Here is a 113,569-nt window from a genome sequence, read left to right as displayed (position 1 = left end):
ACGCAAATATTTTCATCACGTACCAAAGAGGTAACAAGAATATAAGTTCGAACCGAAGTGAAATATGCTATTTTCGATTGATTGGGAAGTGACCATATCAGAATGACTGTATTTCTTTTAGCTTTTTTTAGATTAACTCAAACATTGATCAACAAAATTCGTAATCACCGTATTAAAAACTTGCTGTTTGTAAAGAAATTTAGATCAATAAAGCTCATTATTCACTGTTGCACAAAGTCACACGTGTTCATTATTCACTCTTTATGTTGCACAAAGTCACACGTGTTCATTATTCACTCTTTATGTTGCACAAAGTCACACGTGTTCATTATTCACTCTTTATGTTGCACAAAGTCACACGTGTTCATTATTCACTCTTTATGTTGCACAAAGTCACACGTGTTCATTATTCACTCTTTATGTTGCACAAAGTCACACGTGTTCATTATTCACTCTTTATGTTGTACAAAGTCACACGTGTTCATTATTCACTCTTTATGTTGCACAAAGTCACACGTGTTCATTATTCACTCTTTATGTTGTACAAAGTCACACGTGTTCATTATTCACTCTTTATGTTGTACAAAGTCACACGTGTTCATTATTCACTCTTTATGTTGTACAAAGTCACACGTGTTCATTATTCACTCTTTATGTTGCACAAAGTCACACGTGTTCATTATTCACTCTTTATGTTGTACAAAGTCACACGTGTTCATTATTCACTCTTTATGTTGCACAAAGTCACACGTGTTCATTATTCACTCTTTATGCTGCACAAAATCACACGTGTTCATTATTCACTCTTTATGCTGCACAAAATCACACGTGCTCATTATTCACTGTTGCACAAAGTCACACGTGTTCATTATTCACTCTTTATGTTGTACAAAGTCACACGTGTTCATTATTCACTCTTTATGTTGCACAAAGTCACACGTGTTCATTATTCACTCTTTATGTTGCACAAAGTCACACGTGTTCATTATTCACTCTTTATGCTGCACAAAATCACACGTGTTCATTATTCACTCTTTATGCTGCACAAAATCACACGTGTTCATTATTCACTCTTTACACAAGCATGCAAGAAATCTGCAAACGAAAATACATAATTACAATGTTTATGTATATTAACGAATAACTTCACGAATTACATTATGTAACACAAATTTTGTTCCTGGATAGTATGTGTTATTTCTTAATTGCTTACGTTGTAAAAGTACAGAAAATGGCCATTATTCCTTTCAAACTTTGCTTTTGTGACCTGGATAATGAAATTTAGAAATTAACCTATTTTCTATGTTAAAACGGGCAAATTTGCACATTTTCATTTACATAAGGTCTGAATAAAACAATATATGAATCAAGATTTACATGCATTTATACTAAAGTTATACAAAAATGTTTAGAAGTGAGTAGTTTTTCGAGATTTGCGACTGTAATGTAAATCACTTTCACGTATCATCCAAATTTTGTCTCCCATCATGTTTTTGTTATATGCTCCTTGGTAGCGGCATTTAAAGTCCAGTATATCTTGGTGGGAGCGCTCGCCTTGCTCCTCTGACTATGCTCCCATGTTCTCCTTCAATTTATCAAGATGAGTGTCAAGGATATGGACTTTCAGGGACATCCTGCAGTGCATTTTGCCGTAGTTTTTCACCAGAGCCTAAACCAGTTTCACATAACTCTCGGCCTTGTGATTGCCCAGGAAGCTCTGAACCGCTGCAACAAAGCTGCCCCAAGATTTTTTCTTCCTTCCTACTGAACGTTTTGGGGAATTCTGTGCACTCCAGGATCTTCTTCTTTATTTTTGGCCCAACGAAGACACCAACTTTGGCCTTTGCCTCAGACAGCTTGAGGAAGAAGTCTCGAAGGTACTTGAAGGCTGCAGACTCCTTATTAAGAGCTGTGACACACTGTTTCATAAAACCCAATTTTATGTGCAATGGTGGGAACAACACCTTCTGGAGGTCCACTAGTGGGTCACACTTGACATTGTGTCTCCCCACAGAGAACTTGGTCCGTTATGGCCAGTGCTTCCTGTTGTAGTGCGTTGCGGTGCCCCTACCGTCCCAAAAACAAAGATAGCAGGGTAACTTGGTAAAGCCTCCTTGGAGATCCATCAAGAATGCCACCATTTTGAAGTCTCCGATAACCTCTCAGCAATACTTATCATACTTCAAGGCTTCTAGCAAGGTATTGACGCTGTTGTATTCCTCTTTGAGGTGCGCCGAATGAGCCAGGGGAAGAGACGGATACATATTTCCGTTTATAATGTGACGGTCAATCCCACTATTCGTTGGTAAAAGAGTAGCCCAAGAGTTGGCGGTGGGTGGTGATGACTAGCTGTCTTCCCTCTAGTCTTACGCTGCTAAATTAGGAAAGGCTAGCACAGATAGCCCTCGAGTAGCTTTGTGCGAAATTCAAAAACAAACAAACAAAAAACAAACTTATTTCCGTTATGGAGCAGCACAGCTTTGAGGCTTCTGGATGAGCTATCATTGAAGAGGCGCCACTCGTTCGGGTTACAGAAAATTCCAAATGCCTCGCACAGACCGGATACATTGTGGCAGAAGCAGAGCCCATCTTGACGAGTGAAGAAACTTGAAAAAATGTTGGTGACACTTCCTTTGACTTACGACTTGTATTTTAAAATTCTTGTAAGTTCACAACATTCCAGAAAGTTCTTGAAAATTCTTTTAAGTTTGAGAAAATTCTCAAGCGACTACTCAACACTGAATCTACCTGAAATATTCTGAAAAATGGGTAAAATTGAAAATTTCATTATCCGGGATACAAAAGCAAAGTTTGAAGAGTAAAATAAGTATTTTCCATTTATTTTAGGCATAAACAATTCGGAAATAAACTTTCTGCCCAGGAACAAGAAAACGTAAAAATTTTGTGACAGTGTTATTTCACAGATTGTTGTGGTAAAGTATTCACGACGAGCACATTAAAATGGGCCGAAATTGACGGTTGTAAAAGAAAACAAAACAAAAAATTAAAGTACAGGTGTAGGGTACAACATTTATAAAGTCTTTAGTTTTTAGGACAATGTGTGTTACTAACATAACAGTGATTTATAGTTTATGTCTAACAAGTCCCGTTGTGGCTTGAGAGATAACCAGAGGCGCTCAGAAACTATTGTTTTTATTCACTTGAAAAGATAATACATGTTGCAAGGACAATATAATGCATATCGGTTAGCCTTGAGAATGTTTCATAGCATTTATAACCTCTAGTCTATCACTTTTAAATTAGAGGCAGGTGGCACAGATTGCTCCCGGGTAGCTTCACGCGAAATGCGACAAATAAGCATTCAACAAACACCATAAAGAAATCACAGAAAGACAAACACAACAGAATTACGAATACTAACGTAGAACATGGTGGAATTTGCAGTTTTACTGTGCCTGGTCACAGTGTCGTTACACTCTACACCAAAGATATCAAAACAGTCATACGGGCATGAATTTCCACCTCTTCCCCAGTGCCACAGCAGTATGGCTGCTGACTTACACCACTAGAAATTGGGTTCCGATACCCGTGGTGGGTAAACCACAGACGGCCTATTGTGTAGCTTTGTGCTTAATTAGAAACAAATACGTTAATTTTCATGACACTTTTTATATCTTAAACACACGTCAGGTTTTTCGAACTTACGTTTTTATTGTATTAAGGTTCTAACTCTGGCTATTTTGAGCCGAGTTTCAGATTATTCCTTTATTCTTAGCGTAGCTCATTGAGAACGAGAGTATTTGTTTGTTTGTTTTTAAATTTCGCACAAAGCTACTCGAGGGCTATCTGTGCTAGCCGTCCCTAATTTAGCAGTGTAAGACTAGAGGGAAGGCAGCTAGTCATCAATACCCACCGCCAACTCTTGGGCTACTCTTTTACCAACGAAAAGTGGGATTGACCGTCACATTATAACGCCCCCACGGTTGGGAGAGCGAGCATGTTTAGCGCGACTCGGATGCGAACCCGCGACCTTCAGATTACGAGCGCATGCCTTAACGCGCTCGGCCATGCCAGGCCCAGGGAACGAGAGTAACGGAAGCTTTCATGTGCTGTTCTGTACCCGACGTCACTCAGAAAACATAATATATACACAATTTTTCTTAAATATATGTTTTATCTAATATTGACATTTCAGGTCAAATTTAAGATGCTAGTTTAAAACTAATACGTGAAAACACTCAAAATCGCATTTCAATTATTATTTTTCTCCCAATGGCACAGCAGTATGTTTGCGGATTCCCACCTCTAGAAAACAGCTTTTGACATCCGTAATAGGCAAAGCATAGACAGCCAATTGTGTGGCTTTGTGTTTAATTCCTAACAAATAAAAAATAAATTATTATTTTAAAAAAAGTTAATGTTTTTATTAAAATATTCAAAGGGCTTGACTGGTCCTGTCATCTGTTGAAAATATTTCAAATTATCTAGTACAGTAATTTATCATTGCACCATAAATAGTAGAACAGCTCCATAAATAAATCTTGTGTTTAATATGCCAGATTTAATGATAAAGTTATGTTTTATTTTGCTAACACACTTTAAGTAACTGTTCTTTTCATTTCTGCAAATCTTAGCAAAGCATTAGAAAACTAAAAATCTAGACAATACCCTTTCGGATCTCGGGTATTGTTAAAACGTTCTAATTTTGATATAAATCAATAACTTGAAAGATGCCTTCAAACTTATTGATAATTTTATTTTTTTATGTTACATATTATTATAAGCAAGGAATGCCATTTGGCTTACGTTTATGTATTTAGGTATACTGCATGAAAAACAACCGTCTATTCGGCAGCGGCGTGCGAATTCCTGACACTATTATGTTTCTCTTCGTCTATAAACTACAGTTATCATTATGCCTGTTTACAATTCAGGGATTCTTGTCCTCAAAAACTCTCGGCTCGAGCTCTCTAGGCCGCTATCAAACACGAGTCTTGATTTTCTCTCTTCTCCAATGATATAATAATGTTACATGACAGGAATAACACTAAGTTAATTACAATGTGCATGGTCTTAAAACGCTGATTATTAGAGATAAATCTAATCGCGTTGGTGAATGTCTGACATGATTTTTTATACAAAATAATAGAAACGCTTTTTACATAAACTGATTTCACATAAATAACATATATTTTTTCTTATAGACCTTACGTTTTGTTACGAGATCACAAAACTCAGAAGTATATTACAGTATTCAGAACGTTCCACGTAATATTCATGACACTTATCTGTCCAATGATAGAGTTGTGTAACAACGTATTCCACATATTTTCATGTCCTTTACATCGTACAAGGGCTACAATCAATGTTCTGTGTTATTATGACGAGTGACCCAAATCTGACAGTACACTGGGAGTATATTTGGCCCACTCAGAACTGGCCTCTCTCATATGACTGTCAACAATTTGTTCTATTACTATGCAGTATTTGAAGACAATATATTTCATCTGATATAGGGCGATCTTTGTTATGTCTGTCAACGACCTGTTCTACTGTTATACAGTAACTGAAGTTTTGTTGAAAAAAACGACAAAAAACAGTGTCTTGCAAATTAGATTTCGTGCGTTTGGATGAGATTGTTTTAAACTGATGCAATAAAGTCGTCGTAATTTTATCTATTTATTCTGCTTGAAAATGTGTTTTGAAAAGTGAAGAAACGTACTTGACATTCATACTTGTGATAACAGTCTTTTTGTTCAATAACATTCTACTATTTTCAAGTAAATAGCCCAGAAAATCATGCGTATTAAGTTATTCAGTGGCTTTTAAAATGGGAAGTTAAATTGCGGATATTGAAAATAAACACGAATTTTAATAAAAGTGATTTAGATCTTATTAAGGACAGTTATCTTAAGAAACAGAGCAATATTATCCAGTTCCATTTTATTTGAGATCAGTAATTCCATATTCATATTTGAGGGTACGTTAGTTTTATAACGTATATATGGAAAGAGAAGTTTTGTTTATTCCAATTGAACGTTTCGTTCAAATGAGGTGTGTTATCTTATAGCAAAGCCATATCAGGCTATATGCTGTGTCCCCCGAGGGGATCGAAGCCTTGATTCTAGCGTTATAAATCCGTTCACGTAGAAGGAGTTATTGATCTGAATGTGACCAAGAATACATACGACATTTTGAAACACTATTCTAATTCAGTAATGATATTCAAATAAAGACTTATTACAAGCCGCACGAAAATTTATTATATTGGAGAAACAAGCAGAAAAATGGAAACAAGATTCAAATGACACACAAAAAAACACCTTCACACGTTTTTGAACACTGCATTTCAAATAAACACAAACATAACCGTGGAAAACACCCAGATATTAAGTGTGACAACAAATATAAAAAAACGCAACATCAAAGAATCCCTACTTATCCAGCAACTAAAACCAAAATTAAACCAATATAAAGAAACACCTTTATACCTTTACTAATTAATAGCCTAACATTCATCTGCAACGCCCTCTACAATCCGGTACCTGTTTATACTTTCGTCCCTAAGACATGTATCCGTCAACAGTCACATTCCAATTCTCTTTTTCTTAAACTGAAGATGATCTAAGAAGGTCGAAAGGTTGTTCTCTCCTTATCAATAAAAGTGTTAATACCCAAACCAGCCATTCTGAGATACATGTTTATTTCAAGTGGGTTTCTCGTCATCAAGGAGAAACTGATGACGTCAACAAGTGTTCACCTTTCAATGTAATTTTTATCAAATATTTAATTTGTCGTTTGCAAATTTTATATTGCTAATAAAAATAACATTTATTTTATAGTGTAAGATACATTAGACTGTTGTAATAGTTTGAACATTTCTATTTTTTTCTTACTTTGAAAACTTGTACTGGTATTTCAACTCTCCTGGCTATCAGCCGGGGAGGACGTACCTCATCGCACCCCCTTTAGTACGCCACTGTTAACAACGCTTATGTAGTTCTTTCTTTTGAGATGGATATACAAATGATGACGGAAGAAGAAACTTTAGACTAATTGTTGTGATCTGAACTTCTGACCGAACACCATTCGGAAGCAACTTACTCTCTTAACATTTGTTGTAAAAGAATCTCATACATTTCACATGTTGATGTTAAATGTAGAACAGAACTGATTATTTGAAAAGTTATCCCAAACAGACTAAACTTTTGACCAATTGTTGTAAAGTATAGCTGAATTTCATTCTATACAAAATAATACATACTGAAAAGAACAAATAGCAGTATGTACTTTGAAATTTTATTAATGAATGTTTCAGTAAGCCTTGTCTCAGCCTCATTTAGGGTTTGTAAATTTATTTACGAACAATAAATTTATGTAGAAAATATATGATTACGTAGATTGAAGCGATAATTTTCAGTATTTATTATAACTTAAATAGCAACAGTGTGTTAAATTTGGTTTCATAAGCTGATTAATAATTCAAACTGAAGCATCACCTGCTTTAGCGAACACAATTGTTAGAGCTTGACGTCCTGCTCTTTATATTTTCGAACAAACAATATCTATTGAGCCACTCAAGCGATCTTGAATATTGAGCATGTTACACGTGTCATGAATAGCTTGAAAGAGACCTCTTACGATCGTGTGTCTGTATAAACTGCATATACCTGATGATGACATAATCTTGTCGAAACGTTGCATATTTGTAATAATGTTTTCTTCATTGCCAATTCAAGCCGTTTTCAAACTTTTACTATCTTTTCTATGTGGTAAGTAACAGCGTTTTGTTAGTAAACATCATCAGGAAAAGTAGGAATACAATTTGCAAAGAACTTTTAAACTGTAGTAGCTTAGAAAGCTAAACATATAAACATTTTACATAACTATTTGAAATTAAGCACAAAGCTACACAATGAGATATCCGTGCTCTGCCCACCACGGGTATCGAAACCTGGTTTCAAATGGTGTGAGTCCACAGATATACTCTGTACTACTGGGAGGCCACCATAAGTGGAACATATGTCGTGATCTGAAAGTTATTTCACTCTTACTAGGGCTACAGAAAAGATATACCAAACACTGTTGTTTGTTTGTGTTTCTGGGACAGACTAAATGATAAAAATCATTTTCAACAGAAGGAAGAGACAGTGAGAGAGAATTACATATGAGGTAAACAGAATATAAAGTATCAACACTTACTGAATGTTTCTGCTCCACTTCATATTAAAAATTTATTAAAAAATTTGTAAAAGGAATGAACAAAGCTGGTAATGGTTTCAGATATACGTCTAATAAATTTCTAAAGATCAGTGAAACAAAAATAAAGGGATGTATCTTTGTTGATCTATAAATTTCGGAAGTGCTGATGAATCATAATTTTGAAACAGTGCTCAATCAGAAAGAACTTATAATCTGAAAATAATTCAAATTGTTGTCCAAACTTTCTTAGGAAATTGCAGGAATAAAAACTATGCTGTGATGATTGGTGATGTGCTCGAGAACTTCAGTTAAATGAGGTTTAGAGTGTCTGAAAAGATACATTTCTTACACTCCCATTTAGCCTTCTTTTCAAATGATCTAGGTGCAGTGAGCGATAAATATTATAAACATTTCCACCAAGATATTTCTACAATGGAATAACAATATCAAGGATAATAGAATCCTGTGATGATGGGAGATTGCTATTGGTTTTACAGCGTGAAACTAAAAATACACACAAAAGACGTAACAAGTCAAGCAGATATATTCCAACAAAAATAAAATATATTAATATGATTAAAGTTTTGAACATAACCTGAATGTATTTTCAATATATAATTTTATTACACTCATTGTTTTTTAAATTGCTGTTATTTATTGTTTTTGGACATTCTTAAATACAAATTTCAATGAATAAATAAAATTATTAAAGTACAAATTGTTTCACGATATATATATATATATATAAAATATTTCAAATAAATATAACATAACTCAAAATCCAGAGATGATCTGAAATTTTTAACATGAGTTTTCGAATCAGCATCGTCAAATTGTTCAGAAACAGTTGTATTATTTCTAGTAGTAAAGAAAAATACTCTTTTTGTTGTTCCAGTGTTACTGGTCCGAAGCACTAAATAATGCCCCCTAGTGGCACAGCGTTACGTCTGTGTGGCTAGAAAACTATAAAGTGGGTTTCGATATCCATTAGTGGGAAGAGAACAGATTGCCCACTGTATTGCTCTATGCTTAGTTACAAACAAGCACTAAATATTAGGCCACGCTACTACACGTGGTTTAGGTCTACGAAAATGACACAAGAAAGCTGCATGACTGATATCTAGTTTGTAAAAAACGAAATTATATCATCACACTGAACGAAATATAATTCCACTTAAAAGTGACAAGAAAAAAGTGATGATTAATTATTGTCCTGCTGGTTACACATGTCAAAGATGGTACAGGGCACGTTGTGGTGGTTTATCAACATATTTAAATTAATCCCCCCCGCTAGTACAGCGGTATGTCTACGGATTTACATCGCTAAAATCAGGGGTTCGATTCCCCTCTGTGGGATCGGCAGATAGCCCGATGTGGCTTTGTTATAAGAAAACACGCAACACACGCATTTAAATTAATTGCCACTTAGAGGTCTGGAAATTTGAACAACATTCCAGGGAAAACTTTATACTATCAGATATAGAAGGATATGTCAATCGATTCATCTTCTTTACACTCTTTTGGAAAGTTCTAAATCTCTAAACAGATTAAACAGTTTACTTAAAGGTTCTATTATTAATTTAATGAACTTTCAGTTTTATAAAGAAGATTCACCATGTGTGACTTATCAAAGGACTTAAATCAATAATAAAAAGAAGAAAACGATGGCAAATTACTAATACGGATTAAAAGTTAAGCTAAAATTATAGGAAATCGAATTGAAATTTTAATTCAATTCTAATTTTTGGTTGAAGATAACATTAAAATATAAAATAATGGGATAATAAGAACATTTAATTATAATAAAATGAAATTCCATCCAACTGTGAAAAAGAACTAGAACTTCCACCACATTCATTTCCAGTTTTATTTAAAGGCCGAAAGTTTGCTCTTATGACTAAACAATTAGATTTTAACGTTAACGTGGAAAGGCACATTTTCAGGACTGGGATCACAAGATCTAAACATTTTACTGTAGGGGGAAAACTGGAGAAACACAAGAAGAAATCACTTTCACAGCTCGGGGCTGAATAACAACTCCGACCGTGCCCTGGAGAGCCTGTAGGAGAGAAGAGAAGGCAAATTATTACAAATAAAATTATAGTGATATTAAGAATTTAAAATAAACTGGACAGTAAAAAATGTTATGTCAGGCTCGCAAAGTCCCCGTTTTTTCGTCGTCAGATTTCGTATTGTTGATGACTTTGTAGGTCTGGCGCTGGGAGAATGACTTACCAGTCATACTCTGATATAAGGCAAAGCCACGGGAATCAAGCTGATTGTGAGAATTCTACTTGGGCACAGTTGGTTTCTGGGGAAGTTGGAGGGACAGGCAACCTTCGTCAGTTGGTTGTTCCAAGGTCTGGATTCGTCGGCTCTTCATGGCTATGTGGGTCTATATATCAATGTTGGCTGTTAGAACCGTATGGTAGAGAATGAAATGCTGCATAGGGTATTTTGTGGTATGTTGGTCCCTACTGCTTGCTCCTTCGGCGGATGCTTCTTCGAAGTTGGCATTTGAGTGAATTTGTCTACGAAAACAGGTGATGTAGTGAGTTACTTCGTGGCTGGGATTGTCTGTAAAGAGTTGTCGGTAGTGGCTACAGTAGTGTTTTTTCTTCAAGTGTAATGATTCTGGAGTGAATAAGATAGAAGGTAGAGGAATCACCTGTACTATATATATACAGTCATGTGAAAAAGTTAGGACACCCTATGAAAGCCTGTGTATTTTTGTAACATTTTTTGATATATATATATTGAATCTCAATTTTAACAATACTGAGAGATTATAGGAATATAACTAAACAATTAAAACTGAAGAAAATACTTTTCAAGATCTCATGTAAATGTAATTCTACAAAAATGAATATTCTGACTGAGGAAAAAGTTAGGACACCCCCACATTTATTCCCACTTAAAATGGCTCAACTCTCACACAGGTGTATCACACCAGCTGCACATGATTAGAAGATCGTTACTCAGCATTTTGAATGAGGCTTGCCCTATTTAAACCTAAGACATTTAGTTTGGTGTGCTGTTGAAGTGAGAGTGAGCACCATGGTGAGAGCAAAAGAGCTGTCTGAGGCCTTCAGAAAAAAAATTGTAGCAGCTTATGAGTCTGGTAAGGGATTTAAAAAGATCTCAAAGGATTTTGAAATCAGCCATTCCACTGTCCGGAAAATAGTCAACAAGTGGAGGGCTTTCAAAACAACTGCCAACATGCCCAAATTTGGTCGTCCAAGCAAGTTCACCCAGAGAGCAGACCGCAAAATGCTAAAAGAGGTCTCCAAACACCCTAACATGTCATCACGGGACCTACAGCAGGCTCTGGCTACTGTTGATATGAAAGTGCATGCCTCTACAATCAGAAAGAGACTGCACAAATTTAACTTGCATGGGAGGTGTGCAAGGAGGAAACCTTTGCTCTCTAAGAGAAACATCAAGGCCAGACTGAAGTTTGCCAGAGAGAATGTAGACAAAGACTAGGACTTCTGGAATAATGTTCTTTGGAGAGATGAGTCCAAATTTGAATTATTTGGACACCAGAACAGAGAACATATTTGGCGTAAACCAAATACAACATTCCAGAAAAAGAACCTCATATCAACTGTGAAGCATGGAGGAGGAAGTGTCGTGGTTTGGGGGCTGTTTTGCTGCAGCAGAACCTGGACAGCTCAAAATCATAAAATCCACTGTGTATTCAACTGTGTATCAGAGAGTGCTTGAGGAACATGTGAGTCCATCTGTAAGAAAATTAAAGCTGAAGCGGAACTGGACTCTGCAACACGACAATGACCCAAAACATACCAGTAAATCCACCAAGGATTGGCCGGAAACTAAGAAATGGAGAGTCCTGGAATGGCCGAGTCAAAGCCCAAATCTTAATCCCATTGCTAGGCCCCGAATTACTACAGATCGTCTTTTTTGCAACATTATCAAGAAAACGATGCGCTTTTGAAAAATTAAGAATTTCATATAGAGTGTCACATTGTTTTAATATTTTGATTTTAGTAAATTATTGTTTATAAGGAAAATAAATGGACGGAATATTTTACTGAAACGTTACAAAATCCGTTTCGTCGACATTTACCATAATGCAACAACTTTAAGGTTTTCACATGCTGTTCGACGTATGGTTGGTTTTTGATATTCGTGTAATACTATACAAATAATATGTGCGTTAGCTCACATTAATTTTTAGTTAATTCAGTAGAAGGAAGGTAGTTAGCTAACAGTACCAACTACCAAAACTATTAGACTTCTCTAATTATATAGTAGGATTTAATTTCCTTTCTTCTCACGCATCCACGGCTCCAAAGTGCTGTGCACGAGTTGCAGCAATGGTACCTGAACCTTGGAGTTCCGGATTCACTGTAAATTACACTAATTATAAATTTGTTAACGCGGCATCAAAATTCTTTTATTCAATCATAAACTTTCTAATTCTAGAAATCTCGCATGAATAAACAACAAAACAAAAACCTTCAAATGTGAAACTAAAATCTCTTTTCAAGTTTTGAAATAAATTAACAAAACAATAAATGGAATGCTTTTTGACGATCAATAGTATAAACAAATAGTTGGATATCTATCATTAAGAAAGAAGAATTCATGCGATATTAAGTTCAATATATTTTTGAATTTTTAATAAAACGAAATATGAACGAAATAGATAATATTTGGTGCCAGCAGAGGGCGATGTAGAGTTACTGATCAATTAATACACCGTTTTTTATTACGTTGCACATGATAAAAGTTGTGATATAAAAAACAGAATTCGCTTGAGAAACTGTAAAATCATGGAGCAAGTTTTTGCTCCAATGATTTCTTAGGCAAAAGAAAACTTTTAAAATTGTATTACTTCATCTTAAAATTATTTTATTTAAGTAACAAAATTGAAAAAAACAACAAAAAACTTTGTTCCAGAAGAAGTTTCAATAATTAGTAATTATTTTGAAGCGCTGATAATTCCACTTGCACTAAAAACTAAGTACTTGAAAGTTTAATTTTTAAATATTTTCTATTTCAAAACCTAAATTCAAGTTCGAATAGCACCAACAGTACTCGCACCTTATGTAGTTTTGTGACAGAAAAAGTTTCATCATCTTTCGTAGAATTATTGGAAGGGGGTAGAGGGCGTTATATTAGAAATGAACATGTACTGCAATAGTTTATGATGTGAAGTGAGAGTTCGTATTTTGATAAAGTTTTTTTAGATTCTATCAATATCTACAGGTCTACTTTACTAAGAGTATTAACTTTAATTGTTTAAACTAAAGTTGTTGTTTCTTTCGTTTGTTTTCTTCGTATCTTATTTCTTAATTGAATATTACATACATTTGCGATTTCTCTGTATTTGCTTGTTCAGTAAATTAATCATATTTGGTCTACTCAGTACATTTTTTTTATACTATGTTTATGGATCAAATGTCTTCGTGTCCCCAAACCTAGTTAATACTGCCAAGAATGTCAAACTCTGTGAAGCGTAAGCTATAAACCACAAATAAAAATAAATTTTAAAAAGTATAAATACAATAAACTTCTTCGTAGCATCTATAATGAAAAATATTTAAATATATTCATATTGGCTATAAAGTGCGCTGCTGAAAATAATTAAGCCTAATATCTTCTTTATATACTATTAGCGTCAAGATTATCACTCATTCCTTTTAGAATACAAATATCGTCTTTGATTTGTTGAGAAATAAATCTAATAACGAATTAAATGACAAATTATTACTACCAGGTGGCAGCAGCTTTTATTCAATAGTCTCCATATTGTGAAAAAACAATAAGAAAATAAACATTCATTTTGCATGCTTAACCAAGCTGAATCATACATTTTTTTTTGTTTTTTGTTGTCTCCAATTGGTAAAGACCATTTCTGAAACATAAGTATGCAAGTCAGATCATATCTAATAGAAAATTTATGTTACTGATAAACCTGTTAAAAATATTATATACATGTATATATTATATACAATAAGACTGATAATATTTTTGAAGCAACAGTTGTTCGCTTCTCAGAGCAGAGCAATTACAGAATTACGTTTTGGCAAAAATAGGATGAAAAAAAATCACCTAATGATATGTATAATAAAAACAAAGAAAATACTTCTCTTTGAAACAAATTTCTTTGTTATGAAAGTGCATTAAGTATGCTTCACCCAAAGATGCCAAAGTTAGATATTAATTATATATCTAACTAGAAAACCATAAATATATATGCTGTAACTTGCAATAAATATTACACTAAAAATAATGAGCACACATTTTAGGATGGCTGATAATAATTATCATAACAGTCATAGGAAGGAATAAACTTCATACATTAATCACATGTGATAATCATTATTGGATAAAACATTATTGAATGCACATAATTTTTTTTACAATATTTGAAACAACACAGCTAACCATTTTTAAATAGCTTGCAAAGGGCTTTACCTCTAACTCAATATAAAATATGACAGCTGATACTAAAAACAATATCACAGGCATATAATCTGTGTGTAATTCTTTTAAAAAATTTAAATAATTATTTTGTTAACCTACCTTGTACAAGAATAACATGACATCTAAAACAATTTATATACACTTAAAGAAATGTTTTTATAAGTAGTATGTCCACACACAAGAGCTTTTTCCCACATTCCAAAACATTAACTCAAAAATATCTTGTTGTATCAAACAATGTTACACAAAAAATGCTTATTGGTTTAATTTTCTTTAGTTCAGTAATCACAGTATTTCAAACATACCTATATGATACACAATAATTAATATAGCTATAGTTCTACACATGTACAAACATCCCATTTACATTGCAGTAAGAAAAATTGTGTTACAGTACAGAGAGAGTAGAGGGGATGGGAGATTTACCCAGGACATAATGCCTGAAGAAGGCAATGGAGAAAGCAGAGAAGAAATTGACTGAAAGAGGGAGAGGCACATCCTTTCACTTCCTCAGGGTCCCTGAAAGCTCTTGGCAGTTCTACAGGCACTGGTAATTATTTTATAAGCATGTACTTCATTATTCCATTACAGTCAAGAAAATAATAAAAACATTAACTTGGTAGTCTCACTAAGAAAGAAATTTTATATTGGTGAAATCCTTGATATTTGTATTTCTTAGCTATTGGAATGTTTTGATAAATTTCAATGCACACTTTTTCCAACACGTTTTTACATATTAACAAGTATAGGAGAACAATATCTATCTTTTGGTTAAATTTTGATTTGTTACTGTTGTTTGTTATTTTGGTATCACCTTGCTTACACATAACTTGCATAGTTCACCCTTAATATAACTGGAATGATTATGGTAATTTGACACACAAAATGATATATAAAAAGTTTTAAACTCAGTTTGTTTTAGCACCCTTTAATAAATTTGTTTTACTTGTTCTCTTCAACATGTAGGATCTTCTTTTCCTTGTAACGTGCACATCACAGTTTCAAATGTCTGTACTAGGTTTGACATATCACACTGAGGATTGGATCTTAGGGCCTCAGAAACCTACACAGATAAATAATGAAATATAAAGCACCCACTTAATATCTCCAATCAAATTTGTGGGTGCATGATTATCCTTGATATGTTATTTCTATAACAAAAAGCACACTCACAAATATCCTGCAAATTCTATTTCAATTTCTATTGTGAGTTATTTAATATGTTATAATAGCACCATTGTGGTAAGAAAAAAGAGAAATAATTGTAACATGATACTCTTGTACAAGTGTATGCTCATTTATCACATTGAAAGTTGAACTAGGGCTAGCAATTACTTTACATTATTTCAGTAAAATGTAAAATAAATTCATTACGTCAATTGTCGTTTAAGAACACAAGCTTATGTCCTTCACAATACCTCTTTGAAGTTCCTTTCAGCATAGCTATAGAGTTCTTTTACAGCATTCATACCATTGAATTCCTCATAGTGTGCCTATGTACATAAGAATCATGAATCATTATCTAATGGTTATAATTTTATGGTTAAAAAATAACAGACCCATCACTTGACATTTTTTGTATAATTTTTTGGAAACACATTTATTTAAAATTTCAAAATAAAGTCTGAGAAAGTTTATACTCACTAGTGAAAGCTTTTGCATACTGGCAATAACCTCCTGCTCAGGAATATGGGGTAAGAGTGCTACCTCTTCATAGAATTTTGTTACCATTTTTTTGTAAGAAATAATATCTTTAGCAAACAAAAGCTTATTTGAAGGGGAGTCCTAAAAAGAAAAATTTCAGTGTTTAATATGTTCCATTAAATACATAAAAACATATCAAAGCCACAGAAATTGTATTTCTTCCTTCAATATTTCTTTTGTTATTTTAGCATAATTTCTAAAATTTTTTTCTAAATTTAAAGCAGTTTGATTATGCTCAATACAAAATCAATGTTCATTAATTGCTAAACTGTATGCCATATATAGTGTTATCATTAGGACTTAGGGAAAGTAACTAATTCAAGTGGGGTAATCTAATCGATTTTGGCATTAAAATAAGTGACAATTAACAGTCACAAGGTTTCACCAGCTACTACACTACAGATATACAAAAAAACACTTTGTACAACACGTGCATTGCTGTGTAAAAATTGTTACAGTATTATCCAACAACAGAATGACTTTCAAAACTTTGTGTTAAAAACAATTTATTGTTTGGACTATTAAAAAGTGGCACAGTCACTAAATTTACATTAATTACATCAAAGAAGCCTTACAACAGTTTTAAACTATATGTTTGTAAACTGGCTGAATAATTCACATCATTTGAAGTGTGTATTTTTATAACCTAGTGAAAAGTTTTAAAATATAAACTACTTAGTTTAATTTCACAAATAAGGCAACAAAGAATTTACTGGATTAAACAATCAATCTATACTTCACACAAAATTGTAATCACTTTATGAAACATTTTTAACAAGAAATCAAACTTTTTTTGTCTGAGATGGTGCTGAGTAAAAAACATATACAGTAACATTTCAGCTCTTTCAAACTACTAAATTTTTGTTTTAATTGCAATAATAGTCAATCATAAGCTTTAATATTAGCTATTCTATGACATGCATAAGAATAATTACTTATTTAGTCTTAACATGTAAGAAAATATTCAACTATAATTTGAATGGAAATGCAGAAGCTATGATACTTATAGGTATCAAAAAACAATTCTGAGATACGGTTATCAGTATTATACTTAGTTTAGTTGTCTCTATGACATAACAAGGTTTAAGAAGTAGAGTTACAGTATATAATCTCATGTAAAACACAGCGTTTACCTTTCCAAGCCTATGTTCGTATGTAGAACATGCATCCATGAGTGCCTGAGCAATGACTGAGAAACAGGAATCTAATAGTGAAGTTTTATTGATGTCCAGAATAAAATCTGGATTTTTGATGAAATTTACCCAAAACCTCAAGGTTAGACTGTAAAAATAAAATAATTGTGTTCAGAATTATTGAATAAAAAAAGTATATCAGAAACACAAATACCAATGGCTTCAATTACTATATTTGATTTTTAACATTTTTTACTACACTTCAGTTATGATTATGTTCTTTCCACTACATTACACTTAATTCAAGGTCATATTTCTCTTTCATTATTATTTCTTTGAACTAAAGGCTCTATTTCATTCACATTATTATTACAAATGGAAATAACAGCTGACAAAGTTGTAGTGAAACTGAATACATTAGAACTACATCATGACATTGTTTGGTGCTTAACTTGTATGCCATGCCACTGTTAAATTGTCACTCTCAGGAAGTATATATAACAACCTCTCCAACAAAAATTATCCATATACATGTATTCATGCTGGGCTTTTGAGCCTCCAAGATGAGGATTTCTCTTTCGCTTATGGAATTGGAGTACAAAGAAGTATGAAAAATTTTGAGGCAGTAGAACTGTCCAGAAAGAGATTTGCAATGTGTCGTATGTAAGCGGTGATAAGAAAAGTTGTAAATCCATGAGCACAAAAGTTATTAGTTTTTCCCAGTCAACACTACACAGCATATTCAAAGTATCTCTGTCTGGAAATTAGGACAACAGAATATGAAGTTATCACATGAAAGATTCTAGCTATGCTTCATATTTAACTATCATATACCTCATGTATGATCATAATGTTGAAATGGGTGCTCCAAGACTTGTTCTATATGCTCTATGGTTTATGGAAAACATGCATGGAGGAGTGGTGAGGTCTGGCTTTGAAATCCTTACAATATAGGCCTTTCAAAATGCAAAATTGTTTTCAAGATGCATTGTCATCACATACAGCATTGTTAGGCATGTAAATATATGGATTACAAGATGTGGTGAGGCTTCAAAAGCATTTTATTACAGTATACTAAATCCTCTGAAGTAACTTGTAAAGTTACTTGTAAAGACTATCCTGCATTAAGTGTAGTAAAAGTCGTACATTTTTCTACTTTAAACAAAAGATTAGTATGTTATTTAAGAGAAGTTTTGTAACTTTTATATGTGATTAGAAACTTATCCATTAAATTCTCTTAACTTAAATTATTTGTGAAAACTGTTATTTCAAAACATTTTTCATCTTTCAGTATCTTACCAATTACTCTTCCAGGCATGAACAACTTCAGGGTCAGTTATTCCATGTTGAACTGCAGTGGTATCTAGAAGATCAAACAGCCATTTTACAGCAGGAGGAAAATCATCACAAATGGTTAATACTGTTGATAGGAAATCATCAATAAATTTCTGCACAGTTCCCTGTCACCAAACAAAACTAAAACTTAATAAAAGAGTATACACACATCTTAATAACAAACCAATGAATTTACTTTACTTGCAGTAAGAAATCATGCCAGGTATTGGCCCAATAAATAACCTAATATGATAACAAATGCTAATCTAAAAAATTGAATAATTAAAAAGTTGATGTCAGTGAAGTGTTTTAAAGAAATTTCATACTTGCAGTGAAGAAAAGAATAATCATACATTCTATATGATATACATGGAACATTTATAATTTAAAATGGTTGTGGGATGAAGTTTACTCAGTATACATTAATATTAAAAAGGACCCATTATAAACAGAAATAATTTAATGGTAAATGCTTCAGTTTGCAATTTCTTCAAGAACTTGACCATCACTGCAGTTCAGATGGAGTCAAATACAACAGAGTAACATATAACAATATAAAGTTTACAAAACATGTAAGCTGCCTAGCTGTATAGCTTGGAGAGACACATTCTTATTACAAAATGGCTTGGAGAACATTGTATGTAAACAGTAACAATAACCTCAAAGAACTCATTAATTAATTTAATGAACATTAAAGAAAACCACAATGAAGAAGAAAGTGTTTTGGTATAGAAACAATGCCATTCATGTTCCTGTGCAGAATCAGTACTATAAACAAACAATGTACTTTAAATGAAAAGACACAAAGATATTTATACAGCATTCAGAATTATAATAATTACATGTTATACTTAATAACTAGTGCAAAGTATGAGATAATATCAAAAGCCTATAGCCAAAAGTTAAAAAATATTTCTTTGTCATTGTCCATTGCTTCTGATTTTTTTTTCTTATTGTTTATTAGACTCATTTTATTTCGTTTTTAACACCTTAATTTTATAATGAAGATGTTTTCATAATCACAACCAGAGGTTTTCAAGTTCCATACAACTTGTTAGAGCATAAACAGTCTTATTTAAAGTACACTCTTTTAACTTCTTTCATTCTGAATATTCAAAAGTAAATTACAACAAGAATAATGTCAAAGTGATTAGTTGCAAATGTGTACTTACTGTAAGTAATAAATCACACCTTAATATTCAATTTATGATAATTAGAACCACTCATAAAATAAGTAGATGTTTTCTCTGTAATAATGAATGTAAACATATTTTGTTTTCCTAAAATATTTTTAAATTATTGTGTTCTTTATTGTTTAATTTTATTACAAAAGCGTAATAAAGAAAACTGTTTCTTTGAGGACTAGATACATGTATCATTACTATGCACATTCAAAACTAAATCAGTAATTTTATCTGGCTCTTATAAGTACCTTGGTAGACAATAACCTTGTGAGGAAAACCTCAGGTCTTATGGCTAGGTAACAATGGTCATTCTTCTGATCCATGTGGTCATCGATGATCTTGACTAGGTGCCAGTATTTGATACCTTGTTCCACACCTGCAGTTTTGATGACTGGAGTTATAGAGCTTATTGAAGCATTTTCTATACCTACAAAAATAAATAAAATGTTATTGGTCTTTGTGGTTATTTACAATATTTCCTACATAAGTAGGTAGTAGATGAGATGGTTACTGGATTGCCAGTATATTATATTTAAAGAAGTAAAGTAACTTTTTTTATATTATGATGACAAATCAAATGCTAACTTCAGAAACACTAAACTACAATATTTTTTTCTTTTCTATGCCTAACATATAATGCAAACATAGTCACAAAAAACTTAATTTGTTCTTCCTAACATAATCCAAGTGATTTCTCAATATTCTTTATGCAGTAAACTTTAAAAACAGAATTCAACAGTTTTACATGAACATTACAAGTATCAGTTAACGATTTTCTTCCTTTCTCATTATTACAATTAACAGAAGCAATAACAGAGATGCCAAATATTTCAAATGACTAAGCGTAATGATTGTAGACAGAGCACGTTATCATTTGCGACCACTAGGCCTGACCAACGTCTCTAAGCTGTTTATTATTATATTATTGTTATAACTATTATTACTTATTTCTGCTATAAATTGCTCATTTATGACTGTGTTTTGTCTAAACTGTAAACACTGTTAGTAAGTATGCTTGAAATCATTTCGTCATTTTCACAACTCAACACTTGTACAATGTCTGTAGTTTTGGTTCTAGCACAGCCATATTTTTTAGCTATGACAGAATCTGGAAACATTTTTTTGAATAAATGTCCTGCATGATCGGTTACAGCTATGGGTAAATTATGAGCAATGATGAATTGCGTGAACATCATTTCTGCATTTATGGTTTCATATTCTGAATTCTTACTCATAAATGTTGTTATCTGCATCGTTTTTGTCTTCACCCCAACCTTTTGTTGGTGAGATACCAATTTTGTATGTCTGAAACAATCGTTTATCCCACCATGCACCACAGAAAAATAGATGTGACAAACTGTACAAAATGCATGACTGTCACTGACTTTTGATGCATTGACCAGATATTTTACACTATACTCTTTCCTAAATTTTTGATTCACAGTTTTAGTCCTTTTAGATTTGCTGCCAGAAATAAGACAATCTGGTGAACAAGGCCTCTTTTTTTCCATCTTGTGAATGATCGCATTGGTGTTTCTATGCCACTTAGAAAATGAGAAAATACCCATCTACACGATGTAACTATGGATTCCCCCATGTACCCAGTATCGAGAAGCACTGCACTCAAACTATTGGTAGAAGTCGGAGATACAAATATTTTTTATTATTTCAAGCACAAACATGATTACCGCAAGTAACCATTTGGACTATGTCTTTTATTTATAATCAAAATTTATTTGTATCTCACTAGAAATTTTCTTTTCATCCTTTTCAAGCCCTGGGGGAACAAAACAATTTATCACTTTATTGTATAGGCATATATAATATATAATAATTTGGGAGTTGCAACAAGTTGTAATATTTGCCTGTATGAACATATAGTCATAATGTATACACCAAAATCGTAATGATTATGCTCAAATTGTAATGGTTGGCATCTATGCAATAATACTGAACAATGTACATATGTACAGCAAACATACCTGTTGTAAGACTACAAAAAATTAGGCCTTACAAAATTTCCAAATAAAATAAGCAAAGGAAGATGGTTGCTAAGAGACAAGTTATGCAGAAGAGCAATGGTTCTCAAAAACCAGCTTTCGTTTTTCTCATTAACTGTTTAGTCATTATAAAATCAAATGACAAGAAACAATGTCTTAATGACATCAAACCTTCTTCAAAGCAACATCACTGCACAAATAAGAAATAAGTCTGTTTTTAAATTTTGTACAAAATTACACATGGGGGAAATCTGTGCTTAGAAATAAGTAAAATGCTTCTGTAAATGTCCATAATATATATATAAACACACACACACACCTATGTACATGGAAACCATGAAACTATTTATGCTGGAAACAAAAGTTGTTTAAAATAAACTTACTACTGGAACTGAAGCTTTTTTCTTTAGTAACTAAATTCATAACAGCAAAATCTTTTACGCCGTAATGTCTCAGTGTGTTAATTCGTCGCCACGTGCCACAAGTTTTAGTTGTTAGGTCTTCATCAGCCAAAGTCAAGTGACCACCACACTCATATTTCCACTCTAAAAATTGTTAAATAAGTTGTAAATGAACATACTAAGTTAAGTATTAATATTTTTATTATAAATTGTCAGTCTAATTTTCTGCATATACTCACAACCTATGGTAATGATAAAAGTATGATGAACTCGCAACCCTTTCTTCTGTCATGAGTAGTGTTGCTATATAATAACTATGGTTATGAACTACTACTCTGCAATTTTCACTGAAAAAAAAAACAACCTTTAAACATTGTGATGAAACTGATGCTACCTTCCTCTTTATATCAAATATGTATGGATGCTGATTTCTAAGGACCCGCATGAAAAGGCACAGAAGTCCACAAGAGATGTCTGCTTATGAATTCCTGTTTGTACTGGCATCTTTTAAACAAAACCATGACAATTAACTTGGATATGGGCTAAATAACTTGTTTTTAATGCAATCACACCTCATCACAATTCATGTTAAACAAAGATGATGTTTTCTCAATATATGTAGTGAAATCAGCAGATTGGTCTATATAGCATGCACCATTAAATTTGGAATTTTTCTGGACCCTCCAGGCATTTAAATTAACATTACAGGCATAACCTGCAGCTACCACATATCCTTTGAAGAAAACTTTCAGAGACTTAATTCAGTGTTAAGTGTCTTCTTCACAGCTTTAAGTGAAGTTCTTAATTTAACTGCAATAGATCATTGAGTCCTTGAGTTATTCCAGTGAGAGGTTGTTTAACATTTTTCATTAACTCAGTTATTCTTTCTTCTTTCTGGAATCATGCCTTATCTTTCTTTACTAGTGTTTTAAAACAAAACAGATATTATGCTTTTATGAAATACTAAAATTTTGTAATTTTTCTTGCTTCTGTAATTATGGAAAGGTATAGCTTCACTTGAAAGATCCTATATGTAACCTGTAAAGAAGTGGTCAATTTTAAGCAATACCTGCAACTTCCAAATCACTAAGCTTCAACTGAATTGCAATAAGATACTTAATACATTTAATCCATGTAGTTATGGGACATAAGAATAGCCAGACATGAGGTAATAGTACATAAAATTATACCACAAAATAAAAACAACCCTCTGCAATATGTATCATGAATCCAATAGAGAAATAAATTCTTTTTGCAACGTAACAAATGTATAATCTAAAAAGACATTTTTCAACTCATTGTATACAATTTTTTGTCCTGAAACAAAATGTCTCCTCGTTTTATGTGTAGAGCTTTAAATTTATAAATACACAGCAGATGATGGGAAACTTTTGGGTTCCAATTTTTTACATCATAATGCCATGATATATGAAATAAGTTTTGCAGTATTTGGCAAACAGATGTAGCTTTAACAGTATAACAATAAAAGACTGATCACATGAACCTATTTAACTATTTCAAAGTCATATCTTACAGGTTTCTCACCTAAATCAACATCATAAATGGATGGACGTAGAGAGAATGGAATATTCTTATACAGAGCATCCAATATTTTAGCCTTCACTTGATTTATGGTGTCACAGTCATTTACATTTATCTGGACGTTTTCATCACAATTATCTTTAAGTAAATGGATTGTCTAGAAGTAAACATTAAACAGACATTAAACCCAAAGTTTATATAATAATATCTTATAAATGAAATTAACATAAAATGATTCCATATTTAAAAAAAACAAACTATTTTACAGTTTATTTAATAAAGAAAAGTTTAATTTGTTTAAAGTTTTCTTTATTAAATAAACCGTCTCTACTGAAATGTTTATATCAGAAGTTAAATGTATTGCTTTTATTTACGTATTTGGGCATTTCCTATTGAATTACTTTTTTGTAATTTGGTTTGTTTCTTTGCAATTAAGCACAAAGCTACACAATGAGCTATCTGTGCACTGCCCACCACCTGGTTTATAGTTGTTGTATTTTTTACGGATACATTTTATGTTCACTGTAACAATTAAAAGACTCTATAGTATTAAAAATCATTTCACAATTTATTAAGTGAAGAAAACATTTAAATAATGAACCTTTTATGACAATGGTTTTCTACTAAAATGTTTCAATCAGAAGTTAAATTTCTCTCTTTAGGTACTTGAGTATTTTTTCATTGACTTTTTATTTTAATAGATAAAATTTATGTTAACTGTAGCAACCAAAATAAATTATTAACCTTCATCTGGTAACATCAGGTGATCTAATCCTATGTTATATTATTGTGTAATTCCTCTAACATTGAACTGGAAAAACCTTGCTTGGTTAATCACTGTTGAGTTCAACTAATCATTTCAGTTTTTTTAACTGTGCAATACTGAAAGAACCATAGTTCAGGTTTATTATAAATGGCCTCTTACAAGAGAGAGATATTTGAAATTATTTTAATAGCACAATGCTTTGGCTTTAAGCCTTCATCACAAACTGTACTTTTAGAAATGCTCCAAACTTTATTGGGTGGTTCTCCTGCTTTAAAAATCTCTCTGAAGCTAGAAGTCATTTAATGAACAAAAACTGATAATTTTTACCAATCATACATAATGTGTTACATAGTTTGTTTAAAAATTCCTTTTTCACATCAATACATACTCCTTCCTGAGAATAAAATTTACTAACAAAAAATAACAATTACTTTAAAACTTCTTCTAGTAACAACTACAAATCTTTGAGATTTTAACTTAGTGATTTTAATACTTCTATTACTTTAATAAGTTGTGCTGACTGATAAACCTTTTTTACTTCTATTATTTTGTATCTATGATTTTCAATGTATTACTTTTTTAAGTTCAAATAAACTTCCTTGATTAATTTTACTGTTTATTACACTATATATTTCACTAACTTTCATTTTTAAAAATGTTTTCTTTAATCCAATAAATTTTTCATTAAATTATGAGTAACTTTCATTATTTTGATCCATGAAACATTTAAGGACAGTTTACCACAGTGGAATATTCAATGTGATCTTGTAACAATCTTTGTTCAGACAAAGAGTAACGCGCATCATTTGTCACTGCATCAACGGGTCCTTTTTCAACCTGGTGTTTCACAGCACAGAAAAGTAAAAAGAGATTTTTGCTTGCCCATTCCTACATAAATGAAAAGCACAGCACTGAATGAAAAGTTTCAGATCTGTTGTTCTTACATTAAACAGATTAGTTAATTCAAATCAATGGCACCAAGAAATACATAACTTAGAGATTTATCAAATAGCTGTATGTAGCTATTAAAACATAGCTATCTTACAGCAACAACTACATAAGAAACGAAAAGTTGATAATGAAAAATCTTCACTATGTTATCCAACTTGAAGAAACCTACTAGCATTTCTAACAATAATAACTCAGTAGTTAATTTCTCTTTCTCTCTACAAACAAAAGTTTCAGTAAAATTTACAAACCTTACCTTTAAATAACTGTACATGTTTAATGCCATCCAATTTGTAAGCAATTTTTCTACAACTGATTCTGTCCTACAAAATGATGAAATTTTAGTGAGAAAACAATCAGTATAAAAACTTTCTATTGAACTATCTATCATGTGCTTTAACAAATTTCTGTCATTTTCATATTCTACTCACTGATATACAAAATGTTTTAGTAAGTAGATTATGGTCATTTCTTAATTGCTTGAAAACTCAGTTTTCCAAAGCTTTGAAAATGCAAAGTTTGTGTGTTTAAAATGTTTTATTGCAAAATGGAATTATTTACCAAGATATCTTCATTAACTTTGATCGTTAGTTTAGTCTAAGAGACATCACATACTACTTGGATTTTCATAGCCTTAACACAAGTTCATAAACTGAATGATGTAAAAATACAATAACTAACCTTCTCAACATTAATTGTGGATATTTGGTGGTGACCGACTTCTCTACCAGCCGCTTAAGAAGAGTTTTCAGAACACTATACAGGAGAAAAATATGTAATAAACTGAATATCATCTTACAATTTTATTACATACTCAAATTACAAAAATAAACTGACAAATCACTTTTATAACTGAGTTACTGTGCTTTGTTTGTCGTATTTAAAAGATGCTAGCTGTCCCTAATTTTATAATGGTAGACTACAATGAAGGAAGCTAATCAGCATCACCCACTAATGACTCTAAGACTACTTTCACCATCAAATGGTAGAACTACTTGTGACTGAAAGGGTAAACATGTTTTGTGTCATGTTTCAATCTTGGGGCTCAAAAATTGCTAGTCAACTATCCTAACCACCAGACCATGCTAGGTCAAGTTACTGTGATGAGTATTGTATAGATAAAACATTTCATATAGTTATTTGCTACCTTAAAAGGTAAGAAACTTCTAGCTTTGAAAGTAAGGGTTCCATTTTCCTGGGCTAATAAGTTTGTAATTTACAAATTTATCATGTTTTTTCCAAGTATCACAAGTCTAAGTTAGATGTATTGGAAATGGAAAAAAAAAACTTTCACTTAATTTTCTCCCTCAACTTCAGTCCTTACATAATAAATGCAAAATGTATTTATTAAATAATCTCTTGTACTTTATATAAACATACACTGATGTATGTCAGTAAGTACTATAATTTCAAGAGCATTTTTAAGTTTTTTTAACATTAATAACTTTCACTGTAATATTCTTCAAAAAACGATTAAATTTATGATATCACATTAATCACAATATTTTATATCATCACTTGTAAGCAACTACAAACAATAAAAAAATCTATTTTTCAGGTTTTTCTCAATCAATGAACACATGTGTAGATTAAACTTGTTCCTTATATACTTAATTTTTGTTTCATCAACTCATCAGAAGTACATTTAAACAACTGAAAAAATCCAAATCTTTAACATGACTACATGTGATAAATCTGGGTTGAAAATTACTGTCATGTTTAGTAGCCTACACAATAACCTAATTATTAATTATAATAAATAATTTTTAGTTTATATGTAACCAGATACTAATTAATAACTGCTTGTTTTTTTCTAATGTTTTGGCTGCGAATCAAGACTCAGTAACATCATCTTATCATATCAAAAAAGAAGACCATATGACAGATTGAAATAATACTGAAAGTTAATAGTGGGACATGAACAATACAGGAGAAAACAAAGAAGTTTCTATATCCATCTAACTTAGGGGTTCCAAAACTTTGCCAACCAGTGGACCTCCCCTTCAACTTCTTCACTGTATCGGTGGACCATCTTCCATTAGTTTTTACCATGTATCATATATGTATTTTACTACCTTTACAGCTTTATTCTAGTTTTAAGAAAAGAACAACAAAAAGATTTTTAAATATGGAAAATTAAAATTACATCTTACAACTTACATTAATGTGAAGGATGATATTTGTCTGCTAAAACAATTTTACAGATTTCTAGGTCAGTGTGTGACAGTTTCAAATGAATATCCAGCTTCACACTTATTATATTTCTATACTTTGATTTTATATGTCAAGCCAACTGGAAATCAACTGTTTTGCTTTTTAATGATCAGCACGCAATGGTGCCAGATGCAGAATGAATTTACATAATTTATGTGAATTACAGTTATTAATTTAGGATTTATATGTACATATATTACTATATTAGTTTTATAATGTCTTAGTATTATATTTTATCAATACTCTTCCAGTAAATGGTAAACTTAATAAATTGGATGTGTTACTGCAGACCTCCTTAAGTACAACTATGAATCACAGCTTGGGAACATCTGATCTAACTGATAATATACTCAGTCAATCTAGTACAGAAGTCAGCAAAACCTGGATATTCCTCTTGAAAAAAATTAAATTGTTAGATGATTCAAATTTTAATTCAAGCAAGAAGATCCAGAATTGAATCTCAACTATCATCAACATAGAAAGAGTGGTTTTCAGAAGTTTCCTGAAGATGGTAGCAGATTAGCAACCAAAATATGAGATAAAACTACTTGTTGTAATTAGTATTTATATTAAAAAAAGTCACTAATTAATTAGTCAACTCAGGTGATCATACAGACTACTGAACATGACCACTATTGATATCAAATTGTTACAACCTTTGAAGTAAACACATCTTCATATTTCCTTTACTTGTAGCATGATGAATATATTTACATCATATAATAATAGTAATATTATCAGCAAGGTTAGTATTACAATAAATAATTATGCAAGTTAGAAACCTAATTTTATGTTTGTTCTTAACAAGAGTTACTCCTATATACGAGTCTAATTTTGAAAGAATAATGCATAATTCTGTTGGGTAATCTACAAATATCAAAAACATTTTATATATTTTATCCACTGTTTGTTAACATATCTTCTGTGACATAAAGTATCTATCAAACATCAAACATAAACGTTACTCACTCAGTAGCATAGTCCATCTTCTCCATTAAAATTATCATCAGCAGTGATGCAAAATTAACTCTAAAAAAGGTACACAAGACCACTTAAAATAGTATTCTAATATTTGGACTTTTTTGTGAAATAAACTTGTCATAATAACAAAATAGTTTGTAAACTGAAAAATATGGTTGTTATTGCAAAGGAAAATATAAGTTCACAAATTTCCCTTTCTTTTCTTGTTTCATATTTATTTAGTTAATTTCACTTGTAATTTTCATTTCATTTCTGCTTCTTTTTAACCCCTGTGTGTGTGTGTGTAGTGTAAGGGGTATCTTAAGGGTAGTGTTCAAAATTATAACAGTTAGCTGGATGTTAAAATGTGATAAAATAATGACTACATACTTTATGTGGCTACTAAAAAATACTAGTAATGACAGGATTATAATTTCTTCAAAAACAAACCTGATATTATTGTATTTAGTCAAAAAATACAGTATTAAATGATTATTAGTAACTTCAAGAATACTTTTGTCATTTATAAAAATATTTAAACACTGCAAACATTGTATCATAATCTCAGTGTATTATTGTCTACCATCATAACAGGGTTACAAGTCTATGAAAATGGTATACAGTAATTTACAGAACATAAGTAAGCAAAAGTTTGTCTATATCATACTATCTACAAACTTCTCACCTTTGCTTTATATTAAAGGTTCTTTGTGACTCTAAAGTATTAATGAATAAGACAAGAAATGTCTTGTCATATAACAGTTGCTGAAAGTGGGTCATAGCCTCTCCACGATTACTTATAAAACCATTGGATGTCACCTGAAAACCAGAAAATTGTATAAAACACATACTCCTAGATCCATTACATTCTTACAAAAACAAAATAACTATGAACATTTTTAGTTATATAAGACACATATAATTGTGTGATACTTTATAATCATGTTAATTAATATTAAAAATATATCACTAGTTTTACAAAGAATATTATAAAAATATACTCAAAAGTTTTCAGTTGGAACATTTCAGTTGTTAATGAAAATTAGTTACAAGGGTTACAATAATAGAAAAGTCAAGACATTAGTCCACATCCTAATTTCTGTTAATACAAAAAACAGTTAATTATAACTAATCTTGTAATGTATGGTAGTCATAAATGTTAGAGAAAAACAACCTTGTAACACAGGTTTTACCTTTTCCTCTAATACAGGATGGTCACAAGTCCCAGGAAAAAACACCTTCATAACAAAGGTTCTATGGTCTAGAACTGGGATTCCTGATGCTTGAAGATCATTACTAATATCAGAAATGTTTGTCTGAAGCTCTGCAAAAGCTGAAAATGAAAGATGATATTTTTGTCATAATATGAAGACTAAACCCATCTTTAATATCATTATAAAACCTTACTCAGCTATCAAAAAACAAATAAAACGTTTACACAACCAAACTTTTTCGGGATGAGTTTATACTAAAATGTTTAAATCTGAGGTTAAATTTACCTATTTGATTTTCTTAGGTACTTCAGAATTTTCCAATAAATGACCTTGTTTTATAATTTTGTTTGATTTGTTTAACTTAAGCACAAAGCTACACACTTAAATTTATTATGTAGTATTCTTCATCTTTCTTACCCTCAGACTGCACAAAAAGTAGTTCCCTTTATGACGTTAGTTTAGTATTACAAGAAAGTCGTTTTTTACTCTCCTTAAAAAGATACAATTTTTATCACTACATTTTCTTTTTTTAATTCAAAAGCATTTGATACCACTGTAAAAGTTTAGCTTTCCTTTTCCTAAAAAACAATTCTACATTACTTTTGCAAAAGGCTTTAATGAATTATAACTAAAAAAAATTCTTGGTTTTGTAAAAGCTACACTTTCTCATAACAACAGAAATTTTATTATCACAATAAAATTTTCCTCTGCTCTAGCAATAAAAACTTCACTCCCAATCACCAAACATTTTGCTCTTAGTACAAAAATTTACTTTGGCATGTAGACAAAATTTTACCTGCTTATCTCTTAGAACCTACATTTTACTATCACTAAAGAACTTTTGATATACTGACTAATGCAGAAAATTTTACTTTTCTATTGCCAGAAATCTTACATTTTCACAAAATAACTCACTTTTAAGATCATCTTATTTTATTATTACTATCTCATTACTGCATTAATCTCACTATTACTGTATCATTTAATACACTTATTATCACTAAATTGGTTTCTTTCCTCTGACTATACAGCTTTATGTAGCTGTCATAACATAACTTGATATTAGAATGTTAGATATGTTTAAACATATCAAGATGTGTTTTTAACATCTTCTTTTACAGATAATAGGTGAACTAAGTATAATTCATTTTGAATTTTCTCAAATCACATTTATCTTACTTGCAATGAGGTCAAAACTACTTAGTATTCTATCCTGCACTACATAGTTCCTCAACTTTGCTTACACTCAGGCTGTACACCAAATGGTATTAATTAGCACTGATTACAGCCTAACCCTGCATTAAGTATGTTATTCACCTTTTTTTACCCTCAGACTGAACAAAATGTGGTTCCCTTTATTTTATTTGTCATAAAACCTAAACCACTTAAAATTCTAAGTAATGTTTCTTCAAGATCACTTCGATCACAGTCAGATATACACTATATGGTATCCCTTAGTTTTAATTACAGCCTCACTGTGCACTTATGAGGTGATCCTTACTTCCCTTTCACTCAGTATGTGCAATAAACAGTTTCTCACCTTGTTTACACTCAGATCGCACACTGTTTTCTAAAGTGTCCATCTGTAGTTGAATACGCTTGTATTCCTGCTCTGCTTGAGAATGCTTGCGTCGTAATAAGAAAAGCATTATGACACTTATGACCACAAGCAACATGCCTCCTGCAGTAATACCCCAGATAGCTTCTGTTGGAAATTCATAAGACTTGGTTACCTCATAGTGTAGGTATCCAATGTCATATCTCAAGTTAGAACCAATATGTACCTGAAAAAAACAAACAAACAAAAAACAACAACAGAGAACTATATCCATTCAAATGAGCACACTAAAAACACAAGCTGAAACCATCCCACAGATTTAAGCTAAAACACTTATGTACAGAGATAATTGATGCAAAATAATGGATTGTTCAATTTGACCATAAAATATCCAGTTACTGAACAATTTTAAACATCTTTCTTCAGAATCTAAGCTTCAACTTTATTTGAAACTATTCCAAAAATGTGATCCATTAACAAGCTTTTACTGTCAATTCTTTTTGAAAGGAACTTCCACATTTCCCTTTTTTTTGAGAATTAAAGGATAATTTAAAAAGAAATTTAAAATGTGCCAAAGCTGCACTCTCTTCCTTTATATGTGTATGATTAATTACATAGTGGAACCTATGTTTACAGCTAGAAATTAAATTTCCTAGAACCAAATTCACTCACTACAACCAGAGGGAAATCAGTATCTGTTTGCTCACTGCTGATAGGTGGTTGGTCTTGTGGAGGTAGACATACTAACTGAGTCATAGCCAGTGACGTAAGGTTACATAGTTGGGTTCCCACTGTCACTCTCACTTCTGCTTCAGTAGCAGCCAATATAAGATTCTTTCCCTAAATAAACAAATATTCCATCACTGAATAATGCCTAAACTCGAATAGTAAACAATGGACAAATCATAATAAATTTTTCTCTTCAAGAACAACTAAAGAAGTATAATTACACTTTCTAATTGATAATGCTACACCATGTTACTAAATATTACAGCAGTGGTGTTGTCCACTGCATGGCTAACACCTGTATACTTGGTTCACAGCATATTCCCAAAGAATGAAAATTAAAATGCTCAAGGTACTTAAAACTGTATGAAAAACACTGTGCTATAAGTAGTTTTCTTATATTAACTGTAGTAAAATAATAGTTACTTACAATTTTAATAATTTGATCATTGTAAACCTATTCCACCATGGCAAAGTTTTTGTTTTGAATTTTGTGCAAAGCTACATGAGGGCTATCTGCACTAGCTGTCCCTAATTTAGCATTGTAAAACTAGAAGGAAGGCAGCTAGTCATCACCACCCATCTCCAACTCTTGGGCTACTCTTTTACCAACGAATAGTGAGATTGACTGTCACATTATAATGCCCCCATGGCTGAAAGGGCAAGTATGTTTGGTGTGATGGAGATTCGAGCCCATGACCCTTGGATTATGAGTCGAGTGCCTTAACCACCTTGCCACACTGGCCCAGGCAAATTTTTTAAAGATGCATAAATATTAATCAATTTTACATGTTAACCAATAATCACTGAAAGTAATCATGAATAGTTGCTTTAAATTTACATTGCTAAGAAAATAAATAATTTAACAGTAAAATATTTACTATTATACAAACTAGCTTTAAAAACGTTTTAGAAATAACCTTTCACACAGCAAGAAGTATCACTAGAATGCTACACCTGCAACAAACACTGTGACTTAGGTTTTAATGTGACATTACATGCTCATGAAATGTACTAAAACATGCAAATACTTATATTTTATTTATATAATCATCAAAGGACTTTACTGAGGAAGCATTTCAACTTATGCAACATTATTAACAATAGTGTTAGATAAATAACTTTTTGTGAAAGCAGTATCTTATTTTACTTTTCTCACCTCAATTACTAATGATTCTCCTTTATACTGTTTAACACCATCATCCTGGAAACTAGATAATTCTGGATCAGCAACATAGACTATATCTGAGTGAAGGGTTGGAAAGTTTTCCTGCAACTTTAACACACTTTTCACATCATCCATTTTAAAGCCAATTCTGTATTTCAGCTTGTCAGTGAATTTCATACTTTTATTCCCCTGGCTATCAAGAATACCTTCAACCTCACTGTTAATGGCTGGAGATGGGCATACCAACTGGCTATAGCTGTGCACTGTACATAGCTGTAATGATCACACAAGTATTATTACAACATTAAGAGCACATTGATTTATTTACTAAATTCTAATTATATGAATAAATTATTCAATGGAATACATAAAATAACACCAAAATCCATTACTTCCATAACACTGTTAAGATTACACTACGTAATACAAATTTTGTTCCTGGATAGTATGTGTTATTTCTTTATTGCTTATGTTGTAAAAGTACAGAAAATGGCCATTATTCCCTTCAAACTTTGCTTTTGTGACTTGGATAATAAAATTTAGAAATTAACCTATTTTCTATGTAAAAACAAGCAAATTTGCACATCTTCATTTACATAAGGTCTTTATAAAACAACATATAAATCAAGATTTACATGTATTTATACTAAAGTTATACAAAAATGTTTAAAAGTGAGTAGTTTTTCGAGATTTGCAACTGTAATGCAAATCACTTTCACGTATCGGCCCCCAAATATAGTCTCCCATCATGTTTTTGTTGTATGCTCCCAGGTCAATTGAGCTTTGTAATACCTCACTTGTAACATTTATCTAGTTTGACTGAACTCCATTTATAACAATCCTCTGCCCTTTTTCTATCTAGAACATCTTTTATCTGAGCCAACCTATCCCTTACATATATGTAAAGAACTCTTATTAACAAGCTTTTTATGTGGCACCTTGTAAAATGCTTTATGAAAATCCAGATGTAACACATATAGACACTTGTACCCTTACATATGTAAGGGAGAAAGAGAGTCAGATTATGCAGTCCAGAATACAATAGAGGATGCTAGTAGTGATACAACCTTTGTAGTGCATATAGGTGCTAATGATGTAGGAAATAGTAGATTAGAGGAGCTAATTATTAAGTACAAGACATTAATGAAGGCATTCAAAGAAAAGGGCCATATTATAATTTAAATCTGTCAAGGAAACTGCCAAGACTTAACTGTTGGGGTGAAATTATAAGTAGGTCATAAGGGCTGAACACTAGGCTTAGGTTAATATGCGTATAAGGTAGAATAGGTTGGTTGACTGGATTTATGGGATCAGTTCAATAAGAAAGAAAAATATTTTGGAATAAATGGTTTACATTTAAACAGGGTAGGGGCTGTATGGCTTGTTAATAAAGGCTATTAACGCAATTGCAAGGGCAACTTTAAAGTAGGATGAGACAGCAGAGTAGGCCAGAATAATGAAGAAAAAAAATAAGATGTAGAAAGGGTTATAGTATGAGAACAAGGTGGACAGGTAGTTTTATTGATAGCCTAAACTGTTATTATTGTAATTTTAGATGTATAAGAAAAAAAAAGTACCTAGTTGTAAAAACGAGTCCAGTTAATGGTTGATCAAATACTATAATTTTCAGTGCAGAAAATACTAAAATTGAAGACACAAGAATATATAGATTTATTATTAATGGGAGATAGAACCTTAATGAAACATTATTGAATTGAATTAGTAGTAAAATACATAACTTAATGAAACTAGCATTTGAACTATTTTAATGCACATTTATAGACAAAAATTCTCAAAGTGTAAAATGTAATTTAGGCACACCACCAAAAAGAAAATAAACACATATCTTAATAGTAAATTATTTATCTAAAATGTGATATTGGGAAACTTAGAAAGCTTGAGGGAAATACAATATTTATTTTTTTTATGATCAAACAAACTCCAATGGCAATGTATACCCTAAAGGAAGACATGTACATGTTCATGGCAGTGAATGAGTTAATACAAGTTTGGGAAACAATTTTCTTTTCTTTTTTTTTAAATGACAGTTTAATCCAAATTGTTCAGTTTTCTTTCCACTGTAATTTAGACAGATAAATGCCATACCGTTTTATTAAGCACAACATTTTCTTTGAACACAATCATCCATGGTTGTTGAATGGAAGATAAAACTTCTCCGTCAACACTGATATTTCTTCCACCACTGGAACATAGAATAGTTCAAAGGCATTTTAAAGACATGATGGAAAATAACTAAAATTCAAAGGCAATCATATATTTTCATTTTTCTTTTGTGGAATCTTTTAAATTTATCTTACAAACATAAATTGCTAACATAGATATGCATATAAATTTACTTATCTTTATTGTAATGCATGTCTTTGTTACTATCTTAGGAAATATACATATATGTGAACACACAATAATACACATTGTCTTACCAACACTGAGATACCAAATATCAAGGCCTAGGCAGACAACCTCCATCTATTTTATAATATTACTACTTTTGAACCATCAGTCCAACACAATCTGGGATTCTTAATACATGAACACACAACAGCATCACATTTTCAGACTGGCAGTATTATGATACACACACACACATACATCAAACTACTAAGTCAGGCAGTTACACAGACGTTTTGATTTTCCATCTTCTAAGATCAAGTGGCCCTGAATTAACTAAATCATTTCAATCCTGATTGTTATAACTACCCAAAAATTCTTAAAAGAGTAAGTCTTAAGTTTAATTTAATTTTATTAATAAAAGCTACTTACTACAGTAAAGTATTATGACTCATAGATTAACACACAACTCAATGAAATAAAAGCTAAAACTAGCCACAATCAATCTCAGTTTAGAAATAAGCAGCAGTGATTTATGTTTAACACCTTTTCAAATATACTACTTTAACTAACCTCACAAAGCTTTTCAGGGGATTGATACGTAAAATTCTTGGGTCTTTTGTGTAGTGAAAAGGATATGGAAGAGTAAGAGTGGCATTGTCCACTTGGAAGATCAGTTGAGTCACATTGTACCAAGCAGAGGGAGCTCTAGTGGTGTAGCAACTGACTTGACTGCCATCTACCAGAGTTCTAACAATCCATATAAATATCAATACATTACTGGAACATAAAACTAAATATAATGTAAGTATAACATAAATAAAAAGGTTGATGAAAATGAGGTCTCAATTATCAGTAAAAATAGACATTTCACTTTATGAATTCAGAAAATTATTACATCAATAAACATATACGCATAAATTGAGACCATCATTCAGTCTCTTGTGCAGAAGGTGTCCAGCAGAAAGCAATTTGGTAATTATTGAAATCTAATATTATTTACTTAAAAATCTTCTGTATCATGTATTTGGTTTTGATGAACTCTAAATAAAAAGATGTGAGAATGTCAGAACTGACAATAGATAATTTTGTTTCTGAAAACTGGAGCACTTAGCTTTTCAATTTTGTAATGTTATGGCTATTATATTGATATCCAACATTAAAAAGCATCACACAAAATTATTAATTTTCTGTAGTAAAAGTATTAAAAAAACATTTTCTCTTCATCATTAGAATTATTATTTGCTTATGTAGACACTAGATTAATATGTAAGTGTAACATTACTGTTCTACTTTCAAGTACAAAATATGACCCCAAGATGCACAATTTCTGGTTAAGTAAGGAATAATATAAACAATTTACATAAAAATGGTTACAGTTTTCAGAAAATTTCTGCAAAAACTGGATTTCAAAAAATACTTAAAAGGTACAATGAAGCAGGTACCACTAATGACTATAACAAGCATAAAAGGTCATTTAAGCTTTCCAGATTAGGTACTAAGTACCCTAGGCTTACTTCACTCAAGATATACATAAACCTGGTAACTTCTTTGCTAAAGTACTTCAAGAAACTACTGCTTTTAATGTTCCCCCTCCATAAGATAACACAAATTACATAAAGAAGAACTGAAAGGGTGCATGCAGCAGGAAAATCTTTAGTCTAGAAAGGCAACAAAGAGAAGATGTTTAAATTTGGAAAAATCTCAAAAATTATAAAACTGTATGTGGACAAGTACCTTGGCCCGATGAATCGTGGTTTGAGGTTTGTGGAACCAATACATTCTAGTGCATTAATCACATGAAAGTTGTGTGCATTTTTCAGTTAAGAATAATGGATAGAGCTTTCTAGTTTGGTGATCTCTGCCATGTTAATGAAGTCCTGCAATCTGCCTGATATATGCAAATACTTATTAATGATACAGTTCTTATTGTAGATTATTTATTGGAATAAATTTCATTTTACAGCATGATAATTAACCAACCAAACAATGAATCCAGTAAAACCATATCATAAAAAGAAAATTAAGTGGAGGAACCAATACATGCTTAGTTTGGCCAGACTTCATTATCAAAAACAGCAAAAGCAGCCAGAATCATAGGAAGAGCTCTGATCAGTATTTCAAACCATACTGAATTTAATTCACACAGAGTATCTCCAAAAGGGTTTCAGCTTAGAGTGGTCACAGTTCTGGCAGCAGCATGTGTTATATTGGGATACTGGGGGAGGGGAGAGAATTTGGAAAAGGTAAACAAAACTAATTAACTTGTATTTGTTACTGTTATATTATCATCAACACATTAGAAGCCTATACTTATTATTATGTTTAGCTTTAGTTGTAATATAACTTAAGTTTTTGATTTGTATTTGTCATTGACTTCTTTTATATCAATTTGAATCTGAAATTGGGGAGTGGGCATGGAATCTAAACTTGATAGGCAAAACTCCACCATAGAGCCAACCCTGGTGTACATTTTCTTTACATGTGTTTGTTTTGTTTCACACATAATGAAGTTCTGAAAAAACTTGTACTAAAAGAAACTCACCATATTTTAGTTTTAAAATACATGGTGATGATTGAGTGATCTCTAATTTATGAAACATTCTCTGAATTACCATTGTGTGATTATAAATGAATTTTGACAGTTTCCTTTACCTCTTAAAGTACAAAATATCTCATTATAATACAGGAACATGATGTCCATGAAGAATAGTAAGCAAGAGGAACAAATATTCTCACCTTTCAACCTTACACGGTATACTGTCCAAGAAAATTTCCATACTGCTTCCAATATTAAGGTTTGATCCCTTCAAATAGAGATGGGTGCCTCCTGACTGAGGCCCAATATTTGGATGCATGCTGGTTAAACTAATAATCTATAAATAAAATAGTTCATAGATTAGATGATTGAAAGTTAATTTTAATTGTTTGTAACTATCAAACTGCTCAAAGAGAATACATCTTGATGACAACAATGATTAGTTTATAAAGTTTGAAAATAAAACAAACTGCATGCTGATGAATATTCCAGGTTTCCTATTTTATAGAAATAGACTCTAAAATTCAATTTTTTTTTACTACTTGAGGAATCTATAATGATAACCAAAGTAATATGGTTTCGGTCTTACCTTGTATGAAAACCTTTCATTGGCTCTGGTTAATCCCATGTTGTTACCCACAATAACTTCAGCATCAATGGCATTACTTGCACCAGTTCGGCACACTATTCTGTAAAACATCAATGGTGTTTAACACTCCTACGAAAAGTGGGGCCTAATAGGCCCCAGAGCAACTTGAAAGGTTATTAATATTAGGCTAATAATTTTGTATTTAAATGAAATTGCCATTTAAATCCATTAATGAATGGATTAACGAGATTCCCACTGTCCCTATCTACTATCTAGCAAAACCACAGCTAGGGGAACGGGCCTAGAGAAATCAGGACTAGAAACGTCTTTTCGTAGGAGTGTTAAATGACTTTAGAAAATGGAGAAGAGTTTATAATTTTTAGAAATTTTACTTTGTGTTTATCTTCTTATATTTTCTGGTCATGTTCTAACAAACTGGCATTAGCTTTTTGGGTGAGAGACTGTTATTATGTTTCTCTCATGCATAGCTGGATGAACTTTTGCCATTATGATAAGATACAGTCTGTAAAATTTAGTTCAAGTGTTCTGCATATAGGTAGTTGACATTCTTGTAAATATATGATTTAAAAGAGCCTAAACTTTTATGAAAGCATCAATCTATACGCCCACTGCAGCAAACCTTACAAAATCTCAAGCCACAGGCATTTGTTTCCAACTAGGATAATAAGAATTATAAGGTCCAAATGCTATTGCTGTACAATCTATGTTGTGTAAAGAAAATATCTCACACTTCACCGAATGTGTTTCTTCACACCTACTTATGAAACATCATTATCAGTAACAAATACTATTTCAATTGGTGCAGCAACAGATGTATGAGTCAACAGAAAGCAATGGATGCAGCTGTTCTGGCTAACTTAAGTTAGTAGAATTTCAAGTGAGTTTGGTCACCAGTTCAGGCAGGTAGATTGTACCCTACAATCTGATGGTAAATTTTGATAACCATATATTTTGTATAATATAGTATTATTTTGCTAGCTTTTTGAACTTTTAACCAAAAGTTAAAAACTACCATACATCAGGGTGACATGCTATGTAATTAGCAACAATCAGCTGGTGGTTCTCAGAATCTTTGATGTTCAGATATGAAGTACAATTTCCAGTGAATCTGATGTATGGCTCTTTTTCAACAGTTTACAGGAATATTTAAAATGACTGAACTCTGCAACAGATCATGCACTTCGTTTTATGCATCAGCAGGTGAATAATGATTCAAAGAGAATATCACAAAATATCAGCCGAAAACAAACTATATGAGCCAAACACTGAATTTTATTCTGTTTTACTATCATAAGCAATTATTTGATCTTTATTATACATATTACTATAACTTGTTATCTAGAAGATGACTGTTCAACTTAAATATTGAGATAAAACAGTAGATTGGCTTATAAATTCAACATAACCTCTTAATTTCAATTAATTCCCTTTCATGAATGTCTCAGTCAGCAAATTATACAAAGAAAGAAAAAATGCAATTGCTATGGTTACAAGTATCTGATTATATCTTATTAAGTGACAAAATTCAAACATATATCTTTGGGTTTGACTTATTGATATTATGCATACTAATAACTTTAAAATTTAATGTTTTTGTTTCAAAGTCCTTGTTTATAACGAAATTTCTCAATTATTATATAAATTAAAGGGTAGAAATAACTTAATTGCACAAAATAAAATTCCAAAATAGTAGTATTTCCAGTGCAGAAATATCCTGGAGTTTTCAAAATTAGTAATTTTTTTCCCAAATATAGATATGTCTGATAAGTAAGTCTGTAGACTTACAACAATAGGAATCAGGTTTTTATACCCAATGTGCATACAGCACAGACAGCTCATTGTATAACTTTGTGTTTATTTTTACAAAAAAATAAAATGTACCTAACAGACACATCATATTCCACCAGATGGCAAGGGATCCCACCAATTGTGATTTTATCTTGGATGTCTTCCCTGCTTTTTCCCAAGTTACTGCCTTTAATAGTCACTAGAGTGCCACCTTGTACTGGACCAGAGACTGGGTATATCTGTTGTGTAATAAATTAAAGCAAATTCTTTAATGAGATACAATGTAAATATGTAGTTTTTCATGGCTGATTAAAAATACATACTGTAAAACATCTTCTTGTTACAACCAACAATTGAAACATTTATTTCATAGCTAGCCACCATAAAAATATTGATGTAATGTTTTCATCCACAAATTATGGTTAATGAATATAAATCAATACACTGCACCCAAAATAAATAAAATTAAAGATTTATTCTTTACAACAACAGCAACTAATTTATTTAAACCAAAAACAGAATAATAAAATTGATTTTATTATCAATAATCAGAAAAGAAAACTTTAAAAATTCTTAAAGTGGTTCAAAATCCAGTTACAAAACGATTATATTTCAAAGTTTGGCCCATGTTTTTTTATTTGAATAAGCTTCAGGTGGAAATAGTAATGCCACAGTTATTACAACAATGGTAACTTTAAAGAAACTTATCAAACAATATTGGGGGAAATATTTTAAGTTATAAAATATTGTTCATACCTAGAAATCAAATTACAATAAAATTTAATTTTGTTAATAATATGGATTGTATAAATAAACAAAATGACAATATAAACCATATGCAAAATCATTACACAGTTCTACTTACTTAGCTTTTGAAAAAACAAAGCATGCATACTTTTGTTTTTACTTTACTGACAAGTAGTTGTTAGCAATATGGTTTTTAAACACAGCCCTCCCTAAAGCCTATGCGAGGTGGTCTTGCTATAAATGATCAGTAAATGTCATTGCTACAAATATATCTTAAACATGCAATAAATGTGCAAGTTATATATCTTCAAACTAGTTGTATATAATCATAAATTTAATATCTTGAAACTTATATGTTTACTATTATGAATAAATTAACTATACAGTAAATACAAAATCTTTCATTTATTTTACTAGAAATTTAGTTAAATATGAACATCAGTTAGAAGATAAAAATGTTTTTCTCATGATATCAACTCAACAGTCACAATTTAACAAAATACATGTATTGTCTATAAGACAATTAGCTTTGAAATGTAGAATAGAAACATCTAAAACATAACAAGAAAACTTTAAAGTATCTTCAATCTTTTGAAAAACTAAACCTACAAACCTACTAAAGTGAGGGAAAATTATTCAAAGAAATGAATAACAATAATCACTTTAGATCCACCGTTCAAACACTTTTTCAAAACTCCAGTTCTAGAACTTAATAGTCTTGTCAATTAAAAGGCAGGCTAGAGAAACAATGTTCTACTATGAAGACTTCAAATGTTCACAGTGGAAGAAAATTATATATTAATCAAGTAATTATTAAGTGACATTATTCAAAAACTGTAATAATATCATCTTACTGAAATAAAATAACATATAATGGAAAGATTAACATTTATTGCATAAGGGGAAAAACATCAGTTAGATATACTGCTGTTATGCTAATACAGCAGGAAATTAACAACAGTGTGTGAGCACAATAATATTAAATGCAGAAAACATAAACGTATTACATGTTTCAACCTATCAAGGTATTAAAACTGATAATGGAGAACCTACCTTTTTAGAATATATAAGTTTTGAGACAGTTTGACTGGGTATTGATAAAAACTATTAGAAATGTATGACATTTCAATAATATTTTGTCACCTTCTGGCACAAGCAGTTTACAGAGATACACAAGTATATACCATATACATGCAGTATACAATAAAGATGTCTAATATAAATATCTTGGGACCCCAGGGTATTGATTTAAGGTGGGGCTGTTTTCTTCAATTAAGATATTAGACTGTGAAGCAGTATCCAGTCGTGAACTCTTTGTTATATATCATGTATATGTACTCGTGTCTCTTGTGAATCACTTGTACATCATGATGAAAAAGTCTTGTTGAAATGCCATACATTTATAATGAGGTTTTTTAAATTACCCAGTCATTTCAAAACTTTTATATAGAAGCTACTGATGAAACATGTACAATGTTTTCAATAGTACATAGTAATTTGCTTAAAATTCATTCTTTTGTAATTAATTATCAGTAGAATGGACACATTATATGTGGTATGAAAGTATTCCATAAAGAAAAACTGTTTCAGATAACCATAATCAGCAAGTGTGTTTTCATTTTAGTTTTTTAAAACAGTTTACATACACTAATAGAGAAAAACAAAACAAACAATAATAATGACAAAAATAGGAGAAATCCTGAAAAATTTGGTTATCATCAACTAGGGAGATAAAGTAACAAATGTATCATAAAAGTTTTGTAATGTTTTTACTCATTTTTATGATCTAAAGCACCAACTATAATAATTGAAAAACAATTGCCTGAAGGTGTGTTTAAAAACTTTATTATACATTTATACATATTTGTTAATTTAAATTAAACAAGAAAAATTTTTCTGTTAAAATACTTCTTCAACACATGTTTGATAATTCATTATGACAGAACAGCACTTAATGCATAAAGTACTGTGCAAAAGTGTTAGGTAAAAAATGTAAACAAAGGAAGATAAATACAGGAGAAACATCAATTGTTTTATTAATCTTCATATTTTGTCTCTCTTTTTTTGCTTTAATAAATGATGTTTCAGGCATGTTTATAATATATTTAACCAACTGTCCTTTGGGATTTTACTCCAACTGTCTCTTATACACTTCCATAAAGGCTCTCTGAAAGAAAGTTTTGATTTGTCAAGTTTCTGATCTATCAAATCCCAGATCAGCTCAACTGAGATCAGGGTTTTGTGTAGGCCACTGTATCACTTGAATGACTCCAGCAGCTTCTTTTTTAGCTAATTAATTTCTGCATAGGTTAGATGCTCATTTGGGATAATTATTGTCTTAATACAAGAATTCTTTACTAATAATATGCAAACCACTGGGTACACCATGATAGATTTATATCTGATGGTACTATGCCTGACACATTATTCCATCTATATCATAAATATTTCCTTTCACCTCACCCCCAAACTTCCACACTGCCTATCCCATTTTCATGGTAGGTGCTATGCACTGAGTTAAGTGTCTTTCATCTACCTTCCACCAGAACTACAAACTCTGCTTTGAACCAAATATCTCAAACTTGGAATCATCCATCTATAACACCCTTTTCAAATCAACAGTCCAAGTTTTTACGTTTTAGCAAATTTCTCTTGACAGTTTTCTAGGACAAATAAAGGTTTTTTTTAACTTATACATTTTTCTTCAGTCTTCTTCATACTGTAGATCTCTAAATGTACTTATTTACATTAGGTCTGCAGGAATTTGTCAGAATCCAACCAACATTACATAAAGCTTTTATATAAACTCTCTGCTCTACTGACAATTCACTCTGCCTTTTGGGCCATGGTATGACAACAAAACTTAATACATAGTGTTAAACTCTGTATACCAATACCATATGCTAGCTACTTTCTATATAGTTAAGACACTGTGTGGGATACCATGATAGCTATTTCAAACCTTAAATCTGATCAACTCATTCATTCAAGCAAAATCCTATGACATGCCCTTTGTACAAATACAGGGGAATTCTAAATAATGATAAGTATTCCCAACCTTACTCGTTCATTTATTAACAGGGATCAGTGAAGTGTTACCATTGTGTTGACGTTTACATTCTGTAATGGCATGGAAGCATTAACCACATAAAATGAAAAGAATGGCAAAATATTCTTTTCTCTGAACACTTCTCAACAGTACTGTACCTTGAGTCTAAATGTTGTTTTAAGCACAGATTAAAATCATATAAAGCTGAATCTTTCAGGTGAAAAGTTTCCTGAACCTGTTTTTTTTAGTTTGTACTGACTTTCTTTTTAATACTAATATTTGATGAACACTCTATTTGTTATGCTAGTGGTATTAAAGTGTACAAATAACATATATCACTTTATTTATTTAGGTTTAATACTCTCAAATATCATATATGAACTGTGTTTGCCAGAAAGACATCTAGAATAAATGCATTCTGACCAAGTTAAAAGCATTCTTATAATAACAGAGGAAATGACTGAAATAACGTGATAAATGATAAAGCAAGTAATTAATAGATAAAAAATAACTATATAATAAAACTTTATATTCACATAATGGTTGCATATGTAAGATAACAGATTTTTGTCTTTTCAATTCTGTAAAATATTAATAGTTTGTAAGTTTATAACTTCACAGACAAGCTCAGCTTACTTTTTATATGCTTCAAAATTTCTTAGTTTTCATTTTAAGATATGGGTTTAAAAATATAAGAAATTCTTTGTTTATTTACACTGAAATTTTTAAAACATGTTGTAACTTAGGCTATCAGCATGTTAAACAATTGTCTATTTGTGTACATATAAGGTTATTTTATAAATCTATGAGTATTTAAAACAAATGTCAGAAAATAAGAATGAATGCACATATAAAACTATGTTTTATATCCTTATATATACAACTAGCTAACCAGGCAATAATCAGTTTGATATTACTGGCCAATGTATGATGAGGCAACTTCAATACCCTACACATATAAGCATATATAAATGCAAAAATAGGTTTTTAATATAGTAACAAGAAGCAAAGTGAAATTCAAAAGAGAAAATACTGTAGACATAGTAATTAATAGGCATAAACAATAAAGGTTCCCTTTTTTCATACAAACTAATCTGAAACAATAAAATAAAAAGTTCACTAGTGCCAAATACATTAATTTTGGCAATTCACTTTGAACATGGTCAACCAGTTATAAAGCTTTTAATATGAGTGAGGATGAAACCCCTATAGTCTTTGTTCTGTAGTAACATACAAAATGTTCATACAAAGAGCCACTAATAACAGAAAACTACAGATAACACAATTCCACAACTCATAAAAAAGAAAACTAAGATCCAAAAAAGTATCACAATTTAGTTAGCACTTGTCAATACTAGATTGATATGTAATCTAACTTACATTTAATATTTTGTAATCAGAACCCACCTGATCAATCCTTGGTGGGGGGCAAGTCTTAGTCATGTTGTCACTGGGACAATTACTGTGGAACCTACACGAGTCCATACACCAGACACACTTATACTTAGGATCACGGGTAAGGCATAGATAGCAGTCTGATTCGTTATCATGGTTAGCAAGAAGATTACACTTGTATATTGTAACTGAGATTAAAAAAAAAAGTTATTTATGTTAATTTTCATACAAACATCTTTTTCACATTGGCACAATGAACAGTGATAAAAATGTATACGAAGCAAAAATAAATATCTTGGAGTGCATTTATTGAACACTAATACTAAGATTTATGATAGTTAACAATCAACAGATTTCCATAAGTCATATATCACTTTATTTCCTATTTGAAACTATTAAAACAATCTAAAACAAACTGGCCTGACATGGCTTGGTAATTAGAGAGATCAATTTGCAATTCCCAAATCATGGGTTCAAATTCTCTCACTAAAAATGTTCACCCTTTCAGCCATGGGGTTATTATAATATGTTGGTCAATCCAACTTTGCATTAGTAAAAAGTAGTCTTAGAGTTGGTAATGGGTAGTATTGACTAGCTGTCTTTCCTGTACTGTATCATTACAAAATTGGGAATATCTAATGCAGCTAGTATTTGATTACCTTTGTGCAAAATTAAGCACAAATGAATCAAAAACTTAAGTTTTAGTTTTTTACCGATTTTATCCAATTTCCATATACATGGCCTAAAAATCAACAACAAAGTGTCTTAAATGGTTGTATTTTAAATATAACTGTTCATTGAAAACTATAATTCTAGTTTTTTTTTAAAATGTTACCTGTTGTTTCATCTATCAAGTCCTTCCCATGCCACATCACTGCTAGGTTAGCTTTCATTTCTCCAAGTTTGGTCTTATAGGTATACTAAAAAAAGTTCAAGAGAAAGTGAAAAAAGGGAAACTTGTATTAAACAGCAAGTTGCAAAGAATAAACATAAACAAGTTCTTATCCTCCCTGACTTCAGAAATGTTAGAGTTATGCCCAACTATTTTTGACCTATAGCCATAAACAATCTGTTGTTATCAACAACTCCATTCAGAACTAATGCAGAAATTTAAACGTAAAAATACATATGGATATAAATATTGCTCTAATTTGTTTTCACATGTAGAAATTTTGGAGTTTTTAGTTTGCCATGCAGATTAAATTGCTAATTTCTCAAATAGACGAAAATATGTAATTATAAAAAAGTAAGTCTTTAAGTATTATAATATGCTTCATATGGATATAAACTGAATAAAAATATTATATGGTTTGAACATAACATTATGGCAAAATGTGCCAAACTAACATGCAATGGTTGCTGCACTCCTGTGATAAGCACAAGTATGTACGAGTAAATTAATAGCACTAAAGTAAAACTAACAAACTGACAGTTGATGCCACTACCCCCATGACTATAGAAAACAGATATATACAGTAAATCATAATACATCACTGTAGACCGACTCACTCTTATGGTATCTCAGGTATAAAACATAGAAGATAATTTCATATGTTAAATGCTACTTTAAATAAGACTCATACTAACAATTACTTAGCATATTCTGTCCTTGTTTTCATATTCAGGCAGAAGCTGGGCTTAATAGCAGTGATGAGTAACTTGATATGAGTTTATTAGACATAACATGCAGACTTTAAGTTTACTACCTATAACTTGTATCATTTTAATTGTAAAGAATAAAGCAAGTTGTTGTAATTAAACAATACATGAGAGATAGTCATTTTATCACAAAATTTGTGCCCCACCACATTCTTAAATGGTGCAACACATTGGTTGTTGTTCTGTTAACAAGAAAAAAAAAGGAATATATATGATATATAAAGTTTCAAAGTAATTTCACATTTCATTTCTTGACCATGTGCTAAGCCTTGTCTCATTGTTAACCCACCTAAATTATACATTTCAACTCATTGTTAAATGACTGAATTTAAATTTATCTTGTCCAAAGCATCAAGTCTGTTAATTTTTCACTTTTTACATTTAACAATAACAACTTATAAATTTCTAATGAATCACAGATACTAATATATGAATATCATCCTCACACAATACAATTGAACAACACTGATCTGTAAAAGGAGAAACAATTATCATAAGAAACTATTGTAACTTACAAGTGTTTTTGAACAAACAACTTTACTGTTAATTACTTCTGCTTCCACCACATCTCTCATATCTTCAATTTCAATAACACACTGAAGATCTTGCTAAATAGAAAAAGTAATGGATGGTATTCAGTTTAAAAATGATACCTATTCTTAAATCATAAATACTAATATCTAGAGAAAAACCACAAATAAGGGTAACTAATTATTTCTTCATCTTTTTTAATTATCTTCACTAAAACATTTATAAACAAACCAGATAAAAAGACTTGGTTGCATCACAATCATGACCAAACAGGCCTATAAAAAATTATCTCATAAGCAATGATTACTCAACAATAGAATTAACTAATTATAAAGTACATGCATGCAATAACTAAAAAAAAACAACAACTAGAAATGAAGAGAGAGATCCTTTTAATCTTTAGAATGGATTGAAATCTCTTTTTGTGACCATAAGACCTTACCATAGAAGTTGGGAAATGCTTAATATTTATTTCAATTCTACAGTTTTCTCCATCAGATATCAATATGTCTTCTTTCACATCAAGCATTGGACATTGTTGGTGATCCTGTAGTTTTGTAAAGTTATTGTCCTAAATCATAATAAGTAAAACACTAATGTGTAGTTCACACTAAAGGCAAACAAGCACAGTTGAATTGCTAATGAAATACTTTTTTAGAATTTGATGACACATTAGTAACTAATATTTAAATGCTTGTAAATATATATACTTAGAAAATATACAACAAATCTTTAACAACATTCTTCAGAACTTAAAACTATTTTAATTCTTTCAATCTGGTTGTACTGAGGCTTTTTATCCATTATTCCTCAACATTTTTTTTACGTCATAAGATTTCATGCTGAATCAAACAGTTTAATTTTCAAAATATAATATGGTCCTATTTAAAATGTATACACCTAATTGAACTTCCAAAGACAATTATGACCAAATTACAGACTGAAATTACTCATCCCAACTAACACACACACACACACACATAAATTATATCATAACAACCACATTTCTGTGATTTTCACATTTACCTGAGTTTCTCCTATGACAATGGCACCCATACAGGAGCTGGTATTATGGACACATATGTGCTGGTACAAACACCATTTACACTCCCTGAAACTACTAACACATTTTGAGCACCTAAAGAAAAGACAAGCAATAAATTAAGGCAACCTACAGGCCAGTTTTTTACTTCTATACTATAGACTTCAGAAAATTAGTCAATTTTGTTAATTAATCCAAGCATTATAACTACTATAATTAGAAATAACACTCACTTTGGTGAACAGATATCAGTCCTTTACTGGGATTTTTTTTTCTGTCCAAATGTTTTATATTTACATGAAAAAAAAAAAAAACTGAAGGAAAATTGAAACTCCAGAAAAGCACTGTGCAATTCCTGTTATTACCTAACTTGTAAACAAAGTCAACACTTACACTCTGTGAGCACTACAGTTATAAAATGTAAATGGTCTGTGAAGAAAATCAGTATCTGTTTCACTAGAACGCACTGCCAAATCCACAGTAACATGATCTAGAAAAATGGTGAAAAAAGTTTAATTATTCAAATAAAATATACTGCTACATTAGTGAATATAAAATCCAATGGTTATATTACTCACTAAAGGAATTTGGCTAAATTTATTTTAAAAAGTAGTCAGACTAACAATCCAGTTAACCAATTACCTTTGAAATAATTTTAACAGTTCTGAAAACCTAGACCACATAGATATATAATGTACTACTAAGAGCACTAAAGAAACATGTTAGATCTGATATGTTTTGAATTTCACACAAAGTAAAGTGGGGCTATCTGCTCAAGCCTACACTAATTTAGCAGCAAAAACAAGAAAGAAGGCAGCTAGTCATCATTACCCACCACCAACCAGCTCTTGAGCTACTCTTTTATCAGTGAATAGTGGGATTGACAATCACACTATAATGTCCCTACAGCTGAAAGGATGAGTGAAAGATGTATATACATGAAATAAATGTTAGCAAAACACTAGCAACTTTAAACTCCCTTATGGAAAGCAGACTATAACTTAACAGTGATGTACATTTTTTTATAGATGCCAAAAACAGGGATTGGAAATTAAATAATTAATGGGCCTAATATCACTGCACCAGTGCTTTACTGGCAACAGTTCTTATTAATTATTTTTCTATGCAGGAAAAACCTATTTCAAAAACAATGAACCCTATCCAATGTGCTTGAGAAAGCAAACATATATGAAAATATGATTTTGTAGTACCCAGTAAACAAGCCGAGTTGTATTCTGTACACATTTTTTTTTTAATTTTATATACAATATAGTACTTGTTATTGTGTAAAAGTGTTGAATAATATATTAAAATATTTTTATTGACTGTCATACAATTGTTATTTATCTACATTCCCCCATCTTAATGTTTTGTATGTTTTATTCTATTTTGTATTGGAAGTAAAACCATTCCAAATAACATACAGCTTAACACTTAGAAAATGTTAAGACTTTTTAATAAGACACGACATAATTCAAAGAAATGACAAGTATTAAAAGTTATAGTAATAAAACAGCACAGTTTACCATGGTCTACTGGGATTAATGGTCGCTCTATTAAATCAGGGGTCTCACAAGAAAGGCCTAAAGCGATGGTATAGGCAATGATGGGTGTGCTGTTCCCAAACACGCACATGTAGTTGGCATCATTAGGAAGTCTAGGAAGTTGATTAATAGTAAGACTGACCTGTAGGACAGTAAAATAGAAACAAGTCAATTACTCTATGTCAATTGCAAAATATTCCATAAACAGAATGTGATTTAGACTATGGCTACTATGGGATTACTTAGTAAAATACATTGTCAGAATAATATGCACATCTTAAACATGGTTTCCCGCAAAGTAGTGTGAAATTATGAATTAAATAAATATTAATATACCTATGCCGAATTGATAAAGAAATAATTATGTTCCGAGGCAGGGGCGACAAGTGCCCTTCCTCATGGTCACCCATGGTTTAAATAAAAGACAAGGTATGGTAATCATTGTAAACAAAAGTGATGTAACAAACACACATGGTGGTGAAAGTTTGGCTGAATCCCCTCATTTTTGTAATTTTAAAAAATTGTGCTTATATATTTATACTGTAGCTGCTTAAGGCATTTGATGTTTTCTACACAGTCTGTTTCCTTCCAATAAAACTTTATTATTTTGTGGCTTGAAATGTTTGCATGCAATGGCTTATGTTTACACTTTGCAAATGGAAGTCGAAGAAGCCCTACTGTCACATTATGTAAGCGTGATTCTTTACAGTAGGTGTCTGTGGCTTGTTGTCAATAAACTTTAACAATAAACAAACAGTAACAAAGTTCACTTGTTTTTAAACAAAATATTAATTAAAATATGTTAAACATGTATACACATATGTTCGCTACACTAGTGGTTATCACAGTTGTATCAAGAAATCGCATGCAAGTTATTTATGGAAAAGTTCCCCAAAACTATGTTGGCCACACCAACATGTTATTTCAGGAGGCCATATATATGTATGTGATAGTCAGTGGTTTAAATAGCTAACATACTACTGTTGTACAGAGTTGTCTAAATTACTAATATAACTTAAAAATTAATATCCACTCTCTATGTAGATAGTGTAGTACTTTACTATAATGAAACATACATATTTACACTAATTTAAATATAGCTTCTCATACGTTATTACACGTGAATGATGGTTTGTTGACATTTAATTGGATGTTTGTGAAGTTTACGTGACAGCCATGTAGTTATTTAAGCTATATTTCATGCAAAATTGCTTTCAGATTTAATCTCATAGCTCCCACTTTGTTTACATATTTTCTCGGAGTCATGCTTTTAGACCTCCGTAGCATTTGTACGCTTTGCATGTCGACTGCACTTCGCACAAGATATGTTGGCTTTTGATTTTTAAAAATTAGAACTTACCTTTCAAACATTCTACGTACGGTCCTAATAACTTCAAAATACAAACAAAAAAACTCATGACTGCACATTCTGTAATTACACGTATGACTTTTTGTCTTCTTGTAAAATTACTTGGGGTGATTTCTCACCTCAATCATAGCATCGATAGGAATTTCTTCTGGCTTCACAGACTGAACGTCAATACATTTCTCTGTGTCTAAAGACAGCCACCGTGTTGAGCGTTCCAACGTTATTGTTGCATTCTGGCATTCAATTTCCACTGTACACCTACACATGAAAAGCAAAAGACAAACGTAACCGGATTATGACTACAAATTACACTACGTAACAAAATTTTTACTTTTTCTTGCTCCTGGGCAGAAAGTGTTATTTTCCAGTTGCTTATGCCTAAAGTAAATGGAAAAGACCTATTTTTCTCTTCAAACTTTGCTTTTGTGACTTGGGAGCGTATAACGAAAACATGATAGACTATATTTGGGGGCTGATACGTGAAAGTGATTTACATTACTGTCGCAAATCTCGAAAAACTACTCACTTTTAAACATTTTTGTATAACTTTAGTATAAATACATGTAAATTTTCATTCGTGTGTTGTTTTATTTAGACCTTACGTAAAAGAAAATGTGCACATTTGCCCGTTTTTACATAGAAACTAGGTTAATTTCTAAATTTCATTATCCAGATCACAAAAGCAAAGTTTGAAGGGAATAATGGCCATTTTCTGTACTTTTACAACGTAAGCAATTAAGAAATAACACATACAATCCTGGAAAAAATTTGTGTTACATAGTGTTATCAAAAATAATATATGCATGCGTCAAAATGTAATTTTATAATATGGAGAAAGATATCGTTCCTTAGTTACGTGGTTGTAATTCAATATTTCTTTATCAACAATGAGCGGAAGAGAGTGTTACTTAGACATTTATAAATCCGTCTGTACATAAAACTATATGGTAGATGGACGAATTACTTTGATCCAATCTGAAAACGAAACGTTCCGAGGAGAAAAAAAATATCACAAGGGTTATAATTCTATTCTTCGCCGTAAATAACAGTTTAACATTTAGAATGATCTATATCTTCAAATAATGGAATTCTGTAACGTATTTTATTGTTTTTGTTTAAATGGTACTTTTAAGAATTGTTAGTTTTTGTTTTGTTTTTGCACAAAGAATAATATAAAAATAATAACAAGAACAGCAAAAACTAAAATAAAGCGTGAAACAACAGTAATGAAAACACCAAAATCAGGCAAAGTAAAGCAAAATAATACAAAGAAAAAATTAAAAAATGATAATAGTAAACAATAAACTATAATGAGAAAGAAAGGGCTACAAAAAGAAATAAATATTTAGAGTTGTTGAATGAGTAGAAGAATTATTATTATCTCCGTCACACCAAACATGCCCGCTCTTTCAGCTGTGGGGGCGTCATAATGTGGCGGTCAATTTCACTATTCGTTGGTAAAAGAGTAGCCCAAGAGTTCGTGGTTAGTGGTGATGACTAGCTGCCTTCCATCTAGTCGTACACTGCTAAATTAGGGACGGCTAGTGCAGATAGCCCTTGTGTAGCTTTGCGCGAAATTCAAAAACAAACAAGAGTTATTATTTGCGTAACTTATAATGCTTTGCTCCCCAGTGGTACAGTAGTATGTCTGCAGAATTACAACTGTGGAAACTGGGTCTCGTATCTTGTGGTGGACAAAGCATAGATAGCACACTGTGTTGGTTTATACTTAATTATAAACAAACATATGGTTTCACTAGGTTTATCTAGAATCTTGTCCCCTCTAGCATCTTCAAGTTAAACTGGTACAAAAGATCTCAAAGAAATTTGAAACTGAATTTAAATTAGACGTGAAAAATGGGCGCGGGCAAAGTGACAATTCATTAATATAATGATTCATTTGTTTCCATTTTGTGACAGTATTATTTTAAACTTATGATTGATGTAAAATTGATAAGACATAATAAAATATGAATACACTTCTAATGAGCAGCATAAATTTTCAAAAACTAAAACTTAAGGAAAACCTGACTCGTGTAAGTAAGGCCTACATTATGTTGTCTGAACGTACTCTAGGATAAGTTATTCTCTTGCAGACGATCTCTTCGTTCAACACGCAACTAAAGTAATTAATTCCTCCGCTTCTATTACTTTCTAGGCATAATTTTATTATGCTGTTGTAAGTAGTGACATCATAAAGTTTTAAGGGAGGTAAAATGCATTGCGCAATGTATGATCGTAGGTGTACTATAAAAGAAACGTTAAAATCTCTAAGAGCAGCCTAACGGTTGTCGATGAATGCTGTTGACTAACTAGCTAACTTCCTTCTATCAATTTAAAATTAGGGACAGCTACACAGCTTTCCCTTAACTTTGTAAAATAAGCAAACAAACTTAAGAATGCAAGTTCAAACTAGTTTTGAAGGTTGAGAATATAACTAAATATTTGTACTTTTGTCCAGGTTTATCTTTTCTTTTTTAATAAACAAGACTTAGAAGCACTGATTTATCTGTTTTAGCACAAAGCTACATATTAGGCTATCTGCGATATGTCCATCACTGAGAACTGAACAACAAATTTTAACACTAAGTCTTTAAACTTACCGCCGATCCATTGGAGAACAGGCTTAGGCATATTTATTGTAATAACAGAAAGAAAATCAATAATTAAAAAAATTGGCAAAGAGTTGGGTTTCTTTCAAATCAGTTATGTAGAATATCTTTTAATAAGTTAATTATACTAAAATACTAGCGAATAATTAGGATAAAAAAACGAACCTTCTTTGTAAGGAACACCATCCACAATAGGGATTTCTAGCCTGTAAGCACCCTTCGCACGTATTGTACTGTTGACACCTTTGAATCACCACTTTAGTCACCTGTTGGTAATACAAAATTCAAGAATATTAGTATGTATGTCACGACATATATATATATATATGCTAAAACGATTTTAGAGTTTCATCACATTGTACAGTCATGCTCTATCTGACACTGAATCTTTATCAATAGCTTTAGAGCGTAATTTCTGTTGCAAATGGTTCTGTTGTAATGTTGTCATGTTCAATGCACACAGCGCCTCCAGTCAGCTGTCCATAATCTACCAAATATACGAAAACGACGGTTTATCAGCGTTCGTTTCAACAATCAATCACATAGTAATCGATAAGCGACTTGGTCGGTATATCTTCGTGATAAATTGCATCAAAACGTTTAAACTTTACAGCTACTTGAGTTACAGTACTGTCTAAAGATGTTAGGACAAGAGAATAGTATGCCATTCGTTCCATTTTATTGAGCTAATTCTATCATGCCATTACAAAATGTAAATTTCAACACTATAGTAATGCTTCACTGATCCCTGTTAACAACTGAATCAGCCAAGGCGAGAATACTTATCATTTTTTAGAATTCCCATATACTTGTACCAAGGAATTTACATAAAGGTTCTGCTTTAATAAACACACTGATAATTTAGGGTCTGAAATAACTGTCATGGTAACCCATGCGATGTCTTAATTATATAGAAAAAAGTTAGCATATGGTACTGGTATATGCTAGAAGAAATCAATTTAATAGCACTCCACAGATAAACCTAGATAAAAACAGTGTTTAACACTCTATATCAAGTTTTGTTTCATGCCACAATCCAAAAAGTACAAAGAATTGTCAGTAGAACAGAGAGTTTATATAAAAGCTTTATGTGATGCTGTTTGGACTCACCAACATATTGTTGCAGACTTAAATTGCTCCCCAAACAATATCAAGTACATCATAGATTGTGAGATCAAAACAATTACATTTGAAATTAGAAAAGGAAGAGGTAGAACACCCAAAGAATTCTATAGATATTTAATGTCCTAGTAGAAATACTAACGTCCGAAGTTAATTCACTGAAGTTAAACGGTTTCAGATGTTCGAAATCTGTAAATGTTCTTGGTCAAATTCTGTAGTTTTCCTAATCTATAATTGTTATTAACGCCTATGATTATGCGTTAATAACAATTATAGATTCCAAGACCTAGAGCACACTGACTGTAGCTGACCAATTATATTCTTCTTTTATCTCTCGGCTAACAGAGTTTTTAGAAATTTCAACAATATTTTATCGCGATTTCGTAAAACAATTATTATTGATTCTTACTTTCTACAAATTCCGAGAACATGTGGGACTTGCGCAAGACATAGTCAAGAATATACGTCACATGCAAAAAATTCAAGAAACAAGCGTAGGTACTAAAATGAAGGTACGGGAATAAATCTGTTACAACAGCACCTACCATGAAGCATGGTGGAGGCAGTGTGATGGATTGGGGGTGTCCTTCTGCTGAGGTGACAGGAGATATTTACAATATAGATGAAATAATGGCCCAGCTAAAGTACCATCAGGCACTGATCCATCATGGCATACTCAGTGGTTTGCGTAATATTAGTAAAGGATTCTAATTATCCAAGAAGATAATTATCCCAAACTCTCATCCAACCTATGTAGAAATGACTTAGCTAAGAAATAAACTGTTGGAGTCATTCAAATCATGCAGTGGCTTCCAGAGAGACCTGATCTCAATCCTATCGAGCAAATTCTGGATTTGACCAATCAAAAGTTACTTCCAGAGAAACTTTATATTAGAAACATTTGAAGTAAACTTCTAAAGGACGTTTTGATTAAATATGTTGCAACATTACCTGAAAGACTGTTTGCAGTTATTTAAGGCAAAGAGGGACACACAAAATATTAATTGTTTCCTGAACTCAAACACTTCCACTAAGTTTCTGTTGTATAAATATGGAGATTAGTAACATTTTTTTTTTTAAATTCACGTGTGACTTAACTTCTATTGTTTTTTTTAAAAATTACTTGAAATATAATTTTTGACTTTGTCCTAACAGTTTTGCAGAGTACTATATACGGCGGAAGTTAAGGCTGGAATCTTCCTATCTTGACAGTTCTAAGTTTTCCATTTGAACTCATCTGTATGTTATAAGTATTTCGATATTTTGTACTGGAAAAAGGCTGTTACATTAGAAAGCAATATATTTATAATAATATCACACTATCTAGGTAACAATATTATAATATATTTCCGACACACTGTGGCATTATATTCGCTGTTTGTCATGTGACTCGCTGAACTGCATTCTCAAAATAGTTTTAATATATGTGTGTGTATAGATACAGACCACACAATGTTTTGTATTATTCACTTGTGACACATATTTATGTTTGTACGGTAAAACTGTTAGTATTTAAATCATTTAGTCACACTTCTTTTCTATTATAACTATACACATGCAAAAAGATGTAATGTTATGTTTTTCGTACAAAATTTACCGTCGATATGATCCAAAGCTATAAAACATTTTGTTTTGTACAGTTTAGGTTTCGTGTTATAATAGGAGATCCATTAAGTTGGTCAACTTGTTTCAACATGAAATTCACACCTGTTTTTAACTTAAAATTTAAGGTTGTTCTTTGGCGACGTCATGTTATACTGGTTTATCTGACATCTTATTTATTTGTCACACCTGATATACCAACTAAAACGAGTTAAAATACAGCAGTATATTAATGGTAGGTTTAATACAGTTCATTTTAGAGAATTAAACTGAAGTGACTGTCCCTTAGGAGCATTAAACTCATTCAACTAGTTACTAAACTGTAGATAAAAAGTCGTCCTATTTTACCTGAAGAAGAACACAAAGTAACCATTTTTACAGGTCTATAACTAAAATAATTACATATTATTTCCTATACAACAATCTTTCTGATTTCTCACCAGATGGCGAGCCACTGAGGTGCTCTTTCAACATACAATTTACGGATACACCTATAATCAGTGGCGTATTTAAGGTTATGTGGGCCCAGGGACTAATACTGTTTTGTGAGCCCTACATCCCATGCAATTTCACATAGAATAAAATTATGAATGGGCCTCCATTAAGACCATGGCCCTGGGGTTGCGTCCCCTCTAGCTAATACCTAAATACGCCACTGCCTATAATGGTCGAAACTGCACAAACTTACTGTGTAAGGAGAAGCAACATAAATGAATCTCCTACTGGTATCTAGATGGATGTCTGCAATGATGGGATTTCCAGCATCGACTACAACTTCCTCAAATTCTTCAGCTGTTTCATTACTGCTGAGGAGCACCTATAAGCCCCTCCCCCACATACATCAACAATAATTTTATATTTATTTATTGATAATACACAATATGCATACATAACACAAGTCAAAATCAGCTGATATAACAATTCAACAACTTTTCATAATAATGCTATACTAATTGAACTCTGCGTTCACAAACACCAATTTCAAAAATCCAATGACTGGAAAACAAAACTTCAAAAATGAATATAATTATTTATCAAAAAACGTAAATCTCGCAATGCAAGCTGTATAACATATTTGTAGTTTTAGGAAAAAAATCACAGTATCACACTGCATGATATCACCACAAAATTCAGAAGAAAATCGCAGCATTGTGATATTGAAGTAAACATTTTCATTTTGTACACTACTGATGAGTAAAATGCTCTATAGTGGTAATCTATACCCCGGTAAAATGTATTTCATAATTACAACATGGTAGACATTCGATGCCTGACAGTATCTCTTGAATAACTGGCATAATCTAGGGCACTTAAAGCGTACAGAAATCAAGAAAATCAGCGTAATTTGCTTTAAATGCCCCATGAACGTTTGTAAATCAAATAGGAAAAACATGCATGCTTTGTTTTCTTTTGTTTTTTTGTTTTTGAATTCCGCACACAGCTGCACGAGATATATCTGCACTAGGCGTTCCTAATTTAGCAGCGTAGGAAGAGGGAAAGTGTATAGTCATCACCATTCTCCGCCAGCTCTTGAGCTACTCTTTTACCAACGAATAGTGGAATTGACCATCACTTATAACGCCCCCACGGCTGAAAGGGCAAGGATGAATGGTATGACGGGGATTCAAACCTGCGAGCCTCAGATTATGAGTCGAGCGTCCTAACCACCTGGTCATGTTGTTTTCTTTTATTTCTAGTCAAATGGAGAGTAGAGTTATCTGTATTAATACATTTAAACACAAATTTGACTGCATTTAATGTGACAGACAATAAATCAAACTTGATCACATCATAATCCGTGTATTTATTTTTAAGTTATTTTACATTACTCTTCAGTAAACTGCCTATTGCTATAGGAAGTCGGGTAAAATGTTCTACGTAATATAATAAGAATGTCAGGCTGTTGTAGTTATTTAACTGATATATTTAATTGCTGAAATAGTTTTACATCATACTAAAGTATGTGTTATCTAGTTGAGCTACATAAACGTAATTAAAACAATCTATATATAAAAGAGTAGCCACGTTAGAATGAAAGAGTTAATCATATAAAGATGCTATATAAAAAAAGTCAAGTCATATAAAGATGTAATACAAAGATAGGCAAGAAAAACATGAAAAAAGTGTGGAAACTTGGCCTCCTTTTTACATTCATGTTGTTGCTTGTTTCCTTATTCAACTTGATAAAACCTGCTCACGATGCAACACATTAACATGTGTCATGTTCACACTTCGTGCAGATATTACACAGAGTAATAATGAAACTGGACAAAAGTAAATTTACTCGGCAACTTTTGACTGAAAAGTGGTCAGAGTAAAATTTGTTTTCTCCAACACTGAAATTTACATTCTAGCCGTTTACTTCGCATCCTTTAATTATCTCAAATAGGCACCACAATGTTTTGTTTCCACTTAGTTTTATCCTGATAAAGGGTTTCTTACTTGCACGTGGTAGTCAAGACGATAAGTCTTCACTCTTACAGTAAGTACTTTCGGAAGGAACGTTTTTATCTATACACTTGACAACACAGTAGCGATTCTTGCATCCCCCCCATTAATTAACTAGATACAGTCGGTAAAGGGTTGCGCTAACGTTTTGGCAGTGGTTCAACGATAGGGCTTGTGTATAGAAACATATTCTCCGAGAAGATAACTAAAGTTGATCTCATATTCCACTAATAAGTGACCAACAAAATACCAGTGATTTGATTATAGATATGCAGAAATACAAACTACAACCATCTATTAAGTTTACGGATCAATACGTTAAAATTACATGCATAAAAATTTAATGCTAATGTTATAACCATGTTATGTATTACTTATACATTGAAGATAAGTTACGTGTGATATTAGTAGAACTGCTAGTTTCGTTTGGTACTTATCAAACCATATGTTTTTCAAGACAATAAATCACTATCTTTTATACTATTATAGAAGTTTAAAATATTTCACAGCTAAAAATGAACAAGATTAATATAAACTACTTAAGGTTAAAATATATTTACGTGCCTAAAAGTTCAAGATACATATAATTAAAATTCATAATGACAGCCCTATTATTACAGTATTAATTATGTAAAATTAGCTCTTATATATTTACATATAATTTACTTTGCAGAATACTATTATTTTAATGGTGTAAAAGTAAATATGTTATTAGAAATAAGAAAAATATATTTTGAAAATATATTGGAGAAACAAGCTGGAAAATGGAAACTAGATTCAAAGAACACACACACCCACACACAAAACAATAATACCTTCATACGTTTTTGAACACTAGAAATCAAATGAACACAACATAACCATAGAAGACACACCCAGATACTATGTAGGGAAACAAATATAAACAAACGCAAAATCAAAGAAGCCCTACTTATACTGCAACTAAAACCAAAATTAAACCAATATAAATGAGCACTTTTATACCAATACTAATTAATAACCTAACATCCACCTGCAACGCCACCTACAATCTCGTACCCGTTTATACTCTCGTCCCTAAGACGTGTCCGTCAACGGTCACATTCCAATTCTCTGCTTATGAATATAAGTGTTAATACCCATACCAGCTGTTCCGAGATGCATTTTTATTTCAAGCGGGTTTCTCGTCATCAAGAATAAACTGTAGAATAGAATATATCTGGCAGAAACATCAGTCCCTAAAGGCCTGGGACAAAAAAGGCAGACATCACGTGGGCCTTCTAATTCAACTAGAAACCCTACGCTATAGCACACGTCGCATTTATATACATGTTAATCCAGCATAACTATAAATGTCTTATAGTAACTGCCTTCTGGGGTTCTTTTCCGAGATTGAAGGAGGAGTTGGCCTGGTCTGTTGTATCCCACTGACACTCCCTGACTTGAAGTAAACTAACATAAAACAGTTAACTCACAAAATGACCATAAATCACTTTTGTAATCAATTATTTAGTAGTTACACTGCCACGAACAAACAGGAAGAGATTTAGTAATAGTCTCCTTTCGAAAACCGAAAACATACTTCAGAAATATAAAAAAGCAACTGAATACTGAATGATGAACGTCATACTTATGCAAATATGAATTTGTTAGCACTTGTTTTTATAAGTTCTCACCTTTTTGAGGTGGCCATCACTGGTTCCCACAAACGCTACTGTGTGACGAGCTATTACAGTGGTAGTTATTGCACTGTATGTGGCATTGGCGTTTACAATAACGGCGGTTCTCGCCAAGAGTACCGAACCGTTGATTTTCAGGGCTTCTCTACAAAAGTCAAGTACTTTGTCCCGTTTCTAAAAATAAATGTAAGCATTTATTAATTATTAATTAAATTATTCACTCCATGTAAACATTTTAGGTCAAACATTTATCTAATAATTATTATAATATTTTCATCAAAGCAACCTAGCAACCTCACAACATAGCTCTGAATTAAAAACATATCTAGTAATGCCTATAGTTAATTAAATATAGTGTTCAAACTATACTACTTATAATGATTAGAATGAAGAATTCATCAGTTAGGTTTATTTGCTGTTAAAAACATTTTTGGCCGCTAAAACAAAAAACTCACGAGTTTCGGCCCTTCTAGGAGGCTTAGTTTAATCTTCAATCCCTGTACTAAACTAATAATGTAGGAAAATCATTATAATAATATTAATTTAGCAATAATTAAAAGAATAAAGTCGACATGTTAAATACTCTAACCCAAATTGAGTATTTATACTGCGGTAATAGTTCTGCTAGTTTAGGTCGATATCCAAGAAGAACTGGTTTGTTTGAAATTTCGCGCAAAGCTACTCCAGGGTTATCTGCGCTGGCCGTCCCTAATTTTACAGTGTAAGATTAGAGAGAAGGCAGCTAGTCATCACCACTCATCGCCAACTCTTGGGCTACTATTTTATCAACGAATAGTGGGATTGAACGTCACATTATAACGCCCCAACGGCTGAAAGGGAAAGCACGTTTGGTGTGACGGTGATTCGAACCCGCAACCCTCAGATCACGAGTCGAATACTTTAACCACCTGGTCATGCCGGGACTCCAACAAGAACTACTACGACAGTTACATTAAATAACCTCTTTCTCCATAACTCTCACAAGACTTGCGTGAACGTAGTGCAATCATTCTGTTTACACAAATTTCGCGATCAAGTATATAAAAGGGCAAAATTTAATATAACTATTTTAATGTTACTACTAAACCTATTAACATATTCTTGATGACTTTACTCATTTCATTCGTTAAAATTTGTGTTGCAACCCTGTCAATAAATATTTTGATGGAAACTAATAAAATTACCACGCTAATTTCAAGGTCATAGTTATAAGCAGATTTTTCTACATCCCTCATCAACAACTGCAGCAGCCATTAAATGTAATATTATGTAATGTACTCAGGTTGTACTGATAGTTTCAACAACACATTACAAGGTACGCTTAAACTATCAGCATTACAATGTGACGAACAGCAGTTACATTTAAACTATCATCATTATAATATGCGTCACCTAATAATGATTATAGTATCAACCATAATAATGTGTATTACACCTAATAATGATTATAGTATCAACCATAATAATGTGTATTACACCTAATAATGATTATGGTATCAACCATAATAATGTGTATTAAACCTAATAATGATTATAGTATCAACATAACAACGTGTATTACACCTAATAATGATTATGGTATCAACCATAATAATGTGTATTAAACCTAATAATGATTATGGTATCAACATAACAACGTGTACTACACCTAATAACGATCATAGCAACAACATAACAATGTTTACTACACCTAATAACGATCATAGCAACAACATAACAATGTTTACTACACCTAATAACGATCATAGCAACAACATAACAATGTTTACTACACCTAATAACGATCATAGCAACAACATAACAATGTTTACTACACCTAATAACGATCATAGCAACAACATAACAATGTTTACTACACCTAATAACGATCATAGCAACAACATAACAATGTTTACTACACCTAATAACGATCATAGCAACAACATAACAATGTTTACTACACCTGATAAAGATTATCATAGCAATATAACTATGTTTATTAGACTACATAACGACTATAGTAGCAACATAAAACGACTTGTATGTAATAACATTTGCACTAACAAAAAGCAGTTTAAGGTACACCTAATCCTCCTTACACTATTAACAACATGTAAAGAGTTTTCTTTAACGATTTTAAACTACAAACTCTTATGTACTGAAAACAACAGCCCTGATAATTGTAATAAAAATCACGCTATACTTCAGATTGTTTTTCAACCATATTCTTTTGAAGTATTTTATTATAGGCTTGAAACTAGAAGTGAATACGAAGTACGAACATGCTAACATTAGGTCATGGCCGGTCCACATCCAAGCAAATAATGAAAAAGATTTTCTTTGTAAAACTCTCTCTCACCATTTTTTGTTAGTCAGGTTTATATTCCAGCGTACACTGTGTCATCTTAACGTTGCAAAACCTGTGTGGCACCATACTGGCTTCCTTGCCTTATATAATGGGTGCAAAAATACTATACATCTGATTCTTCTTGGAATATCAATAAGGCAACGAAGTACACCCAGTCACACCTGTGTTATCAAAGTGACAACATTACCATAAAACGAGGACTCACTGGAAACATTCTTTGAATCACTTTGAAATATATTTTTAGGTTCATCTAGTGGCATCTTAAGCGATCACTGGCCTTATTTTAAGGTTTTTGTTGGTAGGTGGCAGCCTGTTAAGCAAACTTACACAGTTTACTTAACGGCATTTTTAGTGCACTGTAAGAGGTTGATTTTCAGGTTTGTAAATTAACTGGCACACGAAAAAAAATGTTCCTAACAGCATAAACTCTGGCCAGCATAAAGCAAGCATATACGATTTTGTTTTTACTTTAATATTCCACACAACAAATAAATGGTGCGGTCATTCACTGACTGTGTTCTTACTTTAATTGACTGTATTATTTCCTACATAAAAATAAATAATTTCTCTCGACGATGTAATATAAACTCCTTCTATTTAATAACCTTCTTCTATAAGGAAACACTGCTACACTTTTTTATTGACTGTGATCATGCTGGAGGGCGCATGACATTTTTCATTAGTTTCTCAATTGAGTTCAATGACTTTCCTATTACATCTGGTAAAAAAATTAAATTAATTATAGTTATTTAACAGAGTATAAGGGATAGGGATAACAAGGGACCTGTTGGTCCATCTCAGGTGTCTCACCCACTGTGGGCCCAGCAAGTGTAAAGTGGTTAAGGCATTCGACTTGTAATCCGCGGGTTCGAATTCCCGTCATACCAAACATGCTCGCCCTTTCAGCCGTGGGGGCGTTATAATGTAACGGTCAGTCCCATTATTCGTTGGTAAAAGAATAGCCCAAGAGTTGGCGGTGGGTGGTGATGACTAGTTGCCTTCCCTCTAGTCGTACACTGCAAAATTATGGACGGCTAACACAGATAGCCCTCGTGTAGCTTTGCGCGAAATTGAAAACAAAACCAATCATTCTCTAAGCCAAACTAAAACTATTTAATAAAGGAAAAAATAAAATCCTACTATATCCGGAAAAAAATTATAATTAATTTTAATTTATTTATTACACCTTTTGAAGGCAATGAAGAATTATTTTTCGAAGCGTTGAGCGAAATCATCCCCGCTACAGTACGCCTTATCTAATTATAGAATTAGTAGAGCATATTTAACACGATTCCACCACACGCGAGATCAACATAACATTGTAGTTCTAGTACACAAGGCTTCCTTTACAGTATCAGCGTAAGTGTGGTGCACGCAAGTCTTAACTTACAGTATCAAAAACATAGCATCACGTAGAGTGAATACCGTATATACTTAAATCGATGGTAATAATACCACTATCATTCGACAGATAAACTGCATGGTACTGTGTGAAAAGAGGAAAATGTATCTCTGTAAAAAAGTTACCTCCGATAAATGATAATTATGTTTGACGTAGTTCACTTGAGGATCTACATCTGCTCTTAATTTTTGTTTCTCTTCCGCACTTGAGATCTGCAAATACAGGCTGAATTTGAAGAATGGTGTACCCCTATCGCAAAGTATGGAGGACTTCTACAGATACCTTTGTACAATGATAAATTTCATTCTTCTCAATATCCAACATATTTAACTCTCACGAGTTTTGTTTTTGACATTGGAGTCTAAAAAAGATGTTTTAAAATAGCTTCAGACATTAAGTTACACTTTCTTTTCTTCACAAGTTGTTCACTTTTCAATATACACATAAGCTCCCCAAATAAAAGTAATACAACTTCTCTTTAGATAACACATTCACCAATCATGATGTTGTTATTTGTGCAACGTGAGGAGTGAAGCATGTCTGTCTTATTTCGAAATACCGATTAAAATGTAGGTAACACTGAGTCAACCTACGTATTAATACTTCCTCAGGGTTCCTGAAAGTGTTTTGTTTCAGGAGTAAATAAAACCAAAATTAAGAGTAAGAAACAATAATTTGTTGTAGTCTACAAAGTGCTTAATTCTTCTTGTGGTACATGGCATGCGCATATTTTACTGACGTCAAGACACTACAAACTGCGCCGTTAAGCATTCCTTATGTCACGTCATTTTAGTGTCAACCGACTGACTGACAGACGGCACACTAATGTAGAGTGGTGCACGCGGTTAAGACAGGTGTCCTGTCTAGTCGGCCTTTGACCCCCTTTCCATTAATTCATGCGGAAAAGTCTTCATTTGTGTCTTCCAAAGTTCTTACGGAATTTACTAAGATTAACGGTGAGTGGTTTTACGAATACTCTCTTCAGGTTTTAACATGAAAACTCAAACCCTTCATACATTTCATAATAAATACGCTGTAGTCACAAATAACAAGAGTTTACAGACTAGCCTTCTCGTTTAAATATTGATAAGCAACTTAGAAAACACGTTGCCCGTTTGTTATATGATATTAAATTATTTAACATAAATACAGCAATGGTATAGTGATTGAAATATTTCTGTTGTGAAATAGTGATAGATAGTTAAGTATATTTTAGGTATAAAGCTTTTACGATAAACCAATCGTTGAAAATATTTTACTTGACAATACTTTAAATCTAAATGCCAAAACATGTTTCAACACGTTTACTTCAGAGTTGTCAAACAAAGCTAGACGAAAAGCTATTTGCTCAAATCTTTTCCTAATATCGAGTTGATAAACTAGAAAGAAGGAAGCTTGCTAAAGCATTTACCATCAACTCTTGTTATTCTAAGTAACTGTATCTGACAGTCACTCTTTTGGTGCACCGAAGAGCCTGAAAAGCAAAGCAGTAATGTCCACACGAATAAAAAAAACTCGTAAGATTCACAGTCCACGCACGCTAACCAATAGGCCACGCCCGGCCCATGTTTAGTAGGAATAATGAGTAGTAAAAAACTTTACTTCCGCGAAGAGACCCACCTTATACCACCAGTTAACTTGTGAAAACCTAACCTCAAGTGGGAGAGAAACAACCTGTCGCTTAGTCACACAATGGTTAAGAAACGCGTAATGATGACTGTGTGAGGGAGAGGTGAGGTACTACATACTATTCAAGGTGAGGTACTACCGTGTTTCTCCGATAATAAGACCTAGTGTGATTTTTGGGGATAGTTTTAATATAAGCTCTACCCTTAAAATAAGCCCTAGTTAAGAGTGGCAGGAAGAGGAAAGAAATAAAAAAAATTAATTTATTAATTAGTTTAATAGTTAGTTAATTATTTTGTTTAAGTATTAATCAGTTAGTTTAATAGTTTAATAATAGTTTATTTTAAATAGTTAGTTTAATAGTTTTACTTTGTAACTTCATTTTTTTAATATATTAAAATAAGACATCCCCCGAAAATAAGCCCTAGTGTCATATTTTGGAGTGAAAATTAATATAAGCCCTGTCTTATTTTCAGAGAAACACGGTACATACTATTCAAGGAGTGGTGGGGGATCGTTTTTAAGACAAAATATTTCCAAACAAAAAATTCATAAACAATTAAGACCAAAAACACGAGACAATAACCATTATTCATGTACTGTTAAGTTTGTATGTCTAGTAATGCGAAATATAGCCGATAGCCCGCAATACGCGTTTTTATTTGGTTTTAATAGGCCAGCTCTAACAGCATTAAGTTTTAATATTACCTCAGTTTGTTATTTGTTTTGTTAATTAGGCTACATCATGTGTTTTCCGCGCGTTTGCTTAAAATCATGAAAAAAATTCTTTGTACTTTCAGGTAAAATATATGTATGGTAATAACAACTTGGGCCCAACATGGCAAGGTAGTTAGAACACTCGACTCGTAATCTGAGGGTAACGGGTTCGAATCCCCGTCATACCAACCATGCTCGCCCTTTCAATTGTGGAGCGTTATGTAACGATTAATCCCGTTATTCGTTGTTAAAAGAGTAGCTCAAGAGTTAGCGGTGTTACACTGTTGAATTAGGAATAACTAGCGCAGATAGCACTCGTGTAGCTCAGCGCACATTTAAAAAATAAACAACAAATGGGTGTAGTTATGGAAACAAGCAACAGAGACAACATTCTAGTTGCAAGGGGTCGGCGGATGGATTTTAAATTTCTAGATTGAATTCTTTTTTCGTGCGTTTATTGGTATGATATCGTTATTTAGCCTGCTGCAAAAATCTTAGATCGTACCTCAGCTTTAGGCAACATTAGAACATCTTAGTTAACACGATCACTATGAATAGATCGTACCTCAGCTTTAGGCAACATTAGAACATCTTAGTTAACACGATCACTATGAATTACGTTATCCACGAAAATGTGTAATTTCCATAAGAAATATATATATATATTTGGACACACTATGGATGTACATGTTTTAAAATGGTGTAATATTATTGTTTTGGGACCATAGGTATTAATACTAGTATTCCCAGTGCACTACCTTAGCAATCCAAAAATGTAAAAAAGTATTGCATTTCAAGAAACTATATTGAGTCCACAATAATCTCGAAGAAAACCAAGTTTGTTCTTAACTTATATCTATTTATATATACAATCGTTTAACATCATTAGCGCTACTTTAGCTGTAATAAAAATAGAATGTTTTCATGCGACCTCATATGTTAATATTAAAAATCGGCATCAGATTTTAGCCCAAATTTCATCCGTTAATATTAAGAATTGTAAGTAGATTTTCGTCTGTATCTATGGTGATAGTTTACACAGTTAATAACAATTTAGAAGTCAGAATAAGAACACCGTGCAACGGAAAAATATATTTACTTCTTACTTCGGTTCTGGGTATGTAATACAAGAATATACTTACTCCTGGTTTTGGGCAGTCCTTGATGCTTCCAGCGATGTAATCCATGTTACGAGTGGTCACACTCCCATTATAACACATTCGAATATTTTCAATAAAACGCTTATCAATTGCTTCCAGCGAAAATATGCACATGGCTGACCTTCGAGCTGGTCTAGAAGTGTGGTCAGTAACACTCTGGGCGAATATACCGACTAAAACATCACTGCCTCTAGGAATTTGAAGAGTTTCGGCTAGGTTAGCCTCTGCTGCAACAACGCTAGCATCTTGGAGAAGATTGTAATCGATACCATCTTTTCCAATACACTGTAATGTTAATTCTGTATAAGTATTATAACTAGCATCTGATATACAAATTCGTGCCAACCTTGTGACGTAACCGCATTCCTCAAGCGCCCTCAAATGAGATTTTCTCTGGACTGTTGCAAAGTAGACAAAATTTTCTGAGAAAAATCCGTAGATGTAATTAACTAAATAGTAATCTCTAAGGTGAAAGCTGATATCCACACGAGCTATGGTAGAGAAAGACTTTTCAATTATTCCAAAGATTCGGCCTGCGTCTTCGTCCAAACTGCGACTAGTAATTGCTGGAATTATATCTCTGTAGGTCCCTAAGAAACTGTTGGTGGTGGCTACATAGAGAACCCGAGAAATATGATCCAGGTAACCAGCTGGGCCAATGAACGCGTAAGTTGAAGAATTTGCATCGTTGGCAGCTATAGGAATTGGAACGAGATCTTCAAAATTCGAAATATTTGTTAAATGATGACGACGACATGCTCCCTGGTGGACACTTCCACAAACAATCAACATCCTAGTTTTGTTGTCAATGACTAGAACTTTGTTGAAGTTAGTCGTTGCCATTTTTCTCAAGTTAGTACAATCTATTGGGGGACAATCAATGTTGTCCATTACAGGTCCTGTTTCTAATTCAGCTTCCATGACAAGAAAGCTGTTGAACTGATACAACCGATTAGTTGCACCCACATAAACACGCCCAGATCGAGGATCCACTCTCACGTGTGTAAAGTTAACACTCTTATTAAATGTTGTGTAAGATGCGTAAATGTTACTTTCTTCTAAAGCTAGCACCGTGAACCATGAATTTAACACCAACAGGCACATTAATCCAACATTATTAAGAACCCCCCACTTCCACTTTTTGGGCCTCATTTTGCAGCTTTCTAACTTTCGTGCAACAAATGTCTGTGTCACTTTACGTTGATGATGCTAAAAGTGGTGGTGATAGTGTAACACCTGTATTATGTTCAACATCTATCAGAATTTCTTTTCTGATACATTTTCATTTCAGCTACTAGTATCCTGTCAAACACAAGATGTAATTTAGTTAATGAAAATAGAAATACGACAAAAAATAATAAATTACAGTGAGCTTAGTTAAAATTCTTTGCTAAAAAATATTCCTCTTAACTGTTTTATGTTTATAACATACCCCATAACTTATTATTATCATTATCTTATGTTGTATGTTTATAACGTACCCCTTACCTTATTATTATTATCTTATGTTTTATGTTTATAACATACCCCATACCTTACTATTAATAATAAAACAAAATCTTCTCTGTCTATTGTCAACATGTGAAGTTTTTTTGTTTGTTGTATATGTACAACTTAAAACATTACCTAGATACTTGGTATTCCATGTTGCCCCTTATACAACTTGATGTAGAGGTAGTTTGGCAGTATAATTGCTAGGTCACAAAACTGATGGTCAAAGCTTTAGATGTACACTTTCGCTGGTTGATAATTTGCGTCTGAAGTTAGTTTTTTCCTGTTAAGTTTTATGTAATGTCTCAACCGGAAAAGTCATTCAGCATTGGAAGTCAGTCCAGCTCACTAATGTCTTTGTTTGTAATGTATTTTGTTATTTGAATTCTGTTTTAAGTTAATCCAGTGGAAATGTCATCTAGATTAGAATGTTAAATAGATATAAGTTAACTGTTAGTCACTCTGCCTTCTCTTACTTCATGAATAATCGATAATAATAATTAACTATTTTGAATATGTGTTGTGTCTAATTAAAATAGCTATAAGATGTTTCTACTTATATTTTCTAGGCTATAACGTATTTTAGCTATGCCAATATAAACAAGTAAAAAAAAACAAATTCTAAAAAGGAAGTAAATGTGAGAATAGCTCACGTCAATCTTTCCAAGATAGTAGAAATAGTACTTGCATCATCTCTACATTGTTTGGCTTTTCTTTTAACGAACCGTTTCGGTAGATATAGTAAGGCTGTATTTATACCTAAGTTTTAACAAGGTTCCAACTGTTATGTTTATTGTTGATCTATTATTGGCTGGTAATGCCTCTTTCATCCTGTTTTTGAGCTTTCTATCGAAGTATCAAATATCGGTAAGATAGCTAACTTCAAGGGGCTAATGGTAACATCGTTTACACTACAGCTGTGATTATTTTATAAATTATTAGGTATTAATAATATTTATAAAAGCGGATATTTCGTTTGAAATGCCACCTTAATGAAATCACTTGACACCATTGTTTTGGGTTATCACGTGATAAAAACAAACAAACAGAGCGAAGAAGAACAAGATATTCAAACTTTTTACTTTTATATTTACAGACATTACTAGAAAATTTGAGTCAGCCATTACATAGATATTTTTTTAAAAGGAAACTCTATATAGTGTTATATAATTCTGATAACCTCTATGGGAGATATTTAAAATATCATTTCGATGAACAGTTCAAGCCATCCCTACATAGACAACGCTATTGTCTGCCTGATATTTTTTCTTGAATTATTATATCATTTTCCACCTAAGAATAGCGATATTTATAAATTCGTCAACATTAATTATTACGATTAACACTAGAATAGTGAAATGCAGCTGCAAAAATCCATTCTTTAAAAATTCTACAGTTACCTCATACTGTAAATGTCCCGTAGGTGTTTGTTATTTGCAAAGAAGCAAATTAAATGAAAAAGTTATGCTAAAAATAACGTCTCATTTCATAAACCAAGTGAAGTTTTGCTGGATGTTTCAAAATTACTTCCATTATTCAGACAAATTCATTTCGCAAACCAACAGACACAATGTTGTGGTCTGAGTCATAACACCTTGTAACCATGGTTATAAAATCTATTATTCAAAATTAAATCCAAGAAATTTTGAGGAAATCAGTGGTAGGTACGCGTTGTCTACCAAAACGTTAATCTACGTCCTCAGTTTCGCAACGTTCTGTTAACCTGGAAGCAGCCTCTGAATAGCGGAAGTGACGTTTGAAACGCTTTCTTCATATATATTTATTTATATTTATATATATATTAAATTGCATGAAAACATTTATATTTAATGTATTATTTAAGTTTTATTATATTCTATTTTGGTCGACAATTCGTTCCATTGGTAACATTCCACAGAATGACTATGTCAACATTTTTTATCTTTCTAAATTATAAGCCACATAACATCGCAAGTGTATTCAAGGAGAAAAATGTTTAAAGTTCATACATTTTCATCTGAATATTTATGTTTGGTGATAAACTCAAGAGTTTTTTGAGAAAGTGCCCTGAAACCAACAGGGACACTTCTTTATATATATTCTGGAAAGTCTTAGAAACTGTACGTATTTTTTCTGACTTTATACCAACTGTACGCTAGTTTACAACCCCATAGTAACTGTAGTTTTCTGACCAAACCAGTTTGCTTCTTAAATACGTATGCTGATCCCACGATGTGTTCGTGCGATTATTTGACTTGGCCTAAATTTTATATTACTATATGTGTACTTGTTGTGGAATGAAAGCAACGCATAAAGGCTTATTACCTCTGTAGATAGTTCAACTCACACTATGTGGTAGGTTTGTATGATGCGTAGGCGGCAAAAGTCATCACTCTGTTAAGATTGTGAGGCTTAACATAATATATTATTGGTTTGCATTTTAAGCACCTCGAATGAAATTTCGTTGTTTGTTTTCAAAGCTGAACGTGCTCGAAATCGTGATCAAAAGAACTACGTGTTTAAGTAGGATGCTTGTTTTCACAGAACATTGTTGTAACGGTAACACTAGTTAGTCTTGGTTCAAATGCCAGAGGGCACGTCAAGCTAGAATTGTATTAAAACAGCTCGGCAAGGGACAGCTTATGAGAAGCAAGAGAAGAGATAAAGAAATATGAAGTTGACGTCCTAAAGGTCCATTGATAACCTTCTACATGGTATGTGAAGGTCACGAATGAAGTCCCGTGATTGCTTCTCTTTGAACTCTATAGCACGAGAAGCACGAGATTATGATGTCATACCAAGAGTTATAACAATAGATACTAAAGTTGTTAAAATGTTATAGTTCGAGAGAATAATAACACTAAATTTTGAAAAAAGGCTTAAGATTTATAATAATAAATCACAGATGTTCTTTTCCAGTTCTTTTCAAGTAAAGACACTCACCGAAAGTCTTACATATACATTTCTGCATGTATGCAATTTAATCTAAGATCACTCTATGATTAAAAACATTCAAATAAACCTATTCAGGTGTATAGGTCAGCTGTCCTCAAAATATACACAAATATTTACACCTTTTGTCAGCACTGAGACAAGAAACGTTATGTCAATGTTTGCCTGAGAAGTGTTATGAAAATACTGAGTTAAAACAAAAACTAATGTTGTGTCAATAAGTTTTCGAACATAAAATTAACACTCAGAAGCCTAAAAATATTTATTTATTGCTCAGTTTTTAACGACAGTAAAGGTGGAAAGTAACGACTTATTTATTTTTGGCAGTAATACTAACAGCATGTAAAAATACCAGGACAAGATAAAAGGACGTCTTATGAGTATTTGTTAAAGAAAAACTTTTTTTTTCGCTGTTTATAAATATGTACAATAGCTAGGTACGTCTAAAGTTTCAATATGCATTTCGAAACGTAAAGTAATACCGACAACCGCCTTCCGTTTGCGAGTGATATTTAACATTTATCAAGAAATTCCTGTCGGCTTTCGCAACAAACCACCTGAAAACGCAATGCGAACGAAAATATCGGTTAATATACGAAATCATGTACACTAATAATTAACCACGCATGTATTACTTATTATCCTGTTACAGGTAGAAGGAAAAATACTGAAAAAAGAAAAACGACACTACCTTGAATAAAGATTCCATCTTTAGTTACACAAAAATATCCTGAGTTATCTCGAAAATGTTACTAGTGGGAATCCAATGGAAGAACTTACGTTAAATAAGGCAGAATGACGTCCGGAAAGTTATCAAGCGTGTTGCGTCTCTTTCCATACGTATTCACAAAGTGCTTCTAATCGTCTAAGCACAGACCTAACGTCTCACTCTGCCTACTGGGGCACTGCGCGGTGTGGTACGGTTTTGAGCCTGCGTCATATCTCTTATGAGCTCACGATACATAGCAAGGCAGCAGCAGCGGTGTCGCTCATACACGGAAGTACACAATATCCGAAATAGTTCAGTAATAAACAGTATTATTAAAGTGGCTCAATTAAACAAAACCGCTTTATATATAGAGTTTCACTCAAAACGCAGTTTTTTCTGATAACAGTTTCATACAGTTGATGGAGAAATAAAAATCAATAAAACCTATTTTTGTAGCTGAGAAAGTATTTGAACATAAAAAGATTGATTGTTTAGCAGTAGGACAATAAACTAGCTAATATTGTATATTCAAGGAGACAAAAGTTTTGAGCTCATACATTTTCGTCTGAACATTTATTTTTGGTGATAAACTCAAGAGTTTATTTAAACAGTGCCCTGAAACCAACAGAGAAACTTCTTTGTATATATTGTGGAAAGTTCTTACATAAAATACAAATCGACTCATCAAGTAATAGGCTTCAAATCAATTGTATCTTTTTTACAGTAAAAATCACAATAGTACTGTTTCCGTTTGTTGTTTTTTTCTGCTACAATTCTGCGCTTTCGCTGTCGGCCAAATCGACCGCAAAATTGTTTCAGGTAAAGATTTCTCAGTCATAAATGCAACTCTTGTTCACAAGCGCCAAAGAGCACTCCTGATGTAAACCCATATCTGATATTGGAAGTGTTGTTGATAAAACTAAGGAAGAAAACGATCTTTATACTCCAGATAAATATAAAAGAATATATTTTTCATTTAAGCCAACTTTTCGCCTTTGCGGCTTCTTCAGAGTTAACATACAAAACTGTTTGATATTAGAATATTCGTTACATTATAAAACTGCTTATAATGTTCCATTTTTTTAGTCTGTCGTAATGTGTGTCTAAAAATGTTTTAATATTTTTATTGTTTCATTGTTGTTCTGATATTATAGTATAGTTATAATACTAACTATATAGCTATACAAATGTATGATATATATCACTTAAATTATGTATATAGAAATGAAACCAATACAATCACAATACGTTTTAAGATTAACTGAAAACACATAAACAGAAAATAGAGTCCCCCGCATGGACAGGGGTAAGTCTACAGATTTACAACGTTAAAGGCAGCGGTTCGATTCCCCTCTATGGATGCAGCAGAGTTGAGTGCCTTAACCACCTGGCCATGCTGGACCAAAATGATTTAGTAGACCAAATTTTTGACGTTGCACATTCGCCCTGCTACTTTTTCTCTGATGTAGTGTTGCTTGTGAGAATGAAGTTTAAACTAACAGCTCTGTTAGTGTTTTATCCGTTTGTTTTTGTGTTATGTTGAGTGTCAGGTGTAATTGTTTAATGGCTTTACGAATCTTGTTTGTGACTGTATTGCTTATAAAAGGAATATTCATTGTGAACATTTTCGTGTATGCATTTTTATTTTAGGGTCTGTTGCTGTTGTAATGTTTTTAGGCATTTTAAAAACATTGCCGATGTGATATTCGAGATATCTGTTTAGTATTAATTGTGTTTTAAAGTCATTTTGTGATGTTTGTATGGCATTTTGCGTGGATCAGTTTCGATTTATTTTCTTTAGTTCCCCTATTATAGTCGTGTTTAAAAAAAACAAATTATTTGTGAGATTTTTATTATACAAGAAATTGTTTGAAAATGCCTTTACACGTACCTTCGGTGAAATAGTACATTGTTGAAATGAGGATATATATGTATATATATATGTAGACTCGAACAATAAAGAAAACCGAAATATCAGACACTAAAACAACAATATCACTCGGATTATTAATGCATATTGAAACTCTATATGAACGCTAAAGCAATAATAACGGCCCGGCATGGCCAGGTGGGTTAGGCGTTTAGCTCGTAATCTAAGGGTCGCGTAGGCCCGGCATGGCCAAGAGTGTTAAGGCGTGCGACTAGTAATCTGAGGGTCGCGGGTTCGCATCTCAGTCGCGCCAAACATTCTCGCCCTTTCAGCCGTGGGGGCGTTATAATGTGACGGTCAATCCCACTATTCGTTGGTAAAAGAGTAGCCCAACAGTTGGCGGTGGGTAGTGATGACTAGCTGCCTTCCCTCTTATCTTACACTGTTAAATTAGGGACGGCTAGCGCAGATAGCCCTCGAGTAGCTTTGTGCGAATTTTAAAAACAAAGGGTCGCGGGTTCGAATCCCCATTGCATCAAACATTCTCACTCTTTTAGCCGTGGGAACGTTATAATATGATGGTAAATCCGACTATTCATTGGTAAAAGCGTAGCGCAAGAGTTAGCAGTAGGTGGAGATGACTAGCTGCCTTCTCTCTAGTCTTACACTACTAAATTAGGGACGACTAGCGCAGATGGCCCTCGTTTAGCTTTGCGCGAAATTCAAAACAAAACAATAATAACAGTAAAAACAATACTAAGCACTAAAATTGTACAAGATTAAATAAAAAGGAAAGCAGGCGCAAAATTATTATGAAAATATACATAAAAAGAAGTGTTTTTATATATGTTGAGTCCGTGAAATAATACGAATATATTTCCTTCGAATGAGGAAGTTCCAACCCCAGTTGTTGTTTCTTTATCTTTTAATACAAACTACTTTTACTCGTAAATAAATTAAAGCCATAATCTAGACATGAATAATTCGCTTGCCACATCCTGTATCAATCAGAAAGCGTTTACTTTTTAATGGGTGCGCATTAAACACATACTTAAATGTTTCCTGACATTTAACCTTATAGCGAAAGAAGAATAAAAAAAGAGAAGGTATAAAATCTGTTGTTGTTGTTTGTTTTTAATTTCACGATAATAAGTGAAAATATCCTTTAAATGAACACATGAATTTGGACTCAGCTATATTGATGATTGCTGTCAGTAAACATTCCATAAGGTAATGAGGAGTTATACTATTAATCCATTTTCTAATTGTTTCAGTGTTAATAGTGATGTCTCTGGACGCAAATTTGTAAATGCTAACATGCTTTAATCTCATAAAGGAAGTTATATATACATTGTCCGTACACGTGAAGCTATATGAACTTAACAGTATCAATGGCTGTACAAAGTCAGAATTACAAAGCTTACCACCATGGTGTTGTCCATCTTACGCCACATTACTTCATTAAGTGTAAGCATGACGCGCTCTAGCTATCTTGATATATTAAACCGATACTGTGCAGAAATGTTAACAGAGCTAATTATCCTTTATAATCTTATTATCATTAAAATATTGTCATATTATGTGTGCTGATATTAGGAGCTACAGTGTCGTCACTATCTTATAAATATCTGCCGCTCGTAAGTATTCTATTTATCAAGGTAAGGTATTCATACAACATTGTGGCAAGCTTTTATATACAGCCATCAATCTAATAACAAATAATATGAAACAAACAATTAGCAGTTAACAAACAACTAAATAAATACGGGTCGATAGAAACTTTAGATTTACTGTCAACAATATAATAACAAAGTGTGTTTGAAACGAATAAAAAACAGCAGTTAGCAAATAAATAAATAAATACGAGTCGATATAGGGTTTCATTGTATATCTGTTAACAATCCAATAACAAAGCGTGTTTAAAACAAACAAATAGAAAGGTACGAGTCAGTGAGAAGCAGTGAGATAATCTGTCAATAATCACAAGAAGATGTTCATATGAATCCAATATGTAAAAACAATAGAAATAAACAATACAGAAGAAAACAAATAGAAATTGAGAATTAGCAGAAAAATAAAAACAACGAAAACCACATGAAACGTATAAGCCATAACGATCATAAAAAGTTGGTAATAACCTGAAATCGTTAAGTGCCAACTAACAAACGAATGAAACATTACTATGTTTCAGTTAAATATGTGAAGTTCTAAACTGGCGTATTTAGGCTTAGTAAGTAAAGTAGTAACAATGAACAAGCAAGCATGACAAGTTGCTTTATCATTTTAGTAACTAAAGTACCAACAATTAAACCAGTAACAAATTTTATCAACCTGAACATTCGAACCAGCTGCCAACAGTTAAACAGTATGTATAGAAGGTTGGGTATATTATAGTAATATGATGTCGAATATGTAAATCAGCAATTCAAGTGACAACCGTAGCTTATGTAACGTCGTGGTGAAACAGAATATACCTGAATTACATTTTGACTTTGCGTTACTGACGTAGGGTGATACCTTTGAAAACTGGTCGCTTTTAGGGAAGGATGTGTAACAACCATTTCCAATGAAAAATATTCTTACATTCAGATCATGAAAATGTGTTGAAATTGGGAATTTCAAAATGGAGATATATCGTCTTCTTAATATATTCGGAAAACAAGAGAATATGGACTTGTGTATCCGTTTAACCCCCTGCATACTCCAAGCATTTGAAGAATGAAAGAAGTATTCGTGTTATTCCGAACAAAAACGTATCGCTCATGTTGCTTGATACAATACCTATTGATTTCTTTACAATTTAACTGTTGAAACCGACGTTGGGAAGCCTTTGTTCTTCTTTTGTACAGTGGAGCGCCGTTAAGCCGCGGTATTTGGGGGGGGGGGTCAACCTGCTTACCGCGGCTTAAGTGGTCCGCGGCTTAAACCTTTGTGACTGAAAAGCCGAAGTCGCCAACAGCTCCGCCGAGGAGCCTCATCCGGGCCATTACATGATCATTATATCGGATTATCGAATTAAAAATAATACTTTAATTATTGATCACTTTTTCCACGGATTTACCGCGGATTAACTTTAATGTATGGAGAGGTGTGATTCGGTAACAATGGCGGCCTCCATAAAGCTGACAGAGAGAGGATAAGGTAGATTAACGGTCGATTTCTATTGTAATATATTTTATTTATTTCCCAAATTAAAGCAAATCCTTTTTAAATATCCCCTTGAAGTTATAAAGCCAGGATTAAATTCGTAAGCCGCGTTTTTACACGTTCTTAAATTAGCGGTGAGCCGCGATAATCCTCGCTCACATCGCTCACAAGACTTGCTACAGCGGCTTAAGCGATTTCGCGGCTGGTCCGCGGCTTAATGGCGCTCCACTGTATATGGCTTATAGAAAGCCAGAAGGAAGAAGTGGTACGTTTTGGACAAAACAGCCTTACGACAGAGACTCTTGCAATGAAAACTACGTTGCAGGGCTATTGTCAAGGTTCACGGTCGTCAGACAGAGCATGACTAGAAGTAGTTTCATAGCGTATAGATATTGTGAAATCGTTTCAATGTAACATATCTAGTGTTTCTAGATATTGCCTCTTTTTATTTCTATTTTGGCCTGGCATGGTCAAGTGGCTAGGGTCCTGGACTCGCAATACAAGGGTTGCGTGTTTGAATCTCCGCCCCACCGAAAATGCTCGCTCTTCTTGCCTTGGAGGCGCTATAATGTGACGGTCAATCCCACTATTCGTTGATTAAATCGTAGCCCAAGAGCTGGTGGTGGGCTGTGATAACTAGCTGTCTTCCCTTTAGTCTTACACTGCTAAATTAGGGGTGGTCAGAACATATAAATAGCCGTCGTGTAGCTATGCGCAAAATTCAAAAGAAACCGAACTTTTTTAGGCGGGTGAATAATAATGTTACAAATTTTCACTCATGCGCATGCTTTAGCGCACAAATATGTTTAGAAATAAAAGGTTCTTTTCTTGAAATATTACTTGTTTAGTGTTAAGCACAAAGCTACACAATGGAATATTTGTGCTCTGCCCACCACGAGTATCGAAACCCCGTGTCTAGAGTTGCAAGTGCACAGACATTACTAAAAAGGTTTTTTTTTTCTTACGTATATACTGTCCTGGGTCATTCCCTCGTTTGATATCATATAGTACTTTTTTTTGCGAAAAAAGATTGCTTTAGGAATGAAAAGATAAATACATTATACTGTTTTTGGTACTGATTTAAATTAGCAAGTCCTGTGATGCATGGAGGTGATAAATTTCCTGTTTTTCGTGTTTTCTTGTGATAGAATGACGTGGATAACACGTATTCTCTGAGAAAGACACACTGTTTTTTATGTAGTAACTAACTTTCTCAATCTAATTCAGAACTTGTGCCGGTATTTTTTTCTTTCCAATCTCTGTAGAAAAGCAATGACTGATATCCTGTGTACACGCCTTGCTGAATTACTTGTTGTTTATCACTAATTTGTCTCTATTTTTTACCTTCATTTCAGTCGTATAGGAAATGAATTTAATGTTTTTGCCGCTCCTCTAATTACTATTATTACTAATCTTATCTGTTATCACTGCACCTAAGCATGTTGTGTGTCAACCAGAAGTACAACATAACAACCAAGAAGGGCCCGGCATGGCTAAGCGTGTTAAGGCGTGTGACTCGTAATCTGAGGGTCGCGGGTTCACATCCCCATCGCGCCAAACATGCTCGCCCTCCCAGCCGTTGGAGCGTTATAATGTGACGGTCAATCCCACTATTCGTTGGTAAAAGAGTAGCCCAAGAGTTGGCGGTGGATGGTGATGACTAGCTGCCTTCCCTCTAGTCTTACACCGCTAAATTAGGGACGGCTAGCACAGATAGCCCTCGAGTAGCTTTGTGCAAAATTCAAAAACAAACAAACAAACAAACAAACCAAGAAATGTTCTCGTTAGTCTAACGAGTAAAGCACAGCCACAAACTACTTTAAAAGCCAATTTCTTAATTTTGATTTTTTCTATTTATGGCCTCCCCGTATGGGAGCTTATGACACTACAAAATGATTTCGATACCCGCGATGAGCATGCTACAGATAGCTTACTGGGAAGCTTTGAGTTTAAGAGCAAAATCATTTAAAGTCACAACTACCTTATCATACTGCATAAATAACTTGAATTAATTAATCACATTTTCTGTAATTTGTTTTCAGTTTTAATAAAACATCTTGGTGGATAGAAGAACACATACAACGAGTGTAAAAACATTCTACACATTTCATATTATGATGTTACAGTTGAGTTACGTTCACAATATCGAGTGACATAAAACTTAAACAATGTAAAATCTACAACTGATTTGATAATAATTTCACTCATTTAAAACACTTATACACACACACACACACATATATACAAAAAAGCTATTATAAACAAAAATATGGTAATAATAACAAAGCAAAGAAAACTAGTGCAATTTATATACAAATAATGTTGGAAGCCTACTAAATAAGATATTCTAAAACCAGTAAGGAAAATTAATAGCCAACGATATCGCGAAAGACCATAGAACGTGTGTATTATACATACGAGCTTGGTTTGAACGTTAGGATCTGTTGTAACATATCTTAATGGGTTGAGGCTGTTACGATAGCTCGTGCTTACACTTTTTATAGTTTGCTCAAACAAGGGTTGAAAATATTGGCTGTATACAGAAAGGAAAATAGCCACAGGCTGAGAACTGAGAGTGATCATTGAATGACCAGTTACGAAACAAGTCCTGAGCAGATAAAGGAAAGGAAAACAATTTGCCAAAGCTGACTAGCTGACAATTTCGTCGCTTACCCTTATGGTATCTGTATAAGTGAAGCAATGTTTTGCTAGTCATGGTAGCGTTATTATTTTGTTTATTAATAGCGCATCTGTTTTATGGTATTAAGGCATGTTTTTGGTGGTTTTTGGCATTGTTAAAGGGTATATTATTGTTGTTTTTTAATTTCGCCCAAAGCTACTCGAGGGCTATCTGCGCTAACCGTCTCGAATTTAGCAGTGTAAGACTAGAGGGAAGGCGGCTAGTCATCACCGCCTACCGCCAACTCTTGGGCTACTCTTTCATCAGAGAATAGTGGGATTGAACATAACATTATAACGCCCCCACAGCTGAAAGGGCGAGCATGTTTGGTGCGACGGGGATTCGAACCTTCAGATTGCGAGTCGAACGCTTTAACCCACCTGGCCATACCAGGCCGTATATTATTGTCTTCTTATCTATAGAATTAACGGCCAAAATAATTTTGCCATGTTCAACAACAATGTAAGAAATTTTAATCGCAAATTTAAAACTCGCATGAACAAGAATAAAAATCATATGCACTCAAAATAACGTGTTAGACAAATGGTAATGCATTCAAAATACTACAGGGTGGCCCGTAAGTCCCTACCCATCAATATATCTTATGTATCCAGTGTATCTGTGTGCTGTCCCTCATTCTCGCTGCATAATATTATGCGACGCCATGTTCTGTGAAACATTTTCCTCAACATTGCAGGGGTTATTGTTCCAAATGCCGCGGTAACAGCTGCCTTCAACTCATTATTAGTATTATTGAATATAACATAATAACATATGGATGGTAGGGACTTACGGGCCACTCTGTACACGGGTGAAGAGTGTTGAAGAAATCATCATGTACAATGTTTTACAAAACTTGTTACAGAAGTTTTCTCCCTCATAGCTGTTAATCGAAACTAGCACTGTGACATAAATGTAATGACTGAGTCACGTGAGTTCATGTAGCGGTTTAAAACATGTCATATCCAGTGAGCCTTTCACACTGTATCACATGGACCTTAGTCACACGAACTACAAATTCATTTTATTTCCTTTTTTTTCTTCTTCTTTCTTTTGGTCCCATATTTTCATTTTGAGGATTGATGTTTAATAAATGTAAAATAAATATTATAATACTCTAGTTTGCAAAATATTGTTTATAGTTCTGCTTAACATAATTAATATGGGCAAAGTATGGGTACGCGCTAAACAGCATAAATTAGTAGTATTAATTACGATGTACTGTATGCTGCGATGTATTTATTACCGCACAGGACTTTAGGCATAAGAAATAAACTATCATTTACATGTTAGAGAGAATATAATTATCTTTATGTCTTCTCTTTTAATTTATACATGAATATATTCTAAGCCAAATGAACATTCAACACCGATCACGATAACGAAAAAGGTAGAAAAAAAGAAAGGACATTCAACATAAGAAACAAAGTTCATTTTAAGCCTCTGATATAAAAAATGATTTTCTGTATTTTGATTAACAGTCATAGTTTGATAATTTTTTGCCGTCTCTGTGTTTATGTATATCTAAGAAAAAAAAATGAATGTGTGAACCAGTGGTACCTTTCGTCTTATTTCAAAAACTTTCTGCTAGATCGAACAAACTAACGAGTTAACAAAATCGAAAGAAGTTCCCTTAATGAAACTATCTAGTTAACATGCTGCCTCCCTGTCTGTCTAGATATCTATGATATTCATATCAATAAAATATCTGTTTTTCAATATCATTTAATTTATTTGCATTTCTGACAGCATGTCTATTTAAAATAATTCAAAACAAAGACTCCAGACTAAAGTATTCATTTTTGTCCCGCACGTACTGGATTCGGGAAATGTGTAACGTGAGTACAATATAAGTAACACGAGTTTTGTATTTATAATGAAGCACAAAAGTAAAACAATGAGGTACAATAGCTATCAAAATCCGCTTTTTGGTGTTATAAGCCAATGGGGGCAAATACATTAAAAATTGTATGTTTAAACATTTCAATAAAAATGCTATGAGAAAAATATACACAAAAAGGCTGCTTATGAAAAGAATCAAGCTATTTGAAAATCGAATAAAACATCGGAATTTCCATTCCTGATGGCCCAGTATGGCGAAGTGGTTAGGGCGCTCGGATCGTAATCTGAGGGTCGGCTGCCCGTCACACTAAACATGCTCGCCCCTTCAGGAGCACTATAATGTGACGGTCAAAAGTTGCTAAAAGAGTAGCCCAAGAGTTGGCGGTGGGTGATGACTAGCTGCCTTCCCTTTAATCTTACACTGCTAAATTAGGGACAAGTAATGCAGATAGCTTTGCGCGAAATTAAAACAAAAGAAGACAACAACAAACAAACCAACCGGGAACCAATGGTATAGACCAATTGTGAATATTCTAGGTCAATCGAGCATCTTTATTAACGAAGAACTGTCTCATTTAAATATTAATGAATGTACATATACGGTTAAAAACTTTACTGTTTATGTACATAGTATCGAGGTTATTGAGATAAATGAAAATAATAACCTATTGCATCTTTAGATGTTGTTTCGCTGTTTATGGATGTACTCATTGATAAAATATTTGATTTCAAGAGAATTACAAAATAGTGAAAGATTTATTTCACACCGAAGAATAGTTTATTAGCTGAGAATTGCAATTTTAGAATTAATGATAAATTTTACTAATAGGTTAGTGGTTTAGCAGGCTTATCTCCTGCTAAGTGATGTTGTAAAATTAAGTAGTTTTCAAGGTCATTTATTTTATCTATATAAAAGGTTATTGTCAGTAGTATGGTGTAGAGATGTGGTATATATTCTGTTGGGTATTTTTGAATATACGAATGAAATGAATTAAATTCATCTTGGAAATTGTTGAACATAGATCACATTTTTGAGATATTTTGGTTAGAATTTAGGAGATTATATAATATATTAAAAGTTTTTTTACTATCAGTATGCTCTCATATCTTGAATTTGATGACCCTTTTAGAAAAGCATTTTACTGTCAGTATGCCCTATATCTTGAATCTAATCACCATTTAAATCAGGATATATATCTATACATTTTATCCGCACGTTTGGTAGATCCTTGAGGTTGGTTCTGAAATGAATTTAAATAATGAGTAGTTCTTTACAAGGTCGGTGGCTTTTAGTAGAAGTTGTAATAAAGCTCTTCAATAACGTGAAAAAAATAATATTTCTAAATAAGGGATTATTTAATGACTCTCCAATACCCTTCTATAGAACATTATTTATTGTACATTTTACTTTTTGGTATTTCCGAAGGATTTCTAAAGCATTTATACAACTTTGCACTGATGGAATATTTATACCACAGATAAAACCGGAGTTTAAGACTATTAAAAAAAAACTTTAAAACAAATATGGAATATATCAAGTTAATTATATTTGTGATAAGATATATAACGACCAAACAGGAAGAATATGAAAAATAAAATTAAAAGATCAAAGTTAATAAAAAATTAGAAATTTTATTTTCAACTCTTGCTGAGTTCTGGGACCGTAATAAAAAGCACAATTGGAAGAGAGTGGTAATTATAAACAATGTCCAGACAAAGCTAGAAAGAGATTTTAAAAGAGAACTAGAAACTTTGAATTATGTCGAAGCCATTGATATAAATTGAGATGTTGATACAAAAAACTGAATATTCTGTTTAAAAAAAAAACAATTTCCTCACTTTCTCTAATATTTGAATATTAGTAACTATGTCCCTTTAATTTTCTATGGTGTACAAATAGGCTGAGCTTCAGAAGTAATTGTGGTAACAGGTATTGCCAAAAATATGATATATTTTTTGCTTTTTTTTAATAACAGATAATTTATTTTGCTTATAAGTTCCATTCCTTTCTGTTTTAGATATATGTTGTACAATGTCTTACAAGAATGGTAGTATATTTGATTTTAGAAAAACAAGTAGGAAACTTATTGGTAACTAAGTGTTTACATTCGCCTCAATTTTAGCAAACTGGTTAGGTAATATCTCTTAACATAATGTTTATGTATGCTTATGTGTAGGCTCCCAGTGGCACAGCAGTATATCTGCGGAATTACAACACTATAAATCGGGTTTCGATGCCCGTGGTGGGTAGAGCACAGGGAGGCCATTATGTAGTTTTGTGCTTAACTTCAAACAAACAAAACAAAAGCTTATGTGTATGTGACGAATGCAGACGATGATATTTATACAGGTTACGTACGGATCTGGACGTTTAGTTTTTCGAACTAATTTTACTTTTTATTTTAACACCTCTCATCGGGCTGTTAATCTACTAGTGTGCCGATCTGCTTCTCTCGCACATCAATCTTTCTATGAAGAGAGTTATCTAAATTCACATATATACATAAAATTAAGTTTTAAATTGTTGAGATTATCTTAGTTTAAAAAAGAACACTAAAACTAAATATCACATCACCAAAAAGTATCTTTAAACTAAACATATTTTGATTCATTTAACTTGAATTTCATATACGTTAACCTTATTATTATAACATAATGTTCGATGAGATAAATCTTATAATATGGGAGGCATTAAGCATAAACTGTTTCTTTTGACGTCAGCATAAAAAAAAACGCACTTATAGCAACTACTGAGGGAAAATTACGAATGCGTGCACACGTGCTGCCCTTAACGGAGGTTAAGACCCTCGCATCCAATATGGTCATACAATGTAGTTTGTCAGGTCTTTACATCACGTTTAGTTTATCCCAACAGAAACTAAAACCACGTGTTAACTGACAACTACTACTTGACTAGCTGTGATGAAGAAAGGGCTCAGGTCAGTAGTGAGAGGAAACGGGTACAGTCAATGTTGCAGTTCTGTACATGAGAGGTAGAGTAACAGTGAATATTTTTCAATGTCATTGAAATAACACATACATATGTTCGATTATAGAAACAAAAGCAGTAATTGATGCGAAAACGATGCTTTAATTTAGGTAAGCAACAATAATATGACGTCGCCCCCAGCGAGAACAACGGTATGTCTGCGGACTTACAACGCTACAAACAGGGTTTTTATACCCATGGTGGGAAGAGCATAGATAGTCCTTTATGTAGCTTTGTGCTTAACTTCAAACAAACGAAACATGTGACATTATCAATGAAAGAAAAGGAAATACGAACTTTATATAATTCTAATAACATACCACAGCCCTATAGACTTTCAAGCTTTTCATTGCGATAAAATTTTGCAAAGATTGTTTGTTTTTGGAAATTTGCGTAAAGCTACTCGAGGGCTATCTGCGCTAGCCGTCCCTAAGTTAGCACTGTAAGGTTAGAGGGAAGACAGCTAGTCATCACCACCCACAGCCAACTCTTGGGCTACTCTTTTACCAACGAATAGTGGGATTCACTGTCACATTATAACGCTCCCAAGGCTGAAAGAGCGAGCATGTTTGGTACGACGGGAATTCGAACCCGCGACTTTCGGATTACGAATCGAACGCCTTAACTCATCTAACCATGCCGAGCCATTTTGCAAAGAAGAACAAACATTGTCATGTGCGAATCAAAACTCTGTAGTAAGTTTTATTGGCAAATCGGAATACTTTAGAACAAAAGAAAAACATGCAGTCCTAGTGCTGAATATACTCTATGATAATTAAAGAGGTTGGTTAGAAGGTACAGAAAAATGTTATCTTACATGTGAGTTCATAAACAAAACACGTGTTGCTAATTACCTCGTTTTCTGTCCTCCAATATGACAGTGGCATGTCTTCGGACTTATAACGCTAAAATCTGGAATTCAATTTTCTTCAGTAGCTACAACAGATAATCCATTGTGGCTTTTCTCCAAAATTAACAAACAAACAAATTCATTCTCCATTTTCTGCACAACGTTCGAAGAACAAATTAAAGCAAAATTTAATTAAGAATAACGTTTATCTATTTATATATCTTACAAAATGTAACTATCTTGAATATTATATGATTACTTTGTTTAACTGAGTTAAAATAAAAGAGAAAGTAAACGAATACATACAACATAAAGAAAGGTTCTAGTTACCTGTTACACGATATTTTCATCTTGAGACAAAGAGACGAGATGGATGTTATTTCATTAGGGTATGCGTGAGCACACGCGCTCAGCAGCTGAAAATATAGTCGAAAGCATAAGCTACTGCGACGAGCTCAAATATGAACTTGATGACCCCGATGAAGGCCGTACCAGTAAGTTTGCACGAGCTTCTATTCTGAGACAGATCTAGGCCACTCGTTCTAGAGTTTCGTAACTGCCAATAACAGTAAGAAAACTGGCTTCACTTTAATATCTTGAGTTTATTTATATTTGAATAATTTTATCTGAAAATTATCTTTTTTTTTCTGTCTTCTAGTTAAGCTCTTGCTGGTAAATAAACGTAAAAGCAACTGAGTACCTACAAATGTGTTCATATATTGTAAAATAATATTAATACACTAGAGGTATTCAAATCAGTTTTATTGTTTTCCTTTTTATATATTTGTTTTGTCTTTCCTTATTATATTAAAAAGTTTGTTTATTTTTAATTTAGCTCAAAGCTACACGAGAATTATCCACTTCAGCCGTCCCTAATTTAGCAGTGTAAGACGAGAGAGAAGACAGCTAGTTATCACCACCAACAACTCTTGGGCTACTCTTTTATCAACAAATAACACCCCCACAGCTGAAAGAGCGAGCATGTTTGGTGTGACAGGGATTCGAACCCTCGACTTTCAGTTTACGAGTCGAGCGCCATAACCACCTAGCGATGCCGAGTCTATATTAAAAAGATCCGCCGAAATGACTCTTGGTAAATACTTGTAAAATGATTTTGAAATATGAAACAGGAAATACTGCTTTACAAATTGTCCACCTAATTAATGGAGTACAGTTACATAATTGCCTTTATAACATTTCCGCATGACACATTAATTAAATTCTATTTTTCCTTATTGAAGAGGAACTGGATAACGTGGTTAGGGTTTTCCCTAAGCCACTCAGTTTTCAAATTCACTGCATTCTAAGAAATTCTAAATAATGATTTCTAGACATATTTCCGAAAGAGTCACTCGAAACACTCTCTGATGAGTCTGTGGTAAGTTTAGACTTACAACACTAAAATACGGGGGTTAGATTCCCTTCGATGTATACAGCAGATTGTTCAATGTGGTTTTACTCTAAAAATAAATAAATATTCATAGCAGTTTTTGTTGATGTTTTCTTAATTAACGTACAGTAACTAACGTGGGCAGTACAGGATTAACACATAGGTATAAGTCACCTAGGACCCTGGCCGTACAGGGGCCTCGCCAATCACCCAAGTAAAAAAAAATTATACTTTGTAAAAGTAATAGAATAGAAGCAAGATTAAGTTATCATTTTTATCATTTCCAAATAGTACCTGAGCTTAGTGCGCAATACAAACCTTAATTTGGCTCTAACATAGGTACCCTCAATCTTGTAGGGGAAAACAATTTATTTCGAATTTCAAAACACAATTACCACATAGACCTCCTAGGAATCCGTCGTACAGGGGCTCGGCCGGTCACCCAACAAAAGAAAGATGTATAGATTGTGAAAGTATAAGTCATTATTGTTATCATTACCGTTTCACTTAATACCGGCAAACAGATAATATACAACATTATCTATCGTTGTCACTTATACAATTTTGATTTATTCTTCAACGGGTAATATGTAATGAATATTTGAGTTTTCATCATGTGTCATTGTTACTGTAATATCATGAAATAACCACAACAGAAGTTGATATCTTTACCATTATTTATGCACTAAAATGTCCATTGATATTCTGTCCTAGAAATGATGTCCTTTATGCTGAGCTGGGTTTAATGAAAACTGATGTGACTAAAGAGGAATATTCAATATATTTTGCTGAGATTTTTCATACTTGTTTCTTATGTTTATATTATACTAGTTGAAGTATTTGTGCGTTTGACGGATGGAATAAAAATTGGTTTGTAACAAAGGATAGGAAATTGTGTTTCTATTTTTCTGAACATAATATGTATTAAAAGTGCAATGAAAATGTATAAAAATACCAATACTGAAAGGAAAAAATACTGTTTTCAATAATTCTATCAATATAAAATTAAATGGGGGCATAACCCTCCTCATTTCGTCTTGTATCACTGTGTCAAAGTATGACTGATAAAGAAATGTGGAAACGTATAAGTAACACACACATATGTTGAAGTTTATCCACAAAGATTAATAATATATTATTTTACTGTTACTTTGTGAGGAAAATGTTATACAAATTCTTTCGCCTCCCCTAGTACAGCGGTATGTCTACGGATTTACAACTGTAAAATTAGGGGTTCAATTCCCCTCGGTGGGCTCAGCAGATAGCCCGATATGGCTTTGCTATAAGAAAACACAAACACACACACAAATGCTTTCTTTCATCCACTATAAAAATATGTTGTTTGCTGGAGTGTGTGTTTTATTTTCATAGCAAAGTCATGTTGATTTATCTGCTGTGTCACCGAGGGAATCGAATCCCTGATTTTAGCACTGTATATTAATAGACTTATCGCATCCCACTGGGATACTTGTTGAATGGAAGTTACATTTCGGTCTTAAGCTTACATCAAACACATTGAATGAAACAGGGATGGGAGATAACAACAATCAGTTGAGTCACTATCTCATAGTAAAAACAAAATAAAACAACACAAGGTTCACTCCCTCATAGTAAAAACAACATGAGGTTCACGCATTATAACAATGATCACTTACTTAGATTATTTAACCGAGGTAGAACGAAATATTACGAAGGAAACTTTTTTTTTCATAATGGGGCAGCTTCACTCTGTCTACTTCGGAAAATTATACCTTGTGTTTTAACGTTGTAATGTCTGTAAATGTCTCTAAAACATACGCAACCAAACTACAGAAAATATAGAATAATATATAGCCATTAACAGTTCCATGTTAACAATAAACATAGCATTCCTTCACTACTATTAAAACATTTGTTTACTGTCCGACAGAATCCTGAATTCGCTTTAATATCATGAAAAAGAGAAAAAAAACAACTGATGAAAATGAACTGAAGAGTAGCCTATAAGGCTACATCATACAACATAAATGTAGTCCTAAGTACCTTCCTCCACTGAATGTCATTACCAAGAAACTTAACAGGCTACAAATTACAAGACAAACTGATTCTTAGATGCAGACATAAATGTATTGTAAAATTTATATTTTTAATTTAAAAACAGAATTATGTCTACACGTGCATAATGTGGCATTGTTTGGTTTATTTTGAATTTCGCGCACAGCTGCTTGAGAGCTATCTGCGCTAGCCGTCCCCAATTTATTGGTGTAAGACTAGAGGGAAGGCAGCTAGTCATCACCACCCACCGCAAACACTTGGGATACTCTTTTACCAACGAATAGTGGGCTTGACCGTCACATTATAACGCTCTCACGGCTGAAGGTGAGTATGTTTGGTGCGACGGGGATTCGAACCCGCGACTTTCAGATTACGAGTCGAGTGTCTTAACTATCTGGCCATGCCGGGTCATGTGGTATTGTACAGACAGACTGCGCACAAAATGTGCAATTGTACGTTAGTGAAGAATGGTGAAAGCAAGCAAACTAATATGACCCTACGGAATAGACATGGCCTGAAAAAGATATGCTAAATTAAAACAACTTTGGACATTCGTCAATATATAAATAAACCGTTAGTAACGCAAAACGCAAGGGGGTGTTACTACGAATCAGTGAGAAAACAAAAACAAACAAGTAATACTATATACACCAACTTTCCATTTGGGAATAAATAGCCTACAAAGTACCTTATCTTCCAAAGCCATAAAATGGACCAAAATCCCGCCCCAGATACATAAATGAAAATTATACATTAGGTAATCTTTTGTAAAACTTATTGGTCAGTACTAGTGTTGTTAATTGACTATTATTTTTCAAACATTTTTATAGTTCGATATATTACTTGTTTATCAAATGCATTTGCTTGCTCTTCATAAGGAACTAATAAAGCAGATAGTTTGTAAGTTTCTCGTAACATAAGCCACATTATAAGAAATATTTGCTCATGCTTATTCAGTGATGTGTTTAAATCTCCCTCTCTCTCTATATATATATATATTTATATATAATTATGCGTGTATGTGTGTGTGTTTCCAAGAAAATTCTCAACTATTCGCCAGTAGGCTTATGGATGGAGAACAGTGTCGCAGATTTTCCCGAAGAAATATATGAAACCGAAGAACACAGCATTTTGAATAAAGGAACTATCAGCCTTCTTATGGAAGTGGAAGTTTATAACAGAATCAGCCTTTGAAACTACATCCCAAGTCAACCAGAGCAACATCTTTATTCTCTAAACTAAGATTATGGGTATGAAGGAGAATCTTTTGTCTCATTAATTCATTACCATAAAGCTTAGAATCGTATAAAAAAGATAATAAACTATAGGTTGAAGTTCACGATGATTCACGTGTTTATAGCCACACCTCAAAATCAACTGGTTTTTCCAGAGAAAGATGGCCAAATAAAACAAAAATCACAACAATTCTGTTCGACTCTATATATCTCTGATATATCTCTCAAGTACTCTAATACTGATCAAAAAACACAACCAATACCAGAAATGTAGTTTCGATGGCGAAATTTACATCGAAAACAGCAATAGACCACCTTCAAAATAGGACAGTTTTGATAAGTAGTTTGGGAGCTGTCAAAATCAGTTTCAGATTTTGAGCTGTTTAGACTCAAATTTAAACGATACAACAATATTCCATATCCGATATTCATGCCTACTTTGTGTTTTTGTGTTTAAGATATTATACAACTTATGGGTACATGCAAAAGTGTGTCTATGATTCTGCTACTTTTTTATTGACAGTAACGAATCTATGACATCGGTACACAAAAACCTCTTAGGATTTCTATCTTTGTAGTTTAATCCACCTTTGTAACTAATGTTAGAAATCTTGTTGCCTACTCATGCAATTGCAGGAGGGAAAAGTTGTAAAGAAAACAAAAACATAAAAGTCATGGGTCCACACGAATATCTCATTTTTCTGGTGTCGTATAAACAAACTTTACAGAACATTAACTTCCATTTTGAGCATTTTATAAAATTAAAAACATCTTTCAATTTTAAATTCCTAGTGTTTTTAAGGGTATTAAAAATACACAAATCCAAATTCTTTCTTATCACCAAACTTCTAAATCAAGACTGAGAAAATTTAAGTTTAATTCTTTATTAGGCATCTACTTTTCAATAAGAATGTATTATAATTAATCTAGGATGTATAATATATTTCATTTAAAATATGCCGAACAGATTAGTTTGTTTGTTTGTTTTGGAATTTCGCACAAAGCTACTCAAGGGCTATCTGTCCCTAATTTAGCAGTGTAAGACTAGAGGGAAGGCAACTAGTCAGCACCACCCACCGCCAACTCTTGGGCTACTCTTTTACCAACGAATAGTGGGATTGACCGTCACATTATAACGCCCCCACGGCTGAAAAGGTGAGCAAGTTTGGCGTGACCGGGATGCGAACCCGCGACCCTAAGATTACGAGTCGCACGTCTTAACACGCTTGGCCATGCCGGGCCCGAGAGATTAGTTATTTTCACCATACCTCTATCATATTCTAGTCACGCCAACAATAACATTTCACCAAATTCTTGCTTAACCAAAATGTGGTTCAAAGTCTATTACAGAAAAAGTGTCAGATGTCTCTAGGATTCCTCACATAAAATATAAAGAGGCTATGTATTCGATTTTAAAATATATGGAGGTTATAGCGAGTTCTATTGTTTGTGCTTCAAGTTATTTTCAACATTATATTTATCGATATTACTATGTTAAGTGTGAACACGGACATTGTGGGACATATTATATTTAATCCAGCGTTAAGTATATTAAGGTAGTGTGCATAAAAATACAGACAATATAGATAATGTTTTCTATCTTTTCCACCTCTGTTAAGGAGGGCTGTATATAAATTTGTTTTTTGTATGCATAATCCGAAATTTTTAATCCTATTATTTATAAAACGTACACATAGAGCATTATCAAACTTTGCTAATAAGGTGGTAATGGTAGGCGCTCCAGAATGAACGTAGATGCTGTCATAATAACAATGTTGCTGGTAAGTTAAAATTGCAAGCCAACTTGACTCCAAACTAATCTGATCACTCCCGTTAAACTGAAGAAAGAAAATGCTTTTAGTGCCGTTCGTTAGTGCTAACTAGATGTCCAAGATTACTTCATTTACTGTAAGTCTTATAAAACTTTCTTCCCTTAACACGCTTTGCCATGCCGGGCCAATTTTATCTAGTAACACAAAGTGTCTTTTCTATGCTGTATGCCTGACAGAGGTAGTGAAAACTAAAAGTTGGTCAAAGTTATGCTAATGATGTCGATACGAAATTAATTTTCAAGCGTTTTACTTTACTAAGCAACTACTTATTTAATTATGAAGTTTTTAATCGCGCATGTTATTAGGCTAAAACCATGTGGTAAATGTTTCAAGAAACCATCCTGGAGAAGTACAAGATATGCAATTAGGCTTGAAACACAGCCCTAATGCTTTTAAATTATGTGTGTGTTTTTCTTATAGCAAAACCACATTATGCTATCTGCTGAGTTTTAAATGATAAAACCAAAGTTTATTTATTATTTCATGTATTATATAGGTAGGTATCTCACAAATAAATACTCAATAAAATTTTTTGTAGCTAACTTGTTAGTATTTAACTTTACTTTCAACTTACAATTGCAGAAGTGAATTCTTTGCTTGAGCTTGAGAAAAACTAAGCAATGGATTTTTTATATTTTTGTTCAGTTTAACGTTTTAATTTTTTTGGTGTTCGAACTGTTGTTCAAACACTGATTTTAGTTTTGTTTAAACAGTAGAGTAACTTTTGTTTGCAGAAACTTTTGGATTTAACTTTAACTTGACAGTTTTTGTTAAGATCAATTTGGATGAGATTAAACTTGGAAGAGTTTAGTTGTTGGTTTAAAATTTTATAAAATCAAAGTTTAATTTAGATTTACTTTGACTTTTGTCATCTGACAAAAGAGTGGTAACTCTACGTACTACAATGCTAAAATCCATAGTTCGATTCCCTGTAGTGGACACAGAAGATAGCCGAATGTGGCTAAAATAAACAACCCAAAAAAACGATAATAAATACTTTAATTTTTGCAGTATTTCTGAAACGACCCCCGCTAGTACACCGGTAAGTCTACGGATTTACAACACTAAAATCAGGGGTTCGAATCTCCTCGGTGGGCTCAGCAGATAGCCTGATATGGCTTTGCTATAAGAAAACACACACATTTCTGAAACTTATAAGGGTAAACCACTGAACAGTTAAGAGAATTTACTAAAGGTATTTGTGAATAAAAATATTTGTGTTCATTGTGAATATGATGATGCCGGGTCTTTCTCCTACATTTTTTTTTCAACTATTGATAAAAGAAACCAATGTATTCTATAGCACAGTATTATTCGAACCTCTATAACGTGCCCAACTAACTGCTCTGTCTTAAAACCCTTTTGCATGGGCAATACCTCACAATTAATGTTGCACTGTAACCAGAGAATCACTTACATACTGCATAATTTACTCAAGTTCCTGTCAGAATTTTTCACTGTTAATACTCTTAAACACTAAATTACTCTAGTTCAATGATTTTTATACCGAATAGATATTCCTTTATAACAGTGAAAAGATAATACAGACTCACTAGCAATTAAAAAAGTTTGTCTAGAAAAAATATTGTACTTAAAAATAATTACTTTACAGCATTATGACGACACGAGGGGACACAGTTAACAGTCAACTCGGTGAGGGGACACAGTTAATAGTCAACTCGGTGGCCATCTTATTCTATAGATGCACATTGCTCAAAATGTGGAATTCCATGATAAAATTTAAAATAAAGCTTAAAAGATACAATCAGCATCACTGTTAACATTATTAGTGAGTCAAATCAAAGAAAAGATTTTATTGCTCAAACTAATCAGAAAAAAGCAATTTTGAGAGACGCTTTTATGGCAGCTCAAGAACTATTGGTAACATTTATAGTAGATAAATACAAAGTAGGAGTTGCCAAATTTATTAAAATAGATGACTACAAACTTCAAATTAAAACCCTTCATTTCATTTAACGTGTTGGCTTCTGTTTTTAAAAACCATTTTCAAGTGCTGAATGTCTACTATCGTTATATATACAATGACATGGCCAGTTGGGTTAAGGCGTTCGACCTGTAATCTGAGGGTCGCGGGTTCGAATCCCGGTCGTACCAAACATGTTCGCCCTTTCAGCCGTGGGGCCGTTATAATGTTACAATCAATCTCATTATTTGTTGGTACAAGAGTAGCCTAAGAGTTGGCGGTGGGTGATGATGACTAGCTGCCTTCCCTCTAGTCTTACATTGTTAAATCAGGAACAGCTAGCGCAGATAGCCCTCAAATAGTTTTGCGCGAAATTCAAAAAACAAATAAATATACAATGACAGTTATGTTTCACGATAAGAATCCAAATAACTATCCAAACAACAAATCTACGATCCAAACGATATATTACAGAAAAGAAGGTAATGTGACAATTATATTTAAAATTTAAATTGCATTTTAACTTGTCACAAATTTCATCAAACTGGAAAGTTTCAAAAGCGTAACGGAAAACTATAGATTAAAATGCTGAAATTGAAAGAAATCCTTCCTAATTTACTTAATTGAAACAAAATTGAATAATAATACGAAACAAAACTTCAGAGGATTTACTAACAGAGTAAAGACATCGCTGTTCTCTTTTTAGTTAATTTTTGACTGTGCTACATCCATCATTTTACCATTATTTGTGTCCCACGTTGGAACAGTGGTAAGTCTTCGGGCTTCTAAAGATAAAATCAGGGGTTGGATTCCTCTCGATGGATACAACAGATAGCCCGATGTGTCTTTGCTATAAGAAAAAGATGAACATTTTATGCATGGCAAACTCAACAGGGTATTGCATTATGGTTTGATGCACCCCTCCATATAAGATCTATGGGGTTGATTCTTGTAGTCTCTGTGTGTATCCTCTCTCCCACCTCTTAGAACATTACCTAGCTTAAGAGTGATTTAACATCATTAATTTATTGAAAGCTTGAAAGTCATGATAGCTATTGGCAAAATTCGTGGCTTTATATAGAAAAATTAAAGCCTGAAAACTCCAAGTCAATTCAACTTGTAATAGTTCAGAAGCTCAGCCAGTACTATAAGATTAAAATCCGAATTATTCAACTTCTAGAAAAACGTGGACCAGATAAATTCATAGAGCGAATGCTAAGAATTATATTAATATTAGTTTATGCACTCACTCTTCTAATGCAATGAAGAATTTATGGCAAACACAAATTAATGTTCAAAGTACATGGCTTTTAGGAGGTAGTGTACATTCTACTATGCTAGCCAAATTCCTGACTGTGATCTCGTCTGGTAACAAGCTTAACATTCATTGAAAATAGTCATGTGGCAAATTAATGTCGAACTACTGGTCTTCATAGAGATTCAGACAATCTGAAAGAAGGTTGTTTGAAAATATGGCAACTCTGTAATAGAAAAGTACTTAAAAGGTTTTATTATACAAAGTGGTGTATGTGAAATTTGTGTTTGAAACCAGCTGTTATTTAGTTGGTAGAAAGCTGAGAACTATTTGTGTGGCATAAGCATCAGTTCTTCCACTCTAGCAAGGGAAGAGAATGTCTGTTACAGAAAGGGTGTACAACTGTGAAGCCAATACTTTTCTGCAACTAAGTTGGTCTGAATTACTTAAAAGCAGTGATCAATGCTTTTAATCCAGAATTTTGTCCAACCTATCTATTAACAACACCAACTTGCCTTCTGACATAAGTTAAACATAATCAGAATATTTAAGTAGAAAAAAACTTACTGATATAAATAAATCCAGGGTTATATTTATGTAGCTAACAAAAATATCATGCGAGAACATTACAATTAAGGTTAATTTACGCAATATTCCTGTATAATTAACTTTTTTCGGGAATAAGATATAACAATTAGTAATAGTGTAATTATACAACTCAAAACAGCTGTCCCCCCAGTAGCACAGCGTTCCGTCTGCGATCTTACAACGTTAGAAAGATTTCGACACCCTTGGTGGGCAGAGCACACATAGCCCATTGTGTAACTTTGTGCTTTAGTTCAAACAAACAAGCAAAACAACTTCCTAATATAAACTACGTGACCACACGAAAGCTATGAATATTCCATTACTTCAAAATAGTTCATTGCTGAAGCCAATGAAAACAGTGAGCCCACTATGTTTTCAACTCCTTGATTTAATGTAGATTACTCAGTCGGTTTATTACTTTCTTGAAGTAAAATTTTATAAACTTAATGAATATTTCGGCTCAACACAAAACCTGAAACAATCTTTACGAGCGTTATAAATCAAAGAATATACCAAGTTTCTGTAGACTAAGTTAATCCAATATTTTATGTCAAATTAATCTTTATTTAAACTGTAGCCCTAAGTATAAATATTGTATTTATACATGTATATATAACATAAAACAGACCTTTCTCAACGTAACATATTATATAACGAATCCTTGTAATAAATGTTATTAATATGGTAATGAACACAAGTTTCAGTCTCGTTTTCTAAAGCATGCTTACGGCTTTCAGGTGCAGTATGAGAAATTTGAATAACACCAGCTTGAATGTTTACAAGAAAATAAAGCAATCATTGTATCATCAAATTGACAGACAATGTATTGATCTTCCATGTCGCTGACCCAAACAGTTTATCCATGTTCTATGTTTCTGACAGTGGATTTGTACCCATAATGAGCTTTTTAGAGTTCATTAGCCATATTCGTCAAAGCACGATCTAATTAAATGATGAAATGCCATAAAAATGGTAGTAGCAATGATTAACAAATGCTATAATTACAAACAGTTTCTTCTCTGTTATACATCAATATCTACGTTCATTAGTAGTTAGTGTATAACTTGTGTATACACTAACACTCTCCATACCATCCTGAAACTGTAACAAAACAAATCCAATTCCACAGTCTACTGTGACTGAAAATACAGGGTGTCCTAAAAAATGTATACACTCCTTGAATGATTATAAATACAATATTTATTAAGATACATCTAGGTTTTAAAATCCAAGTTTAAGAAGACAAGCGGAGAATCTTTTGAATTATTGCAGGTGTTCGAACTGATGGCCGTTCTGATCCAGGTACTGCTGATAACGCGGGCAGATAGAATTACAAACTTCATGAATCATTTGGTATTTGTGTGCATTCTGTTCCAATTGCTGCTCTCAGCTCATTGACAGGTTTTGTGTTATAAACCTTATCTTTGGCGTATCCTCATAGACAAAAAGTCCAGAGGTGTGAGGTCTGGTGAACATGGGGGAAATTCAGTGCTACCTCTTCACCCAATCCATCTGTTCAGCAAAGTTTGGTCAAGATAGGTCCTCACATTACGATGTTAGTGTGGAGGTGCCCCATCTTGTTGGAAATAAAACTCCTCATCTCCAAATTGCTCTCAATGTGTGGCACGACAGATTCTTGCAGCAAGTTCGGATAAACGAGACCAGTGACTGGTAAGCTTACATGGTATTCATCAGTAACATGTGGGATCTGAGGTGCCCAGTAGGTGCAATTGTGGAGATTAACTGAGCCATTTAACTTGAATGTGGTCTCATCGCTCCAGACAATCTTGTTTGGAAACTGTGCATCCTCTGCAGATTTTGCCAGATACCACTCACAAAATTAAACTCTCCGGTCAGGATCATTTTCATTGAGGGCATGGACTAATGCCGGAATAAAACTTTTTCCAATGAACATGCTTCAACATGTGATGGACGCTCGATTTTGGGATTCCTGTCTCACAGGCTGTTTGCCGAACAGATTTTCCTGGAGATCGGTGTAGACTTTCTAACAGCTCTGCTTCTCGTGTGGAACTGGCTGTCGACCGCGGTCTTCCAGAACACCATGGACGTCTTGAACAGTTCCATTTGTTTCAAACTTATCTCTGATGTGAGTAATGGTGAGTCGCGTTGGCGGATCTGTTTGAAACTCCCTTCTAAACTGTCTTTGTACTTCAGCTACGTACTCACACTTCCAGTAACACTTTAAGATAAATTTCCTGTTCTCAAAACTTAGTCTTGCTTCTGTCATTACTTGACTGTGAAAAAAGAAAGTTTGAGTGAGTTATAATCATTCAAAGTGTGTATACATTTTTTGAAATACCCTGTATAAGCAGCCTTACAACCAGTACTTTGTCACACGTATCCCAGCTGGTCTGAAGAACCATAACATTGGAGAAAGGTTTGGTTTGATTTGTTTTGAACTTCACGCAAAACTTCACGAGGGCTATCTGCGCTAGCCGTCCCTAATATAGCAGTGCAAGACAAGAGAGAAAGCAGTTATTCATCACACCCACTATCAAGCTTTTGGCTACTCTTTTACAAACGAATAGTGGGATTGACTGTCATATAATAACGCCTCCATGGCTGAAAGCGCGAGCATGCTTGGAGTGACGAGAAATAGAACCCGCGATCCTCATATTACGAAGGGAGTGCTTTAACCACCTGGCCATACCGGCCCGTTAGAGGAAGGCCTTCTAACCATTGCATAAAGCAGGTATAGTGTGGATAATATAAATATGAATTGTTATTTATTTTACTAAGTTGTACTGATTGATAACACAGACCTGTCTTGAAAATGTTACTCGTTCTGCGATAATTTTTCTATGCTGAATCCGAAAATTATATCAGATTTTTCAGTAAACGTTATATGCTAATCCATATTTTGTTATGCTTAAAATGTTGACAACCACTGGCTATAAATTTCTCTAAAACAATCGCGACGTGAGAGTCTTATGGATCGTTCTAGAACTCATGAGAAACACACATAATAATAAAAATGTTTACTCTGTTAAAGGAAATAATTAATTGATCTAAGTAAAAGTTTTTTTTCCCAGACTGTAAAAAACACAAGTTTATGTGATAGAAAAATGATATTATTTTCAAAATTTGCATAGCTAAAGTAGGAAAAACCCGTTATTAAAACCAAAACGACTTATATGAAGTTTAAATTCGCAGACCTGTGAACTCACTAATGTAGTTTTCTCCCTTTAACGCTGTGGCCACTTAACCTGCTATGTGATGAAGAAAACTATCTTGCTAGTTTGCCAGGCTAATTGAATAATTTTAAATTAATAATGTGTGCTATTAATATAACTAAGTAATATATTACAAAATAATCCATAACCTATTTATGACGCTTTGTGATCTTTATTCACATGAAAATATAACAGTCCACTTAGATAAATATTATTTTAACCACCCTTCGGTATTCAGATATATTTCATGTTTGATATACCACTATTATACATTCTTATGTATTTCACTCTCAAGTTTATAGTGGTGAAGTTAAACGAGCACTAGTGCTTTGATCAAAGTACATTTTAAGGACAGAAACATTCACATCTTTTCTGCATAGAAAGTATATTAAGGTCTTAATAATTGCAGACGAAATTTTGTCACAAGCTGTTGAAAATATGGCCAGAAACATAGAATGTTGTGGACATATTTTGGTCTGTACAGGATCAGTGAACACTACAATCTTGACAGTCTATGTTCTTGTGCATGAAAACACTTTTACTAATTTAAATTATAAACCTAAATGTGTGATGTGCTGGAATGGCATACTCTGGTTATCAGTTGTTATCCACTTAGCCAATACACTTCTACTATTGCAAACCTCTAAGCGTAAGGTTCAATAATCTTTCGAAATTGTCATGTGCATTACAGAATGACAAGTCGTGAAATTGCCATGTGCAGATGGAATTGCATAGCATGAACTTCGTACAGTCCTTGCAAATACTAAAAGCTATCTTAGAAGTATATTTAGTGCAAACCAGCTGAGCTTACAGTAATTAAAAGAAATACTGAGTGTGCCAAATCGATCAACAAGTATATTACGACAAATCCGGACATTTCTTTATAGATGGTAAAAGAAAGACACAAGAGAAGATTGTACATCAAAACTCTCTTACATATAGTCTTCTCGTCCCTGGTCCTCACGGGGACTTTAAATAACTATAGTATACATCTATGCCATCCTCCTTTTTTAAATGTCCAAAGGTTTGCATATTTTGATGAATCTCATGTTTTCGGGCAAAGTCTGGACAGTATTTTACAACATGTAATGATATCTACTTAGTCATTGCATTATACATAATGTTTAGCCATCAGACTTGGGCACGAAGCATCATCTTACTTGTTGAGAAGGCTCATGGATTGCACAAAATATTCATAGGATTCCAGAGAGCTGTTCACTGCTCTATCTTGTAGCATTGTAATTCTTTGTAGTGACGTTAATTCACCACATGCACCTCACTACCTCGGCTGTTAAGATTTCAAACAAGCATAATGCATAGGTATTCTGTAAAATCAAAATAGTTAAAGTGAGCCTCAGTCTATCTAAACAGATTAGTTCCACCATGCCTGTCTTTGCTATCCTGAGGTTATAGTTGTGGAATGTAACCAAAAGAAGTCGATTTGAAACAGTCTCGGTGTTCCTTATCAGCGCCTTGGCTCAGGGGAAGAACTCTAGTCACTTTGCCACGCATTTAGATCATGCTGTTGACTCTTCTACTTATTTGTGATATCCTGTGTAAGTTCTTCGTAGCCCAAGAAAGTGACAGAGATTTAAACTTTATTATAACAAGTTATATCAAACGTACAATGAACAATTGATTCAGGAGACCTCAAGTAGAAAAAGTTTCTAAACATGAGTGAAAAAAAGAAGGAAACACAAATGAATGAATAAAGGTACAATAAAAGTATTCCTATAAATTGCGGGAGGTTTATCTGAATTGGCTGACTTCAGTGTTCTCCACATACTCGTACAACTTCTCTTGCTGTTGGAGTTAAAGAAAGCTTGTCTGCAAGAGATAGAGAAGATCAAACACAGTTATGATAGTATACATCCAAGTCAGGCACAAGTCTAGAAATGTAGGTGCCGCACTGAAATGGTGGTACAGAAAACGGTAGAAGCTAGTATCAGCTGAAGGTTAATTTCCTTAGAAAAGTACGAGTATAATAGGTAGATTAACCTTCAACTGATACTAGCTTGTACCGGTTTCTGTACCACCATTTGAAACATGAACGATTTCAAACTTAGAAATGTAATACAAAAAGAGAAGTAAGTACGTGTAAGTCTTATAAAATAATTGTTGTAGGTAGCATTCATGTAAGCAGTGCACATTTAAAACTTATCTACATGCTTCTAAGGACAATAAACAACTGCAGGCAGAACACGAGTATGAAATAAAAAGAAAAATAAACATAAATAAAATTAAATAAAAAAGTTATTATAAAAAGAAATCTACAGTTATTTTGTCTGTGAAAACGGTACTTAAATTAACAGAAAGTTAAAGTAGTTGAAGTTTCAGTATATCCTGTTCGGATGGAATTTGTAACTGATTGTAGAAACGTACAACTTTTTTATGAATATTTGCATATCCCATTGTTATAAAATTGATCATGTGATATTTATTACTCAAAATATTACCAAGATGCAAGGTATAGAAATTAAAACAAAATTACTAAAAGATATTGTACGCGCAAAAAATAAATGCCCCCCCCCCGAAAAAAAAGGTACGATCGTTGTTACGTTAACTCATGCCAGTGTTTTATGAGCGACAGAAAGATTTGTTTAGTCACTAGTTTTCGAACTGATAGAAATCTCGTTGCTAAGAAACATTGCAACATTTTCCTGCCCCGGTACGGTTAAGTGGTTAAGGCATTTGACTCGTAATCTGAGAGTCGCAGGTTCGAATTCCCGTCACACTAAACATGCTCGCCCTTTCAGACGTGGTGGCGTTATAAGATGACGGTCAATCTTACTATTCTTTGGTAAAAGAGTAGTCCAAGAGTTGGCGGAGGGTGGTGACGACTAGCTGTCTTCCTTCTATCCTTACACTCCTAAATTAGTGACGGCTAGCGCAGATAGTCCTCGTGTAAGTTTGCGTTTTTCCTACGTTTTCCAGTCTTTGTCAATGGTTTGTTCTATTTTGTTAAGATTTAGAAACCATAGCAAAAACAAAACGCACCAGATTTAAAAAATTCAGTTAAGTCACAGCTCATGGTGATAATGGTTTAGTATGAAGTTTCGGTGATAGCATTATTATTAAGAAAAAAAGAACCTTTAAATAAGCCAAAGTATCATTACTTCATGCAAAGATTATATGTTTGTTCGTTTATTTGTTTGGTGTTAAATACAAAGCTACACAATGGGCTACCTGTGTTCTGCTCACCACGGGTATCGAAACCTGGTTTCTAGCAGTTGAAGTCCGTTGAAAAGTAATAACGGCTATCAGTATATATATATGTGTGTATGTATGTATTATATTTATGCGTATCTCATTATGTATACACACATTTATGGTTTAATTACGACCGTTTTTAACGAATTACAATAAAAGCTCTAATTTCGATTGAAATGCGCGTTTTGTACAAAATAGAATTCGTAAAGTTTGAAAAAGAGAGAGAAAAATCTTGAAGAAGAAAAGTACTTCAAAGTCCTCCGTCCCTGCATTTACAGCTCTCGGAATTTATTGATTTACCATTTAGCACGCTAGCTTTTTCTCGCAAGTTCTCCATACGAGTCTAGAGTTTGTACATCTAATACAATATTAGCACTTGATAAATCTGCTTCTCCTAATTATATTATCTCTCTCTATACATATATTCTTGTTCAATCTAATCATATTTGTTTCCTCAAGCTTTCACTTCTTAGCCTTTTCTTTTTTGTACTTACATATGTGAGCTTATGTGTATAAAGTTGTTACGAGAGAGAGATAATCGACCTAATCTTAATTTTATGACAAGACCTCCAAAAATAACAGAATATGTTAATACCCTGTTATAGGATGTTGATGCCTTATTAATTATATTTGTCAGGTTACTTTTCAGTACATGTGTATAACACCTATCTTGATTATCCGCAATCAGTTTCTTATGTACAATAAACAACGTTAGGTTATTTTCTTTTTCAATAACAACCTAAATATGATGTTAGGATTTTTTTCTTATGACACAACGATAATGTTTGACAATATAATGAACACATGTTTGTGTAAATGTTGTAACCGTTTTTTTCTTTGTTTGTTCTTTAACGTTCTGGTAAATCCAACATTATTGAAACATAAAAAAAGCCTACGCATATGGGAAATGAATCTGTAAACAGTTTTTAATAGTATACTGCGACATACAAAACTCCCTAGTGCGAGAATATCTCGAAACCATGCGTTTATGGATATTATTTGGTACATCCGAATTTAACTGATGTATTTGTTTACAGCAAAACACACTATTTTGAAATATATGTGTGGGACTTGATTTATTTTAAACAAAAAAATATCACTTGAGTATTATAATCATAATTATCATATGTCACTGTTAAAGTATAAATTGTTTCCAAACCTCTTACACTGGTATAAAGATAGGTTAACCAGATTTCCAAGCCAAAGAACTGGCACAGTTTAACCCTTGCTCCCAGTTTCAAAATGGTTTCAACCAATTATAAGTAATTTAAATTTAAATTAATTCAAAGTTGTTGAACTGTTCCAAAATATTTCCAAATATATAAACATTGTTATTGTTTTTAATATAATATCTACTACTCTTTTACAGATAGACAAAAATAGTCAAACTATACATATTTAAGTATTCATTATTTCCAAGTTATTTTAAAATAGTGTACTTTAAACTTGGATTTATTTAAACATCCATAACATTTTCAAGCATATTATTTTCAGGTTTTAGCATAACTTTGAAATGTTTTAGACAAATGTTGCTGAAGAATGAATAGAACGTAAAAGTTTTGTCTTTCTCATTAAATAGTCATAACATTCAGCACATGACTGTGTAAAATGTATTTTGACATTAGCACTGCTTTAACAGACTACAGACTTGTATTTCTCACCAAACATAGACGGAACTTTCGAGAGGAGGGCACGTGTTACAACACAGCCTTTTCGTTCCTGATTCGATGTGATTAATAGTTTGATGTATTTATCATAAAAGCAGACCGTCTTTGGTGTTTCGAGAAGTTTTTTCGGGTCTTTGTGACAGACTATTACAAAACGGGACTCTCCTGGTCAGAACAAAACGTCTGTTTACTCTCTTTATCTCTTTATGCTTCCGTTGCTACATAAAAAGTATAAATTTTCTCAAAATCTCTGTCCTTGTATTACCGTTTCAGTTGCGATATAGAAAGTATAAATACTCTAATACTCTCCACTCTATCAATACTTCAGTTGCTGCATATAAAATATAATTTTTTACTAACACTATTTCTTTACTTAAACGTCCTATGACATAGAAACATTTAAAACACAACAAATGATAGAAAAATAACATTAGGCAACTCACAACATTTCTCTGCTACTTGAAAAATACAACAGAAAATTACTGATAATCTTTAATTTTTCAATTATGGTGGATTCATTCAAAGTACTTTTATATATTGTAAAAAAACTTTTTGTTAATAACTTTATCAATTGAAAAAGACATAAGGAAGTTCTAAACATTACATAAAAGTAATACTAAAAGAGCGAGAAGTATAAAAAGATTAAATACGTTTAGATTTTGTTCGAATCTTTCATTATGGCTGTTTTTTGTTACGAACTATCTAATTGGCTTGTTGTAACTTTGGTGTATGTTTTTAGTTTCAAGCAGTAAAAATCAACAGTAATCTCCCATCATTGCAGGATACCATCGTTCTTGATATAGCTGTTCCATTATAGAAATATCTTGGTGGAAGCGTTTACCATGCTTTTGACTCACTGCACCTAGATCATTTGGAAATAATAATAAATGGGAGTGTAAGAGTGGCTCTTTAGTGACATTCTATACCATATTTTTCCTATGGTTCTAGAAGCTATCATTAACGATCATGGCATGGTTTTCATCTCTTAAGATTTCTTACGAAATTGTTTACAACCAATTTGAATGATATCCAGGCATCAAGTTCTTTCCGATTGAGTTCTGTTTCAAAACCATCAACTACCAGCAATTCCCGAATATGCAGCTCAACAAAGATAACTCCTTTCAATTTTGCTTCACTGATTTGTGTGAACTTATCCGAGAGATATCTGAAACCATTACCAGCTTTGTTCTTTCCTTTTACAAAATTATTTGTGAGTCCCAGTTTAATGCCAAGTGAGGTCAGAAACACATTTTGAGGATCCATTAAAGGCTGGTACTTTATATTCTGTTTCCCTGGTTTGTAATTCTCTCTCACTGGCAATTCCTTTTTTGTGAAATGATTTTTTATCATCTAGTTCAGGGGTGTGCAACATTTTTCGTCGGTGGGCCATATAACCAACTTCATCAATCAAGCGGGGCCACTTAAAAAACAAGCTTATTCGTGTACATGCACAATAAATTAAAAAATTCTCAAAATGCAAGCAATAATATTTTATATTTTTGCATGAGTGATCATTTTAGTGCGACACTTGAAATTTAGAGTCCTTGCAGAGCTTGTCAATATCAGCTTTGACAGAAGTGGTTGCCACTCTTAACTGACTGGTCAATTGTTCATCAGTCAGCTGACTTCTACATTTGGTTTTGATGAGCTTCATTTTGGAGAAAAATTGCTCACAGCAGTAGGTGCTACCAAAAAGGGAGGCAATTCTTTGTGCATGACGAGACAAATTGGGAAACTTTTCACGTACACAGAGTTTGTAAAAGTCTAGCAAACTGTTTTCAGAGAATTTCCTTTTAGTGTCCATGTCAGCCTGCAGTTCAATGAGTTCCATTTGGCAATCATCAGGACTGTTTTCCACTGCCAAATCAAAAGGTTGAGCGAACAATTTCAATCTAATTTCAGTTTGTCTGAAATCTGGAAATCTGTTTGCAAACTCATCACGCAGCTTTTGTACACTGGTTCCATATTTGGTGCAATCCAGATTAGGAAATTCCAGTTTCCTGGTTGCAAGACATGTAAAATGGGTCAATATGGCTCTTCTCAACTGAACCTGGAAAAGTTCCAATTTCTTCTCAAAAGCACAAATATGCTCAAACAACTTATTCACAAGTTGACTTTTCCCTTGTAGTTTTAAGTTTAAATCAGACAGATGCTGTGTAATGTCTGTGAGGAATGCTAAGTCATTCAGCCAGTTCTCATTGCTCAAGAAGTCCACATTCTGACGTTTGCTCTCCATGAAGAACTTAATCTCCTCTCGCAGATTCCAGAATCTCTTCAAAGTAGCAGCTCTACTAAGCCAACGTACAGCAGAGAAGTACAAAACATCTGAATACTCACTGTCCAGCTCATCTAAAAAAGTTTTAAATTGTCGATGATTTAATCCTCGTGTTCGAATATAATTTACGCATTGGACGACATTTTTCATGACTTCTGGAAAATCCAGAACTTTGGTGCACAAGCTCTCTTGGTGAATAATGCAATGGCTTACAACTACGTCTTGTGCTCCAATTGCAGTTAGAAATTTCTTGGTGAATCCATTTGTCCTATCTGTCATGGAAGGAGCACCATCTGTTGTAACACCACATAATTTATAAGGATTCAGTTCAAACTTTTCTACAACCTTAAGCACTTGTTCACAAATATCCTGTCCTGTGGTTGTGGAGGAAAGGCTTGCCATATCTAAAAAACTCTTCGAAAACATCAAAGCCTGCAGTAACAGCTCTGATGAAAATGACAAGTTGGGATGTGTCATTGATATCAGTGCTTCCATCAAAGCCAGACTGAAAGCTTCACACGAATTCAATCTCTCTTTCAAAGTTTCTTTGATGTCCTCTGAAAGATCTTTTGTCCTGCGTGAGACAGTAAAGCGGGAAAGGCTAGTTTGCTCCACCAAATATTTTTCTCTGGACATGCATATTCTGTGAATATTGTTAAACAATTTTAATAAATTCTCCATCACTGAAAGGCTTTCCCTTTTCTGCCATACATTCACAAAGCTTAAAACTCAGTTTTGTCACCAGTTCTGAATTTTTCTTGAAAGTGGTAAAACACCTTGTTGCTTTTCAATGGATGTTTTAAATGTTCAATTTTGTCCTTTCGTGCCTGACCAACAATTTCATCAAACTGGGAGGAGTGCTTAGTTGCGTAATGTCGCTTAATATTGTACTCTTTCATGACTGCAATTGTAGTTTGACAGACGAGGCAGACAACACCTTGATTATGTGGGACAACAAGATATTTTGTGCACCATTCACTGTTGAATAACCTTCCCTCATCATCAATTTTTCGTTTCTTAACTGCTGACATTTTACTAGCCCTGAAATCAAAACAAAAATTATTCTCACGAAAATAGCAAAGTAGAAAAAACATAGAATTTATTTACACATGGAACCTCTTATGGACAGAAACACATGTTTCTAAATTGGCATCCCGATCATAGCCTTCCGGTACTTAAATTAATTGAGAATAGCAAAATACAGTGTGACCTCGCCTATTCGCGGTTCGCCATTCGCGGCCCCGCATATTCGCGGGTTATGCGCGAACTGCGTTTTGTAGGTCACAGAGACTGAAAGGGCTTTTCGAGGAGATTTCTGTTGTATTTACTCAATCAAGCCGTTTTATCAATTGTCGTCTTCACCAAACAAGATTGGACTGCTATTGGCTGACTGCCTCAGCTTCCCCAACAACGCAAACGGCAAAGCACAGCCCGGTAACGCACGGTACAATTTAGTGAAATACATAACAGTATGCAATATTGCTACATTATTACTGCATCAATGAGTATAAGTATCATTAGTGTTTGGGAAGCATTTCATATAGTATATAATCGCATACATATACGTTTTAAAACTGCGTCCAATATTCGCGGTTTTCGCTATTCGCGGGAGGGTAAAGAACGTAACCCCGCGAATAACGAGGTCACACTGTACATAGAATCAGATGCATCTGAAAGCAAAATTTTAATAAATTCAGTAAAGTCACAACAATATGCTAAATAATAATCAATTTACCTTCAATCTCTTGTAGTAACTGTAAAAGGTAATAAAATTTTCACCAATAATGAATGACGGACAGCAGAGGTTAGGGAAAATTGTCGCCAGCGGGCGAAGGCGAGGTTCAGGACATGACGTTGAGTCGTAGACAATAGTGCTAGTGCACGTCACCTATTCATGCCCTAAGGAGGCCGACCAATCGAATTCGGCCTGCTCCTCTCTAGCAAAGATAATTTTATTTTAGAAGTTTGTCGAGTCGAAGCCTGGGAATCCCGTAGGATCGATGCTTTTAAAAATATTCCATTTGCGTTGGATTACAGATCAGGCCACATGGTTAGATTACAACAACTAGGGCCACACTAAATGGCTTGGCGGGCCGGGTTGTGGCCCGCGGGCCGCCTGTTGCACACCCCTGATCTAGTCTCTCCCAAAGACTCAAAAGCAACAATGTTTGGTCTGCACACTCTGCAGGCCTAGAGAAGGTGTGTAACAACATTTATCTGTAGTGGTCGTATCTGATGTCGTCAAGTATAATTTGCATGCTTTAATAAGCTTATTTCACGTTCACAGCACGAACAACAGGAATCGATGCTTAGTGTTCTCATTGGGCAAAAGTACAGCTTTCAAATTAACTTTAGATGAGTCGATAAAAAGTGTCCATTTTTGAAAATGTTCAATGCTTAATTCTTTAATTAATGCATCAACATTTGTACAGAAGCACAAAGCATCTTATCTGCTGTAGTGAGAAGACCTTGACGAGAACTTCAATAGAATGAAACTTTTTCCTCTGTAGCAAGTAATTGTTATTGCTAAACATTAGAGCCAAGAAGCTCCGCATGCATTTTTGACAGAGACAAGTCACGGATCAGATCATTTAACGTTTCCTGTGTTGAGGTATCGAAAAGTATATGAATCGTTACAAACGTAAACGACGACAAGGAAATAACTAGATTGTTTTACCATTTATGTTAGATAGCTGGAAGTATCCAGCAGTTATGAAATCTCCTATTCTTTTGTATTAAGGAAATATTTCAAGCGTACGGAAAAGTTATGCCAGCTGAGAATTATATAAAGAAGTGTTACAGACAGTTTTAATAGGCAGAGAGCATGTTACACAAGAAAGAAATCGTGATGGGTCGATCATCTAACCGGCATGGTCGCTAACCAATCATTGTTATCGACTCTCACCTCTAGTGTAATGTTAAGGATGTCCTCTATAACAGTTGTTCTCAACCGCCACCCGTAAACCGGTATCTGCTGATAAACAAGATGGTTGCCTTCCAGTGACACAGCAAAATGTTTGCGGACTCACACCGTTAGAAACCGGGTTTTGATACCTGTGGTGGGCAGAGCACAGAGAATCCATTGTTTAGCTTTGTGCTTAATTCAAACAATTAGTAAGTCAACAAGATGGTTAAAATGTGTTTTAAACTATAAATACTGAAGTATTTTGTCTTTACAATGTAACATAAAAGTACTTTAAAATGTTAATATTGTTCACATCTGGGAAATTATTGGGTAAAAGGTGGGAACGTTTGGTCTGCAGGAGAAATCTTACTGACTTGAGTGTATTAAGTGAAGAAATCACCTATACAATGGTTACCGTGGCACCTGATATATTGGCCAATAGTTGAATGAAAATCGAATATTTTGAAAGCCAGTAATATGGCGTAAGGACAATGTGTTGATAGCATATGGTCTGTGATATATTGTATATATATGTATCTTTCATCCAGCACAGGTCTGTTGTGGTTAAAGTTTCCAATACGTCACATAATTTTCGACATACACCAAAAAGGTTTCACAAAGATACGCTCTTCCTTTTCATAAGATTCTCGCTCTGTCTTTAACCATGTCTATGGAACTGCAGTGAATTGGTTACATAATTTGAAAACTGTTTTGAATATGCAAATCATCAAGTTACATAACAAACACAGCTGATATAAAGTCGCTGTTGAACTAAATATATCATTATTGCATTTTGAGACTGCTTGAAATTTTATGCGATTTAAAACTGCCGGTTTGGAAGAATTGGACATAACAGCTTTTTCGGACACAAACAAATTATATAACACTGAGATTGTACACGCGTTCAGACTATGGTCTTAAAATTTCAGGATGAGTATATCCCTTGAACTTAATGGTATTACTAAACGAAAGAATGTAAATTACTCTGAGGCACCAGAACCACCTAGAAAGATACCTGTAACAAAACATACCATAGTCATGGTAAGGAAGGTGTAGGATCTTGTAAAAGGTGAAAATTCACGAACATATAGGTCAATATGCACCTGGCGACAGTGCACAACATAATCAAGAATATTCTAAATAGAATGCTTAATAATATTTTACGAAACAATTATATCTAAAAACTACAAAAACAATCGCAGTTTTACATACATTTGTTAAATTAGCATTTTTTTTTCCTCACACCGGGAGCGGTCTGTTGGTCAGCTCGCTCTTTTTTGCAACAACGTTCCTACACAATAATTCGTTCAAACACAATGAATGATAAGTTTTATTGATTTATTGTCGGTAATTTCACTTTAACTTGCTGTTCAATTACGATATTAGCCTATTTTTTAGCTTAGTGTAAAAATGTTGAGAAACATAAAAAATATGTTTACTTGCTTGTTTGTCTCAGTTGTTTCTTTGAAGCCTATTGGGAAAAGGCTTGTATTTTGGGGATTGTATACATATTGATACATATAAAGTTAACTATACAACGATGCCAATCATCTCTTTTATTTTTCACATTCCTACCATTACAACAATAGAAAATAAGCCTATTCTTATAATTACTTTTATATTGATTCCCTATGCTAAAATTCCCTCCACATCTCAGTTTTGTTTCATTCACTTTGCTTTTACCCTCACCATTATCTAGTACCAGTTTAAAACTTTCCTTACAGTTGAGTTAATAGCTCCTGCAAACAAGCCAGGTCCTTCCATACATTAGTGTATATCATCTATTCCAAAAACATTCCCTTCACACACTGAACTGATTCCACAAGTCCAACTAGCTAATTTGCTAATCCTTACGTATTAATTTCAGCCTAGTATTTACTTAGCCCTAGTGACCTACTCAAAATTTCATCTCCCGAGTTAATTTTCGGTCGTATCTCTAACACTATTAATTTATGATCTTTATTTTTAAATGTTTTTATCAACCCTTTGTACAGTGCCCCAGGGTAGCGTAATCTAACTCTTTTCTCCATATTTACGCACAAACTGTTCTATCCACATACTATGTCAAGGAATTGCCTATAACAATAGCTTCTTTAAGCTCACGATCCATATTCTTCTCTGTTTCTTTTATTTTCCTTCCCTCGTCAATAAAAAACCAAGGGCTGAAATCTGTTGCTCAATAGAATAGGGTCTTTACAATTACGTTCATACTTTTAACCATAATTCTACCTTTTTTAATTTCCTTGTTAATCTTACCCGATGTCTTCCTCGTATGTTAAGGCTTAAGCTTATCCTAAAATTTTGTTGTTTCCCACAGCTTATGCTTCTCTTTACCTATTACTTCCTCAGATAATTATAATTTGTCTTATTATTGTTGTAGAAGAGCAGTTTGTTTTCAGAATATTTGACAATTTAATACAAAATATAGCATTAATTATTTTATTGTCCTTTTTTGTGGTTCCTAATAATAGTTATTACAACTGAATAACTTTAGTCGTGGGGGAGTTATAATATGATGGATACTCCCATTATGTGTTGGTAAACGATTAGCCCAAGCGTTGGAGCTGGGTGCTGAAGATTAGCTGCATTTATTCTAATCTTTCACTGCTAAGTTAAGGACGGAAAGCGCAGATAGCTTTTGTGTAGGTAAGTGCGAAATTAAAATCTTAGTTCAATGTATTTAAAATAGTGCGAAAAATATTTTTTGAAAAATTAATCTTTTTATGTTTTATGTTAAATGCCCAAAAATCGAACACATAAAAT

At 33.0% G+C, this 113,569-nt stretch overlaps 1 protein-coding gene and 1 long non-coding RNA gene across 10 annotated transcripts; one reads left to right on the top strand and one right to left on the bottom strand.

Annotated features, from left to right (window-relative positions):
* Positions 1-13,886: 13,886 nt before the first annotated feature.
* On the bottom strand, positions 13,887-87,748 carry LOC143250611 (plexin-B-like). Of its 8 annotated transcripts, none has more exons than XR_013028251.1 (35): positions 73,991-74,123; positions 68,771-70,090; positions 61,534-61,710; positions 58,119-58,247; positions 54,872-54,972; positions 52,214-52,352; positions 50,708-50,867; positions 49,575-49,671; positions 49,166-49,277; positions 48,582-48,710; positions 48,124-48,216; positions 46,785-46,869; positions 45,962-46,137; positions 40,852-40,997; positions 38,950-39,049; positions 38,561-38,697; positions 36,395-36,571; positions 35,579-35,675; positions 33,464-33,745; positions 32,251-32,418; positions 31,561-31,804; positions 30,000-30,139; positions 29,492-29,625; positions 28,816-28,875; positions 26,314-26,388; positions 25,889-25,955; positions 25,426-25,572; positions 23,922-24,075; positions 22,359-22,520; positions 20,224-20,402; positions 18,756-18,876; positions 17,457-17,604; positions 16,264-16,404; positions 16,038-16,112; positions 13,887-15,682 (listed from the first exon to the last, which is right to left on the bottom strand). XR_013028251.1 is itself a non-coding variant. In XM_076501432.1 (35 exons), the coding sequence occupies exons 2-35, from the start codon at positions 69,938-69,940 to the stop codon at positions 15,575-15,577; spliced, it is 5,670 nt and encodes a 1,889-aa protein (XP_076357547.1). In that variant the 5' UTR covers positions 69,941-70,090; positions 87,628-87,748; the 3' UTR covers positions 13,887-15,574. The 8 variants fall into 8 exon arrangements, 7 of the variants coding, with proteins under 7 accessions (XP_076357547.1, XP_076357546.1, XP_076357544.1 ...); XM_076501432.1 differs by lacking the exon at positions 73,991-74,123 and adding an exon at positions 87,628-87,748 and having other exon boundaries at positions 18,756-18,916; XM_076501431.1 differs by lacking the exon at positions 73,991-74,123 and adding an exon at positions 82,410-82,509 and having other exon boundaries at positions 18,756-18,916.
* Positions 66,072-89,579, top strand: LOC143250613 (uncharacterized). Of its 2 annotated transcripts, none has more exons than XR_013028252.1 (3): positions 66,072-66,241; positions 88,133-88,390; positions 89,402-89,579. It is a non-coding gene; the product is annotated as an uncharacterized LOC143250613 (long non-coding RNA). The 2 variants fall into 2 exon arrangements; XR_013028253.1 differs by lacking the exon at positions 66,072-66,241 and adding an exon at positions 87,728-87,865.
* Positions 89,580-113,569: the final 23,990 nt, after the last annotated feature.

The sequence above is a fragment of the Tachypleus tridentatus genome, chromosome 5 (assembly GCF_004210375.1).
Source record: "Tachypleus tridentatus isolate NWPU-2018 chromosome 5, ASM421037v1, whole genome shotgun sequence".
Lineage (NCBI taxonomy): Eukaryota > Metazoa > Arthropoda > Merostomata > Xiphosura > Limulidae > Tachypleus > Tachypleus tridentatus.
This window is presented reverse-complemented; position numbering and strand designations above follow the sequence as displayed.

What these genes read in the sequence shown, in the direction of transcription:
- LOC143250611 (XM_076501432.1), bottom strand. Translation starts at nt 69,940, where the DNA reads ATGAGGCCCAAAAAGTGGAAGTGGGGGGTTCTTAATAATGTTGGATTA. An exon ending in AAAAAGCTTCAGTTCCAGTA is followed by an intron (nt 20,403 to 22,358) that starts GTAAGTTTATTT and finishes TTATTTTTGTAG; the next exon opens with GTATAGAAAATGCTTCAATA. An exon ending in CTGAAAGGAACTTCAAAGAG is followed by an intron (nt 15,683 to 16,037) that starts GTATTGTGAAGG and finishes TTATCTGTGTAG; the next exon opens with GTTTCTGAGGCCCTAAGATC.